Source organism: Diabrotica virgifera, chromosome 7, assembly GCF_917563875.1.
Source record: "Diabrotica virgifera virgifera chromosome 7, PGI_DIABVI_V3a".
NCBI classification, from domain to species: domain Eukaryota; kingdom Metazoa; phylum Arthropoda; class Insecta; order Coleoptera; family Chrysomelidae; genus Diabrotica; species Diabrotica virgifera.
Window position 1 is genome coordinate 213612321 of NC_065449.1, and position 140307 is coordinate 213752627.

Below are 140307 nucleotides of genomic sequence, written 5' to 3' on the forward strand. Positions count from 1 at the left end.
TAATTATGACGAGTGGTTCCTGAGATACAACCGGTCAAAGTTGACCGAAATTTACGACAAAGATATAAACAATAGGATCATAATTTTCAAACCATCACCTTTCTATTTTTGTCCTCTTTCTCCACACCAATTTTCATATCTTTAAAATCCTCATAACATATATTATTATAATAAAAACTATCGATAATACGTGTGAAAATTGCCAAAAATAGCAAAATTCCAATCAAAAATTAGGTTGGAGAAAATGTAACCCTCAAAGTTCAAAATCGGTATACGTTAAAAAAATGCATTTTCTCGGCTTCCCATGGAGCAATTTCCTTCATTCTTTTTTTGTTCCCAAGTAACTCGAGTAGAGCCATCCACCTAATGTATTATTAAATGTCAAACTTGCTTTTGTTTTGTTATAATAAATTAATTTATTTATTATAACACAATATTTTAATTTGTTTAAATAAAAATTGTTTAAATAATTATACAGCTTTCAAATGAGAATATTTATGTTTTTAACTTTAAAAGGTACACTTGTAGTAAGTTTATCTAAAAAAAAAAGCCTACAACTGGAAAAAATATGTAATTTTCTGTTCTTATAAATAAATTAATCTATTATAACAAAACAAAAGCAAGTTTGACATTTAATAATGCGTTAGTTCGATGACTCTACTCGAATTATTAGGGAACAAAAAAAGAATGAAGGAAATTGCTCCATGGGAAGCCGAGAAAATGCATTTTGTTAACGTATACCGATTTTGAACTTTGAGGGTTACATTTTCTCCAACCTAATTTTTGATTGGAATTTTGCTATTTTTGGCAATTTTCACACGTATTATCGATAGTTTTTATTATAATAATATATGTTATGAGGATTTTAAAGATACGAAAATTGGTGTGGAGGAAGAGGACAAACATAAAAAGGTGATGGTTTGAAAATTATGATCCTATTGTTTATATCTTTGCCGTAAATTCCGGTCAACTTTGACCGGTTGTATCTCAGGAACCACTCATCATAATTAAACGTTTTTTCTTTTAGAAGAAGCGTCCTGCCACTGTCTTTCGAATACCGTTTTCACAATTTAATTTAGTTTAATATTTCCCGAGATATTCTATTTGTTTTTAAACCAAAAAATTGTTTATAACTTTAAAATATTCCTGAGGCCGCTTAAATAGTCCACTTTCAATTCTGTATAAAGTACATTAGATAGGTATAGTGTCTTTGTATGAAAAAATCATAGTTATTCTTATGCATCATAATTATTGTCGTTGTTATAGCGACCGTAAATTTTTAATTAACATTTCAATTGTTGCTAAACTGTTCATTCAATTTCCATCGACTTCTGGAATTATAATATATACGGAAAGGGCTTTTACGTTACCAAGTTATTTAATTATTGATTAACAACTACTTATCTAAAAGTTTAGTTGAAAATTATAAAGATTTTGTTGGAAAAACCCGCTTTTTCCGGGGAAAGTTTTCGTCGAAGTAAATCGGAAAAAACACGTCTCTATGCAGAATTTAATTGCAGTGAATTTTTGTTTGAGTGTTTTTGGTTTAATGTTAAAATCTTTGGAGTTATAGAGCAAAAATTGAAAAAAACACGATTTTCGGGCGCCATTTTGTTCATAAAAAAAGTAGCACACTATCTGCGGACTTTGCATATCTATATTATTAATACATACAATAATAAGATTCGATTCCAGCAATAAAATTGCTGGTAAATAACTTTTCCTTGTATTTTGCTAATTAGCCCAGAGTATGATGATAGTGATGAAATGTAAGCTGTAAATAATCAGATCCTACTTCATATTTCAAAAATTTACTGAATTTATTACTTTAGAAATTAAAAAATAAACTGAATACAAAAAAGGGATTATATTATAAAAAGTATCAACTCAAGATAGCGCAGTTAATGACAACTTAGCTTCGAACGCACCAATCACAGGAAAGCATCCTTTTAGGGCGCGCAGTAGACATTCACGTAAAACAAACTCATTTTATTTTCAAAAGCATCGATGTAAACCTCCTACGTGGCATCGCGCTAAACCTCCACCGCGACTTACTTGCTCTGTTCTCTTCCATTCACCACAATGAGTTTTTTTTACATGGATATCGACCGCGACCTACACCTCCACCGACACTCACTTGTTATGTTCTTACCCTAACTTATGGTCAGTGCCGGTTTAACCTAACTTCCGGCCCTGGGCGCTGAATATTTAGGGGCCCCCTTAATTGCTATTCGTTGTCAGTTTTTTAACAAGAAAACACTGTATTTATTGTAAAATCCATACTTTTTTTAAACCAAACAAGAAAAATAGCAAACGTAATAATTAAAGATTAGATTAAAGAAAATATTCCAAAAAATACATTTAAAAATATTTAAAAAAAAACAGAAATTTACACAAAACAACAAAACAACATGACGAACAAAAAAATATTCTAAAAAATACATACTTATGACAAAATTAGATCACTTTTTTTCTTGACTAGGCATTAGCAATCTGTCATATAATACTATCACAATTCAGTTGATCCAGGTCTTCATTTTCTATAATACAATAGTGATATGCGTCTAGATTTTCTTGACCCTAATTTGGCGTTACATATATTTTTATTCTTTTTAAAGCCGAAAAAGACTGACCCATTAGAAGTTGGTATCGTGAAATAAACTTGCAGTAAAGGTAAAATATTAGGAATTGTTGCCTTTACAATCTTTACATCCTGGATGACACTAAATTTTATAAATGTTTATTTAACTTTAGGCATAATATTATAGAATGAGTAATTTCATTATGCAAGTTCTCTTTGGTTTCATCGACCTCTTTTTTATATTTCACACATAAAGTATTAATTGACATCTTGACTGCTTCTTTATCTAGCGTAGAAAAACATCTAACAGCTGATGTAACATCTTTGTAGCAGTTAATTATCTTTAAAAGATCTTGAGTAAAATTGTGGCCTATAATACTTCAATTCCGAATCTTTCTTGCCCCTTTAGTTGTTTCACTTTCACCTGCTTCATCGAAAAATGTTTTTCCCTTCTTTGTTCTTTAAAGGTCAGTTGTATAGAATATGTGAGATATCGTCGTCTTCGTAAAAAATATTTTTGGCTTCTATTCAATTTCGCTTAACATATGTCTTACGTGTATCCATTTTATTCTGCAATGTCTTGGCTTCATTTTTAATTGCTAATTTTTCGTCTCTGTTATTGCTTAACTGGAAAAAATAGGTTTGATGGATCCCTAGTTTTTAATTAAAGCATTTACAGCGTCAAAAGTTTCTGCAAGTTTTGATTTTATTACTTCCAAGAACTCATTGTTAATTTGGTGAGACAAATAGCTAGCTGAATCCTTTCATTTATTCGCATTCCGTTGTAAATGCTCAGCTAAGGAGTAGTCAAATTTAGCCTAGTATACAATTTCCTTTATGACGACTCGTAAAATCATCATTGGATCAACGGAAAGCTAGTCCTTGAGAAGCAAGTAATTTAACAGTGACAACAACTATTCTTAGGACCTTTATCCAATAGTCAGCTTCACGTGCTACTTGCTCTTTCAAGGCAGCGTCTATAACTCCAATTATATTGATGATCTTGTTATTATTGTAACCATAGATTTCAGATGAAATTTACTTTCTTTGTGAGATCTGAACAAACTATTCAAATGTTTCCAGTGGGTCCATCCAAAATCAGTTAAACTATTTTTTCAATTGTAAATAATTTGCACAGATAACAATAAACAACAGCTTTAGCACTTGCGTTGTATATTAGCCAATCTCTCTTTTCTTTGCTTTTATTGAGTTTCCCTCTATAAAAAATGCTTTGTTTTACAATTTTGGAAAATATGTATCTAGATTATTTTGCGGACTTTACTTTTTTATTAATAAAAGGACGGGTCCCTACGGGCCCCTGGGCGCCCACCCCAAGCGCCCAGTGCATAAACCGGCACTGCGTATGGTTCACAGACGTGGAAACTCACCAAGGTCAATATGGACAAAATAGTAAAGGCACAGAGAGCGATGGAAAAATCAATGCTCGGGGTAAGACTTATAATAGACAAAAAAAGGATTAGAAGCAAAACCAAAGTAAAAGACGCAGGATGGCAAACTGCCAAATTAAAATAGAGCTTCGCAGGACACAATGCCCGACTGAAGGATAAAAGATGGGATCACGAAATACAACAATGGAGACCGTGGTTAGGAAAGAGAAGCAGATTAACCTATTAGGGCCACAAATGGCGCAAAATAGAAAACACTGGATTGAATTGGGGAAGGCCTATGTCAAAAGTTGGGGCTAAAGAAGAAGATGGAATCAATAATGGCGGAAGAAAGCTTTTATGGCTCTAAAATTTAACGGAATTGAATTTATGACTGTATAATGTGTGCCAACAACACAAGAAGGTCGCGAAAAACTGAGATAGGTACCACGTAATACCTTTAAATTTTCACTATAGAAATAAAAAATAAGTTATACCGATTATTTCATTCATAGGAGATTCTGACCAATAGAAAGCTACAGAAATCTAAATTAAGCTGATAATTTTTGATAATTTCCCGTCGTCAAGTATATTACGTCAGATGCCCTTCGTTGCTACGAAGAGATACATTCAGTGACATTAATGACAATTAATGTTTTAAAAATTATAAAAGTGATGACTTTCAACCGTAAAATATTTATAACAACTGTGTATTTAATTGTTTTGTACTTACATAAATAAATTACAATAAAATGTTGGTGTGGAACAGTTTTATTCGTGAAATAATCGCAACAAATTGCACTCGATCTCTAAAATTAATATAGAATTTTAGAGCTCTGGTGCAATTACTACTGATAATTAAAAGTTGGAAAGAACGTTGCTTGATCAAAATACCGGAAACTCCAAACAGTTTATTGTCCGTTATAGACATTATACATAAACGTTTTTACATGTTTATTTTAATGATTACATTTTATTGATAAAAACTAGTTGAACAAACAATGGGAAGGTTACGTCAATTTTTTCAACACTTCTCTTAATTTATTAAATCATACTCCACTTTAAACATACTTAATTGTCTCCATTTCGTCAATGGACATTGTTAGTTTGAGATTTATTCCAAAGTAATTAAATAAGTATTTGTGGTTTTCAAGAGTTAGCTTGAAAAATACCCAATGTTTAGTTTTTCATTTATAATAATGTAAAAAACTGTTTCCTTAAAGGAAACTGCTTCCATTTATTAGGTACGCTCATTTATATTCAGGGAAATTTATCGGGGAGATTATCGACAATACGACAATATTAACTTTTACAATGGACCAAACATGGTCAGCAAACATGGTTAGCTCGACAATATTTTTGGATGTGGTTCTAACCTTCAACCAGCGCCGGATTAACCATTAGGCGGACTTGATGGGGCCTGGGCAATTGATGGGGCCCACATCCCGCTCAAATGCATTAATTAATATTGAATTATTTAAGCAGTAATTTAAAAAAATGTAAAGTATTAAATAAATCAAATAGGACTAACTGAAAAAAAAAGAGAATGGTTAATTTATGATTTCCAATCAACCTCAGTGTTTTGCTTTTTCTTCTGTCAAATATCAGGAAAATACAATCGACTTCAAGACAAATTAAGCAGTTATCTTCAAAGGCATTTTATATTCCATGTTCTAATCATTCCCTCAATTTGGTAATCAATTTTGCAAGCAAATTTTGCTTAGAAACTGGTAATTATTTTGGTATGGTACATTTTTTTTTCAATTCCTACCCACCGATGGGCATTATAGTCCATTCACTCACGGTAAAATATTGCAAAACCTCCGGATTTTAAAGAACCTTTGGATTTAAAAGAAGATTGACATGTTTGGCATACGCATAGCTAACATGTCAAAGAAAAAGTTATCTTGTACCGATGTGTGTTTTTGCTCTAAGGTTGAGTCTATCCCTTCTCGGAGGGTGAAAAAATATATATAATGTGTCAAAATACTTCCGGAATTGAATAAAACTGACTAATTCTAAGCAACTTTTGTTTAATACAGTTGTTCATCAAGTCAATACATTTTCAGTTATTTGCAAGTGAATATGTCCATTTTTTCAACAAAAAAAAACACGTTTTTATTAACAAAAATATAGCTTTTAAAAAATTGAAGAAATGGTGTATGTGTGCAGTCTGTAGACCCAATAGAAGCAGAGTTGTAGCTTATAAAAAGTGGGTTCTTATTCGTCAAATTCCAAATCGAATATTTCAACGAGAAATAATCAAAATATCGAAAATGAATTTTGATTATTTCAACGTGAAATATTGATTTGCCAAAGATATTGAGATTTTTTTGCCAAAAAGAGGAATCAACATTATTTTGATCTTTACTTACTTAGTTTGATATTAGAAACTTATTTAAAAAACAAAAATAAAGCTTTTTTAACACTTTAAAAAAGTTGTGATGAGTTTTCACCGAAAAGTGCTTCATTTGTTGGTTATTTACGTTGAAATATTTGATTTGGAATTTGCCGAATAAGAATCTACTTTTCATTAGCTTCAGCTCTGCTTATACTGAGTCTACATACTTTATACATACACCATTTTTTTACTTTTATATACGCTATAGTTTTTCTAATAATGTTTTTTCGACAAAATACTTAATTTTGGAGTTATGTATTTGCGAAAAACCGTCTAAAAACGTGTTTTTTTTTTTGTTGAAAAATGAGCATATTCACTCGCAAAGTATTGATTTAGTAAAAAAACTCGATAGAAAAAAATTTACTTAGAACTAACCAGTTTATCCATTTCGGCACTTATTTGGAATGTATGTTTTTCACCCTCGAATGGGTGGCACTCATATATCAGCACAATATCATTTTTTCTTTAGCATATTAGCTATGGACTATTAATGAGAACTTATATATGAATAGAATGAAAGACTTGTATACTAGATGGTCAGCTAGATTTGATGCTATTAGCATCAAAGCAGTACAAATGTTATCTAAGAAAATGAATAAGTATTAAATAGCTCTTTTAACCATTATGTGGTACAATATCTTAGAACGTTTTAGTGCTACTAGTAAACATTAAAAGCTTCGACTATAAATTTATCTAATACAGTTATTTTACTTAAATCTTTAGCAAAGTAATAGAAGTAAAAAAAGAAAAATGATCTTTTTTGCATTGTCGTAATTTATTTTTGGAGTAACTACTTCCAAAACATAAATATCAGTAAATTTGTTTTTAAGTAAATGGAAGCTATAAAGGGGCCTACTTCTTATGGCCGCCTAGGGCCCCATGGTACCTTAAACCGTCACTGCCTTCAATGTCTAGCATTAACGATTAGACCGTAAACTGAAAAATATTTTTCCATCCAATATTTGGCAATATTGATAATGTGAGTTCAATAGAGCTATCCATAGTCTCTTTATATATTATCGACAGGCATACGATAGCAATGGAATTCAATGGTTAAATTGGAAAAACAGAATGGAAAAACATTGTTAAGCAGGCCAAACCTCACAAAGGGTTGTAGCGCCATTAGAAGAAGAAGAAGTTAGTCAAAGTCTTCCTGGATGCAGATGTACCTATATATCCTGGCGGGTCAATCTTAGGAAATGGATAGGTCTTACGTAAACTGATATATTTCGATCTGACATGAAAAGAATGCGATGAGTCAATGCGGTCTCCAACATCACTAGTAAGTACCAAGGCAACCAAGTGACGTCATATAACGTCGAGGAAACGTCAGTTTTGGTTGAATATATACACGTTTTTGAAAATTACGTCATATAGACGTCTTTTGTAAGTGATTTTAAATACGTAAGATTAATGACGTTAAAATACGTTTAAAAACCGTTTTCATTTCAGATAGTTTAACTCTGACGTCACAAAATTGGGAGGAGCTTGTTTATATTACTCCAAACAATTTCGTTAAATAATGTTCATAAGAAATTTCTCACGTATTATTTACGTGGTTTGTGTCGTGTGTAATAAAATAAGACTTTTCATTTAGATATTTAGTTAAAGAAACGTGTTAACTAAGAGATTTGTATTCGTTTTTGCTCAGTGAGTTAGTTTAATGCGATATGCTTCTTGACAACTGTTTGAGGTTATGTTTATTTTCTGTTAATGAACTAAGTATGTGTTATCAATAATTTAATTAAATTATTGTTTAGCCTTCTAAGATTGCTTCAGCCTTCAGCAGTCTACAAGATTTAGCTATGAGATGGCAAAGAAAAATGACGCTCATGTACTACCTACTGTATACAGGTAGGTATTCCAAAAAGAGTTGTTCATGATAATTTTTGATTTAATGGACATGCAGCGTTAAATTAATTAAGACATTAAGTATGCTGGATAATTTGTTAATAAATTATTTATTAGTTTATATGTTGTTTCAGTTTTGACACAGTAAGTAGGTAGGTATACTTATATAAATAGTGAAAATTCTATAATGCTAGGGCTGGTACAATCATGCAGAATCAATGTTAGATTGTTTCTAATGCACAATCAATCTTAAACAAATGGTAGTATAATATCTTCGACACATGGGACGTAGACCTATACATTTCATTTTACCTATTTCTTATACTACCTATTTTCTGAAATATCTGAAAGAGGTCACGTTTTGAAAGTATTAAAGACGTGATTTTACCGACGTATAAAAGTCGTCACCTTGTTGACGTCAAATCGATGAGACAAATACACGTGATTTTCAACGTTGGTACTACGTCATAAAAACACGTCAATTGGTCATTTTTATGACGTGTTATCTACGTTATAACAACGTCGTTTGGTTGCCTGGGGTAGTTACCTTTAGAAGAATATAGGGATGGGCCATTGCTTTGAAAGGAAGGTGGTATAATATAACATGGCCAAAGGGGGTCTATTACATGTACCTATACACTATTACGCAATGGCACAGAGTAACCTGCTCGATACAAGCCTCCGGTAAATGCTCAATACTCTACCACAGGTCTCCGCTTAAATCGTCCCTCACGTATTTGTCACCTGGTCTGTTTTAACCTGCGTGTAGAGCATCGTGTAATGTAATTCGTAAAAGAGTTTTAAATAATTTAGACCACGGTTTTCAGTCTTTTTGTGTAGCAATAACTACTATAGCCTACCAGCCTACTCGATAAATGCCCCTGTTAACGTCACACTTTAATTTCACAGCCGTAAAATTAGTCTGTAACGTAAATCTAAACTGAATTAATTGAAACATCAATCAAGTATTTGAAAATTGCAAAGATTTATTATACAAAAAGAATCAGGTCCATTAACACAGATAAGCGATTTAAAACAGATATAGATATACCATACCATATATACCATAAAGGCATATTGGTATACCAATATGCACTTTGTAGAACAAGATAACAAAAAAATAGATAATACCTAGTGGTTTTTGATAGAACATCCTTTGTACTTATAGATTTTACCTTTAGTATAGTATAGTTAATCCAAAAGATGGCATAACCCAGACATCCAAAGTGAAAGTTATCCTTCAACACCAAATTGTTCCATATCGTCCACACAATGTCCAGAAAAAAGTCACACCATTTTGAGCGTCGGGTTTGGGGGGAGAAGGGGGAGAAATCGGAATATTCGTAGTTTTTTACGTTTTTCGTCAATATTTCTAAAACTATGCGGTTTAGCATAAACAACCTTTTATACAAAATTGTTCTACATTAAATTTGAAATAAAAAAAGCCCGATGCATAATCTTTCTAAAATGAATGGTTCCAAAGTTACGGAGGTAGTATAGTATAACTGGTCCAAAAAATGGCCTAACCCAAACATCCAAAGTAAAAGTTTTCCTCCAACACCAAATTGTTCTGCATGGTCCACATATTGTTCAGTAAAAAGTTACATCATTTTGAGCGTCCGGTTTGGGGGGGAGATGGGGGAGAAGTCGGTAAATTAGTAGTTTTTTTTACGTTTTTCGTCAATATTTCTAAAACTATGCTGTAGCGTAAACAATGTTATATACAGAAATGTTATACATGAAATTTAAAACAAAAAATCTTGTATACATAATTGTTATAACATCAAAGGTTCCAGAGTTACGGAGGGTGAAACGTCGAGGTTTTCGATACTTTTTATATTTTTTGGGCAATGTATGGTTTAACTATACCAAAAACCCAGACATCCAAAGTGAAAGTTATCTTCCAACACCAAATTGTTCTATATGGTCCACATAATGTTCAGAAAAAAGTCACACCATTTTGAGCGTCGGGTTTGGTGGGGAAAGGGGGGAGAAATCGGTAAATATAAAAAGTATCGAAAACCTCCACTTTTCACCCTCCGTAACTCTGGAACCGTTGATTTTATAACAATTATGTATAGAATCTTTTTTGTTTTAAATTTTATGTAGAACATTTTTCTATAGAACATTTTTTACGCTAATGCACAGTTTTAGAAATATTGACGAAAAACTTAAAAAAACTACTAATTTACCGATTTCTCCCCCATTTCCCCCCCCCCCCCAAACCGGACGCTCAAAATGGTGTAACTTTTTACTGAACAGTATGTGGGCCATATAGAACAATTTGGTGTTGAAGGAAAACTTTTACTTTGGATGTCTGGGTTCGGCCTTTTTTTGGACCAATTATACTATACTACCTCCGTAACTTTGAAACCGTTCATTTTAGAAGGGTTATGCATAGGACATTTTTTATTTCAAATTTAATGTAGAATAATTTTGTATAGAAGGTTGTTCATGCTAAAGCGCATAGTTTTAGAAATATTGACGAAAAACGTAAAAAACTACGAATTTACAGATTTCTCCCCCCTCTCCCCCCCAAACCCGACGCTCAAAATGGTGTGACTTTTTTCTGAACATTATGTGGACCATATAGAACAATTTGGTGTTGGAGGATTAACTTTCACTTTGGATGTCTGGGTTTGGGTCTAACTATACCATACTACTTGAACAGCGTAATCAAAAATCTGAGGCTGCAGTATCAGTAAAATATCCTTGTTTTATGCCGTTTTAGTTTACTTTCACTTATCGCTCTTTGTTTTAAAGATACCACAAAAACCAAAAAGACAGATACTATGCACAAATGCACACGGTTTTATTATATTATCTATATTTATATACACTGCAAAAATAAGTACCTATACGATACTATATGAACATTATATAACTACTAAATGGAGACTCTCATAATTCAAAGCAAAATAGAGGGCAGGAAAGCGTAGGAAGGAGACACGTTTCCTGGTTAAAGAATCTGAGAGAATGGTTTGGTTGCAGTTCAAGGCAATTTTGTTCAGAGCAGTTGCCTCGAAGATCAGAATAGCCATGATGATCGCGAACCTTCGTCGCGGATATGTCACTTAAAGAAGAAGATAGAAAAAACTGAATATTTTTTAATATGTTTAATATATTTTATTATTGTTTTAAAATAGGTTTACAATTTTATATGACTAACATTACATTTAATTTAATAATACATATTTTTGGTACATATCAAAGTATATTAAACGATTAAAGATTTTAAAAAATAAAATCAATTTAATTTTTTTTAATAGCGCTTTATATATCACATATAATACAACTACAATATAACAATATGGTTCTAAAGTACTTAAATTAAAAAAATATTTACAATTATTATTAATATGGATTGAGTTTTTAGAAAAGTTGTTGCCACTTTTGCCACGAAAAAAAAAATAAAAATTGAAGGACAAGCTGGAACTAAATCGCTGTTAAAAGACTTTAATTTCATTAAATTTAAAATCACCGCCAATTTCTTCTTTTGACATGTATTTCAAATCAATTTCAGGTCTCACTTGATAATAACCTTTCACTTGAGACGTTTATGTTAAAGTACCTAGTGACCAAATTTAAGAGTCAGTTAAGTTAACGAATGTAGTAACAGCAATGGTCACCAAAATAACAAACCATGAAATGGTTCAAGAAGTTAAAAAAATAAAGAAAGGTAAAGCAGTTGGACCAGATGATATTCCTGGGGAAGTGATTTTAAGAAAAGAAAGCATATGAGTAATCTTCAGAAAGCATATGATAGAGTTTTTCAAGAGATTCTGTACTGGGTTCTCAATAGGACATAAGTTCCCGGTGAAAAGTAAAGATTGTGAGATACATGTATGAGTGAGTAACAATTAGTATTAGGACAGGTGTGAAAGAGACTGATTAATTTCACGTGAAAGTAGAATTGCAACAAGGCTTAGTGTTTGGTCCTTATTTATTCTCATTAGTGCTGGATCAGATAACAATGAAACTACATAGTAACATTCCTGGTGCTTAACGTATGCTGAGGATGTAGTGTTAGTAGCAAATAGTGAAAGCCAATGTGAACACAATTGGAACAGAGGGGCATATTATTTGGAATGCTCATTTAAAGATGGTGTTACTACAAATAAGATATCTTTGTATGGTGAAATGATTGTGAAAAGTTATAGTTTTAAGTACCTAGAATAAGTATTATAGAGTAATAGGGCAGGGCTATAGATGGAGATACATGCATTAGAATTAGGGTTGGATGGATGAAGTGTAAGTTATATAAAACGGCAATAGGACTATGAGACCAGCCATGATGTACAGAACTGAATATTGGGTACCTAGTTAAAAAGAAAGAGGTACGGCGAATGCCTCTGGTGGACATGAAAATGGTTAGATGAATAATTAGGGTAACAAAAAGGATCAAATTTATAATTAATATGACAGGGGAAGTCTAGGAGTGGCACGAATTGGTGGTGAAATGAGACAGCATAAGTTAAGACCGTTTGGTCATGTTCAACGTTGAGAAGTTAATCACTTAATACGAAGAATTGCTGATCTGCAGGGTCTTGGCTGGAGTACGAGAAAAATACCAAAGAAGACCTGGAGGGAGATGCTGAGAGAGGACTTAGAGGAGATGGGTAAAGGGGGTTGATATCGGTATGACCCAAGATAGAAGCCTATGGAGAAATGTAATTATGGAATCAGACCCTGCAGGTACAGGCGGAAGTGACAAAAATCAGGAAAAAAGATGATTATATTATCCATATGAAAAAATTATATTTAATGAAAAGCAATTAGAAAACATGTAACACTTTTTAAAGGTTTGGCTGCAGTAAATCGATGTTGTGTATATACCTAGTATATTGAGATATTTTTGGATAACTAATCGAAAATTTTCAAAATAAAATTTCAACTTAAAATATTGGATTAGGTTTAAAATAAAATTTAAAACTAAATAATATCACAGTTGGCTTATTTATTAACTCCGTTCCTATGTTTTAAGCTGATTCGAGTTTGAGAGGTTGTGAATGATTCTGTGTTACTGAGGTAAGCATCTCTTCGTCGCAGGTGCAGTTTCTTCAAGAAGTCGTTGTAGACGGATCGTTTGCAGATAAAAATGATGAAAATGTAGACACCTAAAAAATACACAAAACATTGAAATTATTGGAATAAAATAGTACATATAAATGTAGACCGACTAAAATAAATGGCATAAAGGGTCTAGCTGGTTAAGATAGTGAAAAATACCCCCAGCGATATTTCAAAAATAGATATACCATGTTATTCTACATCAAAAACTATTCGACCAAAAATGTTTACATCCACCGGAAAATTGATACGTGCTTTTTTGGTTTTTTGACGATATCTTCTACAACATGGTATTTTTTACAAAATTTTTGGCGTAATATTCAAATTTCTAACAATTTTGAAATTTTTAAAATTCGTTTTAAAAAATAACGAAAAAACATTCTTTTTTAAAAACAAAATAAAAATTCCATTTTTTCCATAAAAATTCCATTCTTTTTTACTTATTTCGGTATTTTCCTTAACCGTTATGACTCACATTCAATTTTCAAAATCATTATTTGCCTTGATTTCTTTCAAGTAGGTAAACCAAAAAATTTTTTGTGATAAAAACAATATTTTTAAATATTTAAAGTAAATGTTTTTCGGCGTTACAGTAGGCCCAGTCATTTTAAACGCATTCTAAAAATTTCAAAAGTGTTTTAAAATTTAAATTTTGCGCCAATTTTTTTTAATTCCATTTTGTAGAAAATAAAATATCCTACAAAATGAACGAAAAAATAATTTTCTACAATGACTAGAACCGGACATATCGCCAAAAAAAAACTAAAAAATACGTTTTAATGTTTTGGGTGGTTATGGGTGGGCTAGGTGTGTAATTTTTTTTGTTGAATACTTTTTGATGTAGAACATATTTATTATTTTTATTTTTAAAATATCGTTTGGGTGTTTTTCACTATTTTAACCGGCTAGACCCTTTATAATCTAAAATAGTTTTTGTTATTTGTCAGCCATAAGAATGGTTTACAATACGGAATAAGTATTTAAAAAAAATAAGGCATAGTGGAAGTTTATTTTAATCGGTCATTTTTGACTATATAAAAAGCATTCAATGATTGCTTGACATACATAGATTACTTCTACTAGCTCACACAATAGACCATTAGCTACATATTTCTACTTGCACAAAAAAGCACAATCCAAACCCAAAAAATTTTCTTCAGGGCTCATGAACGTTATCCAGGTATGATTTGTCAATTAAAATTTCCCTCATATTGTTATAGCCAGGGCTCATATTGTTATAGCCATTCTCAAATTTAACCGGAGCATGGCTGTTTTCTTTTTATTTAGTTAGGTGTTCCAAAGCTTATTAACAAATGATGTGTCAGCTGGTCCAAAACCGGGGATTTTAGGCAAGAAAAGGTAAAATGTAAAACTTGATGGAAAAACGCTACAACTTATATGTCAATTATTTATCTCCGTGACTTATGTGTATAATAGCCAAGAATACCTAGCTACTGGCTTTCACCCAGACGACTCAGGTTCAAATCCTGGCCCTGAAAATCTTTTTTGTTTTTAAAATTGACATTTTGATTTGAAAAATAATTATTTTTTGATAATACCACGTTTTTATTATTTATACGACACAATATAAAAAAGTTTGTATGTCTTTTATAGAATCGTAAACTATGCATTTGATCATCATAATATTATTATGATTGATCTCCTTAATAAACAAAGTTGTTGTATGGTAGTTTGGTAGGTGTTTATTTTTTGGACCCTAATTTTTTACTTTTCTTTCACCAACCCCTTATTAATCTAAATATTACCTTGTTCTCTATAATATATAATGTTCCGTTCGTGTATGTTGACGGAAACAATTATTTGAAATAATAAAAATAAGTGTAACAAACGAACAGTAAAATATTTATTTATTTTGGTAACAAAAAAGGTGTTTGCCTATATCTCGGAAGAGGGTCGATTGTTAGCGAGAGTGCGGGCGTGTCTGCGTTGTTCGTATTGTGTGAAGAGACTAACTAAAACCACAACACCTATTATATCGATGTATGCCTTTCTACAATATGGCCCGAAGAGGGCAATAAATTAATTAGATCTGACGTTTAAAAACAGAAACACTTCTGCAGTTCTAAGAAACGTTTCGAATGCATGTCCTTTGTGAGTTGTTGACACATATGGTCTGATATGGTAATTAATTTGTGGGGAATTCATTTTGTTAAACTGAACACACCAAAAACCATATGGTTAGGGATGCATTTCGTTTCGTAAAACCGTGTCTTTCTTAGCATCCGGTTTGTATATTAACTGTGACTTTTATATGACCCATATTATTTCAATTTTGAGAAAAATTATTTAAATTAAAATGAGCAAAAATAGTAATTAAAGCGTATCGCTATAAATATATACCTAACAATTAATGTTTGTCGGTATGCCCCTTATCGAATCGTAAACTATGCATTTGATAAGTAATCATTATTTACGCAGACACCTCAAAAACAATATTGTTTATTAGAAAAACGTATACCCAATATTTTTGAGTATTTTTTGGCTTTCTGGAAATTTTTAGGTATTTAACTTTTAAACATTATTTTTTAGTTCTAAGGCGGTACGAAGTTTGCCGGGTCAGCTAGTTAATAATAAAAAAATATTCATGAACTATGTAGTTTGGCAAAGACTAAAAAGTATAAATCATTAATTAATGAATTTTAGATTGTAAGAAAAAAGCGTCAGCTGAATATTATATGATCAAATGCAAAGTTTACGATTCTATAAAAGACATAGACTTTTTTATATTGTGTCGTATAAATAATAAAAACGTGGTATTATCAAAAAATAATTATATTATTTTTCAAATCAAAATGTCAATTTTAAAAACAAAAAAGATTTTCAGGGCCAGGATTTGAACCCGAGTCGTCTGGGTGAAAGCCAGTAGCTAGGTATTCTTGGCTATTATACACGTAAGTCACAGAGATAAATATTTGACATATAAGTGGTAGCGTTTTTCCATCAAGTTTCACATTTTACCTTTTCTTGTCTAAAATTCCCGGTTTTGGGCCAGCTGACATATCATTTGTTAATAAGCTTTGGAAGAGCTAACTAAATAAAAAGAAAGCCATGCTAAAATGCTCCGGTTAAGTTTGACACTACCTCCCGGGCTATTAGATTTAAAAAGTTCTCGGTCAATGCATTATAAAGAATATGTAGATGTGCAAAAATATGTCTAAAAGGTGATATATTATTCTAAAGCAAATATAAAAAGAATCGTAGGAAAAATCTTAGAAATAATTATATTATTGGTATGATTCTTTTATTATAATTTATTAGAATGTATTATTTTTATTACATATGATAATATATTTCTTAATCCAATCGACAGCAATTCCCGTAAGAAATCTATTTACTATCTCAGATCTAGTCGATCTGAAATATCAATATAACAGAAATTTAAATTACTTAGGTACCTTACTACAAAAATGGAGAACAAGCATAACAATACAAAATATCTAATATAACAATGAAAAAACTCTAAAATGCTGCTCCACTCCAAACCTTGTTACAGAAGTTAATTAACACCGTAGACATATCAGAAGAACAACAAGGCTTTATGACCAACATATCTACAATCGACTAATCGACAAGATCTTCATATTAAGACAACTAGTAGAGAAATCCATAAAGTTCAACTTAGGGCCGGTTGTTCGAACGTTAATCAAAAATGGAATCAACTGATCATTATCAAATATTTAATTACTGTCACCAACTGTCAATGTCAACTTTGTTTGGGTTGCTGAAAACATAATTGATTACAATTATGAGATTAATTGATTAATTAATCAATTATGTTAATAATTATTGTTATGTTAATTAATAATTAATAATTAGTTAATCAACCAATTATCATAATGATAATTAACATAATTGATTACAATCAACTGATTGGTGTACGAACAACGGATTTTGTTATTTGATGGTTGTTAAGGGGACTTAATTATAATCAACTTCTTGATTAGCGTTCGAGTAACCGGCCCTTAAAGACGTAATCCAAATCATGAAGCAGAAAAAGACAAACACAATATCACTACATTCTATATAACGAAACGGAAGAAATGGTTCGAATATGGAAGGAATATATACAAGAATAATTGTATATCAAAACATACAACAGCAGAAAAAAACACAACCAATAAAGGAGAGCCCTGGTACGTTAAAAGATGAAGTAGTAATGCTACTTGCTCTGTTAACCTGTTATAAAAAAGAAGAAAGAATAACAAGTAATAAAACTTCGGTTCCTGATAAAAACATGTAGAAAAGACCTGAAAGTATTAGATTATAACTATACGTAAGCTATATGAGAAGAAGAAAAGAGAAGAAGAAAAAGAAGAAGACATAATTGTGTTTAGGCTTCAGGCTTTTTTATGCCAGTATATTGGGTTCTTCTGTATGCCACTTTTATGTGATCCTTTGGACTCGAATACGACTTCTGCAAATACTTTTTGACCAATAAATAATTAAACAGAATAAACTTTTACATTGATCATACCATTCTTTTAATATGAATTTTCTTTAAAAAATGTAAGTGATATTATGGTGACTCCAAAATGTACGTGTTATTTCTAGGTGCTTGTAAAAGCTCAGTGAACGTTATTTACATTGCTCCCGCCAAAAAGGATCAACTGTTTTTTTTTATTTAATTTAGGCAATTTAAGCTGCACATTTTATATCTTTAATCAATTTAAAAAATACTTTTTCTAATTTACCGCCACCCTACTTTTAAAGAACATCTAAGGGAACATTTTTTTCATATTTTTTGCCAAAATGTGTCTTGAAGTAATACATTATGTCTTTTTTAAATACGTAGGCACCTTCCAGGACTAATGCAAGTGCAGATACGGGGAAAATTATTATTAATTGTAAACTCGTATGTATAAACAAATATATTTACAATAGGGATACAAGACACAAACAAAAACGAAGGCGACACATAATAACAAAACTGGAATACTAAACAACAAAAAGATGAATAAAATAAACTTACTTTATATTTGAAAAAAATCACTGCTAGTTATTAAATGCTTATCACAATTTTAAAATATATTGTATTTAGCTATACAGTATTTTAACACGTTGACTGTCAACTACGAGATAACTCGTAGATTGCATTCTTTTCTAGGACGCCAACTACGAGTTATCTCGGAGTAATATAATGTGATTAAATAAATTTGTTATTTTTGGCCAGATTGCTTAAATTTGCCGTGGCAGTCAACGTCTTACATATGAGAAGAACTACAAAACACTTGGACTTGTACAAGGCCCTTTTGTTATGAAAAGTAACGAAATTCTTTGGGGTAGAGTGGACGTACGACGATGGTCACACCCAAAGCAAAAATGACCTGAACATTTGAAACTTGAGCGTGTTAAGTTCGCATACGCCTTAAACAACGACAAAACCAATTAAACGAAGTTTGGCATGGATATCACAGCTTTCCAGAAAATCAGATGGATAGGTTGGTCCAAGAAATTGGGTTGAAGTAATATGGACCTGAAAAAGGTACTGTAACGTGATGTTAATTATTAGGAAGGAAGAATTGGACTGAGGCTATGCGCGACCGACTCATATTCAGGGATCAGATCGAGTATCTAGGTGTGGTGTTTACCAAAACACTAAACTGGAGAAAATTCTGATCACTACCTATTACAGGGTCAGAAAAAAATCAGCCTACTCAACGTTTTATGAAGAAAATTCGGATAGACGCTTACGAAAACACTTATTCGCACATACAAAACATAATTATATCTGGCTCCTGATTGAATAAAAGGCCAATACATATCTACACCTCGCTCATTCGGAACCTGTCACCACAGCTACTATCGTTGGAAAGAAGTATTCTACGTAAAGTAAACTACGAACGATGCGACATCCCCTCCATCCTAATACCGAATAACTAACGAACATCTCTACTATACTTGGGAGATTCAACCATCAGAGGCCAAAACTTCCGAGCCTAAAATATACTCAAAACTGTCTGCTCATCTTATGGAATATATTAGTACGACATCCCAAAGGAAACTACCAATCTTTCGAACTTCTTTACACGATACATCCTCACACTGGAGACAACACCTGTCCTGTTTTTTACCGTATATATTTATATAGGTATAATGTTCTTGAACTCCTAAGTGGAGCATAGGGCTTCAGTCAAAACGTGCCATCGGGTTCTATTTTTCGCTAAGGCCTTCACCTCATGCCAAAACTTTCCTTGACCTCCTATCGTCCATGATGGATCTTTTCCAAGTTTGTGCTGGGCTACCCCTTTTTCTTTTTCTTTGGGGGTTCCACTCTAGGGCAGTCTTTGCAATACTGGAACTATTTTTACCGTATACCTAGATAATTATCCCACTTCAAGCTTTGCACACGGATACGGAGGGATCCGTTTTTTGTGGTTTTCCGATCCCAATTTCACAAGTTAAAATCTCTGTCCATAGGGAGGTTACAGCCTCAGCTGTTCTCAATGCAAATGTAGTAGTCCGTTCTTTAACGGTAAAATATTGCAAAACCTCTAAGTTTTAAAGAACCACTTGGATTGACATGAAATTTGGCGTACACATAGCTAACAAGTCAAAGAAAAAAGTGATATTGTGCCGATATGTGCTTTTGCCCTGGGGGTGGTTTTCACCCTCTCTTTGGGATGAAAAAATATTCGTCCAAAGAAAGTCAGGAAATGGATAAATTGGATAATTTTAAGTAACTTTTGATCTATAGAGTTTTTTCACTAAGTCAATACTTTTCGAGTTATTTGGCAGTGAATATGTTCATTTTTTCAACAAAATAACCACGCTTTTAGACGGTTTTTCGCAAATAACTCAAATAGTAAGTATTTTGTCGAAAAAACATTCTTAGAAAAAATATAGCCTGTAAAAAATTTAAAAAAATGGTGTATACATCACGTCTCTACACCTAGTAGAAGCAGAGTTATAGCTAATGAAAAATAGGTTCATATTCGTCAAATTCCAAATGGAATACTATAACGTGAAATAACCAAAAATGAAGCACATTCCGGGGAAAACTCATTACAACTTATTTAAAGTGTTTAAAAAAAGCTTCATTTTTGTTTTATAAAAATAATTTCTAGCATCAAAATTAAACAAGTTACGCTCAAAATAAAGTTAGTCCCTTTTGGTTTTGGTAAAAAAATCGAGAAAATCACCCCCTAATTAGTATCTTAAATGAACTTAATCGTTACGACTTCACAAGTTTCTTGACTCGTGTATATATTGTTTATATGATCTGTAAGTTTTATCGGTTCAAAGTCCTTATTATTGAAAGGCTGTAGTTAAAAGGGGTTGAACGAGTCACTGATCACGAATATATGCAAATTTAGAAACACCAAACCTTAATCAATTTTTGTCTAACACAAAAACAAAAAATAAAATCATATTCAGAAAAGCAAATCTGACTTTTTTTGTTTTTCGAGATTTTTGGTATCTCTAACAATTTTTAGGTTATTTGAAAAAAAGCATATTTTTCAAAATTTTAATTTTAAAAAAATTTATTTGAAACCAAATTTTTTTAAAAATAAGCACTTTGAATCGATGAAACTTACAGATCATATAAACACAACATAAGTAAAATAATTTGTGGAGCGGTAACGATTAATTTCATTTAAGTTGCTAATTAGGGGTTGGTCTTCCCGATTTTTTTTTTTGCAAAAACAAAAGGGACCAACTTTATTTTGAGCGTAACTTGCTTAAATTTAATGCTAGAAACTTTTTGTAAAAACAGAAATAAAGATTTTTTAAAACACTTTAAAAAAAGCTATAATGGGCTTTTCCCAAAAAGTGCTTAATTTTTTGGATATTCCACGTCGAAATATTCTATTTGAAATTTGGTGAATATGAATCTATTTTTCATTGGCTATAACTCTGATTCTACGAGATCCACAGTACGTATTTTTCGACAAAATACTTACTTTTTGAGTTATTTGCGAAAAACCGTCTAAAAATGTGGTTATTTTGTTGATAAATGAACATATTCACTCGCAAATAACTCGAAAAGTGTTGACTTGTCGAAAAAGCTCTATAGAACAAAAGTTACTTAAAATTGGTCAGTTTACCCATTTCCGAACTTATTTTGGACATATATTTTTTCACCCCCAAGAGGGGGTGAAAGTCACCCCCAGGGCAAAAGCACACATTGGCACAATATCACTTTTTTTCTTTGACATGTAAGCTATACCCATGCCAAATTTCGTCAATCTAAGCGGTTCTTTAAAATTTAGAGCAAAAACCGTGAAAGAATGGACTATAGAGTCAAAATTCATAAATAAATTCGTCCACTCATTAATTCAAATAATTCCATTCAATTCAGTCACTAGTATAACTCAAAAAAAATCTGAAAAGAATCGTTACCAAAATCTTCTCTTCTGGATACCTTCTGAAGACGCCCTCCTTCTCAGGATACTAACAAACCACCATTCGGAGTCACCTCCTGGAATATCCAATCAAGACAAACACATTTAAACTTACAAACGCTTGCGTAGAGGGATAAAAGTACAGTAATCATTAAAGGAAAACTACCGACTTTGCTTTATAACATCATGTGAAAAACTAACAAAGAGCGACATTTTGAAGAACATCATGGGAAAAACAATATACCATTCTATACTGGCTTTCGCTGCATATGCAAATGGCGATAGAATAGCCAAAGAAGTTGGCCTACGAAGCAATAAAGAAAAAACAAAATATACAGGGTGATTGATTAGTGGGGTAAAGCTCAATAGATCCGCTATAGTAATAGATAGCAAGAAAAGTTAGTAACAAAAATTGTAGCCAACTTTGAGCTTCACATTACCAAATTAGTTAGAATGTTACAGGGTGTTAGATAACACAGTGGCAGACCAATTTATTTTATATTGAAAATCCTGTTAACTCCTCCATCACAGAAATATAAATATTTGTTATATTATACAGGGTATTTACAAAGTTATAACCAATTTTATATGAAAATCGTAACAAGTTCAACTCCCTGTATAAATAAAAATAAGCACAACAGCAACGGTTTATTAATGCCATATTTTTTTATTTATTGTCAAAATTTTCAGAAATGATTGACATTGCTAATTTTCTTTATATCGAGTACAGGGTGAGTCAAAACGCAAGTACATTATTTTCTCAGTAATTTTAAAAGGAATACCCTGTATTTTATATCACTATTAAAAAGTACCATTACCGTACTTTAGTTTTTATATAACATTCCCTATGTCCAAATTTATTAGTTTTCGAGATATTTTAATTTTTCAGAGGAAATTATTTTAGGTGTCCAAATTTTTCCAAATTTTAAGTTAGACATGACTGAAGTGACAATTGACGATTACTGATTATCAATCCATTAATCAATGTTACTATGTAGCAAATAAAGAAAGAAAAAATATTATTAGTAATAAATTTTCCAAAAAAAAAACACAACCATAACATGCTACATTTTTGAAACAATTAAAAACTTTTGTATGTAAATGTAACAAATAAATAAAAAAAAATAATTTATTAGTAATAAATTTAACAAAAAACACACAAACACAAAATACAACATTGTCTGAAGACAATTAGGTAAACACTACTTTTGTATGTACCTAAATGTAACAATGTAACAAATAAAGAACAAAAAATAATTTATTAGTAATACATTTTGCAAAAACAAAAATTGTTTAAAAAAATTAAAAGCTACTTTTAATAAAATATTTTTAATATTTGATTATAGAGGGTGTTTCATTGGGAAACGGAAATACTTTAATTGTAAATAGAGGTCACCGAGGCTCTTCTAGGTATACTACATTTTTTGCCCTACCGACTTCTTTAACCGAGTTACAGGGTGTTTTATCGATTTTGCCAATTTCTTTCCTAAGCCATAACTTTTGAACCACCTTGTATATTTTTTTGATATTTGGTACACATGTGTGTCATCCAAAACCCAAACGACCGACATACTAATCACAAGAAAAATCCAGGTCCGGATTAACAAAAAATTATAAAGTAATTGTGACCTTAAAACAACACCCTGTATATTGAAATTCTGAAAATCTGTTTGCATATTTGAAAAGAGCACAAAAAACTGAGTCTAATCGTTCGCTTCAATTTTTTGGCCAGACAATTTTATGACTTTAATTTTAAAATTATATTGAATTTTTTAAAAACTCTGACATTAAAAAGAAGGTATTATTAACTTTTAATTATAAATAATTAAAGCTATTGAATAAATACTTATTTTAAAATTAATCAATAGTTATTTACCGCATTGGAACGACTAAATTATTAATCACAAGAAAAATCCAGGTCCGGATTAACAAAAAAAATAAAGTAATTTTGATCTTGAAACAACACCCTGTATATTGAAATTTTCAAAATTTGTTTGCACATTTGAAAAGACCACAAAAGTCTGAGTTGATCGGTTTGCTTTAATTTTTCGTGAAGGAAATTCAATGACTTTAATTTTGAAATTAAATATATTGATAATTTTAAGAACACTGAAATTAAAAAGCAGATTTTTAAAGCACTTTTAACAATAAATTATTAAAGTTATTAAGTAAATACCCATTTTAAAAATAACCAATACGTATTTATGACATTCGAATGACTCACTTACAAATCACAACAAAAAACCAGGTCCGGATTAACAAAACAATATAAAGTAATTGTAACCTTGAAACAACACCATGTATATTGAAATTTTCAAAACCCGTTTGCACATAGGTATGAAAAGAGCACAAAAAACTAAGTTTAATCGTTAGCTTCAATTTTTTGGCCAGACAATTTAATGAATTTAATTTTGAAATTATGTCGAAATTTTTTAGAACTCTGGGAACTCATAATAAAAATTTCGATATAATTTCAAAAGTAATGTCATTAAATTGTCTGCACAAAAAATTAAAGCGGGACATTAAACTTAGTTTTTCGTGCTCTCTTCAGGTGTGCAAACGTATTTTAAAAATTTCAATATACAGGGTGTTTTTTCAAGGTCAGAATTACTTTGTATTTTGTTGTTAATACGGACCTGGATTTTTCTTGTGATTAATAAGTAAGCCCTTCTAATGCTGTAAATAATAACTAATTATTTTTAAAATTGGTATTTATTCATTAAATTGAATGCTTTATTAATAAAAGTGCTTTAAAAACCTGCTTATTAATTTCAGGGTTCTTAAAAATTTGAAGATATTATAAACAGAGCCCTTGCTGACCGAGATATAGGGGTTAAAATAAATGGCACTTTAATAAACAATTTGAGATACGCTGATGACACAGTATTAATAGCAGACACCCCGGAAGATCTCCAAACACTGATAAACAGAATAGTAGAGTGCAGCGAAAAGTTCGGTTTATCACTTAACATCAAAAAAACAAAAATAATGATGGTGTCGAAATCTCCACAAAATTTTTCTGACATAACCGTACATGATCAAAGAATTGAGCGTGTTAGAAAATATAATTACCTGGGAACTGTTATTAATGAAAACAACGACAACTCTGAAGAAATCAAGATCAGAATAGAAAAAGCTAGAGCTACTTTTACCAAAATGAAAACAGTTTTATGCGGAAGAGAGCTAAGTTTAAATCTTAAAATTCGCCTCATGAGATGTTACGTGCTGTCAGTTCTTTTCTATGGAATGGAAGCTTGGACACTGAAAAAGATCGATACAAGGAAAATAGAAGCATTCGAGATGTGGATGTACCGCAGGATACTGAGAATATCGTGGACAGAGAGAGTGACAAACATGGAAGTGTTGCGAAGAATGCAGAAAGAAAAAGAACTTGCGCTTACTATTAAAAAGCGCAAACTGCAATACTTGGGACATATAATGAGGGGACAAAAGTACCAGCTACTACAATTAATTATTCAGGGAAAAATAATAGGTAAAAGATCCATTGGCAGAAGAAAACATTCATGGTTGAAGAATTTAAGAGATTGGTACAAGTGCAGCAGCTGCCAATTATTTAGATCTACGGTATCAAAAATACGCATAGCCTTGATGATAGCCAAACTTCGGAACGAGGACGGCACCTGAAGAAGAAGAAAAATTTGAATATATTTAATTTCAAAATTAAAGTTAATAAATTTTTGCACAAAAAATCAAAGTGAATCTATAAACTCGGATTTTTGTGGTCTTTTCAAATGTGCAAACCATTTTTGAATATGTCAATATACAGGGTGTTCTTTCAAGGTCAAAATTACTTCATGTTTTTTTGTTAATCCGGACCTGGATTTTTCTTGTGATTAATAATTGGGTCTTTCCAATGTGGTAAATAAATATTGATTTATTTTAAAATGAGTATTTATTCAATAAATTTAATAATTTATAATTAAAAGTTAATAATACCTGCTTTTTAATGTGGAGTTTTAAAAAAAAATCAATATAATTTCAAAATTAAAGCCAAAAAATTGTCTGGCCGAAACATCGAAGCGAACTATTATACTTAGTTTTTTGTGCTCTTTTCAAATATGCAAACAGATTTTCAAAATTTCAATATACAGGGTGTTTTTTTAAGGTCACAATTATTTTATAATTTTTTGTTAATACGGACCTGGATTTTTCTTGTGATTAGTATGTCGGTTGTTTGGGTTTTGATTGAGAGATATGTGTACCAAATATTAAAAAAATATACAGGGTGGTTCTAAAGTTATGGCTTAGGAAAGAAATGAGCAAAATCTATAAAACACCCTGTAACTTGGATATAAAAGTCGGTAGGGCAAAAAATTTAGTATACCTAGAACCGCCTTGCTGACCTCTATTCATCATTAAAGTATTTCCGTTTCCCAATGAAACACCCTGTATAAGATGTTCAAAATTACCTCCTAACACATTTAAGTTTGGTCTGCCACTGCGTTATCGAACACCCTGTAACATTCTAACTAATTTTGTAATGTGAAACTCAAAGTTGGCTACAATTTTTGTTATTAACTTTGTTGCTATCTATTACTATAGCGGATCTATTGAGGTTTACCCCACTAATCAATCACCGTGTATGCCTACAACAAGAACAGGACGACGTGACAAAATAGAATAGAATGTTAGAATGGACTACTATAACTTTGATCTACTTTTACTACTATATCTTTAAACATATGGTCGACAGAACAAAACAGAGTGAAAATTAATCGGAAATTGAAAGAATTATAAAACCAGTCAGATATTATGAAACTAATGACGTCAGAAATATTGAGATATACTGGTCATGTCAAAAAAAATGTGTCAGAAAACAGAGAAATTTTAAAACAAATTTATTTTAAAATTTATGTTTCCAGTATACATACATCAACTTCTACCGTACCAACAATGGATATATTTTTCCTGTCTACATAAGCAATATGCTCATAATATTATAACACGTTTCAGTAAAAAGTATTACATTTATATAAATTTCAGCAAAAAAATGTTTCCTAGATGTCCTCTCATTCTAAAAGTTGGGAAGACTACATTCTTTTTATGTCTACTCATACCACTGCTATGTATTAGTAGTTTTTAAACAACAATACTTGTTTAAAGAATAGTCTTCGTATATTCGTGAGCCCGTTGGAGTCTTAAAAAAATCAACATAAATTGATCTCTTGCAGAGGAAGATGATAAAAATGGCGACACCTAGAAAGAGAACAGAAAGACGTACAAAATAATTTGTTAATAAATTTTATAAGAGAAGTTATGATATATACGTACATATTTTTTTCACAAAGTTAAACATTAGCAGTAACATAAACAGTAAACATTTCTTGGTACAATAGGACTGGATAGCTGTGGGGAATAGAGCATTAAACTCCCTACTAAATCATCATTATTAAGATCCAAGTTGCTAAAAAGAAGCTGGGCAGTAGACCAGGGCGCATCTGTAAAAATATTAGTACATTTGGATGTTGAGAGATGACTCATATCTTTTTGCAGAAATTGCTTGAAAATAACTCATATAATAATATTTGAGTTATCCTCCCACTCAAAAAGGTCCGGAACATTGTTTAATTAATCAAAATATTAAAAAATGAAGAAAAATTCGATTTTTTCTTCGTTTTTTGATTATAACTTTAAAAGTATTCATTTCCGAGAAAAGTTGCACTAGCATAAAAGTTGCGTAATTAAATTTTCTACAATATAGGATTAATTAAATATTTTAAAAATTGTCACCCTTGTTGCAAAATAACAATAATTGCGAAAAAACTATAAAAAAAAAAGAAGTACATATTCGCATTTTACGTTTTTCAACAATTTATGCTACACTTAGGACCTTCATATTTCACCCAGAAAAACTTTATGGTATAGTAAAACAATGCTGTAAATTGTATTAAGATCGGTTTAATAGACTTTGCAAAATAAATTTAGCAATCCAGCTTTCGCAAAGAAAATTCATTTTTTCAAAGTGTTGCAGGACTGAAAATAAAGCAGACAGCAAGTTGAATTCTTTTACGTATAGAAAAATACAGCTTCTTTCATTTGCAATTTGCAAAATTAAAATCCGTTAACTACCACGGCGTCAGGAATTTTTTTTGTTCATATATTTTAACTTAGAAAATAAAAGTTTATTATTTTTAAGCATATGCAATTGTTTAAACAATATTTCACAAACAATAATCAAATTAGTTTGATTTTTGTGGAATTAAAATATCAAAATACAACAAAATATAGAGTAAAAAAATAATATTATAGATAAAGGTTGGAAGAAATTTTGGTGGAAATCAACTTGTGTGAATCGAACACCACTGTCCCGTAGCACCAAAAATTAATGTTTATTTAAAAAAAATCTTGACGCCGTAGTAGTTAACCGATTTTAATTTTGCAAATTGTAAATGGAAGGTAAAGTACTCTTCTATATGGAAAAAAAGTTAAATTTGCTATCTGCTTTATTTTCAGTCCTGCAACATTTTGAAAAAATGAATTGTTTTGCGAAAGCTGGATTGCAAAATTTATTTTGCAAAATCTATTAAACTGATCTTAATTAAATTTACAGTATTGTTTTACTATATCATAACATTTTTCTGGGTAAAATATGAACGTCCAAAGTGTAGCATAAATGGTTTAAAAACGGAAAATGCAAATACTTGTTTTTTATGGTTTTTTCACAATTATTGCTATTTTGCAACGAAGGGTAACAATTTTTAAAATTTTTAACTAATCCTCTATTGTAGTAAATTTAATTACGCAACTTTTATGTCAGTGCAACTTTTCTCGGAAGTAAATACTTTTAAAGTTATAATCAAAAAACGAAGAAAAAAATCGAATTTTTCTTTCATTTTTTGACATTTTGATTATTTAAACAATATTCCGGGCCTTTTTGAGTGGGAGGATAACTTAATTATTGCTATATGAGTTAATTCCAAGTAATTTCTGCAAAAAAATATGAGTCGCCTCTCAACGTCCATCACAAAACAGATGCGCCCTGGACTACAGGTCATGTGATAAGATCAGAGGCAGACAGAGTGTAAAAGACACTACATTTTGACCAGAGACCAGACGGTAGAAGATCAGTAGGCCGTCCCAGAAAAGGACAGAAAGATGATGTTCAAGCCGATTTATCTAGGATTGGGGTACAAGATACAACAATGGGAAAACAAAGCGCAAGATGGTAGAAGATGGAGAGCTATATTGGATGCGGCAAAGACTCACCATGAGTTGTTATGCAAGTTAATAAGAAGAAAAAGAAGAATAGAAATGAAGACATTCATAGGAACCTGGGCGGTAGAATCGTCTTCTTTTTCTTCTACTTTTTTGTCTGTTTTTCTTAGACGTCACCTTCTACCCCAGTGGAATATTATCATTACACCTTTTACATGGACGACCTGTGCTTCTTCCTTCAATTAACGACTTATCCCAGGCTATTCTAACTATATTCTCTTCTATTCGACTAATATAGGTGTTCCATTCTCATTTTCTTTATTGTATCCGTTCATTAATGTTTTGTACTCTGTATAAATTTCTAATCTTACTACTTCTTGTTCTCTCTTGTTGTATTTTTGCGGTTATTCTTTTTAGTCAATATTAGTCTTCTATGTCAAATTCCTTGGCTTTGGTATTACACTGGTGTAATATTCGTAATAAATCTTTTTCATTCTCTGCTATCAGATTTGTGTCGTTGGCGTAGCATACTATCTTTGTTTCTTTGTTTTCCATGACCATTTGGTATCCTTTTTTATTATTACTTGTTTTACAACTACTACCTCTTCTAATATGAGAATAAATATCAGTGGCTTCAATAGTAAAGTAGCGAAGTAATCCAAAATAGTAAAAATTGTAAAAATACGAAAATTTGAATATTTTCGTATTTTTATGAGTTTCGATACGGGGTCCTCCACCTCTGCAGGGCAAAATATGTGGAAAGAGGAGTCCTAGTCAAAAAAGAACATCATGACTTTGTAATCTACGTAAGTGGTCTCCCTTCAGAGCTGGGGCGAATAAAATTTTGATAGCCAATATGAACGTTCAGTAGTGGACACGACACTAAGAGAAGAAGAACAAGAACTCAATGAATCCCCTGGTTTCAGTTGTAATGTCGTTGTTCAGACGTTTTTGTTTGACCATTTACTTCAATTCTACTGGCAAAATAATGTCAGTAATGAGGCTTTAACTTATAGGAAGGAAGACCTTTGCTTTTATTTTAGTCCAATATTTGAGGTGAAAGCAGAGTATATTGCTCAAAATTATGCATATTAGTGCCTTGTGCAAGACTTAATGTTCAAGAAGGGATCATTGGACAAAACTTATAAGACATTATAATTGCTTATTTGTCTGAAGGAAGACCAGGATGCAATAATATTCATCACAGGTGTATGTGAAAAAAAGTTGTTAATGGTTTTACCGTTGTTTTACTAATAAATAAGATCTTCGGTATTTGTATACTCTGATAACTTTGCCAACATTCGGGCAGGCACCTAAATATGCAGGCGTTATTTAATAAGAAATATGTGAAGTAAAGTAGGCAATATATTTAATATAACATAAACAAAAACATTTGAGGTGGAAACTGTATCGAAAATTATGATCGTATATAAAGAAATATTATTTAAAATATATATTGTAGGTAGTTTTAGTAAATACCAAAACATAAAATAAAAAATTAAATATTTGTTTTACTTTACCTATCAAAATAATCATCATATTATGCAAAACTTTAAACTAAGAAATGATTTATACCTGCTATGTGTATTTGGAAAACAGCCAAAACTTTAACTTTAAACCATAGACATAATAGTTACCTAGACTGCGCGCTGCAATCTAAAACTGTTCCCCCAGTGAGACAGATAAAATGTTTGTAATTAGGGTATGTACCTATACCTATCTCTTTCCAATCGGCGGCAGTGAGAAAGTCACGTAGTCGATAAACCCAACATCGTGCCCAACATCATTGGATAAACTACGTCGATTTGAAAGAGATGCAAACTCTGTTTACAAACGCTTTTCTCTGTCGCACTGGGGGATTACTTTTAGATTGCAGCGCGCAGTCTGTGCCTACAGTACCAGTATAGATTTAATTTAAAGAATTCTGTACAATAACTTCTCTATTAAAATTTATGATAGCCAATTAGTTGTAGATTAAAGTATTTTAAATAACAATAACGCAAACAAAGAATTTTTACAGTAGGACATGAAACTATAATTAAGTACCTATAACAATAGACTACACTCTCATAATAACAAAACAGTGGAACATAAAACTAAAATATATGTACATGGGGGGAAATATATTATCTACAAGCAAAAAATGACTCTAATTTCTTTTTGCAGATCTTCAAAAGTTCTTTAAATATATATTGAAAATATGAGGAGGACGTGCACAACCCTCTCTCCTCTTTATGGATATGGCACCTGTTACCTGTTACATATTGAACCGTGGTAACAGGTAGTCTATTCCTAGTATTAAATCCAGTGCAACATCTTTAGTCCATGTCATAGCTCATTGGAGTTAGTTGTAAAAGATTTTTAATAAAGTTTTCAGCTTAAGGCTATGGGTACATAATTCACAAATATTTTACGTGTATCTCTACTTTTTCTGTCTTTACACGGCAAATTACGTGTAGTAAAATTCACACTGGTATGGATATGTAAACATTACTAGAATGTCATTCTACTTGAAAATGTCATCATTAATTTAAAGAGATGGGTTTTGAATGTTCTTGGATAACTGTTATTTTTATAATTGGAAATTATTAATTCAGTTAATAAATGTGATAATTTTTTCACTAACTATGTATTCAGTGATTGTAATAATTTATTTGTACAACAAAGACTAATACTCAATCGAGAAAAGAGGAAAAGTGTTAAAGTGATTTTTTAATAATATATTGTTATGGAACGCTTAAATTTTGAACATCTTTAACAACAAAATACTTGGATCACAGAATATATTATCCTGATGTATTCTCTGCTTGGATCTTCCACAAATAATACACAATAAATAACTTTTTATTAAATTCACGTCTTAAACCAATTATTTATCAAATACACTATATTTCTATAATATTTAATCAATAACTCAACATATTCCCGATGTAATGTCAAATATTCAAAATTTAAAATTGTCACTGATTGTCAGTGTCTGACTGACAATATATGCTGACAATATATTCGGCTGAGTGCGTTGTAAGACAAAGATAGATTTGGAAAATATTACCACGGCATTGTGTTTATTTTTTTCGAATCCTGAAAAAACCAATAAATATTTTTGAAAAATTTAAACGCAGAATGAAAGACTAAATTATTACCGAGGGCCGAAAGTCCCTTAGAATAAGTAAAAAGTTTATTTTGAATGATATATTTGAAATTAAAAATCACACTAAATTTTCTCTTAGTTTCTCACCCCTGTAACTTATTAAAATAAACATTATAGAAGTTCTCAGGGACTTTCGGCCCTCGCTAATAACGTGATCTTTCATTCTGCGTTTAAATTTTTCAAAAATACTTATTAGTTTTCTCAGGATTCGAAAAAAATGAATCCCCATTTGAATAGCATTGCAGCCGAAAATACGTACCGATCCTCTTAATAGTGAATCTAAATTCTGAGTATTTGCTGTTGAGTGCATATTTTCGTCGGTATTTAGCACGGTCTTGTATCAATTTTTGTATCTTGTAAGAGATGTTGTCTTTTAAAAGCATACTCCCGAACTGCTGTGAACAGCTTGGCTGACATCGTGTTTCGTTGCCTAAAAAGTCTCTCCACGAATGAGACCTTCTTACTTTTTTAATGGAGTTGCAAACTTCTATAAAAAATCAACATTGACTTGAGAGAGAGAATTATACTTTATTGATACAATGTACACTTCCCGTCATAAAAAACTGGTACACTTTTTTTTCCCAATGTAAACCTGTGTTCAGACTGGACACAATGGTTCGTGAATCACTTCGTTGGTGCCATCACAGATAACGGAATTGCACTTTTTCGCTTTTTTCGTCTATAACCAAAAAGTTAAGCATTTTAAAAAAATTTGAGAGTAAGAAACTCATAAATCGTCTAAAAAATTTCAATATGGCTTTCACTGAATATGTCTATCCTTATTGGTTGCTTAGAAAATTGCAAAATAAATCATACATTTTGAGTTTTTATAAATATTCATAACTTATGTAAAAATTAACTTAGAACCTTCGTATTACATGAATTGCTAAGACTTCTGGTGTTTAAATTACATTTTAAATTTCAAAGCAATTGGTCAAATAGTTTTAAAGTTATTTAATTTGTTTATCCTAAATTCATTTTTTTTTTGCAACACTATAAGTCAGAAAACTATGAGGTTACAGTAAGACTTCTGACAGTTTATGGAAGAAGAACATTTATACTATGGACTTAATTACAAAAAAATGACAAAAAGTAATGTTAAACAGTGTAAAATTATTTTGAAAAACACGTCGATTTTTTCCTTACTTATAAACAATGAAAATAACTTTTTAACCGTTACCCGTAGAAAAATTATTTTTTCATATTTGGAAAGACTGAATTTTATACACATTTAGAAAGAAAAACATTTATCTGAGGACAATTAGGGACGAAGTTAGCCCCCCTTTTTTTAATTCACATGTTTTTGCAAAATAATTTTTGCCGTATTTAGAATTATTTTTTGTTATTTTTTTTAATTAAATTAATAGTATAAATCTTCTTCTTTCATAAACTATCTAAAGTATTAGTGTTATCTAAAGTATTAGTGTTACTTCATCATTTTCTGACTTATAGCGTTGCAAAAAAAATTAATTTGGGATAAACAAATTTAATACCTTTTAAACTATTTGACCAATTGCTTTGAAATTTAAGATATGACTTAAGCACCAGAAGTCCCAGCATTCCGTGTAATAAGAACGTTTTAAGTTAATTTTTACATAAGTTGTGAATATTTATAAAAACTCAAAATTTATGATTTATTTTGCAATTTTCTAAGCAACCAATAAGGTTAGACATATATTCAGCGAACGTCATATTGAAGTTTTTTTATACGATTTATGAGTTTCTCACTCTCAAATTTGTTTAAAATACTTAACTTTTTGGTTATAGATGAAAAAAGCGAAAATTTACCGTTTTTTTGATCTTCATTTGTTAATAACTATGTATATCATCAAAATCGGCTGCAGGAAACATATAGGTTATTAATATAGATGTCCATACTACTCAAAAAATTTGGTTTCGGTCTGGAGGGGGTTGTGTCACCAACAGGATATTTTTTTCCTTATTTCTCTGAACTAATAGGTCAATAAACTACTCTGTTTTAATAAATAAGGTAATATGATAAAGTTATTTCAGGATATATACTCATATCATAATTTATACCTATAATTGATATGATAGTTACACACCTTCAATCTCCTTAAAACTATAAAACTTGGAATATCATGTTACCTCATGCTTTATCATTTATATAAATAATTTATTACTCAGTAAAAATTACTTTTGCTTGTAGATATAAACATATATAGGAGTGTGGTTTTTATAAACATTATATTATACGAGTGTGGTTTTTATAAGCACACTATTTAGTTTAAATACCTTGTAAACAATTGATGCAGTCAATAACTATTTCAAAATTTCTCCAGAAAGTCCCTGCATTGTTCAAGTCGACGAATCCAGACACTGTGTCCACAATGAATGTTATTCCCATAATAACTGCTAGTTTTATTATTAAAAATAACCTACAAGTAAAAATAGGATTATTAATATTATCTAGGGATCACCATCTGAAAATCAATAAATCTAAGACAAAAATAATGGTGGTCGACAGATTCGACACTATTCAACTGACTAACATGTTACAGGAATACCAGGTAGTAAACACCTTTTTTCTATCTCGGGTCTAGTATAACTAACGATGGTAACTGTGAAGCAGAAGTTCGGAGACGTATTGGTATGGCAAAAAATGCGATGAGTCGCCTAACTAAAGTTTGGAAAGACAGATCTATCTCTCAAAATATCAAGATGAGACTGGTGAATGCCCTTGTATTCTCAATATTTCTATACGGAGCAGAGACTTGGACTCTTCGCGCATGCGAGCGACAAAAAATTGATGCCTTTGAGATGTTGTAGCTGGAGAAGAATGCTACCCATACCTTGGATAGCTCATAGGACAAACGTTTCCATTCTAAACCAACTCAATATTAAAAAATGGCTGTCCACAATATGTCTGCAGCGAATTCTGCAATTATTTGGTCACGTGATTCGCAGAGGTGACGACAGTTTAGAGAGATTAATTGTTTCTGGAAACGTTCCGGGGAGAAGATCAAGAGGACGATCACCAACTAGATGGTCTGACCAAATAAAGCGTTCAGCTGGAAACTCATTCTGCGAAGCTCTTAGAGCAGCTGAAGATAGAGACCAATGGAGAAACATTGTCAGGAATATTGGAAGAAATCACGATCCTCAGTAATGGGGAAACGACAAGAGAGAGAGAGAGAGAGAGAGAGAGAGAGAGAGAGAGAGAGAGAGAGGAATTACCTGCATTCGATACCTTTCGATAAACTATGAAATAAGAGAAGTTTCGAAAGCAGAAGTCATCGTCAGATTTATCGAGGTGCAAAAACTCAGATAGATGAGACATTTAGAAAGAAGAGATCCAGAAGCAGTTATCAAGAAAACTACGAACTGGAAATCAGTAATAGGTAAACCGCGAGGAACACACAAAACGAGATGGGAGAGCCAGATAATAGAGGACCTTAGGAAGATAGGAGTTATACAATCTTCTTCTTTTTCTGGTACCATTACAACCCAGGGTGGGTCTTGGCTGACTACACAACTCGCTTCCATCTCGAACGGTCGTCCATGATAGTTGGGTCAGTGGGTAGCCCCATTGTTCTTAGATCTGACCATATATTGTCTCTCCATCGCATTCGTAGGCGTCCTAAGGGCCTTCTTCCTGTGGGGGCTTCCTTCCAGATCAGTTTGGTAAGGCGGTTATTAGGGAGTCTATGAACATGACCAGCCCATCTTAGACACTGGGATTTAATTTCTTGGACTATGTCATTCGCCCTATACATCTGCTTGACCTCAGCATTTGTTCTCATTCAGTAGTGGTTGCTATTAGGGTCGTGATATGGTCCAAAGATCCTTCTGAGGATTTTTCTCCCAAAACATCTAAGTTTTCTTTCCATTGCTTTTGTCAGCGTTCATGTCTCACACCCATACATGAGCACCGGTCTAATCACTGTTTTATATATTCTGATCTTTGATGCTCGTGTTATGCTCTTATATTTAATAGTATTGTGGAGGCTATACATACATCTCAAAATTAACAAACTCATAAAAAGACAAATTAAACAGGCCAAAGAATCCTGGCTCGAGAATTCATGTAAAGAAATAGAAGACCTCCAAAAAAAGCATGACAGTTTCGACCTCCACAAGAAACTTAAATATACCTCCGGAATTAGAAAACAGAAAAATGCTCACGTACTTAAAATCGCAGACGGAAAAATTTGTGATCACGAACAACAGTGCAAAGAATGGGAGAGACACATCAGTGACCTTTTTGACGATGCTTCTCGAGAAAATGCTCCAAATACTACCTGTGACAACCAATTAGACAGAGGTCCCAGTATACTGAAGTCAGAAGTCATAAAAGCAATACAACAAGCCAAAAACAATAAAGCACCTGGACCAGATCAAATCCCTGTTGAGCTACTTAAACTTTTGGATGAGGAAAACATTACCTACTTGACTACTTTCTTTAACAAAATTTACAACGAAGGAAAAATACCAGATGATTGGTTGGAGTCACTGTTTATAACATTACCAAAGAAAAGCAGGCCCACCAAATGCAGCGATTTTAGACTAATCAGTTTGGTGAGTCACACACTTAAGATACTTTTACGTATTATACAAAACCGAGTATTCCTTCTGTGCGAAATTAGAATAGGTAATAAGCAATTTGGATTTAGAAATGGTCTAGGAACTAGAGAAGCACTATTTTGTATGCGCGTTCTATTACAAAAAAGTTGTGAATTCCGAAAGAACGTTTATGTTTGTTTCATCGACTTCGACAAGGCATTCGACCGAGTACAACATGATCACTTTTCGATTGCCTGCAGGCAGCAGGACTTGACACTACGATATAAGACTGCTGAAATACTTATATTACAATCAAGTAGCCTCTATCCAAATTGGAGACAGTCGTACTGAAAAACTGCCGATAAAACGTGGAGTACGACAAGGTTTTGGATGACAGACAAGAGGGAGTAAGGCTAGGCGGAGAAGTAATCAACAATATTAGATACGCTGACGATACAGCCATTCTTGCTGAAAATTTACAAGATCTTCAGACACTACTAAACCTAGTCAGTGAAGCAAGCTATCGGAGAGGCCTTAAAATCAACATTTCAAAAACAAAGTGGATGGCCGTTGGAAAGATTAATATAGATCAAGGTCAGCTTTCTCTTGATGGAGAGGAGTTAGAACGGGTAAATCATTTCAAGTACCTTGGCAGTTGGTTAAATGTAAATTGTGACTCTGATGAAGAGATAATAACTAGGATCGAAATATCACGGAAGGCTTTTATGACCTGGAAAACAGTTTTATGTAATAGAAACCTGTCGATGAATATTCGAAAGAAGGTGCTGAAATGTTATGTGTGGTCTATCCTATTGTATGGTTGTGAGACATGGACATTAAAAACCACAATGCTAAACAAAATAGAAGCATTCGAATTGTGGTGCTATCGACGAATCCTAAAGATATCGTGGGTTTCGCACACTTCCAATGAAGATGTTCTTCAAATGATGAATTCGGAACGTCTGCTCATAAGCATCATAAGGAGGAGAAAAACAGAATATTTCGGCCATATAATTAGAGGACCTAAATACCATCTGCTTCGCCTTATAATACAAGGAAAAGTGGAGGGAAAGAGATGGATTGGTCGAAAGAAACTTTCATGGCTGCGTAATATTAGACAATGGTGTGGCTGCACAGTAGAAGAATTATTTCGCGCAGCAGCCGATAGAGAGAGATTTCAGGAAATTGTAAACATGATGGCGGCCAACGTCTGAATACAGACACGGCACCTAAAGAAGAAGATACATACATCTGTTTGCTGCCTGAATTCTCCCTTTAATCTCTTCCGTGATATCGTTATCTGCAGTGATTGTTGCTCCGAGGTAGTTAAAACTCTCCACTCTTTCAAAGTTATATGGGTATATCGTAACATTTTGCCCTATTCTATCTCGTCCCATTTGTCTGTTGATGCACATGTATTTGGTTTTCTCTTCATGTAGGTACCCTTAAACCAGTTTTCTTTGCCTCTACCTCCAATTTATTCTTCACATTGGTGACTGTGTTTCCCACAATGTCAATGTCATCCGCGTATGCTAGTAGTAATTTTGGTCCATTTACTGTCAGTAATTCTGTTCTAATTTGTGCTGTTCTTACTACTTTCTCCAGGAATATATTAAAAAGGAGAGGTGACAGCACATCAATGATTCTGAGAGTTTGTTATCTATACGTACTTTGGATCTACAGCCGTTTACGCATATCTTAACAAGCTGGATAACTTTTTTTGGAACTGAAAATTCTGCTATTGCATTCCCTTTTAATGCTATCGTACGTTTGTTGGAAATCTGTGAAGAGATTATGGATAGTTCTACTGAATTATCATCCTTTTTCAAGCAGCTGTTTTAGAGTAAAAATCTGGTCTATGGTCGATCTATTTTTTCTGAAGCAGGCTTGGTATTCCCCTATGAAATCTTCTATAAACAGTGTTAGCCTAGTTAATAGGATGTTTGATAAGATTTTATATGCCGTATTAAGTAAGGAGATGCCTCAGTAATTAAAGCTCTTAGTTTTGTCTTCTTTTTTATAACTGAGGATTATTACACTTTCGTGCCATTTTGTTGGTATTTTCTCTTCTTTCCATATAAGTGTTATTAGTTGTGTATTTGTCTATGTAAAGTTTCTGTTATAGAATGGAAATCCATATTCAAAAAGAAGAAAGAATGAAGAAATATTTTGGAGAACGCCAAACCACACAAGTATAGACAAAAAAGTTAATGCGGAGTAATTTCCCGGAACAAATGAATCAGAATAACCCAAAGTGGGTGGCAATCGCTCCATCAAGAGTGTAGATGTCATGACGATAATTTATGTGCGGTATGCTACTGAAATGGTAGGAGTACAGGAGTAAGACAAGGAGATACCATCTCGCCCAAGCTATTCAACCAAGCGCTAGAAGATGTGTTCAAACAACTGCACTGGGATGGTTTGGGTATAAACATAAACGGGCAATATCTGAATCACTTACGATATGCTGATGATATTGTATTAATAGCAGAAAGAAGTGAAGAATTACAAAGAATGATGGAAGAACTAGATAGAGAATCTACAAAGATAGGACTGAAGATGAATTACAGTAAAACAAAAACCATGACCAATCAACAAGAAGAACTAGTAATTACAGTGGCACAAACAAGAATAGAACAAGTAAAAGAATATATATATCTAGGACAAATCACTAGATTAAATAGAGAAAATCAGACCGAAGAAATAAAGAGAAGAATAAGGTTGTCCTGGGCATCATTCGGAAAACTGTCTTATATTCTAAAGAACAGAAAATACCCGCAATACCTAAAAACAAAAGTCTTCAATCAATGTATACTCCCTGTTTTAATATATGGCTCTCAGACATGGACGTTTACAAAAGAGAATATGGAAAAAATAGCAAAGACAGAAAGAGCCATGGAAAGACAAATGCTGAACATTAAATTATCAGACAGGAAAAGAAACGAATGGATCCGTAACAAAACAAAAGTGAAAGACGTCTCTACCCAAGTAGCAAAGCTTAAATGGAAGTTCGCCGGACACACCCTACGGCAGAAGGATGAAAGATGGACTAAGATGGTAATACATTGGAGACCATGGAACCACAAACGAAAAAGGGGAAGGCCACAGATGCGATGGTCAGATGACCTGAAGAAACACACTGGGTCAAAATGGATGCAAATTGCCCAAGATAGAGTGGCATGGAAGAAGGAAGAGGAGGCCTATATCCAAGGATGGATGTTTAGGGCTGATTAGATAGATAGATAGATAGATGCTACTGAAATGCATAGGTATTTACCTATGCCTCAAACTTGTCGCGAAATGTAAGAAAAATCATTGTTCTTACATTTCTCTTGCCAAGATGTAGTATCCGGCAAATTTTAATTAATTTTTGATCTGTTTGTCCTTCGTCCAGTGTGTGTTTAATGTTATTTATTAGTTGCAAAATTCTTTGAATTACGTTCTTGCCATACACATGTTATCTACATTTTGCTGGGATATCTTCCTGTTTTGACGAAATGCCCCTGATGATGCTAAGTTAGCCAAAGTATATTTGGGCAAGATTTGATTAATCGAAATCTTTCTTTTATCCCTATAAATTCCAATTATTTTTTGGCGTATGGTACTAATCTTCTTAATAATATCGAAGCCAATATTTTATACGTAGTGTTGATTAGTGAGATTCCTCTGTAATTCATGCATGATTCCTTTTTTCCTTTCTTGTGTATTGGTACAATAATACTACCACACCATTCTTTCGGTATTATTTCTTGTTGCCAGGCCTTTTCTATTAATTGATGGATTTTACTTATGAGTTCATGACCACCTGTTTTAATTAGCTCGGCATCAATATTGTCCAGACCAGGGAATTTATAGTTTTTAGGAGTTTTTATGACATGCGTAATTTCTTCCATGCTTGGTGGAGGTATTTCTAATTCGACCGTTTGATACTCATGTTCTCCGTTGTTTCTACCATTTTCATTGTTTTCATCAGTGAAATTTTGGATATTCAGGAGCTATTCAAAATATTCAGCCCACCTTTCTATTATTTTGTTTTCGGCAGCCAGCATTTCTACATTTTTATCTCCCACGAAGTTGGGTGTCCTTCTATACGAGCCTCTCTTATGTTGTCTTATCTCTTTATAAAAATTTTTACTTTGATTGCGTCTGTGTTCTCCTTCTACCTTTTCAATTTGTTGTTACAGATATTGTCTCTTTTTTGCCTAAATGTTCTTCTAGCTGCGGCTCTCTCTCTGCGGAATCGTATACGTTTTTCTTCTGATGGGTTCGACAGATAATATAATCAATTCTTCTTTTGTTTGTTTCTTTTAGTATTCACATTACTCGTCGAACCATTTTTCTTTTTTATTTTTTTTTTGTTCTTCCGATAGATTTCTCTGCTGCTTCTGTAATAGTTGATTTTATGGAGTTCCGTCGCTGATCTACATCTTCACTTTCATTTTCATTTATTTCCAAAACCTGAAACCTATTTCTTAATTCTAGTTGGTACTGTGTTTGATTATTTTCGTCTTTAAGCTTCGTCACATTCCATCTTTCGATCTTTGTGTGTTTATTTATTGTTTTTGTTGAAATTCTTGTTCTGTGCTTGGCCTTAACGAGGAAATGGTTTGTGTCGCTATCTAGCCCTCTCATAGTTCTTACGCTTATTATGCTGCTAGAATGTCTCCCATCAATCAATACGTGATCTATTTGATTATTTGTTCTTCCATCGTTTGATCTTCATGTTACCTTGTTGATCTTTTTCTTAGCGAACTGGGTGCTTTTGATGGCTAAGTTGCAGCCTGTTGCAAAATCGACCAAACGTGAACCATTATCTTTTGTAACTTCATGTAGAATGTAGACTATATCTTCCTGCCACCAGTTTTACGTAGTCTTCTGTGCCTACTTTGCCTTTAGGTCACCTAGTATTATTTTCATATCGTGGTTAGGAGCTTCTGTGTATAGTTGATTTAGAAAGTCGTAGAATTCATTTTTATCAACCTCTGATACGTCTTCGGTTGGTGCATACACTGAGAATATAGTTAAATTGGACCATTTACCTCTTAATCTTACAATGCAGATTCTTTCGTTTATTGGTTTAAAGTCTAATAACTCTGATTGTAGTCTTTCATGTATTACAAAGCCACATCCTCTTTCATGTCGAGTTTCATGTCCAGACCACAGTACTAATGACTTCTGCATGTGTATTGTTCCAGACCCTGTCCATCTCATCTCCTGATTGGCTACTACATCATATCTCACGTCTTCTAGTTGTTTTATTGCTGTCGTGGCAATTCCAGGTCGGTACCAACTTAGTACATTCCATGTTCCTAATAGAATATCCTTTGTCCGTATCTTTCGTTTTTGTTTTTATAGTCTGTCCTATTCCGAGGCAATATTATTCGTTTCGTAGCATTATTGTTTTACATGTATGAATCGGTGATCCGTAGCAAAACCACCTTTTCGGAGGACCATGTTCTCCCTTTCTCGTTTGCCCTGACCCTGCCTTTCATTGTGGTTGGTTACCCAATCTCCAACAAGGTTGCTAGGTTTCCGGGGTCCACCCGTGTGTTCAAGACCACACTTCGTGCAGGTGAGGATATTATGTATACTAAATATATAAAAATAATCATTTTAATATTCATTTCAGTACTGTTTATTTTGCCGCATACTGTATGTATAAAAGAGTTTTTTCTTCAGAATCTCATTATGAGACATCAGCATCAGTTTCTCTGTTATAGTAAACCTACTCGCGGATTTGGCATCTAAAGATCCTTTGGTTAATCGCCAAACGTCTTCTGACTTGCTAGGATATACATTTTAGAATTTATGGTTTTGAACGGTTATATGTATACATTTGTGTTTTTATTTAACATTCATTACTTGTTATTAATTAATAATAGATTTAACTAAATTTTCTATTCTACTAGAGATTCAAAAGGATGAATCTACAGCCAATTTTTCTCTTTTATAAAGAGTCTCACACTCTCCAATGTTGCATCTGAGCGGTTTTTCTCAAAGCTTATTACTGCTTTATAAAGTGGTATGGAAAATACAACGAGTATTTTCACAATAAACAAAGTGATTTCTCACATTTGGTAAAAAAAATAGAAGTAAATGCATAAAAGTTAGCTATAGAATAAATGATAAAGTTCATGAACTAAGATTAAAAAGTTTACTTACTTCTCTTTATCTCGATTAAATTTAACTTTCTTCTCATTTTTTGTATCATTTATTCGTTCTATTTCATTTTTTATCCGTAAACAATACAAAATGGTCTTCAGAAAAAGATAGGCGTTGAGTATTTGAATCAGTAGATGTGGAAGACGGAAAAACAAAAATGGGGCATAATTTCCAGGTCCTAAAAATGTTAAAAATCAATTTTAATACCTGTAGACTATACTAAACTAGCGGAAAAAATATTATTAGGGTCTCCCAATAAGGCCCTAGGAATGGGAATCAATAATATAAATAAAAAGTGTAGGTACAACATAAATAACATGGTTTACAGCAGATAGGTACATAATAAAAAACGCAAAAAAGAAAGCTTTCCCAAAATAGCAATCAATAAAAACAGTAAAATCTTACCAGAAATGTAAAGCCTAAGAATTATTTAAAAAATAAAAAGAAAAATTTAAGTGGTTGGCTGTGTAGCGTAGTTTAAAAAAAGCTTACAATGAAGTAAAAACTTTTGATGTAAATCTTTATTATAAAATTTAAATTATCCAAAAGGATTAAAAAGAACATTTTCTGAAAGTTTTCGGTCTCATCAGACCATCATCAGTGAAAACTTAGTAAAAGTACCTAATTGCAACTAGCCACGTAGCAAGGCGTAATAACTCTTTTATTGCGAATTTAAAATCTTAAATTTAAAAAAAAAGTTGTGACACGAGGTCGGTATTAGGGAAATTTATTTTAAGGAAACATCCTGATCCCTGCAAAAAAAGACATTAGAGTCCTGCAGAAGATGCCATACAACAGATCAGTCCAGATCAGACCAACGTTGTAAAGAAAAAAAAAATATTACCTCTATCTTTCTATTGTGTTACTTATTTTTGTGTATTGTGTTATTTATTTATCATCTATGTTATTTCTATATACGTATGAAAAATACATCAACTTACTCTGTACTATAAAGCAAGCGCTTGTCCCAACATATGGTCTTATAGAGTCTGGTAGAGACTGGATAATACTCAAGATGTAAATTAGAAGAGTTAAAAGCAGTGGCATGCCCCATCCATAAGTCATATAAATTGCCAGTTTCTTTAATTCTGTTCTTCTTTGGTAAACACCAATAGAATGTTTTGTAGAGCTAAAAATTAAGAAGAAAAAATATAAACCAGTGATAATTATCAGAAAAGAAATATCTATTCAGGGGTGGCCAAGCTTCTTGATGTTCCGAGCCACTTTTCCAAAGTTGAAATTTTTCGCGAGCCGCAGTTAAATACGCATTCAAAAAGTCTAAAAATGTTTTAACAGAACTTCATTTATTGAAAACAGAAATAAAATTACGCAATTTTAAAACTTATTTACATTTGTTTTCCTTCTTTTGACAATTCTTTAAAATTTGGTGAATAATTTGTGGCAGCACTTCTCAGTAATTCTTTTTAAAGTCGCGTAAAATGACTAAAATGTATAATACAAATTATAAATTATATCCGTAGCAATAGTTAAGCCGGCTACTCACGATATTGCGGCGCCGTTCAATTTTGTCGAATTCGACTAATTTGACAACAATTTTGATCGTGTGTGACCGTTCATTCAACAAAATCATTACAATTTGACCACAGAAAGACTGCCCCGCCTGCTGCAGTACTACATAATTGATATCATCGATGATTTTGTCGAACGACACCGCAGTACTGTGAGTGGCCGACTTCAAAATTGGTCTGGAGTCGGTTGATTAATTACTGACTTTTATGTCGCGCCACTCTTAATGTTCGTTCGAGCAATTTTCGATATACATATGTCATATCATTTTTAGCTTGGTTGGATGGAAATGGAATTTGTTACAAAGTAGTATTTAGTCTTTCATATTTGTTGTAAGTAGTCTAAAAGATATTTTGAATCACATATGGAACGATAATAATTTTTTTAAATAATAACACAAAATTGAAAAGGATCTCGGGTACATTTATTGAGAGCCACAAGTAATCCTTCAAAGAGCCGCATGTGGCTCGCGAGCCGCAGTTTGGCCACCCCTGTAAGAGTCTATATCATATCAATAATATTCTCTCAATGATTTACTATATATGTATATTGTTCCTTCTTTATTCATTCTTATTTCCTTCTCAGATTTTTCCTTTATCAACCACCGTAATATTTCCAGAGACACAATGTAAACAGCACAACATTTGTCAATTTATCCAAAAGACAATTGAACGCAACAGAGAACCTGGTGCTCTCAAAAGATCTAAATTAAACTGTAACATGCCCATCAGTTCCTGCCCAAAATCAGAAGAAAATGTCAGTAAAGAGGAAGTCTATCAAAGCTCTAAAAGAATAAAATTTAATGGACACAATTTTGGATATAATGATGAAAATAAGTCAATATCACAAGAAAATCCAAGAATTGAATCCAAGTAAAAATGATCCAACCAAATGACTGGAAAAGAGAATATCTAAATGCTCAAATTTAAGAAATACTTGACAGACTACCAAAGATGAAAATTAACACTCCACTAACGTGAAGTTCACACTGGGATTGCAGTAGATACGGTCAAGATAGGAATGCGCATTCAGTGTTGCCACAGTTCCTGTGCGACGCTCTTGAGGGAGCAATTAACAACTGGTGAAGACCGACAACTCTGTGCGTTTATTCCCCATTAGAAATGTATTGCCCTATCTTAGCTGTATTGCATTCTCGGTGTGAATTTTTCAATATAGCAGGACACCACACTTATACGGAGTCCTAAAAATATACAAGGAAAATGTAGGTACTCCTCAGAAAAAATTGTAGCAGCTTTGGTTCTCTTTGCAGCAAACTGTCAAAGTTGCGCCTAGACGTAATATAGCCATTAGCACCAAATGCAAAAACATTCATAAAAATAGTTCAATATTTCTTGAAAAAACTAGCAGACAGACTACAATTCCAACAATATGCTCGTCAGTTTCGATATAAGCAGCCCTTTCACCAATGTGCCATTGGAGAAAACTTTAAAAATAATATGAGTCAAATTAGAAAAGGACCATATTGACAATAAAACCAAACTGAATGTATCAGCTATCATGGAGCCACTATTACATTGTACAGAGATAATATTTACTTTCAACTAGACAATGATTTTTCCAAACAAAATTTCGAATTAGCCATGGACTCACCTTTAGGTTCATTTTTAGCAGATATTTTCAAGGTGATTTTGAATAAAACATTGTGCATAAACAAGACCAATAACCCGCAGTATGGTGCAGATATGAAGATGATGTGTTCTCTATTTAGCCTCATGAACCAGAAATATTGAATACATTTCTGATGGACATCAACAGTAAAGAAAAATCAATCAAATTCGCCACGGACAAGAAAACAATGTTAAAATAAGTGATAATAGCAAAGGGGGATACAGGATAGGCAACCAAAGTTTACAAAAAAACCAATCAACCAACCAACCCAACAAATATTTTAATCATCACTGAAACCTCAACATAAATCATCAAAAGGGATTTTTCAAATCATTATGACAGAGCTCAAAACACCTTCTCCAATTAAAATAGATTTCAGGAAGAAAAAAACCTGCTAACAAAAATTTTAACGGAAAATGATTACCCAGAATCATTTATAAACAAGAAATTTTACAATATTAAAAAAAGGAAACAACAAAACATCATAAGCAATCCAGAAACGCTTTATATCAAAAACAAAGGGGAGCAAAGTATGCTAAATGTGCAGTCACTCGAGCGCTTTGGGGACCTATTGGGTTGTGTGAAGAGTAGGTCCTAAAACCAAAAAAAAGTTAAGTAAAGTTTTCCATTTTAGTGTGGACTTGTCCATTTTTAATTTAATTTTCCATTTCCAACAATCGTTTTTTTTTAGATTATTCGCTATCTATCCATAAGTCGAAAAAATGTCTCGAATCAAAAGTTACTTATTTTTAAAATCAATGGGAAAATCCCAATAGTTGGCTGTATACCATAGTTTAAAAAACCTATACAGAAGTAAAAACTTCAAATTGTATTTTAGTATAAAATCGTTTATTTAAAAACTATCTAAAAGTCATCCACATGGATTGCAAAACGTTTTCGTTCTGAACAGAACATCTTCAGTGCCTGGAATGAAGTATTTCCACGTTAGATTAAGGCAAAAAGGTTAAAATTGTGACTGTTAATGAGAAAAATATGTGGAGAATACTTACATTCCGCAAAGTAGTTGTAACTAGCACACCAATGAAGGTGGTAACTTCCTAATATATGGCTTACATTATAAATTTTAATGAAATATTGTGACTACTAGTCGATGTTAAAAGATTAAATTATCTATGTGCCTACAGAGCAACATGCTTCCCTGCTCGAAAAAACTAGGTACTTGCCATTTGAATTAGCACAGACCAACTGATATGAAAGGAAAAGGAATGACAAAGAGTGACATGACAAGACAAGGTAAAGTCAATTTTTGGTTACGAACTTCAAAAAGTGTAGTTTTATTTTTTGGATTTTAATTAAAACGTAAAGGTAGTTAATAACTGATTGAAAATATAATTAAAACTGTTTAAAAAATATGTTGAGAATCTATTGTAAAGTCTAATTTAGCAACTCTCTAATCCAGAACAACTTTTGGTTTGTTGGAAATAAGTTTGGTATATTTCATGGTTAGAAGGGTGACGTCATCGATTGTAAAATTTAAAGGTGAAAGTTTAATTTAATGTAATAGAATGAGATATATACTATATGTAAACAATAAATGACCTGAAGTGGAGAGATTGGATGGTAAATAAAGCAGATTTTAATTTTAAATGTTATAGATATATGTACTGTTGGTTGCCTAACATGATGAGGAATGTTTAAATTTGGCTGTATACTATTGTAATGATGATTCTGTCTGTTAAAATTGTAAAGGAAATTGTGGAAAAATTAAAGTTAAAATAACTAAAAGAATACAGATCAGGAGTAGATGACAATATTAAAGAAATAATTGTAAACAATGGAATTAATAAAATAGGTAATGAATTAGTAACGAAAAGGAAAATAAATATGTGACAGCAAAATCTAATTACAATTTATGTTGTTTAAGATGGAATAAAATAATTCAAGGAAAAATACCATGAAGGCTTCCAGCAGCAGTGGTTAATGTGTGGGTGAATAACATTTAAAATTAAAATCTGCTTTATTTACCATCCAATCTCTCCACTTCAGGTCATTTATTGTTTACATATAGTATATATCTCATTCTATTATATTAAATTAAACTTTCACCTTTAAATTTTACAATCGATGACGTCACGCTTCTAACCATGAAATATACCAATCTTATTTCCCACAAACCAAAAGTTTTTCTGGATTAGAGAGTTGCTAAATTAGACTTTACAATAGATTCTCAACATATTTTTTAAACAGTTTCAATTATATTTTCAATCAGTTATTAACTACCTTTACATTTTAATTAAAATCCAAAAATTAAAACTACACTTTTTGAAGTTCGTAACCAAAAATTGACTTTACCTTGTCTTGTCATGTCACTCTTTGTCATTCCTTTTCCTTTCATATCAGTTGGTCTGTGCTAATTGAAATGGCAAGTACCTAGTTTTTTCGAGCAGGGAAGCATGTTGCTCTTTAGGCACATACATAATTTAATCTTTTAACATCGACTAGTAGTCACAATATTTCATTAAAATTTATAATGTAAGCCATATATTAGGAAGTTACCACCTTCATTGGTGTGCTAGTTACAACTACTTTGCGGAATGTAAGTATTCTCCACATATTTTTCTCATTAACAGTCACAATTTTAACCTTTTTGCCTTAATCTAACGTGGAAATACTTCCTTCCAGGCACTGAAGATGTTCTGTTCAGAACGAAAACGTTTTGCAATCCATGTGGATGACTTTTAGATAGTTTTTAAATAAACGATTTTATACCAAAATACAATTTTAAGTTTTTACTTCTGTATAGGTTTTTTCCTTTTTTTTTACGTAAGGAATCCAAATCTGCAATAAAAAATGGCGGCTCCTATTTAGGATTTTAAAGTAACCCCCACCCCATCTCCGTGGGGGGTCGTGTTTGGTGCCATTCGATAGATTTTTCTAAAATATTGAATAAGTGTATTTTTCAGTTTTTCGATCTGATGTTCATTTAGCAAAATATCGCGGGATTCGGATTTAAAATATTAAATTTACCCCTCATCCCTCTCCGTGGGAAATCGTGTTTGGAATCATTCGAGAGATTTTTGAAAAATATTGAGTACGTATTTTTTAGTTTTTCGATCTGTCATTCATTTCGCGAAATGTTCGCTTGTTTCTTGTGAAACTTTGGGACTAACCGATTTCCTTACTCTCAGCTCAAATCGTCAGATTTTTTAAATATACACTGTTTTGCATGTACTTAACTTACCTTATCTTAATCTGACGATTTCGAGTTTTTCTAAGGATACATTTTTTTTCGGTCCCCCCTTAACGAACTCCCCTGCGTTAAGAGCCAATATATTGGTAGATGTACATGTTCAGGGTACAAGGTTTCTCCCCATGTCATAATCTGACGCAATCGAGTAACTGCAAAAATCCCCGCTTGGGCTCCCATACCATAAAATATAGGTACTCTTTTTCCACAAAAAAATTAAATAAATATAAGTTTATCATAAATTATGGCACACTGACGAAATTTTCATTGAGCAAATATTTAAATTGGCTATATACCGCATTACGTAAAGTATTTTTTCTATGGGAAAGTTCTGTTTTATATACTGTTTATATGTTCAAAAATAAACATTTCACATTTATGGTTTGGGTCTCGATTAAAAAAGATTTATGTGTTAAAATATTTTGGGAATAAAGGAAAATAGATTGATAATTATCACTTCTAGTGTCTATTTTTAATACTTCTTCTTCTTCTTGTATGTAGGCTTTACAGCCTGTTTCTTCTTCAATATTAGCCTCCTAAATTGTTTAATTTATCGCACCATCTTTTTCTTGGTCTGCCAATACTTTTTCGTCCATTTGGTGACTTATCTCCTGCTATTCGTGCTATCCTATCCTCTGCCATTCTACGAATGTGTTCGTTCCACTCCTGTTCCCGTTTTGTCACCCATCCATTTATGTCTTTTATATTGCATGATATTTTTATGTTTTCGCTTCTCTCCCTATCCAACAGACTTTTCCCTGATATTCGTCGGAGTATTTTCATCTCTGTTGTTTCTAGTAGTCGTCTCGTTTTAGATGTGTCCGAGTCTACACATAAAAAAGAAGAAGTTCTTCGTCCTGGTGACGGTTTAAATCTCGGATATCATTCTTGTCAAGGAAGAATCCTGGCCTATTAACCATTGAGGCTTAACAAAATATCGACTTTAGCATTATTCGCTAAAACTGCACATCATTCTATTTATTTACTGAGCACGGCACGTAGGAACGAAGTTTAAATTTAAACTAAAAAATAATCCAGAAAATCTTATATTATGTAATATTTCACACTGCGTGCATCACATTTTTTATCGGATTGTGTTTGAATGAAGTTGATATAAAACAGTTTCTCTCACAACAATCCAATATTACGTTGGAAAACTCAAGGTTAAGGCTGGATTTTACGCAAATTTTTGCTGTTCTAATGATTGTACCGGAACAAAATGAATGTGTAACAAAATGTTTATAGTTAAAACAATAATTATTAGTTATTTGTTACAGTCGCTTAATTATTTTTATTAAAAGATCGACTTATGTCAATCAGTTGTTTAGATTTGGAGACCAAAATAAGTATTTCTTCTTCAAAAATGAATAACCATTTTCGATTTGTTGCAACACGAAACTACAGCCGCATCATTATTCCAGTTCAATTAGAGAGTGCAGTCTCTCATCAGGAGGCACATAATATGCTGCTCTCTCTGACCCAACTAGGACAAACCCCTGCGTGCAGTCCCGGATTGCAACGAACGAAATGGCAGGGATACCCTAGCGGCAACTGCTACCAAAAAACTAAGTTTTCAATCTAATAGCACATAAAACAACATCCAAAAATGTTATTCTACATCCTACCAGACTGAAAACTATGGGAACCTTCTCTGGTAACACATCCGAGGCTTCCACAATTTGCAAGCCATAACGGATGCTGAGACTAAGGAAGATGAGGGAATTTTACAATTTATAATTATTCACGTCCCATCTGCTCAGCGCGGTAAAGTTCCAACGAGAATGGTTCCCTTCATACTTAGGCCCCCCGTAAGGGTTACTGACGCCTGTGTGCAAAAAGGATTTTGGCGCCCCTTGGGGCATTTTGGGTCATCATGTTTATTGATTTATTTTTTGAAGCTAGATATGTAGGTAGGTGCTTGAAATAAAGCAAAAAACTGAACTTTAGAAGTCATTATAAGTTTTAATGAGTTTTACTCGAAAAGTACTTCATTTTTTGGTTATTTTAGGTTGAAATATTCGATTTGGAATTTGATGAATAGGAAAGTATTTTTCATGAGCCTCAATTTTTCTTTTATTACGTCTATAGACTTCATGAATACACAATTTTTCAGAACAATATGAATACACCATGTTTTTATTTTTTTGAAAGCTACATTTTTGATAACAATATTTTCGATAAAATACTTAGTTTTTGAGTTTAACCGCCTAAAAGCGTGTTCTTTTGTTGAAAAATAAACATTTTCACTCTTGAATAACTCGAAAAATATTGATTTAGTTAGAAAACTCTATAGAGCAAAAGTTGGTCAGAATTAGTCAGTTTATCCATTCCAGAACTTACTTGGAACCTATATTTTTCACCCCCCGAGCACAAGCAACCAACTGCTCAAGTCCAACTTTGAAGTGGAGGGTAAGTAGAAACTAAATCAACATTTTTATGCAATTCGGTGGTGACCCCGAAAATTATACGGTATCACCGTATTTCACATTCATTTACTGAGCTATAGGTACAATAGATAAATAAAACATAGCTATTGTAGTAGCGATACTTTCCGAGATTTTGCTGTTGCAAATTCATTAATTACACCGCTAAAATATATACATACCATCAAAAATTCCTTGTTCAATTGCTAATATTGCCCAGGCAATTTTTGATTGCCGCTGCGCGGTGAACGATGTCAAAATCGTACTGTTAAAGTCTCACCGCCCAGCGCGCAATTCTACCAACAGGGTCTTGATACTATTTAGCCATTTTAGACTGTAGTGATCTGTGATGACAGTAAATTTAGTATCTTCAAGGAAGAACGTAACTTATCTATTCCAAAAAATACGGCCAAAGTTTCCTTCTCCGTCACAGAATAACGTCTTTCCTGTTTAGTCAGTGATCTGAGGTAACAGATAACTTTTTCCTCACCGTTTTGTACTTGACTGGACTGAGTACAACACCTAAACCAAAATGTAAAGCATCACACTGAACCACAAAAGGACAATTAAAATCCAGACAGGTAATATTTGAAACAGTTTTTGGAGTTGGAATATTGATAATTGCCTCTACCTTTTCGGGATCGACTAGCAAACCTGACGAATTAACGATGTAACCAAGATATCGGAGCTCCAGCTTATGTTACACATATAGAACATCCAGAACATCCTTCGAAGCATTGTCCTTATATGATTTTTAATATTGAAAAAGATTGCTTGCCAAAAGCTACAGATACAGGCAATGTCAAAAGAATTCTTAGTGAAATGCTTATGTTTGGAAGGCTAGAGATTAAATTGTTTTCAAATATACATATATTGTAAAATACTTAAGGGGTCAATGTCATCAGGTAATGAAAATAACTATAACGGTTTAATTTCATTAAACAAATCATTGGAGTCTATATCCTTATTATTATCCTGATCTATCAGTCGTTCTTCAAGAACACAACGTTTTAAAAGATCGCTGTCACTTAATTTAAATATGTTTCTTGTGTACTTATACCTAATCCTATTTAATTTCTCAAATTTTGTTTAAAAATTAATTTTTGTTTTTTTTGCAATATTTTTTTCAATTTTTGACCCTTGGTTTTGGCACCCCTAAAGGATGGCGCCCGTGTGCATTGCACACTTTGCACATATGGTAGCGGGGGCCCTGTTCATACTCCAATCAGAGTAAACATGTAAATCAAACGAACCATTCTCGTTGGAACTTTACCGCGCTGAGCAGATGGGATGTGAATTATAAATTGTAAAATTCCCTCATCTTCCTTAGTCTTAGCATCCGTTATGGCTTGCAAATTGTAGAAGTCTTGGAGGTGTTACCAGAGAAGATTCCCATTGTTTTCAGTCTGGTAGGATGTAGCCATTATGATATCCAACCTCCGCTAGGAGATGGAACTTTAAGAAGAAGGATGTAGAATAACATTTTTGGATGTTGTTTTATGTCAGTGGTGCTCAAAGAGTCGATCGCGATCGACCGGTTGATCGCCAAAGTTTTTGAAGTCGATCGCGATTCACGGAAAAATACAAACGGAAAAGATATTATGTCTGCTATCAAAGAAGTCCCATGGTAACGTCCAACGCAACGGTTACTATCATGCGGCTATCTCAGCAATGTTCAATACTTAACGTGAAACGCTCAATAGACGTATCTAAATCATGGGAAAGACTTAAAAAGCAAAGTTAAAAGTGATACTATGAAGTGAATTTTCTTTGCAATTTGACGACTCAACCGATATTAATGATACCGCCCAGTTGTGTATTTTTATTCGGATGGTATTTTCTGATATGTTTGCTAAAGAAGAATTGTTAACAACGCCTCTGAAAAAAAAAATGGCGGAGAAGATATATATGTACCATATTTTGTTTTTTAATTTTGTAAAATAATAGAAGCTACCGATTTACAAACTAGTGTGTATTACAACAGATGGTGCACCATCCATGACTGGCATTAACAATGGATGTGTTGCACTGCGTCGAGCTAACGATGACTTTCCATCGTTTTTTCATTTCATTGCATCATTCACCAGCAAGTTTTGTATTCCAAAATTTTAAATATGGAAGACGTCATGAAGATGACAACAAAAATTGTGAATTCAATCAGGGCGCGAAGCTTGCAACGACGTTTTTTTAGAGCGCATGAAAGCTAGCGACTCTGCGGAACACACTGATTTACTTGTGTATGCAGATGTGAGGTGCTTGAGCCGTGGAAAATTTTTAGATGGGTTCCAGGAGTTACTTTTCGAAACAATTTGTTTTTTAGAAGAACGAGGGAACGACACTCATCTACTTCAAAACCAAAACATGGCTGAATGATCTGGCTGTCGTATCAGATTTAGCCAATCATTTGAACCTCTTTAATTTGGAACTACAGGATAAAAACAAAACAATTATTATCGATGTGATGAGCACAGTACCTATATTCTTTTATCGACAAATTGAAATTATTGATTAATCAAATGAACAGAAAGGATTTAAACAACTTTCCATCGTTGAAAAAAAGAGTAACCCTCATTTGAATTATGTTTATTATTAGGAGACTGAGCTGCAAGCAGTTCGTAGTGAGTTTGATAGACGCTTCGCTGATTTTAAAAAACACATATATTGTAATATTTATGTCCAATCAATTTTCTTGTGAACAGATGAAAAAAATTGCCACTAAAATCTCCATTACTTTCAATTAGATTCAAACAGCTAATTTCCGTCCAAAATGAGGTACTGAAAATAATATATCTTCAATCCAGAGCGACCAATACGATTTTTTTTTGCCTTTTATATCGCCAGACAAATATCCTTAATGTTGTTCTGAAGCTATTTCCTTGTGGCATTTTTATGATTAACTATTTAGTGGGAAATAAGCCACAATTAAATTGAAAAAATAATTTTATTAACGTTTCGAAGCCCAAATCGAGTTTCGTTGTCAAAATTCAAAATACTACTCTAGTATTTTGTATTTTGACAACGAAACCCGATTTGGGCTTCGAAACGTTAATAAAATTATTTTTTCAATTTAATTGTGGCTTATTTCCCACTAACTAGTTAATCAGACAAATATCCGTCTTTGAGGCAAGTAGCTCTGCAGTTCACAGTATTTTTGGATCAACATACTTGTGTCAGTCTGCATTTCCCCAAATTAAGGTAGTAAAAATAAATATTTCCCCATAATATGAAAAACTTGTGGATGATACGCAGTGCCATACATCAACATCCAAATAAAATTAAGATGAAAAACATGATTTTAATTACGACTCTCTGTAGTTACAACTTTTTATCAAATAGAAATGTGCAATAAAGTGTTTCATTTTCAAAATTGTTTTTTTTTACTATCAGTCGATCATTGGAAGCTTGAAGTTTATGTGGTAGATCCCACGCAGTATAAGTCTGAGCACCACTGTTTTATGTGTTATTAGATTGAAAACTTAGTTTTTTGCTAGCAGTTGCCGCTAAGGCATGCCTGCCATTTCGTTCATTACAATCCGTGACTGCACGTCGGGTTTGTCCTAGTTGGGTCAGAGAGAGCAGCATATGTGCCTCCTGGTGAGAGACTAATAAGTTTCGAAACCGGTAGAGGTGCTTGCTGCACTCTCTGATTGAACTGGAATAGTGATGCGGCTATAATTTCGTGTTGCAACGAAATTGAAAATGGTTATTCATTTTTGATTTACATGTTTACTCCGATTGGAGTATGAAGGAAACCATTATCGTTGGAACTTTACCGCGCTGAGCAGGTACATTCATTCTAAGCAAAAAATGCTCTATAAATTTTTTTGATAAAATTAATAGTTTTCGATTTATTCGCTATCGAAAGTGTTAGTTTTGTATAGAAAAAATCAATGTTTTTCGATATATTCATTTACGATTCACTCAATTTTTGCGGTAGAATAATCTTTTTTAAACCAAGTTTTTGGGAATTAAATAACCTACAATTTTATATTGAAATATTTTTTCGTATCTATGATGATAATCTTTCTATTCTGAAGATAATGGCATTTTTTACCAAACTACAAAAATTCGTTCTTCTTCTTCAGGTGCCGTCCTCGTTCCGAAGTTTGGCTATCATCAAGGCTATGCGTATTTTTGATACCGTAGATCTAAATAATTGGCAGCTGCTGCACTTGTACCAATCTCTTAAATTCTTCAACCATGAATGTTTTCTTCTGCGAATGGATCTTTTACCTATTATTTTTCCCTGAATAATTAATTGTAGTAGCTGGTAAAAATTCGTTATTCGCTTTTAAATCCAGTTTTTTTAAAAATAATCATTCTAAGCCAGTCAAACTTCTAAAATCTATTAATAATACATAAATAAATAAGGCTGAATAAGGCCAATGACTAAAAACACCGCTAACTTACATTATTATGTTACCAATCGCATTTCTCCTTTTTTTTTCAAAAAAATATATTGATTTTTTAACCGTAACTTTTTATTTTTTATCTTAAAAAGTTTGGTAAAAACAATTTTGTAGGTTTTTACAAGATGTATAAGACTGTTAATATTAAATATTTTTAAAATCCTCAGTCGCAAAAAGAGGTGACTTTGAAAGGGTTGGTAAAGGTCGTTTTTGCATGTTATTACAAGTTTTAATTATCAATAGCTCACTCAATTTTTGCCGTAGAAAAAATTTTTGCAAACCAAGTTCTTGGGAATTAAATAAGCTACAATTATATATTTAAACATTTTTTCGTATCTCTGATGCTAATCTTGCTATTCTGAAGAAAATGTCATTTTTTTCCAAACTACAAAAATTCGTTATTCGCTTTTAATTCCATTTTTTTAAAAACTAATCATTCTAAGCCGGTCAAACTTCTAAAACCTGTTAATAATACATAAATAAAAAAGACCAAATAAAGTTAATGACTAATTTTAGTTAGGGTGGTGATTAGGGGGTTGCTTGCGAACAGTTTTTTGCTGAAAAAAAATGGGGACTGACATTCTTTTCATTATAAGTCACTTAATTTTTGAGCTAGAGACTTTTTTAATTCTGGAGATAGATATTTTTAAGTAGGTACTTTCGTACTTTAAATTAGTTTAAGCAAGTTGTCCTCGAAAAATGCATAATTTTCCCGTCTTTTGACTTTGAAACTACAATATGTAGCATTTGACGAAGAAGAGCCAACATATAATAAAGTATAGCTCGATTACTATTGGTCTTAAAGAAAATTTAAAAAAATGGTTTTGTTTATTTTTTTAAAAGGTACATTTTTGTTAGGTAAAGTTGTTTTGATAAAACGAAAACTTTTTGAGTTATTAGCAGAAAACTTATTAAAAACATTGATTTTTTCGATATAAAACTAACTTTCGATAGCGAATAAATCGAAAACCATCAATTTTACCAAAAAAATGTATAGAACGTTTTTTGCTTATAATGAACTTTTTTACCAACTTTTCCGATTAAAATATAATAAAAAATTTCCACCCCGAGATGGGGTGGCAATCACCCCCATGGTAAAAGCGCCTTTCGGTATCATATAGATTTTGATCCTTGGACTATCCACTACTTATTCTCAAATTTTCAAGAAAATCTATCCATTTTGTAAAAATTGCGAGGTTTTGTCCTATTTTAAGCTTTATTACTTGGACTAATGAGTTTGGCTGCATTTTTTTGTCATTACGTAGGTTTCACAACCTTACATTAAATACTAGTCTAATCAATGCTCTGTAGATAGCCATTTTGGTTCTTTTTTTTTGTTTTTTGGTTTTTTTTTGGTTCAGACTGTCACTTTGTAATGAAATGAGATACAATTAGATCGTGACTTATAGTACATTCTTTCACGGTTTTTGCTCTAAATTTTAAAGAACCGCTTGGATTGACATGAAATTTAGCATACGCATAGCTTACATGTCAAAGAAAAAAAGTGATATTGTGCCGATGTGTGCTTTTGCCCTGGGGGTGACTTTCACCCCCTCTTGGGGGTGAAAAAATATAAGTCCAAAATAAGTCCAGAAATGGATAAACTGACTAATTTTAAGTAACTTTTGTTCTATATAACTTTTTGGCCAAATCAACACTTTTCGAGTTACATATTTGCGAGTGAATATGTTCATTTTTCAACAAAATAACTACATTTTTAGACGGTTTTTCGCAAATAACTCAAATAGTAAGTATTTTGTCGAAAAAAACGTTCTTAGCAAAAATATGGCCTGTAAAAAGTAAAAAAAATGGTGTACGCGTTAGGTCTCTGGACCTCGTAAAGCCAGAGTTATAGTCAATGAAAAATAGATTCATATTCACCAAATTTCAAATAGAGTACTTTGAAGTGAAATATCCAAAAAATTAAGCACTTTTTGGGGAGAATCCATAACTTTTTTAAAGTGTTTAAAAAGAGCTTTATTTCTGTTTTTATAAAAAGTTTTATCATTAGATTTAAACAAGTTACGCTCAAAATAAAGTTGGTCCCTTTTGTTTTGGCAAAAAAAATCGGGAAGACCGCCCCCTAATTAGCAACTTAAATGAAATAAATCGTTACCGCTCCATAAATTATTTTACTTATGTTGTGTAAGTTGTGTTTATATGATCTGTAAGTTTCATCGATTCAAAGTGCTTATGTTTGAAAAAATTTGGTTTTAAAGTGAAATTCTTTAAAATTTTAATTTTGAAAAATATGATTTTTTTCAAAATAACTTAAAAATTGTTAGAGATACCAAAAATCTCGAAAAACAAAAAAAGGCAGCATTGCTTTTCTGAATATCATGTATTTTTTGTTTTTCTGTTAGACAAAAATTGATTAAAATTTGGTGTTTCTAAATTTGCATACATTCGTGATCAGTGACTCGTTCAACCCCTTTTAACTACAGCCCTTTCAAAAATAAGGACTTTGAACCGATGAAACTTACAGATCATATAAACAATACATACGCGAGTCAAGAAACTTGTGAAGTCGTAACGATTAAGTTCATTTGAAATACTAATTAGGGGGTGATTTTCCCGATTTTTTTACCAAAAAAAAGGGACTAACTTTATTTTGGGCGTAACTTGTTTACTTTTGTTGCTACAATTTTTTTTATAAAACAAAAATGAAGCTTTTTTAAACACTTTAATAAGTTGTAATAAGTTTTCCCCGAAATGTGCTTCATTTTTGGTTATTTCACGTTAAAGTATTCCATTTTAAATTTTACGAATATGAACCTATTTTTAATTAGCTATAACTCTGCTTCTACTAGGTGTAGAGACGTGATGTATACACCATTTTTTTAAATTTTTTACAGGCTATATTTTTTCTAAGAATGTTTTTCGACAAAATACTTACTATTTGAGTTATTTGCGAAAAACCGTCTAAAAGCGTGGTTATTTTGTTGAAAAAATGAACACATTCACTGGCAAATAACTCGAAAAGTATTGACTTTGTGAAAAAACTCTATAGAACAAAAGTTACTTAGAATTAGTCAGTTTATCCATTTCCGGACTTACTTTGGACGAATATTTTTTCACCCCCAAGAAGGGGTGAAAACCACCCCCGGGGCAAAAGCACATATCGGCACAATATCACTTTTTTTCTTTGACTTGTTAGCTATGTGTATGCCAAATTTCATGTCAATCCAAGCGGTTCTTTAAAATTTAGAGGTTTTGCAATATTTTACCGTTAAAGAACGGACTATTATTAGAAACCATGTCGAAATCTAGCTTAAGCACGATTTTTAGGCAGAAATGACATAACTTTTCCTGACTTTTAGATCTGTTTTTGGAAAATATGAAGATAGTCCTGTAGCCAGGGGGGGTACAACGGCCTCCTTTTTTCAGATGAACTTACTCAAGTTTTTTATGTATTTTGACTCGTAGAACACGAATTTTTTGGGTAACAGTTGATCCGGATGTTGATAAGATTATTATAAACAAAGAACTTGAGGAATTACATAACAGCAATTTCTCGCAAAACAAAACATTTTTCTGTATTTTTTGGGTCATTCTAAGCAAAAAATGTTCTTACAAGTTTTTTCGTAGGATGCATAGTTTACGAGATAAATGCGGTTGAACTTTAAAAAAATCGAAAAATTGCAATTTTTGAACCCGAATAATTTTTGATTAAAATAGAAAATAGCAATTCTGCTTACCGTATTTGAAAGTTCCAGTCAAATTATATCGGTTTGGATTATTTGCATTGCTAAAAATTTATTTTTTTATTGTTAAACATAGCTATAAACTCATACTGTTTCCCGTTGACAATACATGGGTTTTATGCATGCTACGTAGAAATTGCCTCGCTTGCACTTGTTCCTACTCTACCTACCCGTTCGATTTTAAATGGGAGATCATTGAAAACATCACTCAAACACTATGTGTTTATAGCTTTGTTTAACAATAAAAAATAAATTTTTAGCAATGCAAATAATTAAAACCCATATAATTTGACTTGAAATTTCAAATGCGGCAAGTAAAATTGCTATTTTCTTTTTTAATCAAAAGTTATTCGGGTTAAAAAATTGCAATTTTTCGATTTTTTAAAGTTCAACGGCGTTTATCTCGTAAACTATGCATCCTACGAAAAAACTTGTCAGAACATTTTTTGCTTAAAAATGACCCAAAAAAATGCAAAAAAGTGTTTTTTGTTTTGCGAGAAATCGCTGTTATGTAAGTCCTCAAGTTCTTTGTTTATAACAATCTTATCGACATCCGGATCAACTGTTACCCAAAAAAATCGTGTTCTACGGGTCAAAATACATAAAAAAAACTTGGGTAAGTCCATCTGAATTAAGGAGGCCGTTGTACCCCCCCTGGCGACAGGACTAAGACTAAGACTTTATTTTTCAAGTTCTAAAAAGTGAAGTGAGGGAAAAGCGGTAAGATAAACCAACAAATACAGATAAAACACCACGTACTAATTTTTAATACCTTTATCTACCATCCAATACTCTCCAACAAAAATAAACCATAATAGGCTTATTAGCCTCTTGATATATTTATTACATATTAAGAACTAAAACAAAAAAAATGTTTGCTGTTAGCCATAAGGATAAAGTTAAATATTTTCATATTATACATATTTTTGTGATTATTAGCACTTAATAAAGATATCATGTTATAAAAAAATTTGAGAGAGCGACATATTTATAATTAGATAAAAAATATTACATTAATATTTGTATAATACTGATGTTTGTACTCACCCAAATGTGAGCCAGATGTCACAGCACATAACATTTAACCAGGCGAACGACACTGTCGCAAAGAATATGAGGCAAAATCCTGGAATTATAAAAGAAAACTGTAATTTTATGTAATCACTTCTTCTGTGTTTAATAGTAAAAAGGCTTCATTTTATATATTCTTTAAACATTACTAGACCAGGGCGGATTTGTGAAAAAACGTCTGTTTTTGAATGTGTGAGGTGGCATTCTGATTTTTGCAGATAAAGTTAGGTCACAACTTCAAAAATAATAATTGACTTATGCTCCTTCTCAAATATGCCCGAAACATTATTAAAAAAATTAAAATATTTAAAAATTTCGAAAAACATCGATTATCTTCTACTTTCTTTGCTTATAACTTTAAAACGATTCATTTTGGCCTGGTTAAAAATGTCTGAACTTATTACGCTTTTTGCAAAATAGCAATAAATACAAAATAAAGGGGCAAAATAAGCCTGTTTTTTATTCAATGTTTTTCAACCATTTTGGTTGCACATAGAACCTTCCTAATGAGCTTTAACAATTCTTACAACATACCGTCCACCAAATTTCATTAAAATCGACCTGATAGATTTAGCAGAAAAATTTTGAAATCTAATTTTTTTTAAAGTTCAAATTTTTTAAAAACTTTTTGAAGAAAAAGTAGACCATTTAGTAGTTTGCTAATTTTTTTACATATAAGGAGGTTCTACCTATCTAATACACTTTACAGAATTAAAATAGGATTATTTAAGCGACCTCAGCACTGCTTTAAAGCTATAAACAATTTTCTGGCTTATAAACAAATACAGTGAGGACGTTTCAGTTGGCATAAATTCATTTTCTCGAAAATAGGCGTCTCTGGAGATAAATCTGGAGACTAGTATATATATATATATATATATATATATATATATATATATATATATATATATATATATATATATATATATATATATATCATACTAGTGACGTTATCCATCTGGGCGTGATGACGTAATCGATGATTTTTTTTAAATAAGAATAGATGCCGTGTGATAGCTCAATCGAAAGGCTATTCAATTTTGTATTCACTAATATAAACATTAACATATTATTTCTACAGGGTTTGAATTAAAAATGTTTTTTTTAATTAAATTAATTCCAATATTTAGATTACGTCATCACACCCAGATGGATGACGTCACTAGTATAATATTTATGCCAAAAAACTATAATTTAAAAATAAAAATCGATCTGTTTCGGGATTTATCTCCAGAGTCGCCCATTTTGATGAAAATGAGTTTATTCTTACTCAAACGTCCTCACTGTATTTGTTTATAAGCGAAAACATTGTTTATAACTTTAAAACAGTGCTGAGGCCGCCTAAACAATCCGATTTTAATTCTGTAAAGTGTACCAGATAGGTAGAGAACCTCTTTATATGTAAAAAAATTAGCAAACTTCTAAATAGTCTAATTTTTGTCCAGAAAGTTTTTAAAAAATTTTAACTTTTTTAAAAAAATTTAGATTGCAAAATTATTATGCAAAATTTATTACGTCGATTTTAATGAAATTTGGTGGACGGTTTAAGTATGTTATAAGAATTTTCTAAGCTCACTATGAAGGTTCTAAGTGCAATCAAAGTGGTTGAAAAACATTGAATAAAAACAGTCTTTTTTGTCCCCTTATTTTCTATTTATTGCTATCTTGCAGAAAGGGTAATAATTTAAAACATTTTAAACTAGTCGTATATTATACAAAATTCAATTATCTTTATTTTCTTTCCCTACGACTTTGTTCCAAAATGAATCGTTTTAATGTTATAAGAAATGAAAATAGAAAAAAATCGATATTGCCAGGCGAGGGGAAAGATTAGGGGTTTTTCCTAAAATTATTCTTTTTGCATCCAACAATTTTTTTTTAGGTTTTTTGAATCATTCCAAATAGAAAAGGTCTTTAGTTATTTTTCTCTTAAGTTAATAGTTTTTATTATATAAGCGATTGAAAATTTTGAAAATTGCGAAATCGGCCATGTTTAACCCTAAATCGGACATTTATCTAAAAATTTCAAAGTTGCCAAGGTAGGTAGATATTCGTTAAACATTGATTGATGAAATCCCAAAGAGTTTTTTGCAATACAATATCGGAAACGCCTTTGTTTTTTAATTGCTAATCAAGCGGGCGCGACACTGTAGTATAAGTGAGGACGTTTGAGTTGGCATAAATTCATTATCTCGAGAATGGGCAAATTTCAAGAGAAATCCTTAGACAGATCGATTTTTATTTTTAAATTAGGACTTTTTGGCATATATATAATACTAGTGACGTCATCCATCTGAGCGTGATGACGTAATCGATGATTTTTTTAAATGAGAGTAGGGGTTGTGTGATAGCTCATTTGAAAGGTTATTTAATTCTCTATTCACTAATATAAACATTAACATAATTATTTATACAGGGTGTACAAAATTTTTTTTTATTAAATTAACTTTGATTAAATTTGACAAATAGAAGAAAAAATTTTTTTGTCACCCTGTATAAATAATTATGTTATTGTTTATATTACTGAATAGAGAATTAAATAACCTTTCAAATGAGCTATCACACAACCCCTAGTCTTATTTAAAAAAATCATCGATTACGTCATCACGCCCAGGTGGATGACGTCACTGGTATTATATATATGCCAAAAAGTCCTAATTCAAAAATAAAAATCGACCTGTCTGAGGATTTCTCTTGAAATTTGACCATTCTCGAGATAATGAATTTATGCAAACTCAAACGTCCTCACTTATACTACAGTGTCGCGCCCGCTTGATTAGCAATTAAAAAAACAAAGGGGTTTTCGATATTTATTTATTTTTAAAAACTCTTCGGGATTTCATCAATCAATCTTTAAAAAATATCTACGTACCTTGGCAACATTGAAATTTTTAGATAAATGTCCGATTTAGGGTTAAAAATGGCCGATTTCGCAATTTTCAAAATTTTCAATCGCTTATATAACAAAAACTATTAACTTAAGAGAAAAATCACTAAAGACGTTTTCTGCTTGGAATGATTCAAAAAACCTAAAAAAAATTGTTCGATGCAAAAAGAATAATTTTAGGAAAACCCCTAATCTTTCCCCTCGCCTGGCAAGGTCTTATGCTCTTCAGAATCGCCTGTCATTGTACACATTTCTTCTAAATGACTTACTCAAACACATACTTAAATTTAAACCTTACAGGAGAAAGTTTATTTTACCCCCTAAATTTGCACTTTTCGATTCACCTTGTAGATACACGTGCACTGCTGAGGCCTGCCAGGTCATGGTTTTTAGCCTTGATGTGCTATGAATTATCACTAGAAAAATTTCTAGCCTTACAGGACGACCGTTAGTCGGAGGGTTCACTAGCTCTTAAACTAAATAGAGGCGAAACTTTAAAATGGACATTTATAGGTCTTTATCCCGCATCAGAAAAAAAAGTTGATTAATAGCAAGCTGAAAATTTGTTAAGAGCTTAACGGTGTCTAGTTGGACAAACTTTGATATATGGGAACACTGGAACAGGGCAAGTTTTAATGGTGGAACAGCTTAAAAATTTGGAACGTCAGACTACGAAAACGTCATATGTATTTTGTCGGACAGAACTTCCAATTGATTTGTTACCTTTTCATTAAACTCTCATGCAAAAATCAGACTGCTATTACTGTCCAACATGATTCGTGTCATTTGACATGTTCTTCGTGTTCCACTCATTAAAATGCGCAGTTGGTGATAAGCACCAGTCTGATTTTTGCATGAGAGTTTAATGAAAGGGCAACAAATCAATTGGAAGTTCTGTCCGACAAAATACATCTGACGTTTTCGTAGTCTGACGTTCCAAATTTTTAACCTGTTCCACCATTAAAACTTCCCCTGTTCCAGTGTTCCCATATATCAAAGTTTGTCCGACTAGACACCGTTAAACTATTAACAAATTTTCAGCTTGCTATTAATCAACTTTTTTTTCTTATGCGGGATCCAGACCTATTAGAGATAATCTTATTTGAAGTTTTGATGAAACTGCTGAATAGTGTAACTGACAAATAGGTAATCATTTTGCAAAAATTTTCTAATAATATGCTTTCTAGGTATTTAAACCAATTAGTAGAAGTAATGTTATTTGAAGAAAAGATAAATATTGTATTTATTTTAGATTTTTTTCTGCGTTACGTCATTATTGCATTATCAAGGATGTTTAATTGGATGTTTCGCCATTATACTTTATTACTACTACGCTACAACAGTTTGGTTTTTGCATCCAATAACATATTTTATTGTACTGTACAAACCAAAAAGTTATTCACAAAATGAAACTAAAGTACAATATAAGTATGTACATAGAAAAATACCAAAATAAGATCTTAAGTAATAATTATTCACATTATTGTATCTCTGTTAACAAGAAAACGATAAACCTGATAAAAAATGAAAAGTAAGCAGAAGAACTATGAATAGTAAAATCAAATTCATTATTTCACTTATGTTTCATATTTCAAGCTACTGAAGAACTGATTGTGGGCGGAAAGAATTGATTGATTATGTAAGAGACTTTGCAAGTCATCAAACTTCTTTTTAGAAATGGATATTGGTTCTTGATAGAGTGGAACCAAAGAATACTGATCCAAAGTGCATAGTCGCTTTCATGATTTTCTATTTCTAAGTAAGACCGGTTGAAACTGAGTTTCTGTGTAAGAAGTTGTTTAAAAAAACCACACAAACAAAAAAGACCACACAGACAAAAGTGCACATTCGCCACTATTACACATTGCACTACTATTTTTAAAGATAATAGTTCAATGTTCAAATACGTGGAAGCACGGCGTAATTAGAGATTCGCCAGTGTTGATATAAAGTTTCGTTACGTTCCCAAAGAAGACAATTTAAGAACTGACATTTTATCGTTAATGGATCAAAATATTTGACAAATTCACAATACCCTAAAGACAATGACATGTAGGCGCCCTCTAGTAATAAGAAAATTAAATATTAAATATAATTAAAATTAAATTTTATATAGGGTGTCCCAAAAGTAGTGGAACGGTCGAATATTTCGCGAACTAAACATCGGATCGAAAAACTGAAAAATACGTGTTCAATCATTTTTAAAAATCTATCCAATGACACTAAACACCAACCCCCACTACACCCCCTGGAGGTGGGGTGGGGGGTAACTATAAAATCTCAAATGGAAACCCCTAGTTTTTCTTGCAGATTTGGATTCGTTACGTAAAAGTAAGCAACTTTTATTCAAGACATTTTTTCGAACTCTGGATAGATGGCGCTATAATTGGGAAGAACGATTTATCCTGATACCATAGGTAAATTATAGAAACGGTCTAATATCTCGAGAAATACACTTCCAAATGAGAAACCAAAAAACAGGTTTTTAATATTTTTCGAAAACCTATCGACAAACACCAAAAATGACCCTCCAACCCACCCCCTGGAGACGGGGTGGGGGGTAAATTTAAAATCTTAAATAGCAACCCCCACTTTTTATTGCAGATTCGAATTCGTCATGAAAAATTAAGCAACATTTATTCGAAACATTTTTTAAAATTGCTGATAGATGGCGCTAATAAATCGTGTTTTTCCAATTAAAGCGCCATCTATCAACGATTCTAAAAAATGTTTCGAATAAATGTTGCTTAATTTTTCATGACGAATCCGAATCTGTAATAAAAAGTGGGGGTTGCTATTTAAGATTTTAAAGTTACCCCCCACTCCACCTCCAGGGGGTGGGTTGGAGGGTCATGTTTAGTGTTGTTCGATAGGTTTTCGAAAAGTATTAAAAACCTTATTTTGGTTTCTCATTTGGAAGTGTATTTCTCGAGATATTAGACCGTTTCTATAATTTACCTATGGTATCAGGATAAATCGTTTTTCTCAATTATAGCGCCATCTATCCACAGTTCGAAAAAATGTCTTGAATAAAAGTTGCTTACTTTTACGTAACGAATCCAAATCTGCAAGAAAAACTAGGGGTTTCCATTTGAGATTTTAAAGTTACCCTCCACCCCACCTCCAGAGGGTGTAGTGGGGGTTGGTGTTTGGTGTCATTGGATAGATTTTTGAAAATGATTGAACACGTATTTTTCAGTTTTTCGATCCGATGTTTAGTTCGCGAAATATTCGACCGTTCCACTACTTTTGGGACACCCTGTATATTAAAAATAAAAGAGGGCATATTTAGATGTCGGTTGATTGACTTAACTCAAAAACGTTGATTTTTGGGTTTCGCCACTATTGTTCTCACTAGGCGAAATACTGGCAACGTCATTTACTTTCAAGGCCCAGACAATGTAGGTTTACATGGAGTCGCATTAATTATACTCTTCCAAACTGAACGACTGCTTGGTTTGATATAATACCATCAACGACAGAATAATATTCATTAAAATGCGAATATCTACCAATACTTTACACTTTATACCGATATTACACTCCAACCGATGCACAAGATGAAGACATTAACAGTTTCCATGGTCGTCTAGAAGAAACTATTAGTGCTATTCATAATCGGCAACTAGTCACAATACTACGAGATTGTAACACCAAAGTAGGGTGATCTTACTGAAATGTTGAAGGAGTATTGGGCTGGGCAGCAATGTGATGCAGCAGAGAATAATATGAGGAGTGACCGTCTTGTGGAGTTCTGTATAGAGCCATCATCTTCTACTTACAAACACGCTTTTTTAGAACCAACCACGTAGATTGTACACATGGCGTAGATTGTCGATCAAGAAATCAAATAGTTTACATCCTAACAAAATCAAGATGGAAATCATCGGTCATCAATTCGAAGTGGAACTGTCCATCAACTTCTAGTATTAAATTAAACATCAGACTTCGTTTTGAAATTCTTAAAAGGAGCCCCCCAATAAAAATCATGTTCCTAACTCCTTGAACATCAATGAATTCCATCAAAACTTAGACGGAAACGTTTCTTTAGATCAAGAAGATAGTAATCTTGAAAACACTAGACTTACTATCTCTCTCAAAGATAAAATAATCGAGACTGCAAAACACTATATGACACCGATTTGCTCAAATCGTAAATCATGGACAGTGAATGAACACAGAAAAGAAGATAAAGATAGAGTTGTAACAAATAACATGTGGTCCAGATCATTATGTCGTAAAATCAAAAGTAACCTGTCCATTTAGATATAAAATAACACATAATCAAACAAATTGTCAACCCCAACAAGAAGAAACTTTGGAAAAAAGAAGTTATAATTTGGATAGTTTGACCCAAGAGAGTACAAGAATACTATATCAACAAAGACTGGATGACAAACTAATGAATATAACTGAAACATCAACAGTAGAGGAGGTATATAAAAACGTAGTCGTTAGAGTTAAAAAAGCTGCAGAAGAAGCACTCGGCTCTAACACTCAAAGACAAAGTGAAAAACTATGGTAGAACAAAGAAATAGAAGCACTCGTAGAAGAGAAAAAGCAAGCGTATATCAGATGGCTGAGCAGTAAACAACAAAAAGATAGAGATGAATACCTGGAACTCAAAAGAATAACAAGAAGAACAACAGTAAAAGCAAAAAAGAGAAATGTGGGATAAGAAGTGCCAGGAAATTAATACCTACCTGGGAGGCAGAAAATGTACAGAAACATGGAAGTTCCTCAGTAAAATAAGAACTAACGAAAGGAAGAGCACAAACATTCAATTAATATCCACACAAAAATGGGAAAAGTACAAGGGGGAACTACTGACAGAAAATAGGGACGAATACTTAACTCCATCACCAACAGAGGTTAACATTGAAGGAGAAGATATAACAATACAAGTGACAGAAATTAGAAAAGCTAAAAAAGAACTGAAAAACGGTAGGTCTCCAGGACCAGGGGATCCCTCCCAGCCGAACTAATAAAATGTGGATCACAAAAATTGTTTGAAACCGTCACTTGGTGCATAAATCAATTTATAAATGGTTCTCCCGTGCCCGACGAGTGGAAAATTGCTTATATTTCGTCGATCCATAAGAAAGGAGATAAGCTTAAATGTGAAAACTATAGAGGGATATCAGTCACTAGTACATTCAGCCGTTTGTATGGACGAATAATTAGAGACCGCATTGAGAAGGAGTACAAAGACCAGGAGAAAGAAGAACAATCCGGTTTTCGAACATTAAGAAGCTGTACTGATAATATCTTCTGCCTCAAACAACTAATAGAAAAAGAATTTAAGCACAAATCAAGAAACCCACCTCATGTTTATTGACTTGCAGAAGGCGTACGATACAGTTCCTGTAAACAAACTCTGGAACGTGTTACGACAGACGAATATTAGTGTCACCTTAATAAAAGCCTTAAGAAATTTGTATGAAGGGTCAACATCACAAATAAAAACTGGAAACAGATTATCGCAAAGCTTCCTGGTTAATAAAGGTCTACGACAGGGGTGTTGTATATCACCGACCTTGTTTAAAATATATGTTGCAAAAGCATTAAAAGAGTGGAAACAAAAATGCAGAGGCATGGGCGTAGACCTTGGAGAGATTTGCTTATATACATTGCAGTTTGCTGATGACCAGGTTGTTATAGCAAACGATAAAGATGATCTAGAGTACATGGCAAGGAAATTACAAGAAGAATATAGAAAATGGGGACTAGAAATTAATACAGAAAAAACAAAATACCTGCCAATAGGTACCGAACATGACAGACTGAAATATCAGAAGCCAGTTTGAAGCCAAGATGAAGACTCCATTATAGTCTCATTATATTCTTTTAACATCGACCTATTGTCGACATTGTTGTAGCCGAAATGGCTTAATTTTTGTAATGCTAAGGTCATTCGACCTAACTATGTAGTTACTTCCAACTACTTTGGATCTGAAGTTTCAACCTGATGATGGACTGATTAGTCCGAAAACGTTTGTGTTTTTTGTACTAGTGATGTACCCACTTTAATCCAACTTGGATCTTTTTAGAAAAAAAAAATTTAATAAATTTATATACCATCTACCTACAAGTGAAGTTTTACTTCCTTAGTAAGTTTTTTATTATGGTATACAGCCAGTGAGAGGAATCTTTTCCTTTATATTTTATTGCAAAAAATTAGTGTTTATTCTCACATGTTGAGGCATTATGGCATTTAGGTTGCACAATACATTAGACCTTTTACACTTACGTAATTTGGAAGGGAATTTCTTATTGCAGTAGCATTTTATAAATCCTTGTCCTCCAAATTTAGAATCTTTTGTACTAATTTCTCTTAGAGACAGAGACAGCTTAACGTCTGGAACATCTTCGAAATTAGGAAATTTCTCTTTGCATTCTCTTATTTGATTTCTTGAAAAACGTGTGTTTATTGTTCCGTATTTCGTATCAACTCTATATAAATCGTCAATTGTTTTATCTTGTATCATACCCAAAATATTTCAAGCATCTCCTTTGGCTCTATCAAAGCTGGGGATAGGTATTGTTACAGTTTTTCCGATTGAAATTGGAGGAATTTTTTTTTCACTTAATTGTTTCATAGCATTAGGCTGGGAATGAAGACTTTCAATCGCATTTCCTTTATTTATTTTAATCTTTTCTGTCTGTGCACAACGCATGCTCGAACGCGTGCCAAGGAAATGCTCGAAATAATTTGGGTATCATACAAGATAAAACAATAATTGACGGTTTATATAGAGTTGATACGAAATACGGAACAATAAACACACTTTTTTCAAGAAGTCAAATAAGAGAATGCAAAGAGAATTTTCCTAATTTCGAAGATGTTCCAGACGTTAAGCTGTCTCTAAGAGAAATTAAGTAGTACAAAATATTTTAAATTTGGAGGAAATGATTTATAAAATACCACTGCAATAAGAATTGCTCTTCAAAACCATGTAAGTGTAAAAGGTTAACGTATTGTGCAACTCTAAATACCATAATGATAATGCCTCAACATGCGAGAATAAATACTAATTTTTTTATTTTAATTACGACAATATAAAAATAATAAACATTACAATTAAAAAATGAAGTTTTATTAAACCTAATCTAACAAAATTTAATAGCAGATCGGGATTTGACTAGTCAAACCCCGATTTCATAAAATTAGATTTCGACCTTTGCCTGACCAATGTAGTCTCTCCTAGGTTTGACTAGTCAAAGGCCGAAACTGTAATTTATTTCGGGCTTTGACTAAGACCGTCACTCAGACCTGAGGATTGCCTAGTCAAACCTAGGAGTGCCTGGAATTCGGGCTTTGACTATAACAACTGCTAAAATCTATTTTTAGAGGTATGATGAACCTGATATTCGATATTATTGAATAACGTTGAGAATAATCATAAAATTATGTCGCAAATTATTTTACATCAAATTTCCGTAATATATATAAAGATTATTAAAAATTTAATACGATGAATTAAACAGAACATAACCATAGGCGCAGATTTGTTGAAATGTAGAGGACTAATATCAAAAAGTCTGCCATACTTATGTAATCTCTAAAACTCTAAACGAAAAACCGTAAAATAAGAACTGTTTAAAAGCCATAATAATATAGAAATCGATTAATAGAATCCAGATTAAAAATAATTAAAAAACGACTACAAATTATATACGAAGCATAAAAAGCACTTATACACTGGTATATACAAACTCGCATGTAGTGACTGCCCAAAAACTTACATAAGTCAAACTGGCAGAACCTTAAAAAAATATATCAGAACAGAAAAGGTCTTTAAACAATAGAAAAACAGATTCTATGTACGCACTTCACCTTTTAGATTATAATCATTTTATTAGTGACCAATTTCAAATTCTCTGCATTTAAAATAAAGGCCTTCAACGTATTCCTATTAGAATTTATGGAAATAAATATATTAAATAATACAGATATAATTTTAAAAGACCAACTTGAGACAAACACCTCTCCCGTCCTTAACATATTCAGACTATAAAGTGTCGACCGTGAAACAGCTACAGTGAAAATAAATTGTAATAAATTTTGTAAAAGTGTAGAAAATAAAAGTTTTCAGTGTTTTAATTTGGATGTCTGGATTAGCAAAATTTGAAACATCACTATTTAAATAAGTCAACGTTCATATAAAACCATATGATAAAACAAGAAAAACAATAGCTTACCTACAAGCTGGCATGGAAGATCAGTGGGTTGCATATCACTTTGAGCATAAGTCAGTAATGCGTACATACACAAGGTCGATATACAGTAATTAATCAAAATCTTTCCGAACAGCTTTTTCGTCTGATTTAGCAAAATGTAAATCAAAATAGTTAACCCAAGGAAGACACACGATAATATTTTTGGCCATTTCGTGTAATTGAATTTTTGCTTATTGGCTGCTGATTGTATACAGTTGAAAAAGAAGAATCCATTAGCTTTAGGACTGGTCGAATGTTCAATGCAGTATCCTGTAAGGTCTGTTGGATTTTCGTACACAAAAGAGTTGGTGATGTTCTTCCAGTATTGAAATTTGCCATTTTTTAGCAGATTAAAAATGTATCTGCTCTCCGACATTAGGAAGAATTTTCCACTGCATCTTGTGGTGTTGTGTACGATTGCAAATGGTTCTGAAATAAAAAATATAACATTAATACATAAAAATAAATTCAAAAATAATTTTAATAGACATTGGACAAAATAATTTTGAACAGCTAATAAGAACAGCTGAAGACAGAGAAGAGTTTGCAATTGTAGTAGCCAACTGTAATATATTTTAGCCCTAATTTGAGGGTGAATATTACAAACTATAAATTACTAAAATAAAACACATCTTTCTACAAAGAAGGCTCATTTAATACTCATTTGGCAAATGTACTTTTTACAATAATAAGAAATGTGTTACTCTGATAATAGTTGTTAGGTTTTACAGAGTGGTCTACTAAAAATATCTTTACAATATCCAACATCTCCTCCTTAAAAAAAATTATTTTTTACTAGTAAAACAAATATAAGTATTTACAAAATAATAAAAAAGAAATTACTCATACGTTAAACGATCTATGGGTTTGACCACTCATTATTTACAATATTTACATCAGTATCTACAATAGGAGAAACTTCATTTGAACCACTCAGTAGTGAAGATTCCACTATATGAAATTCTTTAATTTGGTTCAAATGACGTTTCCAGTTAACATCATTTAGTTCAGGAATCTTAACAATATATGTTACTTTTCCAATTTTCCTTAAAACTACGGCTTTTATCCACTCAACCGTATTTTTTTTTACGATAGTCGCGCACAGTCACTTGTTCACCAGGCTGAAACACTAAAAATCTCTTACCGCTAGAATACATTTTTTGTTTATTTTGTATAGTAGTTACATGATTTCTTAAATTTTTTCGATCACCCGGTAATAAAATGTCAAATCTTGTCCTTAAGTTCCTATTTATCATTAATTTTGCAGGACTTACCTTAGTTGTGCAATGAGGAGTGGAGCGATAATCGAAGAGAAAATTATTTAATGCTAAATTAAGGTGTACATTTTTTTATCACCTAAAAAATTTTTTAAAGCATTTTTTACTGTTTTCACAGCATTTTCTGCAGCGCCATTAGATGAAGGATGATATGGGGGAGTAGTAATATGAACAATATTATTATTCTTTAAAAAAATTTTAAACTCATCCGAACAAAAAGAACTATAAAGAACTTACAAAGTGGCGACGAGTTTTATGGACATTTGTTCTAGTATTACGAACGAGACTAGTGACTTTTTGTCGTAGTTAACGCATTTTTTATATTAAAAATGCCGGACGTGCCAAAAACGCCATCGTATGTTCCGTTTACCGGTACCATTCAAGAGTTCGTGCCCGGTAACTCAGATTGGACAGTGTATAAGAAACGATTAAGTAATTACCTTGCTGCAAGTACTTGCTACTTGTAGTGACGAAAATCGGAAACGCGCTATTCTCTTAAGTTTATTAAATGAAGAAGCGTATAAATTGTTGTTCAATATGTGTATTCCAGACGAGCCAGAGATAAATGTTTGGTATGCGGACGTAAAAACCACAATTCAGATAAGTGTGCCTATCGAGAATGTTATTGTCACATTTGCAATATAAAAGGGCATTTAGCACCAATGTGTTCAAATAAAAATAATAAATCTAATAAAACAGGTAATAAAAACAATTTTCTAGATTCTGAAGAATATTGTTTATATAGTTTACAATATAATACGAATCCTGTGTTGATAGATTTATTAATTGATAATGAGTTGTTTACATTTACGTTGGATACTGGCGCTAGCTATAGTGTTATTTCAGAAAGCTTTTATAATTTAAATTTTAGCAATAAAATTTTGCAGGAAACCTCCAAAATTTTTAATCTTTATAATGGGGACAAATTAAAACCTTTAGGTTTCGTTAATTGTGAGGTTAAATATAAAGAGAAAAATGCTATGTTAAATTTGTATGTTATTAGTAAAGGAGGACCTCCATTGCTAGGTAGAGATTTCTATAATCTGTTCGATCTTACCATTTTTAACGTAAACGATTTAGCATTTCCGTCAGATTTGAATGATATCTTAAATAAATTTCAAAATTTATTTTCGCCTGGTTTGGGTAAATTTACCAAAGGTGTAATTTCAATAAAATTAAAATCTGATTCTGTAAGTCCTAAATTTTTTAGAGCTCGTCCTTTACCATTCGTAATGAGGGAAAAGGTAGAAAATGAGCTAAACAGGTTACTACAACTAGGTGTAATTGAAGCTGTAGATTTTTCAAATTGGGGTACGCCTATTGTTCCTGTATTAAAAAAATGGGTCTGTTCGAATTTGTGGTGATTTTAAAGTCACCGTAAATCCTTTAATATAAATTGATTCATATCCTTTACCTAAAATTGAAGACTTGTTTACAAAATTAAACGGGGGGTTACATTTTACAAAATTGGATATACATATCGCTTGAATTTTACTCAATGTATTTTATGGACGTCGAAAAATTAGATCTATTTCACGTAAAAGTAATGTAAATAATACCAATATTTAAACAAAAAGTTTATGATTTCGCTTTTAAAATCATTTAGCATAACTATTTCAATCCAACCTTGATTTGGAACTATTTTATATGTTGAGTCTAATTTTCAAATCGCGCGCGGTGATGACGTACTACCAAGTACTACTACATTGTTTGATTTGCTTGTCTGGATAATGTTCAGAAGAAATGCGTTCAATGTGCTTCCCCGTTTAGGATTTTGTCCTCTTCAGGGTTTGAGGTGGATGTATAGTGTTGGCAGCAAAAGCAAACAGTCCGAAAAAACACACTGGGGCAAGCGCCGTGTCCTGGTGTTCTTGGATCCTGGGTTATGCCGGACGGTGGTGTCCAGAAGGCTAAGAAGTCAACAGAGAAGAAAGTTTGATGGATTGTTGTTGGTTCCATAGACATTTACGTGTACTACGTTGTACATTGTACAACGACAGGCGAACCTGCGTCCCTCGTCGGCGGTCAGGAGGTGGCTTTGAGCGCAGCGTGGACAGTGTGCGTTCGAGTGGAGAGTACTACCAAGCCTTTCTACTCCTTTAAATACTATCACGTGACCACGGTACGTGATTAACATAGTTGGTTCGAAAACTAAATTAATCGATTTATCGAATAATAGATACGTTTCGATAGGATTATTTTTTTTATATTATTCTGGTATTGAAATAGATTTTTAGTAAGACCAATTAGTTAATAGTAGAAGAAATTTAAAAACAAAAAGAAAATACGTAATACTAATTTAAAGTAAGTAGAATAGTTTAATTACTCTGTAATTTAAAAATAATCTATTTTTATAATCGATGATCATAACTTCTAATATCAGCTTCTTACATTTCTCACTCACAACAAAAAGTGAAAGTGAAACGTGAAGAGCTTTTTTCCCTCGTTTTATTTTAGGCGGGTTTATTTATAATATTGTCTTTCGTATTAACGTTTACGTCACTGCTCGAGGGTAGAAGTGCCGATGATGCAATTAGAAAAAACAAGAAAGTGTCCTCGAAATAAAAAGTGACCTGTGTTATCTTTTGTGTTGGCAAATTTTTTAATGTGTCTGTAGGTCGGTAACATTTTTGGTTCATTATCTTGTATAATAAATTATACAAGAGAAATGTTTTAAAGTCTCTAAATTCTATTAAATAAATACATTGTTAATACTTTATATGCTTGTTTTATTTATATCATAATATGAGGATAATAATTACGTGATTCATAAGTTAATTAAGGTCGAATTATTTACGTGAACCGAGGACGTATCTTTCACGTGAATACTAATATATACATTCCCTAAAAGATACATTAATCAACACGTATTTGCAACGTGAATTTCTCGAAACATTTTATTGCTATTTAAGTTAAATAACACGTCTATTGAAGACTGAGTTATTCACGTAATTTAAAGACGTATTTTCAATGTGACATTCCAACCAAATTTTCACGTGAAATTCATGTAAAAAATTTACGTATATTGGTGACAAATGTACCCAAAATTCACGTAATTAACACGTCGGTCTGTTTGCTGGGAACAAACGATATCAATACATGTACCTACAAATTGATGCAAGAATCTTGAAAATCGGAGTACAAATAACAAAGTTATAAATTGTCAAATTTAATCCAAAATTTTTAGTGACGGAGTTTTGTGCCGGTGAGTGTACTTTGAGTTTTATAACTTTACGGTTCTGTTTATTAGCGCGCTTGGTTGCAATACGTTTTCATGTTTTCATTTATTATTAGGAGCCGATTTTTATATATTTTTATATGAGCATAAAACAGAAGATAATTGCTCCAAAAATATAATTGACGTTTCGCTATTGTGTAAAATACCGAATCTTCAGTGATTTATGTGACAATAACTGTAAAACTATTAATGCGGTCATGAAACATTGAGCAAATAAATATAAATTTTATGAGTATTTGGAAACCACTATTCACATGTTTCTGAACACATATGTATTCTAATATTATTATAATAATAATGTTATTACAATTATTAGCGATGATGTTTGGTAATACTTTCTTATGTCAATAAACTTCATGCTTTATTTTATTTTAAATGAGTCAGTACTTAAAATACGGTATGTTTGTGGATTACGAAAAATTATTAGCAGAATTCATATTCAATATAGGTATTTATTATTTCAAAGCAATCTAAATTATTTCCAAATAATATTGTAACCATTTTTCAAACTTTGTATCAGTGCACTATACTTACACTTACTACACTTAGTTCCCTAGCCTAAGAGCCTATAAAAGCAGCTTTACGTCTAGGCTAGGGTATGCACGTCTCATGCAATGCAAGTTCGTCTTTCATGGCATACCTCTTGCGTAGCCTAACCTTTTTACATTGAAGCTATTTCTGTGCAATTTTAAATACCACTTTGATTGCTGCCAACAGAAGAAATATAGCAAAAAATTAAAACATTAACTGTAGATATTTCACTTGGAAATTTTAGTCCAGCATTAAATACATTCAAATATTAATCACAAATTATTACATCTAATAAATAACATTTAAATTTACACAATATTAAACTAAGTTTTATTCTAAACTATAAATTTTGTTATATTGGCAACATGAATTTTGACAACAACTTGCAACAAAATAGCGTAAAAAATATGTTTTAATTTTTTGTCTAGCAAAATAATTGCATGCAAAAACAAAAAAAAAACAAAAAAAGATGTGGTGCTACAGGAGAAAGTGGAAAATACCATGGAAAGAGAGAGTAAAAAATCTAGATGTTTTGCTGAAGATGGCGAAGGAATGCGAACTCATAAAAACCATGCAAACGAGAAATCTGAAATATCTAGACCACATAATGAGAGGCGAAAAGTACTCCCTCCTAAGGCTCATAATCCAGGGAAAATCTCGGGAAAGAGAAATGTGGGACCTAGGAGGATTTCCTGGCTGCGAAATTTAAAGGAGTGGTACGGGTGCAGTTCAATACAATTGTTCAGAGCTGCAGCCAACAAAGTTAAGATTGCTGTGATGGTAGCCAATCTCCGATAGGAGACGGTCCTGCAAGAAGAAGAAGGAATTACATGAAAATAGCGCGTGGGCATGCGCAGTTGCATAATCTGTTTTGCATGCTCTTGGCCTTGCCTAGCATGAAAATAGCATATTGTAAAACCGTCTTAAGACAGCATTTCTCACTATAATAAAATACGGCAAATATACGTTTCCCTCCTCCTTCCTATATTCCTTCCTCCTCTTATCTTTCGCTATATTATCAGTCTTTTCGTTCAACATTTCATATCGATATCCCCTGATTACGTGTTCTAGATATTATAACTTTCTTATTTTTATTGTGTTTATTATTTCGTAGTCTTTGCTCGAGAAAAGGACTAGGTACTCAAGAAGCTCTCTTCGGTTTGAATGTTTTTACACAAAGATGCCTAGATGTAAATCAAGAAGAGCATGCATGTTTTATCGATTCTGAAAAAGCGTTTGACAGAGTACGCCACGATAAGCTAAGAGACTTTCTTGAAAGAAAAGACATAGATAATAAAGATCTGCGAATAATTTTCAATTTATATTGGGATCAGAAAGCTAACATCAAAATAGAAAATGAGACATCACAAGCAATAGAAATACATAGAGGGGTACAACAGGGATACATTTTGTCACCACTGCTATTTAATGCATATAGTGAAAGCATCTGCCAGGAAGCCCTTTTGCAAACAAACGAAGAAATCTTAATCAATGGAGGTTGTAAATAATATTCAAAACGCGGACGACACTGTACTAGTTGCAAGAACAGTAGAAGAATTACAACCGATTACTTATAAACATTATGGCATAAACATCAATATAAAAAACCAAGTACATAATGGTCTTCAGTAAAAACATGCCACAACAACGTATTAGTATAAACGGCATTCAAATAGAAAAAGTATCAAGTTACAAGTACATACTTGGGAACTTTAATAAACGAAACTGGAGGCCAAAAACAATGAAATAAAAAGACGTATCGAAATTGCCAGGGCCACCTTCATAAAGATGAGAAAATTCTTCTGCAAAAAAGATATACATAAGCATCCCTCTACGATTAAGACTGCTAAGAGGCTACGTGTACGTATTTAATATGCTATTATACAGGCTGTAACAAAAATACAGGTCATAAATTTAACCACATATTCTGGGACCAAAAACAGTTCGATTTAACCTAACCTACCTTAGTACAAATGTGCACATAAAAAAAGTTACAGCCCTTTGAAGTTACAAAATGAAAATCGATTTTTTCCAGTATATCGAAAACTATTAGAGATTTTTTATTGAAAATGGACACGTAGCATTCTTATGGCAGTAGTATCTTAAGAAAAAAAGTGAAATTTGGACACTCCAAAAAATATTATGGGGGTTTTGTTCCTTTAAATCCCCCCAAACTTTTATGTACGTTCCAATTTAATTATTATTGTAGTATCATTAGTTAAGCACAATGTTTTAAAAACTTTTTTACCTCTTAGTACTTTTTCGAAAAGAATAGAATAGAATAGAATACTTTATTGGTATAGCTTTACAGCTGCCATCATAAAGATGGATATACACGTCAGATATACAACACAATATAGTCACAGACACATAATCAAATACCTATACATACACTTAAATTTTAGATTTAACATAATGTACATTGATAAATATGAAAATTATTAATATTAGACAGAACTCATAACAGCAATCTAGTTGCTAAGTATTCTTCTACACTGTAGAATGCATGTTTACATAGTATACTTTTCACAACTCTTTTGAATTTCACCGGATGCAAAGATCTAACTTCATTTGGAAGATGATTAAATAGCCTGACCCCCACATAATCTGTGGACTTCTCAAATTTGGATAGTTTGTGACCAACAGTAACAAACTGATTGGCATTCCTAGTTGAGTATGCATGTAAATCAGAATTTCTCTTGAATGAATGTAAATTATGCTTAATATACAATATGGATTTCAAGATATATATGGAAGGCAACGGTAAGATATTGTTATTAATGAAAACTTGCTTACAAGTATGCCCAAAAGGAATATTGAAGATAAGTCTAATAATTCTCTTCTGTTTAATAAACACTGTGTCTGATTTTGTGGAATTACCCCATAACGTAACATTATAAGTAAGGTGACAATAAACCAAAGAATAATATACATTAATGAGAGTTTTAATACTGAGTGTTCTCTTCAACTGTACTAAAGCATAGAATGAACAATTTAGTTTCTTATTAACATATTCAACGTGAACATCCCAACTCATAAACTGGTCCAAGAATACACCTAAAAATTTTATGTTTGGAATATTTACAATTTCAGGAATAGACACAACTGGCATATTTCGTTTGCATCTAAAATGTATATACGATGTTTTATCAATATTCAGTTGTAGCAAGTTTTGTGTACACCATGTTTGGAATAATCTGATAACCCTTGACACTCTATTTTGAAGCTCTACGTATGTATGTGCTGATACAATCACAGATGAGTCATCTGCGTACATTACAATGTGGTCATGAGTAATATGATCGGGTAGGTCATTGACAAAAATAAGAAATAGCAGTGGTCCCAACACAGATCCCTGCGGCACTCCTACATCTACACTGAAGATGTCTGACCTTTCCTTGTTCAATTCAACATAGAATTTCCTCTCCAGAAGATATGAGTTCAATAAATTTAACATGTTACCTCTTATTCCGTGGACATACAATTTGTTAAGGACAAATTCAAATTTAAGACTGTCGAATGCTCTGGAAAGATCAAAGAAGATACCCACTACAAGAAAACCATCATCAAGATGCCTATAGACAGATTCCATAAATACTTCAGTAGCCCCCTCTGTTGATCTTCCGGATCGAAAGCCATGCTGTTCTGAACACAGTGCATTATTTTTGTCCAAAAACTGTATGATCCTAGTGTAGTAAGCTCGTTCAAAAATTTTTGAAATTACATTTATGACCTGTAAAAGTCAGTTTTTATCGAGATATTTTGAATATTTGTCAAATCCACCACATATTTGTATATGGTTAAGTACGGTTATGGAGACTTGGTAATAACATGAAAATTTATTTATGATTTACATTTTTAGGTATATTTTGAACCATATTAAAAAAGAAGCCACATCTCGATAAAAGGTGCCTTATCGAAACAATACAAAGAGGCAAAAAAGTTTTAAAAACACTGTAATTAATGGTACCGCAGTAATAGTTTAATTGGAACGTACACAAACATTTGGGGGGTTTAAAGGTACAATACCCCCATAAAATTTTTATGTAAACATATTAAAAACGAACTCGCAACTCGATAAAAACTGCCTTATCGAAAAAATACTAGGAGGCAAAAAAGTTTTAAAAATATTGAATTTAATTAATGGTACCACAACAATAATTTAATTGGAACGTATACAAAAGTTTGGGAGGGTTTAAGGGAAGAAAACCCCCATAAAATTTTTATGTGGTGCACAAATTTGACTATAATTTTTCTTTAAGATGCTCCTTGTATAAGAATGCCACATGTCCATTTTCAATAAAAAATCTCTAACAGTTTTCGATATACTCGAAAAAATCTATTTTCATTTTGTAACTTCAAAGGGCTGTAACTTTTTTTATGTGCATATTTGTACTAAGGTAAGTTAGCTTCATTCGAACTATTTTTGGTCCCAGAATATGTGATTTAATTTATGACCTGTATTTTTGTTACACCCATATATTTATGATGTAGAGGCCTGGACTCTTAACCCGGCACCTGCCACGTGGGGTGCTACCAGCACCCCATAACACATTTTCATCAAATATTTGGTATTTCAAGTTTGTTAACCGTGCTGTGCGTCATAGTAGCTTTCTATAATATTATAGCATAGATCTGTTTGCGTTTGAAGTGGTTATTTAGTGTCATTCTGAACTTGTAGCTCTAAAGTCGAATCGGGGTATCATTATCTGCCAGTTTAAGTTTTAAATATTTTTTGTGTTTTTGATAAACAGGTCAAATTTACATTTTTTTATTGTAATAACTGATTTAAATTATTAATATAGTCTCTATACTCAATAAATCTTAATTTTTTTAGATATTTTACTTCACTTCATTTATTATGGGTTGGTACTCGCTAATTTGCTTATAACGCCTTTTTAATTTTATTTTTTAACTTTTATAATATATTAGTAGCTAATAAGTTAATAAAACATGTTTTTTTATATACTTGTGTAACTCAACACAGTATTTTGTTTATAAACAAGTAGATCACAGAAAATTTTTAAGGGGTGCTGTGAGCACCCCACGTGGCAGTTGACGCCTTGCAAAGCCACGTGGCAGGTGCCGGGTTAAACAGAACAACATAAAAAATATTGAAAGTTTCGACAGGTGGTGCTACCGTCGAATGCTGAAGATAATTTGAGTTGAAAGAATCACAAACCTTGAAGTAATAGACATAGATCGAGAACTTTTGTTAACGATAAAACGAAGAAAACTCGAATATTTGGGTCACCTGATGAGAGGACTTAAATACGCATTACTTCAAAATATAATACAAGGAAAAATAGAAGGAAAACGGAATCCAGGCCGTAGAAGAATGTCATGGTTGCGGAATTTGAGAGAGTGGTTTGGCTGCACATCTAATGAACTTTTTAGGTCAGCTGTAAACAAGGCCAGCATAGCCTTGATGATTTCCAATCTCCGATAGGGGTGGCACAAGAAGAAGAAGATTCTTTGCTCATTTCTCGCAATACTTCCGTGTTCATTTTCTTCTGTGTCCATGCCATTCTAAGCATCCTTGGGTAACACCACATTTCAAATGACTAGCTTATTTATGCATTCTTGCTTCAATGTTCAGCTTTCAAGTCCATATTGCAGTATCGAAAACAAGTTGCATATGAGAGCTTTTACTCTCACTTCTAATCTAAGGTCTTTATTGCAGATAATTATTGTCATTTTTACATGTATGTATCAATTTTAGAACGTCTTTCGACGTTGTCCGATGCCTAACTTCCACGTCCTTCTATCATCCCATTGGCCATCTCTAAGATCCCTTGTACTGATAGCTTTAGTTAACCCTTCTTTCCATGTCTTTTTGGTCTTCCTCGTTTTTTGCGGTTTGGTGGTACCCACTGCATGATCTTTTTGGGCAATCTTGTATCTTCCATTCTTTGAACATGACCATACCAAATCAACTGTTTCCTCTCAATTTCTGTTGTTAAGTAACCATCTATTCCAATTCGTCGTCTTACTTCTTCATTTCGAACTCTTTCCCTACGGGATATACCTAACGATCTTCTAAACACATCCATTTCTACAGCTTCTAATTTTTTCCTGTTGTTCTCGGTTATTCTCCAAGTTTTGTAGGCAAGCCTCCGTAAAGTAGGCTGCTTTTAATAAGTGTTTCATAGATATTGTATTTTCGCTGTATTCCTATTTCGGAGCTCCAAAGTATTCCATTTAGGCAGCCAATTGTTCTTCTAGTTTATGTTACCCTTTTCTTTATTTCCTCATCGTCTTTTCCCGTTCTATCGAAGATTACTCCCAGGTACGTGTATTCACTACATTTTTACATACTCTTGTTATTCTTGCTATTTCTATTCTGGTCTTAATTTCTATTGTTTGATCATTATTTTATGAAATCCAAGTTCCCAGGTATTTGTATTTATCAACCCTTCCTATCGGTACACTTGCCCAATTTTAGTCCATATTTTTCAAAGAAACTATTTGTTTTGTTTTGTAGTAATTGGAGTTGTTCAGTAGAGCTTGCCATAATCTCGGTGTCATCTGCAAATCTTACGTTCTTCCGTTAATTATTATTCCTTCACTTTCAGATAGTGATGCTTCTTCAAAAATGGACTCACTAAATACATTGAATAGCAATGGAGACTAGAGCTCCATTTTCCCGGCCCCTTTTGATTTCCCGGGAATCGGGAGTCGGTAATTTGGTTTTCTCGATAATTCCCGGGAATCGGGAAATTTAAAAATAAAAAGAAGAAATTGTTTTTGTTTTAATTTTTCAATGCAATTAGTATAAAGACGTATAAATTTGATTACATATTCGTTGTTTTTATTATTGAAATATGTTTTAAAAAAACATAAATTGTTGAGTGTTTGATCTTTCAGGCTGGATATTTTTTTGCACAGAAATGTGCTGAAGTTAAAAACGCATTTTCTGTTGATGTAGGTCTGATGCTTTTTAGTGCAGGTCATTTTTTTAAACGGCCGGTCAGCTGATTTACACCAATCTAATAACGTATTAAATTTCCTATGTACTAATTCTTCATAAACCACTGGCGACGCGTCCATGTAACCATTGTTGCCATTGGTAACAGTTAAAAATCTTGCAAATAAATATTTTATAACTACTATGAAATATTTGTTAATACTATGTAATTCGGTAAATAGCCGACTAAACGCACGAAAATATTGGTGAGATTATGTGAATCCGTTGCACCTTATTATGCGTTGTTACCACTTTTGGTTGTGGTAACGTAGGAAGATCCTCGCTATCGCTAGGGACTGGCTCGTTTCTGAAAATTTTAAAGGAGCGACGCGCGACAGCTCTTTTTAGCGACGGGGCGTGGGCACGTTGTGTATATCAGTATTGTTACCACTTTTTATTTTGGTAACGTTAGTTTAGTACCTGTTACAGATTACAGTGTGCGTGCATTTAAACGTGGAAAAGTGTTGCTGCGTAATCGATCAACTACTTGAAAAGTCATTCTTCTTGTATATTTTTTTTATATATAATTTTGAAGAAGAAAATTAGATTATTGAAAATGGAAGACTTAAAATATAAACAATAGTTTTAGTTAAAATATGTTCTTTTTCCTACTTGTTCATTTTTTTATGTTAGTTTTATGGTAGAATACTCTGTTTAGTTTGTTTATTACTTATTGTTATACCTATTACATATATGCATAATTACATACATATGATTTGGGAATAGTGATTTGTTTATTTTATCCCACAGGACTTAAAACAAAAACTTATGTTTGGGAGGTTCAAAATAATTTTTTTTTAAATAAGATTTTTTTACATCTGGTTTTGGTAACACTTTAGAAAAAGTCACGCGTCGCCACTGACATAAACATAATTTTAATTCAAAATAAATATTTTTGTTATAATTCTGGATGCTTCCAAATGAATCAGATCGTCGCATAAACAAAAGAATGTTTATGCTGACTGATATTATACATTCTGATTTAATGCCAAAATTGGAAGGTTTTGAAATATAATTTAAAAATAAATATTTTTAGTGGAATAATTTAAAATGATTATTAAGCATACAGAGATAATAATTATATCAGAATAATTTATTCATTGTGAGTTAGTAATATCTCCGCTAATAATTTAAAATAAAATATTTAAAAAAATCCCGGGAAATCTGTAAGAATTCCCGGGAATCGGGATTTCCATTTTTTACTGATTTCCCGAGAAATTTGTCCCGGGAATGCAGCTCTAATGGAGACATGATACAACCCTGCCTAACTCCTCTCCGGCAAATTATATCGCCACCAATTGTTTCTATATTATAATTTTTAACATACTAACTTACATATCAAATAATTTTTATCCAGTAAACAGATCGGCGAATGTCGTTCTTTACTCATTCGTTATTTATTTTTCGTTTTATTAAAGCCTAAAAACGATATTTTTTGAAACCTATAGAAATTTCTATAAATGAAATTTTCTTTTAAATTACTTAAATGCCATTTTTTTGTATGAAATATTCTGAATTTTTAAAAATAATAAATATGATATCAATTTGAAGAATATTTCGTCGTCACTAATATTTTCTTCTTCTCCTTCTTCTTTTTGTATAGACATGACTCTGTCTGTTTTTTCAATGCGCCTCTAGTAAGTTGTCGTTCCATCGTTTTCGTGGTCTTCCCACTGATCTTTTTCCTATTGGGGAACCGTCTCACGCTGTCCTGACTACCCTATTTGTTGTCATTCGACTTATGTGGCCATTCCATTCTATTCTTTTGTTTCTTACCCAGTTATTAATGTTATCCACCTTGCATCTCCGTCGTATATCTGTACTTCTAGCTCTGTCCCATAGAGTCTTACCATCGATTTTTCGAAGGGTTTTCATCTCCGCTGTTTCAAGCAATCTTTTTGTCCTCTCTGTGTCGGGTCGTGTTTGTGCCACGTATGTCATTATTGGTCCGATGACTGTTTTGTAAATTCTACCTTTCACTTCTTTTCCGATATTTTTATTTCTCCATATTGTGTCATTCATGCAACCTGCGGCTCTGTTTGCTCTATTCACTTGATCTTCCACTTCTGTTTCGAGCCTTCCGTAGCTAGATAGTGTGATGCCTAAGTATTTAAACTCCATCACTTGTTCTATTATCTGACCTTCCAGCTCCAATTTACATCTTATTGCATCTGCTGTTGTAACCATGCATTTTGTCTTTTTTAGGGAAATTAACATGTTAAATTTTCTGGCGGTTATGTTAAATTGGTGCAGCATACGTTGTAAATCATCTTCACTTTGAGAGATTAGTATTGCATCGTCTGCATAGCAAATTATTTTAAGTTGTTTTTCTCCCATTTGGTATCCTTTTTTGGTTCTTACTTTTTTATTGTTTCGTCCATGTCACTAATATATATTTATGTTTCATGTTTCATTTAAAACATTTTAAATTGAAACACGGTTTATATTTTCTAATTATTTTACAAAAAGTGTTTTAACCAGAACTGATATACCTACAGAGAGCGGCACAATTATGGAATAAATTCATTATCTCTAAAATGGACAAAATGAACAATTTCGGAAAGAAATCCTGAAACAGTCGATTTTTATTTTTAAATTACAATTTTTTGGTATATATTTCATACTAGTGACATGTCGATGATTTTTTTTAAATGAGAATAGCGGTCGTGTGGTAGCTCATATGGAAGGGTGTTCAATTCTCTATTTTGTAGTATGAATATTTACATCATTATTTATACAGGGTGGCCAAAATAATTTGTTTTGAATTAAATTAATTGACGCAAAAAGAAGAATTATTAATGTAATTTATTTTACTCAAAATACATTATATTGCTGTCAAAAAATAGAAAAAAATGTTTATTTAGCAAGTAAACATTGCTTTTTGTTTGAAATTTAATTTAAGCGAAAAGAAATGTTTATTTGTGATATAAACATTTTTTTCTATTTTCTGACAGCAGTACAATGTATTTTGAGTTAAATAAATTACGTACATTTTTCTTTATGTGTCAATTAATTTAATTCAAAAATTATTTTTTTAGTCACCCTGTATAAAGAATGATGTTAATGAATAGAGAATTGAACAGCCTTTCTAATGAGCTACCACACGCCATATATTCCCATTTAAAAAAATTATCGATTACGTCATCACGCTCAGATAGATGACGTCACTAGTATGAAATATATGCCGAAACATTGTAATTTAAAAATAAAAATCGACCTGTTTCGGAATTTTTCTTCAAAATTGTCCATTTCAGAGAAAATGAATTTATTCCATAATTTTGCCCCTCTTTGTATATGAAATTTAATCAAGCCTTCTGTTTTCTCTTAAAATTCATTGTTCACATATAACTTTTTACCAATTATTCTAAATCATTACCATGACAAATATGTTTTCATACATATATTTAAAGTTGGTTTTTCTATTATAATAAGTGGTTTGAACAAGTATTATTGTACAAATCTATTTTTCTAATTAATACGAAGGTCAAAACGATTCTTTTTTATACTTAAAAGTTAAAAGGATACATTATTTTTCGAATCATATGAAGTGTGTACTTAAAAATAAATATTAGTAAAAAGTTCTAATAAAAACTGACTTCAAACTAACATTAATATCTTAAATATTGTAAAATGTAAACATGCCTATTATGTAATAATGCATACACGAAGGATAGTCTTCATTAAAAGGTATACAATATTATAATGTATTTAAATATATTTTCAAAAATGAAACATGGGACAATAAATCTAAACAAATTGACCAGATCAAAGGCTTTAGCAGGTCAAGCGAAGCATAGAGGGAGATATACAATCATATAAAATCCCTAAGGATGAATAGAAAGGAAAAATTTCATGTCAGCCTAACACCGTTAAAAGATTCGAAAGATTATTATCAAAATCTATTGACTGAAGACCATCCACACTTTCATATTGAAGACAATGACCAGACTTTCCAGAAGTTCCATAACGAAGAGTACCAAAGAAAGTAGGTACTTATGACAATGAAAATTGAACGAGTATCTGGATTAACATACATCATGAAATGGATTAACTAGACAGTATATTTTTTTGTTCTTTTGCATAAGCTTTTGCTTATTTTTTTATACTGCCTAACCGTTTCGGATGTTGACGCCCATCATGGCAACCTGTACTTTGCACACTGCTGTTCTGAAAATATTTGTGGTTGTTGTGTTAAACAACGTAGGTACATAGATTTTTCAGATAGGAAATCTTTCGCTTTCCTGGTCCTGATTAGTAACGTGGTCGGCAAAAAATATCTTCAGGATTCGACGATAAAGTCACATTTCGAAAGCCTTAATTTTCTTGCAGGTGGCGTCTGTGAGAGTCCACGACTCAAGTCCGTACAACAGTATAGGAAAGATGTAACTTCGTAGTAACCTGATTTTTATGTGTATGTGTAGGTATTGATAAATCGTGACATTTGAATAGCTTAGCCATTTTTTTAAATGCAAAGTCAGATTGGTGCAGTAAATTGTCAAGCATTGGCGATGAATAGAAACGACTGACGAAATAGACTGAGGAAGGTCGGGGCTCAACTAGGGCTGTAAGTCTGAATGCTTATTTACATACTTTCTATGTAGATATGTAGTCTATTTCTGTGTATATAATATATACGCTTCTACGTATTTTCTTCTCCCTACTTAGCCATCTATGTATAGTCTTCGTATACCCGTCCTGCTGTATATATTTTTTGCTTACGCTACAGAATTATTAAATAAAGCTCTTGCTTCCGTATTCTTTAATGTCCTTTGTGTCCATTATGTAATTCATTATGTCCTTGTGCCTTCAGAATGAAAAATTTAGGTAACTAACGTAAAGGTAGAAAAGTGATAAACTTAACTAGTCTATTAGGTATATTCAAAGGCCAAAGAGAACAGAGTTAGTTTCAGAGTACAGTTACAGAGTTAGTTTCAGAACAGAGTACAGTGTTAGTTTCGATTTTAGGCTTACAAGATACATTCCATTATGATAAAATATACCAGAGTAGAATTTCAAATATTTTTTAGACACCATATTTGGTAAATTAATAAAGATCAAAATAATGTACGTCACCCTCTGTATCTACTATTAATAATACACTCGAGTACCATATTTTGTAAGTAGTGACCATTAATAATTTGATATTTAGGGTGTAACTGAACCTTGCTATACGACATTGTTTTATGCGACACAAGAGTGGAATTATGATAGTATCATGTTTATTCATGTTTATTAGGGTGTTCCTTTCTCGCTTACTCATTAATTACTATTTTCCTGTTTGTTCTAAATTATAAGGTATGCTGATGATATTTTATCAACAATTGCATGTTAGCTCTGCTGGTCTACGTAATATATTCAGATTTTCAATATCATAGTACGAGAAATTTGCGATACTTTTCGTTCTCTTATTTCCTAATACTTCACCCTCTCGGTGACATAACGTTATCAATTTTTTCGAGATAAACTCCAGGTAGTTTTAAACAAATCATATTTTGACAAAAATTAATCCAAAACCCTTTTTTGAGTCTTGACTTTTAAATATTTTATTTCAATCAAATATTAGTACTTTTTGGCAATAAAAGAACAAGTTGTTTTTAAATGAAAAATAAAAACAATTTAAAGTTTTATTTTCGAAGAAAATAAACCATGTGACCGAAGTCACAAGACCGAAGTCTGGAAAACAGATGTGAGATGCAAATTATAGACCCTTCCTAAACATTCTTATTAGTGCAGTCACTGAAGGTGGATATGAGCTATTACCTCCGATTTCGTTGAACCTCCATCGATTTGCATGAAAATTGGTGAGTGGTTAGAGGATGTCCCAAGGAATAAAAGTGACATGGTGCCGCTTTTACCCTGGGGTGGATGTCACTTCTTCTCGGGGGTGAACATTATTTTCTTGAAAATAACCCCGTACTTAGATATAGGGACAAATTGTAAGCAAAATAATATATGTTCTATAAAGTTATTAAAATAAATCAAAACTTTTTGAGTTATTAAAGATCAAAGATTTTAAATTTTCGTGAGAAAAATACATGTTTTTAATCGATTTTTGATAAATAACTAAAAAACTATAAATTTTAACAAAAAAGTTGTTATAACCAAAATTGAAGCTAATAAAAAATGAAATACACCCCTTACTAGAAAAACCTTTTAGTTTTCAACAAAAGTGAGTTATAGGTAATTGAATGTATATATTTTTCTCGGCGAGTACCCAAATCTAAGTATTCAAGCTTAAATAACGGGAAAATGATGCATTTTATAACATAAACTCATTAAACATTTGTCAAAGTACTTGGAAATATCTATCAATTGAGCCCCCGAACAAGTTGATTGCATTAAAATTTATGCTTTAAAAATTTTTCAAAATTTATCTTTTAAAAATTTTTCCAAAAAATGTTATTGTGTTTTTTAAACAACTCCGTCAATTTTTACGATATCAGGTTCGCCTGAAAACCATTTGAAAGTTAATTCCAAGGGCTATTAAATCGCTTTGAATTTAATCTTTAAAACCCTTTACTTTTTAAAAAATAAAAGGTTAAATGGCCCCGGTTACATGGTTCCCACAGCAAAATTTAAGCTTTAAACGTTTCTATCTCGGTTATTTTTTACCCTACAGAAACAGTAAAACTGGTAAAAGATTCAATACGGAAAAAACTAAAATTTGGTTATTAATCATTTTTTACTAATATTGGGTATTTTTGGAGTTATTATCAAAGGAAAATGAAAATTACGATAATTTTAAAAATTCTGATTTTTTAAAATTATACCTTTTTTTCAAAAATATGCATTCTAATCCGGTCAAAATGGTTAAAAATCATTAATTATGCTAATATAAAGAAATTGTAGTAAGGATTACTATAAATTTTAATTTTTGTGGAAATGGCGGATGTTTTATTTTTCACGTTTTACTAAAAAATTAGAAAGGGTTTTCTTATTTTCATCATGACTTGCGTAATTGTAATGCTATTAACTTCTTCTGGAGCTCATTTGATAGGTATTCCGAAGTACTTTGACAAGTATTAAGCAGCTATATTTTATAGAATGCATAGTTTTCCCGTTATTTAAGATTGAATATTTAGATTTGAGTACTTGTCGAAAAAATTATACATTCAATTACCCATAACTCACTTTGAAATAATATTAGCGTAGTTCTTCAAGTGAGAAGTGTATTAAATTTTTTATTATCTTCAATTTTGGTAATAATAACTTTTTTGTAAAAGCTTATAGTTTTTGAGTTATACGTGAAAAACAGCTTTAAAACATGCAGTTTTTTACGAAAAAATAAAATCTTTGATCTTTAATAACTCAAAAAGTATTGATTTATGGTAATAACTTTATTTGACAAATTTTGCTTATAATTTGTCCCTATATCGATTAGTGGTATTATTTTGAATAAAATAATTTTCACCCCCACGAAGGGGTGACATCCACCCCCAGGGTAAAAGCGCAAGTTAGTGCAAGCAATAGAAATCGCGAAGGCGTAACCAGACCACTTGGTCTAATTAAAAGTTTTATTTTCTTTGGAAATAAAACTTTGAATTGTTTTAGGCAGATGTCGCTACGGCATCCATATTGAGTTATTTTGTGATAATTCGATACTAGTAGGATCGGTTTATTTTAGCGTTTATCATGCTTTCTGAACGAACTGAAATATAATTCGTCTCTTGTGTTCGTTTTACGGCGAAATTCTTTTGAAAAATAAAAAAATTACTCACGTTGTCTCTAAAGTTCTACCGTCCGTCGCACTCTACGATTGTTTAGGCATAGGGAAGCTCTATAATGAATAGGACACGATGCAGGGGAGACTGAGTGAGAAACACTTTTTTATCTAAGACACAGCGCGTTCCAATAGTGAGTTAAGAACGTCCTCTAGATATATAGGACAATAAGGTATAACCAAATAAGGTGTAAATAAGATATAATCAAATAAACACTTGCGGATCAACTGAGAACATGACTTAGACGGTGTACTTTAGTTTTGTTAACTTAACATGACCCACACACTCACACACATACATGCACATAGGGGGAAAAGTGTTGCCTACGCGACGCCATAAAAAACTGGCGAACTCTGACATTAACGTTAATTAAAGTATAAATGTTTATTGTTCAAATTCACATAAAATCTTTATAAGCAAATTATTGTACGTTTTTAAAGAAAATTATAACTTCAAACGGGTATAACTTTAACACAAATAAAGATAAAATAGAAATCAAATAAAAACAAAACCTTCCTTTTCCTTTAAAGATAAAATAATTTAACAAACTTTGTTTGGAAGGCTATGAATTAAGCTTTAAAATGAAATTCTGTAAAGCTCACTTGCATGTGCAAGAGCCGAGTTACGATCGAAAAAGCTTCGAAAAATACTTATTTTGCAATTCGCAATTTGCATTATGCACTAATTTTACAATAGCTTCAGTACTAATTGTTGGATTTAAGTTAAGTAAACGCCATTTTCTTTGTTTTTTAAGGAACAAATTTTATTTAAAGAAAATTGTATCTCTTTTATTTCATGAGCTAAAGCCTTATAAATAGGGAGCGGATTTTATGCTAAATGCATATTGCTTGCATATTTCGCATATTTGAGAACTTTACCAAATTTTGCATATTTTAAAGAAATGTGCATATTATGTGTCTTTTAAAAACATTTTTGTCCAAACGAAAAAATTCTAAAATTTTTTAATTCGTCACAAAATATTCCCCGCACATCCTGTCATATCTTTTCGAAAACTACCTAAAATCGGCTCAATAACTAATTTTTCGGTTTTTTAAGAAAATACCCGAACTTTACCCACAAAGTGCGTATAGTACGCCGTCATAAAATGATTGTAGGATGTTAAATACCCTATTGTTAAGAGAGTATTTACACCTCTAAACATCGTTTTACGATTCATCTTTAGTCTCTCAATGCGAATGTTTAGTTTTTGTGTAAAATTACTTCTGTTTGTGAATAGCGCAATATACCGAAAAATTCTAGCTTGGTTTATTCCCGGATCAGAACCTATCCCCAGCTTCATAAACCAATGAAAAAGTATTCTGCAAAAGATGTAGGAAAATGGTGAGTTTAACCCGCCAGTGGTCGCTATATGAGATTTTCTCTCACGGTTTCAAAAAATTGCACAGAATTTTTTTTCTGGGAAATTATACGCTCTGTAGTTCCTTCTAGTCTCCTAACTATCCTCCCTCGACAATCTAATAGACTCGACCGCTTAGATAGTGACTCAGTTGACCTAATATCACCCAATTGTTGAGTCAGCGCGCTTCAAGTGAGACATTCTCTCATCAAGCGACCACCCGCGTTACGAACTGTACATAAAAATTAATTTTATTTTGGCACTTAAAACCTGAAATAGTGTAAAAAAAAATTGTAATTATTGTCATCAATCAATTTTTCCAGAGCATTCTTGTTATATTTGTGTGCTGTGCCGTAAATTATCAAGATACGGAGATTGATTAATATTTGTTTAATTCCGATTATTTCTTTTTATTTTATTATATTATTATCTATATTATGTTATATTATTTTTTTCTTATTATTAGTTAATGAAAAAAGTTTAAAAGCTGTTTTAAAAATTTTATTTTGTAAAAAAGGCAAAATTTGGATATGTGAGAGAACATCTCACGCGCGACCACTCGCGTAACAATCTACCTAGCGACCAATGCCGGGTTAAGATTGTTTCTTCATCTTTTTCTTTAATAAATAATATTTGGCTGCTTCCTCAACATTTTAAGTTTAAACAGTTTGAAAAAGTATGTGTTATTGTCGTAGATAACATCTTAGCGAAAATTTTTGGTTACAAAGAACGTCGGGACAGAACTACATAAGTCAAAATGCAAGAAAATGAGCGAGTCAAAAGTTGATCATTGATCAGTTATACTTTGACAGTAGACAATCGTTGATGACTTCATCCAATGAGCAATATAAATTTAATTCGCATTTATCCGAGGTGATGATTTGTGCAAAAATACCTTTGAAAAAATTGGAAAATCCTACGCTTAAAAGTTTTTTGGAAATATATTCAAAGAAAAGTGTTCCCGATGAAAGTACATTGAGAAAAAATTACGTACCTCTTTACAACAATACCATAAAAAAATCAAGAAGATAGTGGAAAATCGATACATTCATTTTATTTTAGATAAATATGTGGTTTCTCACAAAGCGCATTTTTTGAAATTATTGTGCATATCTTACGCATATTTCGTAATTTTTTACTGCATATATATGCGCATATTTCATCAAAATTGCTTGCATATAAATCCGCTCCCTACTTATAAACAATTAAAATGTTTATAACAATTTTTTGACCACTCAAATCGAAATTCACCCTCGAAATTCGTAATCAGGAGCCAAAAATCCATAAGAGACCATTGAGTTTGCCCATCAGAATTGAGAAGACCACGTAACCTCTATTTGGCGCCTAGACTAAATCTAATTACTGGAATAATTAAAAAACAAACCATCATTTCATCACGTATACATTTTTATTATTCTTCTGTTGAGCTGTATGTATGAGTTAATATGCTTAGGCAAAATTAGAATTTCACATTCACATCTGGAATGTATATTTTTTGATGCTACGTCCCCGACCCACTCTAACATAATTAAGCTTAGCTTAGTAACTTCAATAAGTCTGTATACAACCAGCAAATTTTATACCCAAATTATCGAATATACATCAATAGAAGATTAATCAATAATCCCTGATATAGATAAATGGATACAAAACAAATACAAATAGATATATCCAGTTCATCTGTAATAGTAAAACATACAAAAATAAGTTATTTACAAAAATTGTGGATAGCTTTAAACTCCATATTTTAAAAGATCTTGAACCTACACTTAAAAAAAAACAAGATTGACTCCCTCATGAGACTTCGTTTATTCAGTTATTCATATCGAGTCGGACAACTTTTCTAATACGGAAAATTTTCGGAAGGGGGGCATTTCGTAAATAAATATAGAGGTTTCTAAACTTTGGTGGGTCCGACAACTGAAGTACCCTTAAAAACTTGTCGGACAACAATCCTGCAAAAATCAGCTGTAAGTGTATACATTTTATGACTCTTTATCATGCGTGCGTCCCTCCAGCACAGCAAAGTTATGGAGTCATAAAATTTATACTCTCACAGATGATTTTTGCAGGATTGTTTGATAGAAATACTTACAATTTACTGGTAATATTGTTTGACATATTTTTCAGGGTACTAAACATGTTTTTTTGTTTTCTGACAGCAGTAAAATGTGTTTTAAATAAATGTATTGTAAATTAAATAAATTACATACCAACATTCTTCTTTTTGTGACTAATTTAATTCAAAAAAAATGTTTTATCAATAAAAGAAAAATTATGTTAATGTTTATATCACTGAGAGAATTTAATAACCTTCCAAATGAGCTAACACACGACCCCTATTCTCATTCAAAAATCATCGATTCCGTTATCACTCCCAGATGCATGGCGTCACTAATATGATATACATAAATATATGCCCAACAATCATAATTTAAAATTAAAAATTGACCTGTTTCGGGATTTATTTCCAAAATCGCATTCTCGAAAAATGAATTTATTCCAATTTTGCCCCTCACTATAAATGCGGTCCAAATAAAAGTAGATCGAATTTTTTTTGCAGCATCATCAAGGCACATCAATTAATTGTGTAAAGAAAACATAACATGTTCGTTTTATATGCAATTGGATTGAGTTAGATGTTGGTGGCATATCTTCAATAAGAGAAACACCTCCATGATCATAATATAAACAAAAGCGTAACTCATCAAAACTCTTCACATTTTCCGAGTTATTTTTCATCACGTGCTTAATTCTGTCCAATCAGATTGTGATTATACTGGGAATAATCTACTTACATTATTATACTGAGAATAATTTTTAGTATTTTGTTTCTCATTTTATAGTTTTGAAAACTGTCAACTTTTAGTTCTGCATCTAATATCAAATTGTCACGAAGGCAATAGATATCGACAATTTTAAGCACTCGAGTGTAATACGGAAGATTATTACCTGGTCTCTCCGACTAGTTGGTAATATTGGCCAAGGTTTTATCATTTTTTTACTTTCGCATAGTTTTGACTATTATAGCATTTAAAAAGACTTGAATTTTGTACGTGAATATTAAAAAATAATCTCCTGAATATCACACGATAGTAAGAATAAATAAGAAAATAATGCTCCAGTTTTTTCCTCAAACTTGTTGCCATTTTTCAATAGTCACTCGAGCACTGCTGGCTCTCGTGTCTATTGGGGGGCAATAAGTTGTCGAAAGAATGTAGCATTATTTTTAATTTATTCTCATTCTCTTGTGATATTAATGTTGAAAATTTTTCCGCTACTGCAAAAGCGAAATATGATTTATTAAGTAACTCTTGATTTAAAAGACAATGATCTCATTTATTGCATGTGTTATTAATGTAAATATTTAAATCCTGATTCAAACAAAAACATTACATGACACTACTTATGCTTTATGCATACATACATACCATAATACGTACCATACCTATGATTACATTTTACATTACAAAATTATTTTAGCAGTTTATACAAAGAAACTCACTTTCGACCGCTTACGTACATGTGTGGCTGATATTGTGGTTTCCCCTAATGTTTATTTAGTGAAATTAATTAGATTGGTGATGTGTTGTATTAACACAACCGATATTTTTCTAATAATAAAAATGTTATATCCAACTGACACTGAAATGATCCGATGCTTGCGCTAAATTGAATTCTCTATCACGGCCACTATAATTATATTGGCGTTAAGTGACTATGATTGGATGTTATTCTAAGTAACCATTGAGTTTGATCGGAATAATTGAAATTAAGAGTTTACGCATAATCACAGAACCGAATAAAACAGATAGACACGGATTATCCTTTTTTGTGAGTTTATTTCAATATACAGGGTGAGTCATGAGGAACTGTACATACTTCTACCTCATATGGAGGCATCTATGGGGAATAACAAATGACCAATAAAAAGTGTCTGATCCCATTGTTTAATAATATTGTTAATTTTTACAGAAATTTGTATTCGTCATAATTTTTGAACGGTAAGATCGATGTGTCTCTTATTTTGGTCAATCGTTACACTATTACCTCCCAACTAACTGATTTATTCAAACTAGAAGAATATCAGGTCCGGCTTTAAAAAATTAGTTCGTTTTGGTCTTAGAAACAATTTCACTCTGTATACGGTTTTTGAAAACTCTAACAAGAATTTTACAAATTAGACAAATAGGCAATTAAAATGGCATATTTATTTTTTTCACCACACGATTACTTAATTTTTTATAAAAAAATCAAATTTGACTATGAATTAAAAGTTTGGTGAAGTGAACCATAGATTTAAAAAAATTAATTTTTATTGCAAAAATTAATTTTTTTAACAAATATTTAATTTATAATTTACCACCCAATCGACTGATTTATTCAAACTAAAAAAAAATCAGGTCCGGTTTAAAAAAATTAGTTCGTTTTGGTCTTAGAAAAAATTTCACCCTGTACACGGTTTTTTAAAACTCTAATGCGAATTTTACAAATTATACAAATAGGCAATTAAAATGGCATATTTTTCCCACACAATTACTTATTTTTTTATAAAAAATTTAATTTGGCTATGAATAAAAGTTTGGTGAAGTGAACCATAGATTTTAAAAAATGAACTTTTATTACAAAATTTAATTTTTTTTGAACAAATATTTAATTTATAAATAATAATACTACCACTGCTCGTGCTATACTCTTTAAATAATACAACCTTTTTAGCCAATTTCCAGAATTTCAAAAGGACCAGGTTGTTTTGAATAATACTAAAACATCATCCTGTATAATATTTGTTTTCAAAAGGAGATAAACAAATAAACCTAAATTGAACAAAAAAAAATTTCCCGCCCTTTTTTCCATCACTACCTTCTCACCATGTATTAATACTATGTATGTGTATAAAAATGATAATTTGACATTTTCGTTGTTTGAGTACATAATTTGACTTTTCGTTCGCCATCGTTATTATTTATTTGTGTTTCTTACACTATTTGTACTTTTTTGCATTATCATATTTTACAAAATATTTTGCCGAATCTACTTGCCAATGTAGCCGCCCGAGGTATGTACTTTAAGCATGATGGGGCGTCACCACATTTCTCAGTTGCTGTTCGTCAACATCTTCATGTAACTTATAGAAATAGGTGGATAGGACGCGGAGGGCCTCATGCATGACCACCTAGATCACCTGATTTTAACTCTGTCGACTATTCCGTATGGGGTCGATTAAAAGAAATGGTTTATCGAAAAAATATCAATACGCGACAAGAACTAAGTAATTGATAAAATTATTGATTCTTGTAACATTAGTAGAAATGATCCCTTAACTTTCAGGAGGTCTATTAGACAGTTCGGTCCGACAAAGGTAAATTTCATTTCGAAAATCTGCTATAAATCTCAAAAAAAATTTGTTTTATTGTTTTATTTGTTTCTTAAGTTATTTTATGTATGTATATAATTGAAGAGGTGGATTCCAAAAGGTCTTAAGTCAAAAAAGTAAATTTTTCAGGAACAAATTTTTTCTAAGTTTAAGAAAATATTAAATGTTACTTTGGAATAGAATCAGTCATGTAATTTGCAGGTTCAAATTCTTGTTTTAAGACAATTTAAAGTAAGATTTGAACACAAAATCTTCTTTTAAGAAGTTAAACATTTGGTTTTTTTTTTTTTCAAAACGACCTTAAGTCAGTGTCAGTGACTTAAGCACTTTTGGAAAATTCATGTGGGAGACAACTGTGTACAACAATTATTGTTGTACACACATACATATACTTAAATTTACTTAAACATGTAAATAAATCCGTTTATGTTAATGTTCTACATAGGTATTTTCTTTTCGTTAGTTTAAAAAATAAATTTATGTATTTTGCCTTTTGAAATAAAACTCTGAGAATTCAATAAAACCACACTACCTATGAATCCCTGAACAAATACTATACAGAGCGATGTATTAGTACTATTCAAAACAACCTCTTCCTTTTGAAATTCTGGAAATTAGCTAAAAGGGTTTTATTATTTACAACGTATAGCACAAGCTGTGGAGGTATTAATACATAATGTTCAAAAAAATAGATTTTGCAAGAAAAGCTATATTTTTTTAAATCTATGGTTCATTTCACCAAACTTTTAATTCATAGTCAAATTTGATTTTTTTTTAAATTAAGTAATCGAATGGGGAAAAAATAAATATGCCATTTTAATTGCCTATTTGTCTAATTTGTAAAATTCTTATTAGAGTTTTCAAAAACCATATACAAGGTGAAATTTTTTCTAAGACCAAAACAGTTCAAAAATTGCAATTTTTCTATTTTTTGAATGTTCCACCGCGTTTATCTCGAAAACTATGCATCCTACGAAAAAACTTGTAAGAAAATTTTTTGCTTAGAATTACCCAAGAAATACAAAAAAATGTTTTATTTTGCGAATAATCGATGGTATGTAATTCCTCAAGTTCTTTGTTTATAACAATCTTATCGACATCCGGATCAACTGTTACCCAAAAAATCCGTGTTCTACGGGTCAAAATACATAAAAAAGAATGTGTGTGTACTTTGAACGCACGTAAGAAGCTATACTTCTATTATATAATTTCAAAGAAATAAATATACTTAACAGGTTATTTGTATGTTATTTAAATACTAAACTAACTTTCTTACATACCACTTAAAAAAATTTATTAAGACGATACCAAAAATTAAAAAAAAATAAAAAAAAAAGAATATGAATCGTCCGGGATTTGAACCCGGGACCTCTCGATCTCCGGTCACACGCTCTCGCACTGAGCTATATTCCCTTCGCTTTGACAGGTTACAAGATTTCTCATACATACTGACAAATTTAATAGACCAAGTGAAGTATACAAATACACTTTAAATATACTTACTATTATTATAAAATATCTTATTCCCGAGGAAGACAAATCCAAAGACACAAAAATTATAATAAATAATACATTTACTAAAAACACCAATATATCCTTTTAATGACTTATTTGCGCTGACAGAGCTGATACATACATATCTTGAAAGATTAGCAACGAACTACATACTGTCTGTGTGTGCATGCGCCCGGTATTATAAAATTTCACTCTCGATCGTAAAGAAGTATAACTTCAAAAACTTGAGTAAGTCCATCTAAATTAAGGAGCCCGTAGCACAGTAGCACCCCCTCCTGGACACAGCACTAATTTGTTTATAAGCCAAAAAATTGTTTATAACTTTAAAACATTGCTGAGGCTGCTTAAATAATCCGATTTCAATTCTGTAAAGTGCATTAGATAGGTGGAGTGCTTCTTTATATGTAAAAAATTGACATATCTTTGTATGGTCTAGTTTTTGTTGTGCAATATTTTAAAAAATTTTAATGTTTTTAAAAAAAGTTTAGATTGCAAAATTATTATGCAAAATCTAGTAAGTCAATTTTAATGAAATTTGGTGGACGGTTTTAGCACATTACAAAAATTTTCTAGGCAAATTAGGAAGGTTCCAAGTGTAACCTAAGTGATGGAAAAACATTGAATAAAGCTTGTTTTGCCCCCTTATTTTATATTTATTGCTATTTTGCAGCAAGGGTGTTAAATTAAGACATTTTTAACCAATCGTATCTGATAGACAATTTAATTATCTTTGTTTTATTCCTATACGACTTTGTTCCAAAATGAATCGTTTTAAACTTATAAACAATTATTATTAACGAAGTTATCACCTAACTTTATCCGCAAAAATCCGAATGCCACCTCTCACATCCACCTAAAAACTGATCCTTCCTGGTCTATTAATCTCTCATTAAAAAAAAAGAATTATTGGAAATAGTGGGAGTGTATATGTACTAAACCCATAAATATTTGTTGAATTTATTTCTTCAAAATATTTTTATTTTCTACAATAAATAATTGTCTCATTATAATGTTATAAATAAATAATTATTGATTGGCGTAAGGTTTATGTTATTTATGTCAGTTTACTATTAATAATATTCTTTTATATAGTTACATTAATAATATAACTTCCCAAAAAAAAATACTAACGTGACTGGACAGTTGTGTCTCAGATTAGCGAATCCACTATAGAAACGTTTTTAGCTTCTCGGAGTAAAGAGTTTTTAAACCAGGAGAAGTAATTCAAATTTACCGCGCCGTAATGATTGTTTGTAATTGGTCTTACCTCAGGCATGTTTACTCCACTCTTATGAAATTTTGACACGAATGACATTTATGAAATTTTGACACTACTGGCATTTCATAGGTTAATTAAGTTATATCGGCGATTTTTTGTGCTTTCTGCGTTATTCATTTAATTTTTAGATTTTTAGTCTACTTTTATATGAAAAACAGTTGTTTTTAGAACTCTTTAGCGACGTATTTGTATAATATCATATGTATTGATTACCGTCGAAGGCCGATATGATCAACCAAAAAAGATGTATTTGGTGATATTTTTAGTGGCTTTCTTGGGTGTGAATATGTCTTTTTAGTTTACTCCTAATGTTTTGAAAACAACCCATAATAATTTCTGAAACCAAAGGACATAATTTATCGTGGATGATTTTAATATCCACAGACCCTCTTGAGGGTATAGTGAAACGGACAATAATGGACGATTGGTGGAGAAATAGGCAGAAGCTAGTACTCTTGCATGACCCAAAACTACCCTGCTCGTTTGTACCGATGTTATGAGTCAGACAATTGCCTCATAAGTTACAACATACTAAACTCCGCAAAAGAGAAAGACATTGTCATCAATGATGTGAGACCTGCGCGAGAGAACTACGACATCTTTGTTGAAACAATCAAGAGAATATCATGACAATCAAGAGTGCCATGGTGATACAGGGAGTGGACGATATTTGTGCAGAATAATTAAAAAAGTAAGTGCTACAGTAACAGCGCATTTAAAGTTGGAAAAGAATCCAGACACCCAAAAATCACCGATCAGTCTATCTACTATGCTTTACTATGACTCTATGAATCCAACTCTAATAGAAAAGCTCCATAGGGTCTCCGGATTTGCCATTCTTAACAGCCTCAAAAAAAACTCACGAATTTATGGAACGGACAAGCAGATAATTGATGAACTTCATTCTTTCTATAAATCTGAATTCAAATCAAAAAAATAAAATATCGTAGTAGATTCCTGGATATAACCATGGACGGCCCATTTGCAAATTACCAACTAGACAAGGAGATGCACAGCGGAGCGATCTCCAAGCGGTCAGTATGGAAAATACTGAAACTTGAAAACCTGAAAACCAATCAAATCAAGTGGGGCTTTAGACATTAAACAGATAATACATGCCTATGTGGCTCCATCCAGAACATGAAACATATACTGACCTACCTAAATTGTCTTAGTGACTGCGACTTCGATGGAATATGGCTTAATAAGCTGGGAGGTGTAAGTTATTCTTTTTCGAGTTCCTTCTTCTATTAAAGATCGGCAACAATTTGAGAAATTTTTTCTTTGTCTTGGGTCTTCCTCAGCAAATCGTTTGAGCCTAAGCGTGATCATCTGTATAATCTCATATGTTCTCAAGCTAGAAGCACTGTCTAGTCTACGTCCTAATCTGCGTATACCTTAATGTTACCATATATATTATGAGTTAAAGGAAGTGATATCTATCTTGTCTCATTACATGACCAAGAAGTACAGTTTTCCGCTTTTTAACGGTTTCGATCAGCTCACAGTCCATTTTGACAGGAGCCACCAAATATTTTTTCAGGATTCTGGATTTCATATTTCAGGATTCTTTACAGATAGTCCATGTTTCCTATCTCTATGTTGGCACGAATAGTCTGGGTTGTATTTGCTAGAATCCTCCTCAAGTTGATTTCTTTTGTGATAGAGCTCTTTGGTCACCAGGGAGCTTTATGTGTGAATTTTTCGACTACATACTTCAAAGCTTTTTTCTTCCTCATCTATTACTATTCGTAGGCATATTTTCATTAATCAGTGCCTTAATAAATTAATGTTAACCTAAAAGATAGTCCCTGGTCTTCCAGGTTGGGGGAATATAGCGTACAGCTAATACCCTTCATGGTAAAAATAGATAGAAACGGAAGCTAGAAAAAAATAATAAAAGGACCAAAAGAATGTTCTACTAAAATGACTTCAGTCTTTAAATACCTCTTAATTTGTACTTGTTATTCTTTACATCTCAAGATATTTCCATTCTGTTGGTGAAAAGTAATCGTTTTTTTTAATAACAAATTGTAATCGCACACTTATATTGCTTATATAAAATTGGTAAAAAAAGTATGGCCTCGTGAATGAAAGGCATCGAAGGATAAGTTAACAAGTTGTATCTGCGATTTAATCAGTCTCTTGGTAATATTAATATATTCACTTAAATACAAGAAGTAAATGACTCGTTGTTAAATGCTTTTGATAGTAGTTGTCAAACAGGGATTTCCTCGTTAGATCACATTGATATTTTGCAAATAATATGCTAGGGGAGCAAAGTATGCTAAATGTGCAGTCAATCGACCGCTTTGGGGACCTGTTGGGTTGTGATTATTAGGTTCTAAAACCAAAAAACGTTAAGTAAAATTTTTCATTTTAGTGGGGACTTCCAATTTTTAATTTAATTTTCCATTTCCAACAATCTTTTTTTTTAGATTATAGCGCCATCTGTCCATAATTCGAAAGAATGTCTCGAATAAAAGTTAATTCTTTTTACGTAAGGAATTCAAATCTGCAATAAAAAATGGGGGCTCCTATTTAAGATTTTAAAGTAACCCCCCACCCCACCTCCGTGGGGGGTCGTGTTTGGTGCCGTTCGATAGATTTTTCAAAAATATTGAATAAGTGTATTTTTCAGTTTTTCGATTTGATGTTCATTTCGCGAAATATCGCGGGATTCGTATTTAAAATTTTAAATTTAGCTCCCACCCCTCTCCGTTGGAAGTCGTGTTTGGTATCATTCGATAGATCTTTGAAAAATATTAAGCACGTATTTTTTAGTTTTTCGATCTGTCATTCATTTCGCGAAATATTCGCTTTTTTCTTGTGAAACTTTGGGACTCGCCCATTTCCTTACGCCCCGCTCAAATCGTCAGATTTTTGAAATATACACTCTTTTGCATGTACTTACTTAACTTACCTTACCTTAATCTGACAATTTCGAGTTTTTCTAAGGATAGATTTTTTTTCGGACCCCCTTAACGAACTCCCCTGCATCAAGAGCCAATATGGTAGAGGTACATTTTCGGGGTACAAGGTTTCTCCCCATGTAATAATCTGACGCGCTCGAGTATCTGCAAAAATTCCCGCTTGGGATCCCCTGCCATATATGAATGGTGATTTTTATGTTGATTCTTCTTCTTCTTCGTCTAGCCATTCACGTCCACATCTGTACATAAGCCTCTTCAAGTCTTCCTTTTCATTGTTTTTTGTTGTACGCTACTTGTAGCCAATTTTTCCCGGCAGTTCGTTTCAGATCATCTGTCCATCTCATAGGAGGTCTGCCTCTGGGTCTTTTGTGTTGGTATGGTCTGCAGGTTAGAATTGTTCTGTGCCATTTGTTTAGATCGCTCCTAGCTACATGTCCAGCGTATTATGTTATGTTGATTAGTTAATAATAATTGCTATTCCTACATGCTACCTTAGTACTAGCTCAGTTGTTGGTGTAATACATTGTTTCATAATAAAAAACTGCTCTCCAACAATGTCTGGGAAGCCTAGAACCAAGGTTACGATACCCATATAAAAAGTGTGCATTATTAACCAAAATAGATTATTGTTATCTCTAAAATATTTTGGTTGCGTTAATTATGTGGAACTTCCTATCCTTTGGGTTATTATAAAACCGTCAATTGTCTTCTGAGATAACAATATTACGCGGTTTGGTAAAATCTGACAGGAAATACAATATGGAATATTAATAATTTTGATAATGAAAAAATCGAAGTCCACATTGAACTGAGATTGACTGAGATTTACATCATCACCATCACCAGCAACAGTTGAACATTAAAAAAATGAATTTAAATCACAAAGAAATGATAAAATATTGTTACGACAGTTCCGTAAGATTAATTCCATATGGAAAAAGGCTCTTGACGAAAAGGAAGAAGAATTAAAAATCTAAAATGATGGAGATCGGAAAATGCAGAAATGTTTAATAATCTTTCATTTCGTTCTAAACGATTTTAGAATATGGTATGAGAACCCCTGATTAACTATGAAAAATGAGCATTTAAAAATTAAACTGGCAGGTCTTTTCCCAATATCACTCAATATTCCAATACCACATTATGTTTTGATGTCCTAATGTCCTAAAAAATACTCGCACCATCTTGAATAATCAAAACCAATAAAATCAAATCAAGTAGATGTATTCTTTCTTCGATACAATTATTAGAAATATCTGAAGCGTTATTGAGGAGTGAGATGATCGTTACAGAAAATCGTCTCGTTTAGAATATAAATAAATTCTTATAAACAAACTATAAAAGGAAGTATCCATAGTTCACAAATGTGGTCTAGAGGTAACAAAGTAATCAACTCTAAAAAGGTACCACAAAATTTATTAAAAAGTTAAATATTAAAATCTTTATTGGACGCGTAGCACATAAGCAAAACGCTCAGACAGGTCTATTTTTAAAATAATCATAGTATATTATAACATTAATAATAATAATAATAATTTATTCAACAATAAGAGGTACAATCTTTTTAGATATTTACAGCTAAAGTTAATAAATTAACCCGAAGGTCTCCGAGAGGTGTGGATACACCTGTTTCGGTAAATATGATATAAAATAATAAATAATAACATATTAACGTAAATAACATAAATAACATAAATAGCAATATAATATAAAACAATAAATAGATAGGTACGTTTTTTTTTAATTGTAAATACACAGTTATGTTTTAGTAAATATGACACGTAGAATAAATAATATAATGAAAACAATAAAATAAATACTTAGTTTAACAATAAAGCACGAATAATTAATTTTTTTTTAACAATTATGTATGGCTCAATTAGTTAGTAATATTTTTGAAGAATGGTGTATATACGCATGTTTTATTAAATATGATAAAAATAATAAGCAAAATAAATCAGTTTAAAACAATATAAAATTTGAAATATAGGTATAAAAATTGGTAGTGACTCTAGAGTTTCATTTATTTTTTTTTTGTTTTTTTAGTGTATGTAAATTTAAGCTACTATAATGATGTAACAAAAATTTCTTGTTTGTTCCATCAGAAATGATTTTAATTTCTTTTTAAATAGAAGAACATTCTTAGTATTTTTGATATCACTGGGGATGTGATTATATATTTTTGGGGCTAGAAATAGAAAACTTCTTTGACAGAAGGACTTTGTCATTTTCGAAATCATATAAAGGTGTTTGCCTCTTGTATCATGCTCATGTGATGGTAATGTTTCGATCTTTACGCGATCCCTCTTCAGGTGACAGGTATAACTTTAATTTTTTTAAATGGGAAAGTAGATCATGTGATACCTCATTTAAAAGCTTTTGAAATACTGATTACCAAAATGTATAATACTTTACTCCTTTTTGAGAACGTAAGCGCAAAATTCCGGTTGAACTATTTTTAAACGCATTTATTTTTTTCGAATCCTGAGAAAACTAATAAGTATTTTTGAAAAATTTAAACGCAGAATGAAGGATTACATTATTACCGAAGGCTGGAAGTCCCTTAGAATAAATAAAAAGTTTCTTTTGAATGGGATATTTGAAATTTAAAATCACACTACATTTTCTCTTAGTTTTTCACACCTGTAACTTATTAAAATAAACATTATAGAAGTTCTCAGGGACTTTCGACCCTCGATAATACTGTAATATTTCATTCTGCGTTTAAATCTTTCAAAAATACTTATTAGTTTTCTCAGGATTCGAAAAAAAAATAAATGCATTTAAAAATAATTCGACCGAAATTTTGCGCCTACGCTCTCAAAAAGGATTAAAGTATTATACATTTTTGTAATCAGTATTTCAAAAGCTTTTACATGAGGTGTCACATGATGTACTTTCCATTTTAAAAAAACCAAAGTTATGCCTGTCACCTGAAGAGGGATACTTCAAAGTTCGAAATATTGATGCTATAATATACTATGATTATTTTAAAAATCGACCTGTTCGAGCGTTTTGCTTACGTGCTAAAAATAAATAAGTTGGTAAGGGGGGGTAACACTTATTCCAGTGCACTGTATAATTGAATCAGATATGAAAAAACTCAACATGGACAACGCCCACCTCAGTCAAGAAACTTAAACTCAAGGAGCTGTTGAGTTTTTTCATGTCTAATTCAATTATTTATTGTAGGTTAGTTCTTTTATGTATTTTCCTGTACATACTTTGCTGATGATGGCTGGTGTTGGGCCGAAACGCGTCCAAGAAAGATTTTAATAATTAACTTTTTAATAAATTCTGTGGTAGCTTCTTAGAGTTAAGTTACTTTGTTAAATAAACAAATTTCACAAGCAGAACCAAAGTTTTTCTTAAAAAAGATTACACCAAAAGAATATCGGGTGAATACTTTTGCACCACTTTGTCTTATACAAAGGGGATAGAAAATTTACAGCTTACTTCAAACTGAAAATTTTTTATTCCTAATCGCTACATAATCCATCCGAGCTATATCTAAATATCTTCATCAGAATTAGTGTTTGTTGCGTCGTTACCCAAATCAATTTAATTTTATCAAACACTTCATCAAATAAAGACTCTTTTGGCCCAAATGTATCCTCACTGCCAGTCACTGGAACACAAATATGCTCAAAGAGAAGTCCAACGGTTTTAAATCATACAATTTATGGGACCAATTCTGATCATCCCAACCAGAGAGTAGGTACCTACACGACCATGAAATATTTTATGCAGTAATGGAATTGTTTGGCATGTGACAGCGTTTTGTTGAAACCACATGTCGTTCAAACCACAAAGATTTTTTGTTCCAATGATGTCTCTAGCTCAAAATCTGGACCAAATTTTCTTGCACTCAAACCTTTTTTTGGGTGGGTGGGTGGGTGGGTGGTCTATACGACCGACGGCAGCGTTTGTCACCGGCCATGGTTCGTTCCGAGAGCTGTATCTTGTATCAGTTAGACTTTATAAGAATGGAGATGGAGATCGTCAGTTAATATACGCTATAGAGAGCTTCTTGAAGTTTTTTATTGTTGTTCACGACGCTTTTCCTGAACTTTTACTAATACTCTCACTCACTGCTTCGATACTGACATGTGAAGTGCTTATTTTGGACGACCAATGTATTTAGTATCACCAATTGATCTAGATCTTTCTTCACATTTGACAAAGTTAAATCAATATTCCGACAATATTACACCTTTGGGGAAACACTGACGCAAGTGCAAAATTTTTCACAAATTGAGTTATCAACACTACGATATTCCTAATACTCGTATTTGTCTGGGGAAACAGAAGTCAGAATTGTAACTCTTCCGTCTTTCGTTAGATGACGTGTATGTCATTATGCTCTCTCTCGTGTAACTCTCAACGAACTGTCAACAACACAGTGTTGACAGTTCGTTGGTAACTCTCCATTCTTACTAACCCTACACTGTCAGCTGTCAACCTGTTTTTGTTTTTTTTTTTTGTCAACACTTTGTTGTACTACCAAATGGCGCCAAATTCAAATATTGCATGAGTTTTGGGACTCCTATTAAATTTAATTTTATCACTTACATACTTATTATGTAGGTAGTTAACGGTAATGTCACTTAATTGGGTAATTCCACAATGTTACTTGAATACGTGTAATGAAGGTATTAAACTGGCATTAACATAAACCACATTTGGTGAAAATTATTTTTTTATCATCATAAAAAATTCCTGTATATAAAATAAATAATGAAAATCTAATCAATAATTCAAATTTAATACCTATTATTCTGGATATTTCCTTATTTTACGTGATATCATACATTATATTATTATGTAGTCGTATGTACATATATGTGTTGTTGTGGGTTTTAACTAATGTTAATTTAATATACTCGTAGGTGCTTAGTACACTTGTTTCTAAAAAGTGTGTCTGGTACCATATAATGCAATGTGATAATTGGCAAACTAAAAACTAGATATACTAATATGTAAACAATTGAATAATTTAAATTTACTTAAAAATAATTTTTAAAAATATGGTTCAAGGTTTTATTTACGATTTAAATAGAAATACACATTCTGAACGAATCGGAGACAAAAAACACAAGCCTTCCACGGTAAATTAGGTATAGTCCGTTTCACCCTTTTCGACAAATTTGATATTAAGAACTAAACTGTCAATCAGATTACCAACGGTAGAGATAAATTTATTTTTTAAATTAAAATTAATCAATTGCAATTGAATTACAGTAATAAGGTAAGATGTCCAAATACCGTCCCCCTAAGCAAAATCTTAAATTCTGAAATTTAATTTAGATATAATGGAAACAACTTATTTAAGCAACTCAACTCTATACCTAAGAGTTTTGCTAATACGATTCTACTCAATAAATTTTCTTTAACCAAAATTAAATAAAAAATCAAAATAAGGCAAATTTAGGTTATTTAAAAATGGTATCTCAATTCCGTCCCCCACCCATTCCCAGATAAAATCTATCATTTTTTTTTTGTAAAACATGATTTAAACAGTATTAATACTTATTTTATTAAATTTATTGAGATAGGAACATGTTTATGCATTTTATACATGTTATATCTATTTATACATCCATACATAAATCATAAACAAAATTTTTGACTTTGGTTGAAGATGAACTCATCTCAGGACACCACGAACACCTGATTCATTTTTCTCTTCACTTTTCTTGTCAAAAACGTTTTCAACACTAGAACTATCCTCATTATCGGTTGACACCAATAGACGTCAAAGGTGACGGATTTAGGAATTTCGTAATATAAAACATGGCTGCTGCTCGTGACGAAACCTCTATGGACGAAACGAGTAGAACAACATGGCTGTAACAACACAAATATAATATTCAAAAAGCATTCTACTATTACACAGGTAAACACACAGTTTGCTGCCGAAATTTTTTTTATTGTTTCTAGGTAATTTGGGTCTGCTGAATCCAAAAATGCCACCAGATTTGCTCCATCAGATCGCTTTCAGAAAATACGACAAAAGATCACATTTCTAACATATACGGTAATTTAACGCAGCCCTACCTACATATATGTAGTGATGCTACCCATGAAATAAACAAAACACGAATAAAAAGTAAGATATTTATTGTACAACAATATACTTACAAAAATAATGACACATATCTGCCAAAAAAACTTAACTTTCCATCTAACCTTACCAGCGTCGCAGCAAAAATGTGTTATTCAGCGTACCTAAAAACCTCCTTTTATATGATTTTCTTGCAAAGGCTTTAAAAAGACGGTCTCTTTGAAGACTCTAGCAGTAATCTACCATCATGTGATTACTTCATCTTCCCTCATACCTCTCTTCCATCGTTTTGATATCTTGGTGGAAGCGTCCCCCTTGTTCCTCACTAAGGTCACCAAGATTTTCTGGGAAACGGTCTAAATGGCTGTAGAGGTATTTTAATTCTCATATGACAACCGTGTTTGTTAAAGTTGTTGAGCATTTCTTCCACTCTAATGCCCAATTGGTATACTTCCATATCTGTTGCCATTATGTAGAAGGACACACTTTAAACTTCGTTTGGAACTGTCGATAAAAAGACACCAGTGATCTGGTGTATACTCCGATACACCCATTTCTTCTAATAGTCCTTTAATATTGTTATAAAAAACCATATCATCTTGCTGAGAAAAAAAGGCAAAAGATCTTTTTCTCTATTACGGTAGTATGTAATTTTTGTGTCTGGGTGAAGAACATTCCCATTGTTTTAGTCTGGAGGCAAGCAACTCGGATGAATCCTTTGGAAGGTTCAAAGCTCTCATAAGATCGCTTAGCTCTTCATGAATAAAGCGCTCAGGACGTGTTGAATCTTATTCAAAATCACTGTCGTCTTCCCAAATCTATTAGTCTGTAGTTCGTCAGATAACATTTCGACATTATCCTCTGGTAACGTAGATAGACTGCTAAATATTGGAATGGGTATCTGCTCAAGCTGATGTGGAATTGGTCTTATTGCTGAATCCAGGTTAGGATGGTCTTTGCTGAATCGTCAAAATGATTTTTTGGTTCCCTCCATACCATTGGAACACCAAACTTTAAACATTTTCGTTGTTCTTTCGTCCACTGTCGCAAGTTTTCAAGACAAGTTTTGCACACTACATGTGGAGCCTAGGATTTAGCTTGATCTCCTAAATGAACACCAAAATAGGCTTGATATGCTCTTTTGTCCATTTGCCCATTTGTCTTAGAATTTGTTAAGTTTGTATATTGCAATTATAGTGGTGGAATATACAGAAATGTAAAAATATTTAAGTTTTTGATGAGTATGTTATATCTCGAAAACTAGAGCTGATACAAAGAAAAGGTTTGTATTTTTGGAATCAGCACAGATGAATGAACTAAAATCAGTTGATTTTTTTTCGGCAGCAAGACAAAAATTTTTTTTTGTTGGGCTGTGTTATCAATCGTTAAATAAGTCCAAACTTACCTTGAAGAGTAATATAAGTATTTAAAATTTAATACACACTGTAGCACGCTACTACAAAAATTATTTATGAAAAATTAAAGAGTAACTGAAAAGAACAAAGAATCTACGCCACTGTCACTAGTAAACTGAATCGTTTTGAAGAATTTCCTTACTATCTCGCAAGGTTGCAGTACTGTCAGTAGAAGTTACAGTGGGGGACGAATTTAGTACAGGGGACGGATTTTGGGCACTTTACCTTATAGTATACATGTTATAGTTCACAAGTACAAGTTACAGTATACAAGCTGATTATCCAGTTTGAGTTGACTATATTCCTAGTTCGAGTCAACTCAAACAGCTGGTTTTAGTAAAAGTTGATTTTAAATGTAAAATGAAGTTTTATATTTAACAGTTACTAGTATAAGTAGACCCCAACTAGAAAAAGTATACTCTTCCCAATGCCAGTTAGTAAGAGTTGATTCTTTCCCAAGCATTAGGTCAACATTTACTAGTCAAAGTACACTCCAACTAGAATGAGTAGATATGCGTCTAAAGAGTAAACCCAAGGTGATAGTGTCAAATTACTTGCTTTTGCCCTCGTTCAAGTGATTTGTATGTTCAAATCGTTCAAATCGTGATAAGTAGTTGAAACATTCAAATCACAGAGATTCGTACTCATCAAAAAAGCACGTGAGATTCTACATTTACTGATTCGATCAAGGAATAGTCAACTCAAACCAGTAAGAGTTGATTCTCTTTTCTCGCGATCAGTGGCGTGCTGGAACTTTTCAAGCGGCCCGGTGATTTTATAGGAAAGCGGCCTCCCATCGCTATTTTACCTTCTATTATAAGAATTTTTATTCATTATTTATAATGCCGCGGCCTCTCGGTGATTGCACTGATTCATTTATATGGGCAGCACGCCACTGCTCGCGATCTACTTTCACTAACAAGAGTAAGGAAGAGTCTACTTCAACTAGTAAAAGTTAAATTAAATTTTTCAAATCAACTCTTACTGTTCGTTTTAGTTGGAGTTGACTCGAACTAGGAATAGTCAACTCTAACTGAAAATCAACTCGAACTGTAACATATACAGTAATAGACAAGCGGCACACCCAAAAAAAATGTTTATTTCTCGAGATACTGATCACAGTTGGTGAATGGCTTATTTTGGTCTTACTTTACATTTTTGATGGTGCTGAAAACGAAAATGTTGTTTATTTTGAATTTTAAGTGGGGTAATATTGTCAAAAATGCAATTTTACCCGAAAGCAAGAAATCACGTTATTAATCAAAACACAGATTAATCATACCGTTATTAATCAAAATTCAGCGTTAGCGAAATGATATGAAATTATTTTAATTTCGAGATTTTGGGATTTTACTTTGGGAAATTCTATTCAAGTAAATTTTATTTCATTTGAGCGACATTATATTTTCCATAAGATGTGTGCGGTGTCCTTTAATACAAATGTTTTGTACTTTTATTTATATTATTTATATGATTTCTTCTTCTTCTCGCATTCCTTATGCCCTTTAAGGGCATCGGCATATGTTTTCAATAAATATAATAATTTATAATGTATAATTTCTGTGAAAAAATTGCGGCTTGCGAAAAATTTAAATTTTGAAAAGTGGCTCGGACTTCGGACTATCAAGAAACTACCCCTGCCTATTAAGTGCCCACTTAATGTACTCCCTTTTAAGACTTTTACTCTTGTTTGGTGAAGCAAAACTTGTTTCATTACATCGTTGTTCTTGGTAGGACTGAATCGTGACTTGAGTCAGAAAGTCAGAAGAGACTAGCAAGTTTGTTCAAAATTAACCCTGTAAAACTTTTCGTAATCACTATTGCTATACATATATAAAACGGTCTCAAAAAAAGTGTGAAAACCAAATAAGACAAATAACAAAAATACAAACAATAACAATTAACAAATACAAACAATAAATTCATCAGATTACAGATACTTTTCAGAATGGTCAAATAACTAAATTATAACCATACAAATAATTATTAACAATAATTACTAAAAATACCAAAGTACTTAATTGTATTAAAATATCAGAATTTTTTATACGAGATGAAATGTAGAGTGGGATGTTAGGCATTAATATAATAAATCTATTGTATGTATTTGAACACAAAACACATCTGTTGTTTATATTTTGTGCACCGGATCTCCGACCAAACAATCAGACAATAAAATGTATCAAGTTGCATAATATATAGTGTGTCACAGAAACATTTCGTAATTAAAAAATTATCTCATTGTGTAGAGAAGGTAAATAATAATAGTAGGGGAGGAAAGTATGCTTAAATGTGCAGTTACTCGAGCGTTATGGGGACCTATTGGGTTGTGAAGATTAGGAATGGGTGTTTGGTTCGTAAATATAGCCCACAGGGCAACATTTTGTAAAATATGGTACAGCAAGCAGTCTTTTTTGTACAATTTTTTCTTCGATGATTTCAAATTCATACAATTCCGTACCTACTGTAATCTATACATTTTGTTGGGAGTTTTGATTTCAAAATATTTACTTCGGTGGCAAAAATTTCGTGTCTCTTTATCTTATCTTCGGTACAATTGTAAGTGGAACCTGCATATTCTTCCAAAATTTGTCCGCAAATGCAACATTTTTGGACTTTTCGAGGGACTGACAGTGCAAAAAAGTCACAAGAATAAAGTGGATAGTCACTCTTAACAACCACATTATTTGAAGAATTTGCAGTATATAAAGAGATTACAAAAATAGAAGATCACAAAAATTGCGGGTTTTGGTAAGACAATAAAGAAGAGACGTAAAAATAAATCTTGAAAAAGGTTGTTAAATAATGTATTACAAAGACCTAAGTACCTATATTATATTAACAGCGATTATTGGAAAGAAAAAGTATTGAAAAGAAGGATATTGAGAGGAAAGGTTGTAAAAAAGTATGTAGAACAATTATAAAATAGAATTAAGAAATTAAATGTAAAAAAAAATCAGCCCATGCTTTTAAGAATTATTGAGCTATTGAGCTTTATAGATAAAAGATAAATAAAATGTAACAATTTACTTACCCTCTGGATCTTCAATTTTCGTTGAAAACTTCAGATCAATTCCATTGTTATAAGTGTCCACACAATTTGATCCATTGATGAAACTTTTCCCATCACGACAACACTTTTTAACACATCGTATATCAGAACATACATCCTCATCTTTACAATGTCTTCGCACAAAGCCTTCTTTGGTTTCATCTTCACAATACTCGCCTTCAGATGTATCTCCATGTCCATCCAAACTGGATGATACGGAGTCCACAACTATCCTACACAGCGGTAATCCAACTTTGATCAGATTCTTATGAATGAAAGTGTGATTGAAATTGCCCTTAATTCCACAGGAATGGGTATTTGGTTCGTAGATATAGCCCAAAGGGCAGCATTTTGTAAAATATGGTCCATCAAGCAGTCTTTTTTGTACAATTCTTTCTTCGAAGATTTCAAATTCGTAGAATTCCTTACTGTAATCTATACATTTTGTTGACAGTTTTGAATTCAAAATATTTACTTCGGTGGCAAAAATCTCATGTCGCTTTATCTTATCTTCGATACAATTGTAAGTGGAATCTGCATATTCTTCCAAAATTTCTCCGTAATTGCAACATTTTCCGAGGGACTGGCAGTGAGAAAAAGTCACAAGAATAAAGAGGATGGACACTTTTAACAGCCACATTGTTTGAAGAATTTACTTCTTTTTTAAAACTAACGTTGACATTGTATTATGTCGCAAAGTTCTTAAGATTGTCGAGGAATCGAGCCCGTACCTTTATCCCGCGTGATAGAAAGCTTGCCGGCAAACTAAGCGAGTTTGAGAAGAGAATGAATGAGTAATAAACGTTAGAGGATGTACCGTTGCTGCTTTTGTCTGGCGTCTGTCATAGTACGAGAAAATTATATAGACTGCGCGGCATAACTTAGGAAGATTGTCAATAAACTATAAACAACTAATAAATGTTAATATTATTATTTTTTAACACTAGAAAGTCGGAGGGGCCTATTTGGCCCCTGTTGCGATTTGAAGTTATTGTAGTTTTTTTATTTGGGACAATAATAATTTATTTTATGACTTTTAATATTTTGATACAAAGACTTATTTAACACAAAAAAATATTGTTTACTAAATTTATTAAATGGTTTTTCTAACAAATCCAGCATACAAGTCTAAAGGGGCCAAATTGGCACTGTGTAAGTTATTATCGTTTTCTAAGAAATTCGACGAGCCTTTCTTTCAAATTCCTGTCGGATGGGTAAAATTATATTTATGTATGTTTATTGTAAATGGTTATCCTTATACTGGTGCTGATCATCTACGTAATAAAGATAAAATTGTTGGTGAACACAAGTGAACACAAAGATACAATTGTGGGTGTAGAGGACCAAATGACGCGTCTTTATACTACAAAAGTAACTTCAAGACGATGGCCTATGTACGTGTTTTATAATACTCTTGACTTGAAAGCAATAAATGCATGGATTATTTATAAAGAAATAACTGGAAGTAGACTCAGTCTTTGTAAGTTTATTCTTCGGCTGTGTGAAGAATTATGGGTTCCATACCTTGCCTCCCGAAATCTGGAACTACTCCTAGCAACACCAGGTCTACCAACAACTATCATTGTTACTATCCAAAAACGACAAAAATATCAGTTGAAAATATTTTGTAAAGGAAATCATAGTTCCAATCATTGCCGCGGCTGTAACAAGGCAATGTGTGGCAAATATGAAAAACTGCAAACTGTATGCTGTTCCGAATGTTTTTGATAGGCAGCGAATGTGTTAAACAATGAAAGTAAAAAATAAAATCAGATTCTATCGTCTAGAGTAGATTTAATTTCTTTAAACTGAGTTTTAATTGATTAAAGAACGTGGGGCCAAAATGATCCCTTCCGGCTTTCTAGATAGGTAAGCTAAGCCCGACATTCTAGTGTTAAACAAAACATATCAAAACATTTCACTCATTTCATGGTTTCCCGTTAGAGGTCGTTCTAACCATACTCCGGTATAAATATTTCATATTTATACCGATCCGAACGGACGTTTTGATTCAGATGGGTCTTCTTGCAAAGCCGTCTTCATAACGGGTAAACCTAGAAACACGTGTCGAGGGATGGCAAGGGTACCGATTTGAATCAAAACAAAATCGTTTATTTTCATTTATTTTTAACATATTTTATAGTTATTTATAAAAAGTATTATTGCCCCTTTTCGTGGCCTCCACTCGACAATACGTTTTGTATACAGTACGTAAATCGTTCAGCTGGACATAGGGAACATACATTGTATATATTTAAATACATAAATACATACATTGTATTAAATTGAGATAATTGTGGCAACTAAGCTCTCTCGACGACAATATGGTTGTTAGCATTAAGGGGAATTAACCTCAAAATTGACAACTCATTTCGACTGAAACACATAAACGTCAAAATATGACAATGCAGTAGCTAAATATTTTTGGCCTAAGGGAATGGGAAAACTGTTTAATTTTGAAATTAGTTTTTAAATAAAAAATATTTTTAAAATTAAAGTAAAATTATATTAACTCATTAATCTTAAACTTTGTTTTTGATTTATTTATGGACAGCCTTGCTTCAAAACTCACACATTCTATTCGTTCTAACAGCTCTATTGCACCAAAATCTCGTTCTCGGACAGAAGCTTCAACTAACACAGGTTCGCGAAGTTGCCACAATTCTCTCAATGTATATTCCCTATGTCCAGCTGAACGATTTACGAACTGTAATACGAGGCCAAGAGAAGAAGCACTACGGAGCAGAGGACGATGATCTGAAGCCGATGTTATCTGTAACTGGATGCAAGCTGCAGAAAACAGATAGATATGGAAAAGCTGAGGGAGACCTATGTCCAGCAGTGGACGCGTACGGGTTGATTATGATTATTATTTCCTTTAAAAATATACCTATATAGAAAAGAATAAGTAGGTATCCATAAAAAATAAAAATTAAATTTGGCATTAATAAACATTGTGTCCTGTAGCCGAATATCTACCATTGGCATCAATTCAATTATTGCTTGACTTCTACGTGGCATACTATCTATTAAATTATTAAGAGATTCTTGAGCAATTTCTTCCCATAACACCATTACAGTGATATAAAAAAATACCAGTTCTCGAGTTGCCGAAGGGTCCGCGGAGGGGCACGTGATCTGTAATCCTTCTTTGTAGCATGTTCAATAGGATTGGGGTCTGGAGAGTGCGAAGGTAATGTCAAATGAGGAATTCCATGCAAATCTCTACTTTTTTCGAACTGTAGATCTTCGTTCTCGAGTATTATCGTCGAGAAAAAAAAGTGGTCCCCAATGGCTGCATGAAAATTAACAATAATATGCTCAATATTCTGTCTGTACATCTCAGTATTTATAGTGTCCTGGCAAAGGTAGAGATCTGTTCTTACACCTAAACAGATACCAGGCCAAACCGTAACACCACCACCTCCAATCCAAATGGATGCTGTCGCACTGCATCTTTTCGGCTTATTGTGCTTTAACCATCTGACGTGGTCTTTGATTTCTTGGTATCCTGGGTCGTGTTCATACACGTACTCGGCGGCTATCTGAAAATCTGCAAAATCTGGACTCGTCTGTTAACAATACTGAATGCCATTCATCTCTTCAGTTTAAATGTGCTCTAGCTCAATCCAATCTTTGACGCCGATATCGATAAGGTCAATGATATGCGATTCAAAGGACGACTAGATACCAAACCAAATGTTTTTAAATGTCCTCGAATAGTTTGAATGGAAATAATAGTATCAGTGGCGCTTGAAGATGCTGTGACAGTGTTCGTGTAGTAAAAAAATGCTCTCTTTGCACAGTTAGGGCCGGTTTTTCAGTGCTGGGTTAACCTATTTATTTGCTGTTTTGCTGTTGTTTCAGTGCTGTAACATATCGGTCATTTCGAGGCGTGCTAATTCTATGTCGAACTGTTCTTTGTCGTTTAGCAACATTTCCAATGTTCTGAAACCTAAACCCAAGTCTAGCAACAACACTTTGATGTTGAATTTGAGATAGATGTTAACGATATTAAGATAATTAAAAAAGGAATTTTTAGAGCCTATGCTACCAAGGTCTGCTAGGCTTTATAAATACTACGTTATCATCGATTAACAGGTATAAATATCAAAAATTATCATCATTATCATTACTTCCCTACTTCTTTACATTATTACATTATTGAACAAGATTTCTCCAAAGTTTCTATTTTCCGTCATACCAACATCCATCCGCTTTACCGAAATGTTCTGCCTAGGCATCTTCTCCCAGGTCTTATTTGGTTTTCCTCTCCTATTTTTCCCATGAACTTGCAAATCAGCAATTCTTCGTATTAGTTGATTAACATGTTCATGTTGTACATGCCCAACTTATGCTATGCTATTTATAATATTTGAACCTTTCTCTTTTACAGCAATCATATGACTCTGTATTTTTTTAAGTACGTATTAATTCACGGCTCTATGAAAGATGATCATATTATCTGTCTATATGTACGTTACATTTTATTCTGACGTCTTCAATTCTCTTTCGGTCTCTCAGCATATTTGCTGTAATTCTTCTAAGTATTCTCATCTCCCATAGTTTTCGATAGTTTTTGAAATGCGGCTGTATCGATCTTATACTTGCTGTTAATATGTCGATTCTCTCCAGGTTATGGCAAGATAGAGTTTCAAATGCAACCATACAAGAAAGACTCCTGTACACACCACTGAGGTAGATAGATGAATAGGATCAAAAAATTCTTCCACCATGACGCAAGAAGATGCCCAGGAATATCCTCGACAGAAACAGAGTGCAAAGGATCCATCGTGAAACCCAGACACTGATTGACCATATTAATCAAAGTTTAGCCAGGTGGTTACCAACCAGGGTCCTAGGTACGGGGCCAAAAATAGTACCTACAGAAACAGACATCCACGAGCCAAACAGCGTAGATAATCAGGTGCTCGAAGAGGATAAGGTCTCACAAAATAAACAGTGCAGAAACGAATTGGCAGATACTTATATTATAATTTATTACAAATATATTAAAGTACACGCACATATTAGGGGATTAAACGTTTTTATTTTTAAAAGCAAAAAGGAATCCAAAGAACCAGAGAACTAAAGATTTTTTACGCTGGAAAACAAATTCTGGTTACAAACTAAATTCGAGCTTACTACAATTTACAAAGCAAATAAATTTAACTCTTAGTACTCAATCTTTAAAAGGAGGAACAACAAGGTTTTCGGAAAAATAGGTCCACAAAAGACTCCATATTCATAGCCAGACAAATTGCTGAGAAAGCAAGATACTGGAAAAGGATATAAGATGGCGGAAAAACAAATAAAAATCCTCTGTTATGCTTACGACGCAATCTTAATCTCCGATAACGAGGATAACCTACAGCGAATGGCACAAACTTTCAATACAGTGGAGAAGAACTACAACATGAAAATATCAACAGCTAAGACAAAATCCCTGGTAGTGTCAAGGGAACCCATAAGATGCAAAGTAGTAATTAACAACGAACTAATTGAACAAGTCTCGAGATTCCAATATCTGGGAATCGAAATATGTAGTTATGGAGATGTTAAAGAGAGCGTTCGAAAGCAAGCAAATAAAGCCAATTACGTGTCAGGATGTCTGAGGGATGTCATCTGGAGAAACAAAGATATGAGGCTGGAAGGGAAATTACGCATATACAAATCATGTGTAAGACCGATCATGACGTACTCGATAGAAACAAGATGTGACACAGCAGAAACCAAGAGAATACTGAGAACATCAGAAATGAGAACGTTGAGGTCAATAACTGGGAAAACACTGAGAGACAGAATACCGAACGACAGAATAAGAGATCTCTGTAACATACAAGATATAGTACGGTGGGGAAGACAGAGACGCCGAAAGTGGAATCAGCATGTGACGAGAATGGACAGCGAGAGAATAGCCCGTATAGCCAGGGATTCGAAGCCAACAGACAAGAGACCATCAGGAAAGACCTTTAAAAGATGGCGAGATAGCTGGCAGTCAACATCACAGCTACGAATACAAGCTCAAAATCGGTAAGGAACAGGCCAAGAGGCCTATTATAAGAAGAAGAAGTACTCAATTTGTTAGTAAAGAAAGATAGTTTAAGATTTAGTTTCGTTTCAGAGACCACCACCATCCGTGAATGCACATTTCCTCCTCTTGGACTCTTCAGAACGGCCCGTGTTGTGCTCTGAACCGAAACCGTTTTTATTTTTTTTTTGTTTTTACTGTTTTGTGTTAACTTTGTTTTTCTCAGTTAATTTCGCAAAATAAATTCTCTTTTTTTTTGTTTAAAGTTAATCTCTTCTATAAAGTTAATCCGTGCATAACTTCAATATTTGGTGGAATTTTGAAAAGACCAGGAGATTTCAAAATAATTTTTTGTGTTTACAAAAATGCGGCAATAAACCGAATGCCGAATTTTTGGTTGATTGTTATTAATGGGTAGGTTATTAAATCAACTATAACTATGTTATTCTGAGCACATCAAATGCGTAACAATAATCCTTTCGTTACAGCAGATCAAATGAATCATTTATCTCTAGGTCAGGTCAATAACTCACAGTAGTTAATAAATACAGGGCCGGTTGTTCGAAAGCTAATCAACAATGATCATTATCAAATATTTAATTACTGTCACCAACTGTCAATGTCAACTTTGTTTGGGTTCCTGAAAACATAATATGAAATTACTTAATCAATTATGTTAATAATTGTTATGTTAATTGATTAACTAATCTCATAATTTTAATCAATTATGTTTTCAGCAACCCAATAAAAGTTGACATTGACAGTTTTGGTGACAGTAATTAAATATTTGATAGTGATCATTGTTGATTAGCGTTCGAACAACCGGCCCGTAGTATTTTTAAATCAAGCTATGATGAATATGTACCAATAATTTATTAAAGCATTAATAAAAAAATGGACATTGTCTGATGTTGAAAACGCGTTTTACGATAGTAGTCAGTTTTGTTTACTAAAAATTATGTCAATCACTTACCAACTTCTGGTTTACTTGTGTATTGTGTAATGCGTGAATAGAATAATGTCAAAAAATAATATATTTCGTTGTTTTGTAGACAGGAGATTAGAGATACGATTAAAAATGACATTTTATATTTTGTATTTTTTTTTCTGACAATCATGAAAAGTGTTACCAAGGTCGATGTGATGAAAATTTATTTAATAAATAAAATACTGAAACAGATTTTGAAAATCAGTATGTATTTGTTAATCTTAGAATCACAGGGTGTATAGTAGAATAAAAGCCAAAGATGTTTTCTTTGAACCAACTAGGTACTGTATTTCGTATACAGTCGCATACATCTTCGTACAAGGCTAAAAAGTATTAGGTATTGATACAGTCAATTTTTGGGTAATACAATTTTTTGTCATTTTTTATCATAGATTTTTATCATTTATATATAACTTAAAGTAACTGAGTCCTTTAGGCCAATAAAAAATGGGAGAAACACGTTCAAACCTTCCAAAAACGTGGATGGTTTTTTGGAAGTTTGAACGTATTTCTCCCATTTTTGAATGTACTAAAAGTCTCACTTACTTTAAATTATATTTAACCTATATATTTAACCTATATATTTAACCTATATATAACCTATATATTTAACCTTATAGAAAACAAACGTTTTCAGTTTTTTATTGTTAGATATATTTAACCTATTCAAAAAATTGATTTGATCTATTTTGAAGTCTATAAAAACAAAATAAAAATGTATACCATTTTTATTCAGTTGCAATGCGAAGGCAAAACAATCTTACTTTTCAATTAGAATACGGAGTGCAGTCCAATCCCTTGAATCGCGATTTTCGGCTCTTATTGGAGCCTCATCGGAAAGAACGTAGGCACTGTTCTCCATATTTTAACTGATTCGCATCGAGCTTTTCCCACCCATCGCAACTGAAGTGATGATAGTAGGTGGCTAGCGCCATCTGGCATTGAAAGACGAAGTAGTTTTTAATCCTAATAGTAAATTATTAATACTGAAAATATTAAAAATATTACTAAAAGATTTTTAAATTGAAAACTTATTGGTACACTTTCCTGGTGACACCTCCAAGACTTCTACAATTTGCAAGTCAAATGGATGCTGCAGTGAAGATGAGAGGGAAGGAATTCTACACTATGCAATTCACATCCCCCGTCTGCAGCTGGTAAAGTTCCAAAGGAAAAATGCACCTAGTTACTCTACGGAGTAATACGACTATAAAATAAAAATGTATACCATTTTTATTCAGTTGCAATGCGAAGGCAAAACAATCTTACTTTTCAATTAGAATACGGAGTGCAGTCCAGTCCCTTGAATCGCGATTTTCGGCTCTTATTGGAGCCTCATCTATAAAAACAGTTTTTCTGGTTTTTGAAGGTGTCCAAGCTTACGAATTAAGTGAGTGAGGGCATTTTGCCTATCTTAAAGGTTCGAATTTTGTTTGAAAGCTTGAATACTTTTTTTATATGTAAAAAATGTTAAAATGTTTAAATCTTTTGTGTTGCCTGTGCACAATGTTGAAAATAACCCGGTCTATATAGACATTTCAAATAACAAAAATTGCCGGAGAGCCAAATTTTTAGTGGAGAGCTAGGGTATACCATAACAAATAAAGTTTAAAAAGTCCCCATCGATCCCATGTGTGCGTCAAAAGTTATTCGGGGTCAAAGATCAAAATTTGACAATTTTTGGATTTTTTTCGAAAACGGTAAGTTTTATCAAAAAAAACCTTAAACCAAAGTTGTAGATCTTGAAATTCTCTACAAAAATAGTCCTTAATATTTTTTTCCTAAGAGTTGCCATTCCTGAGATATCGCGATTCAAAGAGTCACATTATACATGATATGCACACGTTTCCACACCACCTGTGAGGTAGTGTACTCGGCGCGTTTTTTTTACCGTGGTTTCCCCTGTAGGCCTACTCCACTAACTGTTTTGACAATTTTAGGATAATTTAAGGAAACAATACCGGTCAAGTTCTAGATATTACCTTATTATTGATATTGATTATTGATATTGCTATTGATTATTAGGTTAACTATTGTTTTGATTTCTTTAGATATTTTAATCAGATTCATATTCTTGAAAGTCTACTTCAACAGTCAAGTCTTCTTCGATTTCATCTTCTTCCTCTTCCTCTTGCTAGATGTTCAAAAATTGTTCAAATGTGACTGAGTCATTGGTTTCTTCATTAAAATCACAGGAGTCTTCCTCTGTTGTACTAAACTGGACATTTGAGCAAGACTGACCTTGGCAGTTGGTACACACTAGAGAACACAGCAACCCGACTTTTTTACATCCACATTTGGCACTACAACCTTTTTTGCAATTGCAAAAAATAGTGTCAAGGAGTTTTTCTGGAGCAGGTGGGAGTAAGGTTTTAATCGGTTCCAGAGTATTATCTATTAATTTCCAACCCCAGTCTTCTGGATTCAGTTCATTGCCTAGCCATGTTTGAACTTGATAATATACTCGATAAAAATGTTGAAAAGCAGATGCTGATGTTGGAGGAAGACATGATAGTTGTACTTGTTTCTTGTTTCGCGTATTTTTTACAAAAGTTAAGTATCGGCATTTATCAAGACAAATAATTTTTTTGGAGCTCCATAAACCGCAAGAAGCTGAAAGAAAGCTGAAATGTTAACTGAAAAATTAATAGCTGCGAATATTGAAGTGAAACAAGCTAAAATGACGCAGATGTCCTTATAATTAAGACAGCAATTGAAAAATTTAAGGCAACAAACACAACAATTGTAGTTGGTGAAGGTGTTGATTTGTTGGTACTGATTACTGCAAGGACTCCAGTAGATAAAGTTATTTATTTTCTGAAACCTGGAAGGGCTCAACAGCGAACAGAGATGTATTCTTCGAATAGTTTATCGGCTTATCCCAAATGCCAAAAGTACATTTTATTTTTACATGCGATAACCGGCTGCGACACTACGTCCGCAATGTACAGAAGGGGCACAAACGTCAGTACTTAAATTATTCGAAAAAAAAGATTTGACTGACTGCTGTAAAGTTTTTACAGAACTTGATTCGACACCGCAAACAATAATTACGGAAGGAATTCGCTTTCTTCTTGCGGTTTATGGATCTCCAAAAAAAATTATTTGTCTTGATAAATACCGATACTTAACTTTTGTAAAAAATACGCGAAACAAGAAACAAGTACAACTATCATGTCTTCCTCCAACATCAGCATCTGCTTTTCAACATTTGTATCGAGTATATTAATTATCAAGTTCAAACATGGCTAGGCAAGGAACTGAATCCAGAAGACTGGGGTTGGAAATTAATAGATAATACTCTGGAACCGATTAAAACCTTACTCCCACCTGATCCAGAAAAACTCCTTAACACTATTTTTTGCAATTGCAAAAAAGGTTGTAGTGCCAAATGTGGATGTAAAAAAGTCGAGTTGCTGTGTTCTCTAGTGTGTACCAACTGCCAAGGTCAGTCTTGCTCAAATGTCCAGTTTAGTACAACAGAGGAAGACTCCTGTGATTTTAATGAAGAGACCAATGACTCAGTCACATTTGAACAATTTTTGAACATCCAGCAAGAGGAAGAGGAAGAAGATGAAATCGAAGAAGACTTGACTGTTGAAGTAGACTTTCAAGAATATGAATCTGATTAAAATATCTAAAGAAATCAAAACAATAGTGAACCTAATAATCAATAGCAATATCAATAATCAATATCAATAATAAGGTAATATCTAGAACTTGACCGGTATTGTTTCCTTAAATTATCCTAAAATTGTCAAAACAGTTAGTGGAGTAGGCCTACAGGAGAAACCACGATAAAAAAACGCGCCGAGTACACTACCTCACAGGTGGTGTGGAAACGTGTGCATATCATGTATAATGTGACTCTTTGAATCGCGATATCTCAGGAATGGCAACTCTTAGCAAGAAAATAGTAAGGACTATTTTTGTAGAGAATTTTAAGATCTACAACTTTGGTTTAAGGTTTTTTTTGATAAAACTTACCGTTTTCGAAAAAAAACCAAAAAATCTCAAATTTTGACCTTTGACCCCGAATAACTTTTGACGCACACATGGGATCGATGGGGACTTTTTAAACTTTATTTGTTATGGTATACCCTAGCTCTCCACCAAAATTTGGCTCTCCGGCAATTTTTGTTATTAGCCAAGCATTTTGATGTCTAAGTTGACCGGATTAAAAGTAATATTTTTTTTCAAAAATTTAAATTGTAAAAGTATTTTTTTATATTAAAAATATTTTAATAATAATATTACCTAAAATTACCTTAATATTACCTTTTTAATAGTACATAAATAAGATTATTGAGAAAAAATTATTTTTGGCCCTTTTTTAATAATGAACAACTATATATTAATATAATAAATTTAACCAACTTTTGGTTTTAGTTAATTTTTGTAATAATCATTTTTGTTTTCTATTTGCAATTAATTTTATGTTCTAGGAAATTTAATTACAAAACGTTTTTATTTTTGGAATTTTTTTAATTGCTTAGCTGCCAAGAAAACATTTTATAGCTGCCTAGCAAAGAAAAGGAGAAAAACGTTAAATTTTTCTAATTTTTCTCACAAATTCTTATATTAAAACCAATTAAAACCAAATAAAATATATAGCCCCCCTTTTGAAGTGTCTGCGTAGTGAAAGTGTCATTGCTAATATTATTTAAAAGCAATTAGTGAAAAAAAGTTTCAACCCAAAACCGCCTGGATTAGTCTGTAATATTATTATTTACTATGTACTTACGTTATGATCAGTTGCATGTTGCATTAAAATAGTATATTGTGTAACAAGTGCAGAAAGGTACTAATTTCTCACGAGTTTGAAAAGTTACGGTACGAGCGCAAGCGAGTGCCGCAATTCAAACGAGTGGGAAATTACCTTTCTGCACGTGTTACACACTATACTTTTTCTACAACCACAGTTTTTGCTAAAAATAAAAATCACAATTTCCAAACGAAGATTTATTATAATAATAAATTATAAATTTTAAACTGTATTTAATTAATACTAATCAATTTAAATTCCTTATACCTAATCAAATTACACAGAAATCAGTTAAAAAATTAATGTACTGCCTTAATTTGTTTGAATTTAATAGTTATTTATGATATAAGTGTTAAAAGTACAATTTTAAGGCACGCATGTGAAAGTTTGCAGAATGAGCGAAGCGTATTCTGCAATTCACATGTGTGCCTTAAAAATGTACTTTTTAACGTGTATATCATACAATATTTTTTCTACAAACGTCTTATATATCAACAATTATAATTTATTCATTCTCAATTACAGGACAATATCTACAAAAACTTTTAATTAGGCATTCCAAATCACGTGATATAATATGGCTGCTGGATGGCGAAACTGTCATCCATAGGCGTATCCAATGTTTAAACCACTTCATATTTAATTTGCTATCACAATTTCACAAATTTCGCTGCACAATTAACAAAAAAACAAAACCAAACAGGATATTCTTTACAAATTTGTCAATATTCAAGGTAAACATTAGATACGCCATGACCACCCCCCTTAACTATGTCTATGGCCATGTCAGTTTAGCCATCCACCGGCCACCACTGACAGTTCATTGGAATCCCTAATTGAACTTGACTGACATTCCATTTTTATATTTTTCTTGACATTACATCAAAACTGTCTATACTGTCAATACGTAAATCATAACAACTATAGAATAACATCTACTTTTATTGTTGTATATTCTAACAAATTTTAATAGTTTTTTTCTACAAACGTGTTAAAAATGCAATAATACGGTTTAAATTAAATTTTAAAAAACCTTTTAAACCACCTTTTTCAAATTGCGCAAGTTGTTCTATTAATATTAATGTTAATAAATGAAATATAAATATTTTGACGTTTCACAATTTGACAATTCACTTTTAACTACAGTGCCTTAAAAATTTTAGAGCACTATAGTTGATTTTTTAACCAAGAGGAGTAAATTAAAAAGACAGATTCACACCCAAGAAAGTTACAAGAAAAGTCACCAAAGTTTTTTCGTTGATCATATCAGCTTTCGATGATAATCCATACATATTATATTATACTAACACATCGCTAAAGAGTTCTAAAAACACCTGTTTTTATATAAAAGTAGACTAAAAATCGAAAAATTAAAGGAATAATGCAGAAAACACAAAAAATCGCCGATATACTTAATTAACCCATAAAATGACAGAAGTGCCAAAATTTCATAAATGTCATTACTGTCAAAATTTAATAACAGTGGAGTAAACTTGCCTGCGGTTGGACCAATTAGAAACAAGCATTATGGCGCGGTAAATTTGAATCACTCCTCTTGGTTTAAAAACAAACAATAGTGCCTTAAAGTAGCATTTGTAATGCTCCTATGGAGTGCTAAAAATTGTATTTTTAACACGGTTGTAGAAAAACTATCTTAAATAAATTATTACAAAATAATGTCACATTTGACGTTATATTTATGCAGTCACGGTTTTCCACCAGACCTACTGCATTCGACGTATCTTGCTGAGGTTGCGATATCCTTATTGGTTAATTAATAATTATAAAATGTTTATAAAATAAAATAAAATTGTAAAATAAAACAGTTGTAACATCCATAATTAAATTTCTATTCGATAATTAAATATAATAATTGTCTTACAGGTTGTATATTTGTCTACATTTTAACCACAGATCACAGATGTAAACAGAATATATAACGTTACTCAGAATGAGGTACCTAGTCATTTGTAAAATATCAAATGTAAAATTCAAAAATAATGTGTTAAAGTAGCGAATTTTGCAGATTTCTCGGACATGAGTTAAATCGGTTCTTTTTTGAAAAGCACCATCAATCTAATATCTTAAATAAAACCATTTCATCTAAACATGTTATAATTATATTTATGATTTTATTGTGGAATGTAATGCTACTGTGCAGAAAAGAACTTTCTGGCACAGAAACGTCACTTTCCGGCACAGAAACGTCACTTTTCTGCACACTAATGGCATATATCTTATACTGTGAGAAAATATCAACTTTGTTTTATGCAACATAAAACTGTGCAGAAAAGTTCATTTTGAATAGTGGTTGTAGAAAATAGTATATTGTGCAACAAGTGCAGAAAGATACTAATTTCTCACGAGTTTGAAAAGTTGCGGTACGAGCGCAAGCGAGTGCCGCAATTCAAACGAGTGAGAAATTATCTTTCTGCACGTGTTTCACACTATACTTTTTCTACAAGCACAGTTTTTCCTAAAAATAAAAATCACAATTTCCAAACGACGATTAATTATAATACGTACCTATGTGATAAATTTTAAACTGTATTTAATTAATACCTACTAATCAATTTAAATTCCTTATACCTAAATAAATTACACAGAAATCAGTTAAAAAATTAATGCACTGCCTTAATTTGTTTAAATTTAAACAATTATTGCACATTATTGACACTATATTTATGCAGTCACGGATTTACACAAAACCTACTTCATTCGACGTCTCTTGCACAGGTTGCTAAATCCTTATTGGTTATTTGATAATTATAAAATGTTTACTAAGAATAAAATTGTAAAATAAAACAGTTGTAACATCCATAATTTAGTTTCTATGCTATAGTTAAATATAATAATTGTCTTATAGGTTATATATTTGTCTAAAGTTTAACCACGGATGTAAACAGAATATAACGTTACTCAGAATGCGGTAGTCCACGGATGTAAACAGAATATAACGTTACTCAGAATGAGGTAGTCAACTGTGCAGAAAAGAACTTTTTCTACAACCGTGTTAAAAATGCAGTTTTTAGCACTCAATAGGAGCGTTAAAAATGCTACTTTAAAGCACTAGTGCTTTAAAAATTTTAAGGCACTGCAGTTCAAAGTGAATTGTCAAATTGTGAAACGTCAAAATATTTATATTTCATTTATTAACATTAATATTAATAGTACAACTTGCGCAATTTGAAAAAGGTGGTTTAAAAGGTTTTTTAAAATTTAATTTAAACTGTGCTATTGCATTTTTGACACGTTTGTAGAAAGAACAAGTTTATGTAACGGTATAATATTTTCGCTAAGAATTTTTAGATTTCCCCTCGATGGTAGACAACCAGTTCTACCTTTTACGGGTCATAGGTTTCATGGTTTCAGCAATTAACAAAAATATTGTATTTTATAAATTTATAACATTTGTAGAAAAAATATTGTATGATATACGTGTTAAAAAGTTAAAAAGTAAAATTAGAAATGAGTATATTAGGGGAAGTCTAGGTGTGGCAACAATTGATGTCAAAATGAGAGAGCATAGGTTAAGATGGTTTGGTCATGTTCAACGTCGAGACGTTAATCACCCAATACGAAGAATAGCTGAAGTGCAGATTCCTGGAAGGAGTAGGAGAGGAAGACCAAAGAATACCTGGGAGGAGACGATAAGGCAGGACATGTTGATAAAGGGGATTAACATTGCTATGACCCAAGATAGATTTGTGTGGAGAAATGCAATTAGGGAAGCCGACCCCGCATAGGGATAAGGCAAAGAGAATGATGATGATGATACGTGTTAAAAAGTACATTTTTATGGCACTCATGTGAATTGCAGAATTCGCTTCGCTCATTCTGCAAACTTTCACATGCGTGCCTTAAAATTGTACTTTTAACACTTATATCATAAATAACTATTATTTACTCTATGTCATATTATGTAAAAGTTTTTAGTTTGTGAAAACTGTCATTATAGATAGCAGTGCGTGAAGGTTTTAAAGTGTGCGTGAAGTAAAAATGTATTTTAAATGGGATTTACTTTTTCGCACACTTTCAATGGGTTTTTTGGCACACTTTCATATAATCAAATATATTCTACAACCACTATTCAAAGTGCACTTTTCTGCACGGTTTTATGTTAGCAAACTTGATATTTTCTCACAGTATAAGATATTTGACATTAGTGTGCAGAAAAGTGACGTTTCTGTGCCGCAAAGTGACGTTTCTGTGCCGCAAAGTTCTTTTCTGCACAGTTGACTACCTCATTCTGAGTAACGTTATATTCTGTTTACATCCGTGGACTACCGCATTCTGAGTAACGTTATGTTCTGTTTACATCCGTGGTTAAACTTTAGACAAATATATAACCTATAAGACAATTATTATATTTAACTATAGCATAGAAACTAAATTATGGATGTTACAACTGTTTTATTTTACAATTTTATTCTTATTAAACATTTTATAGTTATCAAATAACTAATAAGGATTTAGCAACCTGTGCAAGAGACGTCGAATGAAGTAGGTTTTGTGTAAATCCGTGACTGCATAAATATAATGTCAATAATGTGTAATAATTGTTTAAATTTAAACAAATTAAGGCAGTGCATTAATTTTTTAACTGATTTCTGTGCAATTTATTTAGGTATAAGGAATTTAAATTGATTAGTAGGTATTAATTAAATACAGTTTAAAATTTATCACATAGGTACCTATTATAATTAATCGTCGTTTGGAAATTGTGATTTTTATTTTTAGGAAAAACTGTGCTTGCAGAAAAAGTATAGTGTGAAACACGTGCAGAAAGGTAATTTCTCACTCGTTTGAATTGCGGCACTCGCTTGCGCTCGTACCGCAACTTTTCAAACTCGTGAGAAATTAGTACCTTTCTGCACTTGTTGCACAATATACTATTCTGGCACAGAAACGTCACTTTCCGGCACAGAAACGTCACTTTTCTGCATACTAATGGCATATATCTTATACTGTGAGAAAATATCAACTTTGTTTTATGCAACATAAAACTGTGCAGAAAAGTGCATTTTGAATAGTGGTTGTAGAAAAAAGTTATTTTACTGTATTATAACTTTAATTAAATTACGTTTTCACAATATTATGTGTTTATTCAATTATTACAATTAATGTCATCATATTTACAAAAACACCTAAGATTAGATAAAATACTAACCATAAATTATTACGACATGAACTCAGATTTCTATATCATATATTGGTAAAAGTATTATACCAGAAATAAGTAGAAATAAAAAAGATATCTATTAAAAAATTTTACTACCGGTAGATAAGATTACCGAAGTAACATGTAAATAAATATTTATTATACAGTTACACATTATTCCAAGATATACAGGGTGTTTCGAAAATAATTTGAAATATTATAGTTGACGATTGATCATTTAATTTCAAAACTAAAGGTACCTACAGTATATTTCATGAATTTGCGAATATTTTGGATGGCGGATGAAAGCTTTAAACAATCCGCGGAGTCAAGAAAGTTGATAGCAAATTCTCCCAATATTTGAAGTACTGGCGAAAAGAATCAAAAATACGGTATATTTTATAATGTATTTTACATTAATTTAGAAAAATATACAATTATTAGTGAAAAATTAACAGAAAATTACAAATTCTGTTGTTCCTAAATTATAGAATTTACTGATAAAATAATAACAACAACACTAAAAGTTTTTCTTAATGGGAAAATGAAAACATATTACATTAGAGTCTAATCAAGAATTAAAGCCATACTCATAATCACTGACGTCGTTATCTTCATTTGGATTGTAAGTGATGACTGGGTTTATTGCTTCAATCCGATTTTCACGCATTCACAATTTTTCTATTATTTTTTTCACATTTCCGCATGTTTTTTCCCAAAATTCAGGAGTAGCAGTATTCAGTGCTTCTTGCCATGTTTCCAAAACTGCTGCGTCACTGTAACCCAAATATGTTGGGATTTGGGATTGAATTCACAATGGAAAAGGAATAAGCCACAGCATGTCCAAAACTATATATAATCTCGTCTAAATCCGTTTTATTTCACCTTTAGAAGAAATTTACATTTCCTCTAATCGTGTTCTTTTTTTAAATCATTTCTGTGTTTTTCATTTTTTTAACACCATCTCTACAGAATATGTTCTTTCTTTTAACGAATTTTAATAATTTTATCTATAAGGTCTCTTCATATTTACAGAAGAAGAAGAGAAGAGGAAGATTTTTAGTTTTAGGGTGGGGTCTAGATTTATATTGTGCGACGTCTACCTCACTATTCACTATTCACACTTTTTTTGTTTTTCAAAACTGTCTCACTAACGCATCACATATACGTTTATGTACGGATTGAACTGGTCGCAAATGGACTCCATTAGTGTTTTCAGCAGTAAAATAAGCCTGAAAATTAAAGATTTCTTGATTTATATTTAAAACGCGTCTCGCCATTTTCGCTGTAATACACAAACACACTCTTTCCAATCACAAGTACCTACTACTATGACAAACTTATGAGGGTACCATTAGTTTGCAACCAGCTTGGAACTATTGCCAATATCAGTTTCTCCGAATGGTTAAAAACCTAAAAGTACAGGATATAAAATATTCAATATCTACGCTATATGTTAATCTCTCAGAGGTCACTAATGAGAACCACATTAAATTCTAGATAATAACTTTTCTGGTTGTAACAAATATTTTTTCTACGGCCGTGCTAAATCTGCCACTTTCACGCACGAATTTCGTTTCCGAAAGTTGCACTTTTTCGCACGGCGTGCCGCGTGCGGGAAAGTAGAATACCTTGTAATATGGCATGATAATATATTATAATACGTGCAATAAACTAATAGTTAGATTTTATCTTAAATTTATCTTATTTTGTTCATGTTTTAATGAAATTAACGCGACAATTCGTTGAAATACAATTATTTTGACATAATATTAATAAGTCAAATCAGTGGACAATAAAAAATGGTTTTGAATCGTAGTCATGGAAACCAATATCGTCGTCATGGTAAGCAATTATATTGAAAGTTTAGTTTTGACAATCTTGTCAAAAAATTAATTTGTGTGTTTTCACTCCTACATAAAAATTTATATAACTCTATTTGTTGTGGCTTTTTTCCAAACGTACGGCCCTAAAAAAATATTGTTCCTAACTCATGCGGAAAATGTCTTCCGCGCACTCGATTGCCTGCCCGAATTCCGCTGTCGCGTCGTTCCGGTCAACCGCAGTCTCGTGCGTGAAAGTATCACTTTCCACACTAGTTAGAAAAATATCTATTACAGGTAAATATAAAATAAAAATTTACGTACTAATTAATAATTAAGTTTAATTAATTAATAATAATTTATAATAATTTAAGGGCACTCGAAGTACCATTTAACGACAATGTTAACATGTCACATAGCTCTGTAACCAAAGCAATTAGACACCTAATTTTTATTTTGAAACTATTTGTTTTGTATTGTATTGTTTAGTCCCGTGTAGATCTTTGTAAAGTTAGAGTAAAAGAGACATTTATTTTAAAAAAATTTAAAATACTCTTACAAAAATACCCAAAAAAGTTTAGATTTTATTTTTTATTTTACTTGTTTTTGTACATTTTTCAATAAAACTTTACCCGGTACTTGATATTATCCATTTACAATTACTATTAAAATTTGGACTTTCTATCATCTAAGGGTCCAGAGATATTTGACATCAAAAGTTAAAAAACACTATTTGGGAAACCGCAAAAACATAAAACACTTTAAATGCTCTAAAGAAAGCTACCGGTGGGAGTGACGTACCCAGAGGGATTTTGGGGGTTATAGCCCCCCATTGGGATATACTTTGAGCTTAAATTGGTGGTATTCCATACCCTCCACTAGTTGTAAGCCCTTTTTTTTTCCTGGAAACCGTCCGTGCATCCACCCCGGTGGCACTGCAGCTTTTCAGCTTATTGTGTTTTCTTCCATTTGTTCTCATGACACCCAACCCAATATAGCAGTGCCCTTCACTAGCCTGTAAAGGTCCATTGGGTTAGTGCCATACACTGTCGGACTTGGTTTGCAGTCTCCATATATTGCTTGCCTCTTACGATCCAGCGCCTCGCATCGCACAATAAATGTCTGACTGTCTCGGTCTCTCTATTACATAGTCTGCAGCTGAGATCTCCGTTATATAGTCCTATCGTGTGTAGGTGTCCTTTTACTGGATAGTGCCCACTTAAGAAACCTGTAGTGATTTTGAGCTGATTCCTGTTCATTTTGAACAGTTCTCCAGCTCTTTTTGCGCATATCTGAGGTATAAATCTCTTCGCATGCTTTTGCCTTGGAATTTTTTCCCAGTATTCTTTGTACTGTCTTCGTATCCAGCCTCTTAATCGGTCTCTGATTGTGCTTTTGGGCACTCCCATTGCCGGTTCTGGACCGAAGTATATTGTTGCTGATCCTCGTCTAGCAAGTTCGTCAGCTTTTTCATTACCAGTGATCCCTTGATGTCCAGGCACCCAAATGAGTTTTACCTCATTATGTTCCGCCAGGGTGTCAAGTTCTTCGCGGCATTCCCATACAAGCCTTGAGGTTATCCTTGGGTTCTTTAAAGCCCTCAAAGCCGCTTGGCTGTCTGAACAGATATTGATTCTCTTATTACTATAAGTCCTCAATCTGTTTATCCGTGCACAGTGCAGGATTGCATATACCTTCGCCTGAAATACAGAGGTATATTCTCCTAGTGGGATGGAACCGTTATAGTTCCTATCCTCACTATATACTCCTGATCCCGAACCATCTTCTGTCTTGGACCCATCTGTATACCAGGTATGGCCTTCATACTTCAGATGTCTGCCAGGATCTTCCCATACTCTCTGGAGTGTATTTCCACCTGGAAAGGTATTTCCATTTTATATTTGGGGATAGAATGGTCTGTTATCATCTCCCATATCGGATCCCCGCATATATCTTTGATGCTGCAGTGTCCTTTGCCCACTGCAATTTTGATTTGGTTTCCTGTAGTCTGTGTAACCCCATCCTTGCCTCGCCCTTCGCTGTGATGTATAAGGGAGGAAGGTCTAGTAAGGCTTCCATTGCTGCAGTTGGTGTGCCTCTCATTGCTCCTGTTATGCTGAGACAGACATTGTATCTTGTCTAACTTCTCTATAGCATTTCTCTGCTACACCATTGGCCACCAGACCAATGCTGCATACGTTATTGTGGGCTTTACCATCATGTTGTATATCCAATACATCATGTCCGGTTTAAGTCCCCATGTTCTGCCATGTGTGCGTCTGATCACCATTAAAGTGGCCATCGCTCTTTTGGTTATTCGTTCCAGGTGTTGATTCCAGGTAAGCCTCGAGTCTATTATGACACCGAGATATTTTACATCCCTCTCCACCTTTAGTGAAATCCCCATGAGATTCACAGGTCCTATTCCCTCTAATTTTGTCATTCTGGTGAAGGCTACTATTTTGGATTTGTAAGGGGTTACGGGCAATTCTACCTCACTTGTCCATTTTGATACTACGTTCAGGGCCTGTTGCATGTTATGCCTGACAGTTGTATTGAACTTACCCTGTGCCAGAATGACAAAATCATCTGTATAGCCCAGGACATTATATTTTTTCCTGTTGAGCGTTCCAGTCAATCCGTCCATAACCAGATTCCACACTAACGGAGATAATACACCTCCCTGTGGGCATCCTCTGGCAACCCGTGCTGACGTGGTCTCGCCTATCAGTGTCGAATATAACACGCGGCTTTTAAGCATGCATTCTATCCACCCCTTAGAATCATCCTGGTTACGCCGTTGATCGATAAACGGTATGTAGACGTTCAAAAAACAAATAATTTTGTAATCATGGATATTTTCTACTATAGTGTGTTATATATCGTTATTTCAGAGATAAAGAGAAGATTTCAGTGAATAATATTTAATCATAACCCAAAAAAACTTAAAAAATTCAATTTTTGGACTTAAGCTTCCCTTAAACCTTGTGAACATAGATTTTTTTAATGTTGAGCAAAAAAGGTAAAACTGCTAGGTAAACATTCCGGCGTAAAATGTGCAGTGCATTATATCAAAAGGAATTATTGTAAATAACTTCTTATTTATACTGACAAAATAGATTTTAAAAGGATTTTTTCATTCAATTATTGAGAAATAACTTCATATTTTCATTACAAGAACAATTTACTTTCGACCGCTGCTGGATAGTAGAGACGACTACCTATTGACCTTCCAGTGTCTAAGGTAAAATATACTTTACCATTTAAGCAGTTTTATTTTTAGAGTAATTGTGATGTCTCTACTACCGAAACCATTTTTCATATTCTTGAATGCATCTCTGCTTGTATTATTCTTTCTTTAATTTTTAAATGTGCTGAGTATCTTATTATTACTGATTGTATTACTGATTGTTCCCAGATATTTCTACCTTTCTTATAATGTTTTTGTAGCTATAGTCTAGTCTAGGATAACCAGGGCCGTCTTAACCGTACACGGCGCCGGGGTGCAAGAATTATCTTTGCGCCCCCTTTTGTCAGAAGATTATATAGGTTATATTGGCACGGTAAAATTAAAACTAATTATGTTTGCTTTCTTAATTTATATAGGGTGGGCCAAAGATAACAGTCCACCTCGATATTTGGGAGTAGTTATTATATTTTAAGGAAATGCCGAAACAGGTCGATTTTTATTTTTAAATTACAATTTTTTATGTATATTTCATACTAGTGACGTCATCCATCTAGGCGTGATGACGTAAATGATGATTTTTTTTAAATAGGAATAGGGGTCGTGTGTGGTAGCCCATTTGAAAGGATGTTCAATTCTCTATTCAGCAATATAAACATTAACATCAATATTTATACAGGGTGGACAAAAATTTTTTTTGAATTAAATTGATTGGCAGGAAACGAATCTATGTAATTTATTTAACTTAAAATACATTCTATTGCAGCCAGAAAATAGAAAAACATGTTTATTTGGTAAATAAGCATTGATTTTCGCTTAAATTAAATGTTCAAACTGCCAAGAGGTAGGTGGGAAGCTGTTGTGATTTCATTTAAGCAAAAAGAAATGTTTATTTGTGAAATAAAAATTTTTTTCTATTTTTTGACAGCAGTATTTTGAGTAAAATAAATTACATACATTCTTCTTTTTGCGTCAATTAATTTAATTCAAAAATTTTTTTTGACCACTCTGTATAAATAATGATATTAATGTTTATAATCAAGTATTTTCAATGGGAAATAAGCCACAATTTTACCAAAAAAAGATTTTATTAACGTTTCGACGCCCAAGTTGGATGTCGTTGTCAAAATACAAAATAATATTAAATTAAACAAAAACCTTGTTGCTTAGCAAAAAATTCTTCTAATAATTTATTTAATAAAACGTTAATAAAATCATTTTTTTGGTAAAATTGTGGCTTATTTCCCATTGAAAATACTTAATTATAAAAATGCCACAAGGAAATAGCTTCAGAACAACATTAATAATTAATAATAGGGAATTGAACACCCTTTCAAATGAGCTACGCACGACCCCTATTCACATTTAAAAAAATGATCGATTACGTCATCACGCTCAGATGGATGACGTCACTAGTATGAAATATCTGCCAAAAAATTGCAATATAAAAAAATGTTTCTGCATTTCCTTAAAATCTAATAACTACTGCCAAATATCGCGGTGGACTGTTTTTTTGGCCCACCTTGTATATTAAAAAACATGGTTTCAGTATTTAAAAAGATCAATCTTATAAACTATAACTATACCATATTTTTTAAAGTATATCAAAGTCAACTTTTCCAGCTTTTAAGTTGGCAAAAGTTTTTATTGCTTCGGTGGTATCTATTTTTATTTGCTTTTCTATACTTATTAATGCCAATTATTTTTGATCAATTTAAGTTTAGAAATATTTAGAAATATTAACTTATGTTATGAAATAAGAAATTTATGACTATGAATCTGCAATCAATCACAAACAAGTCTCGCTAATTGGCTCTGCCAAAGCCATTTTTCAAAAAAAAAGTTTAAAAAAAGACCTTTCTCCCTAAGCTATTGTTACTGGAAGTCTTAAATATATCCTTAGACATGTAGAAATATTTGGGAAAACGGACAGTAAATTCTTTTAGAATATATTATATGTATAACTTAAAATATCGAGTGGAGTTGTGTCTATATTTTTAAAAAATATTGGTAACAATTCTAACTCATGTAATATATCTTCACCATTCGTATCAGATCTATTTCCAAGGTATTTCCTAGTTTTTTTTTGTAAATTTAAATTTAACAAAACTTGTGTTGTTTTTTAAGTTTTCTTCGGAGTTTCTCCAACTCAATATACTTTCCATGAAAGAAAAATTATAATTATGTTCCCTCAACATTTCAAATGTTACAAGATAGTGACTCATTGTCACTACACATTCAATGTTGGTCAAAATAGTGTACGCGTCACCTTTTTTAAATTATTGTCGGAATAATCTAAATGGGTTTCATATTTCATTTATATATCGTAGGTGTAATAAGCATTAATAGCCTTTGTAAAAAATACCGAAAGTGTACTTATATGTTTTTGTTATTTGTAGTTTTTTTAAGGACAAAAAAGTGTTCAGCTTGCGCCCCTTGGACTTGGCGCCCGGGTGCCTCGCACCCCTTGCACCCCCGGGTTAAGACGGCCCTGAGGATAACCAAACAGGAACCAATAATGAGCAAAATAATAAAGAGACAATTAAACTGGTATGAACATCTAATGAGAATGAAATCCAGTATCTAGACTAACGAGAAAAATTCACGAAACAAGAAATATAACAAAAAAGAAAAAAAGCAGACCGAGGAAAATATGGATACATCAAAATAGTAGATGCGGAAAAAATTAAACAGAGAATGCTTGAAGAAATGAAAATAATAGCATAAGACAGAAATGAATGGAAGGGATGGGTGAATATGTAGCATAAGTAAACCCAAATTCGACACCTTAGGTGGGAGAGAAGGGGAGAAGTGGAGAAATAAAGAAAGATAATTATTTGTGCTTTTACTCAGTTTTTTTTTTTCATTTTCCAATTTATAGGGCAAAATTTACATTTGGCATCTTTTATTCCTGTTACAATACATTCGAAGCATTTCTTTACGTCCAAATTATCTCTTTATCTCTCTTGTTTCTGTTTGTGTTTTTGATTAAAAATTTTGTCCGTTCTCTATAAAATATACGTATTACATGATGTCATTAATTAATTCAAACTTTAGTAAGTTACTGTTTCGCTCCCAAAATAGCTTTAATAAAAATTATATAGCCCTGCTTTTATTTACCTTAATCAGCATGACATAATTAATTTGTCAGCCATGCTAATAAAGCATATATCTTCATTATATACACTAACCTATAATGCTATAATTACAAAAAAATCATTAAATTTACCGAAAAGTGTCCAGTGTCCTTGTTAGGTTAGGAGTACTTTAAAAAATTAGTTTTACTCACACCTTAGTGTATTTTGGTCAAACATATTTGTTTATCTTTTTCGACGTTAAAATCTGTTTGGGTTACCTGGCTGCACACCTACAATGCCCCTGGGGTTAGATATATGTACATTTCATAATGGCTCGCCTTTTGTTATAGTACGGTCAAATTGTAAATCGAAATTTTGGATCGTAGAATATAAAATCAACCAAAGTAGATCAAAATACGTGATTGTGTCATGAAAGTGCTCATCCTACTCCTAGGCTATTGATTATGTATTTTAGAAAGGAACTACAACGATAACGGGGTTTTATTGTTTCATATAGTCAATGAAACTCTCAGTATGAAAAAACCGCGGAGTGCTACCATTTAAAGGGGTGCGTTTTTGAGAAAAGGGTGAATTAGTCCCTAGGCACAGGGCGAATTAAGGTGAGTTCTATGCACATTTGGATACTTATTTTATTTACAATATCCCAAAGAATCTAGAAAAAATATTTTTCGGAGGAAAATAGGAGATTTTTGAAATAGAGAGCGCCGCACCGATAAAAAAATCGGATGGACAAACATAATTTAACAATTACAAAACAAAGGGTTAGGTTAAAGTTAGACGCGATCA

The 140307-nt window shown here is 32.2% G+C and overlaps 1 protein-coding gene and 1 long non-coding RNA gene across 4 annotated transcripts; both read right to left on the reverse strand.

Annotated features, from left to right (window-relative positions):
* Positions 1-12378: 12378 nt before the first annotated feature.
* On the reverse strand, positions 12379-115255 carry LOC114331211 (probable G-protein coupled receptor Mth-like 6). 3 transcript variants are annotated; one of them, XM_028280706.2, is made up of 8 exons: positions 114451-115255; positions 71725-72171; positions 60612-60690; positions 43606-43793; positions 42665-42842; positions 34235-34377; positions 26766-26868; positions 12379-13335 (listed from the first exon to the last, which is right to left on the reverse strand). In XM_028280706.2, the coding sequence occupies exons 1-8, from the start codon at positions 115106-115108 to the stop codon at positions 13239-13241; spliced, it is 1893 nt and encodes a 630-aa protein (XP_028136507.1). In that variant the 5' UTR covers positions 115109-115255; the 3' UTR covers positions 12379-13238. The 3 variants fall into 3 exon arrangements, with proteins under 3 accessions (XP_028136507.1, XP_028136508.1, XP_028136509.1); XM_028280708.2 differs by having other exon boundaries at positions 13239-13335; positions 26730-26868; XM_028280707.2 differs by lacking the exon at positions 26766-26868 and having other exon boundaries at positions 114451-115254.
* Positions 109464-111560, reverse strand: LOC114331212 (uncharacterized). Its single transcript, XR_003652599.2, has 2 exons — positions 111407-111560; positions 109464-109784 (listed from the first exon to the last, which is right to left on the reverse strand). It is a non-coding gene; the product is annotated as an uncharacterized LOC114331212 (long non-coding RNA).
* Positions 115256-140307: the final 25052 nt, after the last annotated feature.

What these genes read in the sequence shown, in the direction of transcription:
- LOC114331211 (XM_028280706.2), bottom strand. Translation starts at nt 115,108, where the DNA reads ATGTGGCTGTTAAAAGTGTCCATCCTCTTTATTCTTGTGACTTTTTCT. An exon ending in CTGCATCAATTGTTTACAAG is followed by an intron (nt 26,869 to 34,234) that starts GTATTTAAACTA and finishes TTCTCTTTCTAG; the next exon opens with GTGTCGCCATTTTTATCATC. An exon ending in GAAGACTATTCTTTAAACAA is followed by an intron (nt 13,336 to 26,765) that starts GTATTGTTGTTT and finishes TGTATTTTTTAG; the next exon opens with GTGTCTACATTTTCATCATT.